Raw genomic sequence first — 144179 nt, forward strand, 5'->3', positions numbered from 1 at the left:
TTCATACAACCTAGGTCATAGACCCATCCAATTAAAAAGCCAATGTGTTCCTAAAAAATATATATTGTCTCAAAACAACTACATATCTCAAAATCATAGGTACAATTAGAGGACAAATAACTCAATGAAAAATTTGGACGAATAACTCCATGAAAAATATTCTTTTGATCTAAATCAAAAGCACCGTTACAAAGAGGGAGAGAGAGGGAGATGTTTAATTAAAACTAAAGATTGTTCAGTACAAGCAAGCTGTTTTTACTTGCTTTCTACGTACAAAGCTTGAAATTTCTCCATTTCTGAAACTTTTGCTATTTAATTGATGTATGCACCAAAACAAATTAGATTTACCTGTGTTACACATTTAATATGTTTTATGTTTTTTGTTAATTGCTATTTTTACTATGTTTTATGTTTTTTGTTATTTCTACGTGCTTTTTTTTTTGTTAATACCATAATACCGCATAATCTCTTTTCCTAACAAAAATCCTACACCTTGGGTTACAATTTTTAATGTAATTATTATGCTTAGTATTGTTGTTATTGTTTTATTGGATCCTCCGAATAAAATCGTTATTTGTTTGTGTCATGACGGTAAAAGAAGCATTATGTTGTATTAAAACAATTTGGACAGAATTTTTGTCAAGTATAATCCTAAATAATATCCAGAAAGGACAATTGTTGTTCAATGATTTTAATGTATCTTTGTAATAATTGCATATCATAATTTTATCACATATTATCATTATATATTCAATTTTTTTATTTTTTTTTAGCCAACTCCAAATTACATAATTTTTGGCTACCCATATTTTTGCCCCAATTTTTTGTGTCTTGCTTTTTTTTGAGCAAAACCGATTTAGTATTTTTTTTTTTGATAAATCTTATAAACTTTTATTAAAGCAATGCTTCAAAAAGCATGACATTACAAAGATTCCATCAAAACCGATTTACCAGTGGTACTTAGGTTTGCCGTCGTATCGTTATTCCTCAACTTGCTAACCATGGTCCAGATGTAGTTGCAAGGTAGTTGACTGCCTCAATTTACATGTAAAGAATCTATCAATAGAGTGACCTAGAAGAGAAAAATACAAGAAAATTTACCCCCTTACTGTAACACTTTTGCAGTATTATGGTCGGTCCAATTTTTATTTTATTTTATGCAGTAGTCCTACTCTTTCCTATTTTTGATTTTTTTTAAATTTTGTCTGCCGGTTTGAGTTTGTAAGATCGGACCATTTTTAAATTTTGGCTTTTTCACTTTTTTAGTGGATAGGGCTATCCAATGGGTTAGGAGTGTATTATGGTTGGTCTGATGTTCTGAACATATGACTGTCCTAAAATTCACTTTGGCATTGTCCACTATCGCCAATATTGGACGGCTCTAGACTTTAAAATTTTATATATTTTTGAGTGGTCCGCTATCTGTGACACTAGACTGCAAGTGGTCTGATTTATATAACATTGGACTCCTTGTCCAATGAGCGGTCCAACATTTGGAACATTTGATCGGCCTACGTAAAACTTTATGAGATCCAATATTTGGAACATTTGATCACTAGCCCTATTTAAAATTTTATGAGGCCATGCAGTCTGATGTTCCAAATTTATGAAGCCATGCAGTCTGATGTTCCAAACAACCGATCACTCACTAAATATCTATCTAATATTTGTTTCATTGGATCGACTCCTAACAGCTCCAAGCCAACTAACAACCCTATAGACCAAAAAAAATAAAAGAATCAAAATAAAAAAGCAGTCAGCTAACATCGAATTGGGGCGCAAATTTTTTAAAAATAATAATTAAATACACAATACAAGAGGACCTCTACATAAAATATCAAAAAAATTGGATAATACAATAATACTGCAGAAGTATAAAGGTATCGGCATAATTTTTTAAAATAAAATTAATTTTTCAAAAATAAAAATAAAGCAAGTGAGGACAAAGAGCGGAAAACTAAAGCCAAAATACTATGAGCGTGAGTGCTATGCTCATGTGAGATCATTCTAATCCCTTGCTCAAAACACCTATTTAGGAGGAATTATTTAATCTAGAATTTTGAAAACCACAGAGAAATTTTACTAGATGATTATCTTCAGGAGAAAAACTTATTAAAAACTTCGAAATTTAATTTTTGCGATTTAGATGTAACCCTTAAAAAATTGGGTACGGTTTGTATAGAGCTGTGAAACAATCAAAGTAAAATACACCTTCAAATAATGCCGAGAAATGTGGTTTCAATACTGGAAATCTTTGTGATAGCTTTAAAATATATTTTCATCTCTAATTATAAAGATTAAAACTTCAAAAATAGTATAGATCAAGCATCTATATGAAAACTTGAAAATCTTGAAAATTGATAGTTCAGAAATGCATTACACGATGCACTTTTTCCAAAACTTGAAATCTATTTTTTTTTCTCATGTTCATTCATCTTGAGGTCGAGAGATCATTTTGAAGTTATTTGGGCATCAAAATAACCTCTTCTAGTGAAAATTTTGAAGTGTGCCCTAGTTTGATTGCTTAGAGCCTCGCACTTGTATAAATTTTTTTCTTAAAAATGAGACAGGTCTCTATTCAATCCTCACATTAATTTTTTCTAGTACATAAATTATTTATTTTGAGTTTATTTTGGCGGATATTAGTCTATGGGTTGTCAAGTTTATATGTCCAAAAACTAAGATCTAAAAAGTATCCCAAGCATATATTTTGCCCGAAGGGGTGGATAGATAGTATACTCTCAAGGGAGTAGGAAATATTTTTGACAAATATTATAGCATTGTCAAAGATTCCCCCCTTTTCAGGTAACTCCATCTTCGGGAGCAATTCTAGGACCCAACAATTGGGGGATAAAACTCCATGACTAGCTAAATAAATCTCAAATAACAAATATTCCACACCTATAGAAAAATAATAATAGTGCTTTTTGATAGACTATCTAATTTTCAGGGAGTCGCAAATATTTTAGGTATATTTAATGTTATCATATTCGCTTCGCTTCGGCTAAAAAGGCCAAAGTCTTTAGACTTTCAGCCTAGACCGAAGCAAAGCAAAGCTCCAATGCATCTGCTTTGGCTTGCTATGTGCCCCTTCGATCCACTTCAGTTTGATTTGGCCTCTTTGGCCGAGGCACAAGATTGTCTTTTAAAAAGGCAATGTTGTGCTTTGGCCCTCTTCGGTGTGATTCGACTTCTTCAATTAAAGCTTCGGCCTTGTCGGCCGAAGCATAGAAGTGTTTTTTTACTGATTTTTTATTTTAAAATTTTTATCATTTTTATATATTTTTACATATAAATATATACTTTCTTAATATTACTTTTTTAAAAAAAAATATGAAGTCTTCTTCCGAATTGGCCGAAGAACTAATTTGATTCAGTTTTCTGACCAAACAGAAGAAGATTCCAAAGCAAATCTGACAACATTGGGTATACCATCTAATTTTACATAGGCTTAATACAATACCGGTTAAAAGATGCGATTTGGTTTAAGTGTAAGACTCTAAAAGACATGGGGACGACCCAAAATGACTTAAATAGAATTAGTGAGAAAATATAGGTCACATAGTTAATGAGAGTATGACCCTTGATAGATTCATATGACCGACTTTAAATAGTTGGATAAAACTTGGATGATGATGATTTAAGTGTTTAGAAACTAAAAATCCAATTTTCTTTCATTGAAAGTGATTCTAAAGTGGGTGACAAAATTTTAAATTCGACACTCAGGCTAGAGGGAGAAGATTTGCAGAATACGTCCGCGGTAACACACTGTATTCGCTCTACTTAAAGATAATGCGTATGAGCTGGATGGAGAGGGGACAGTAAAAAAATGCAACTAAAACACAGGTGGGACTTTGGTCGGAATAATGAGAGAGACACGGATCAGGATCGATGAGCAGAGATTTCGTCACTTTCGTCCAACTCTATATAAATACCTACTCCGCAGAGTACTTGGATTCGAGGCTGAGAGAGACGGGTAGAGAGAGATAGTCGAGATCTGGGCTTTGCAGTCTCTTGCATTCTCTCTCCTTGGGTTTGGGGTACAACAACCGAGATATATCTCCGCACTATCTCCTGTGTCATAAAGAGAGGAAGAGGGGGAGATTCTAGAGAGAGAAGGAGGCTAGTGAGAGAGAATCTCGGTAGTGTGTAACTATGGCGAGCGATCCTAGCCAGAAGATCGACTACGTGTTCAAGGTGGTTCTTATTGGTGATTCAGCCGTGGGCAAGTCTCAGATCCTGGCCAGATTTGCTCGGAACGAGTTCAGCCTCGATTCAAAGGCCACCATTGGCGTGGAGTTTCAAACGAGAACCTTAGTCATTCAACACAAGACTGTGAAAGCTCAGATCTGGGACACTGCTGGCCAGGAAAGGTATTCCCTCTTTCTCCCTCTGTTCGTCTCAATCTCTTTCTCTCTATTTTGTTTCAGAGAAAATTGATGTACATTGTCAATATTTTTGTGATTTTTCATGCTTCTATCTGCATAAAATTCTTCTTGATTTGTACACCTGATCATTTGTGCTGAAATTTAATTGGATGTAGACTCTTTTTTCTGCATATTGATCTGTGTATTTGGATTTATATATAGCCCTGCTATTGGTTTGTATATGTGTTCTTTTGTGCGGAAAATCAATCTAGGTTTGGATCTTTCTTGATGATTGAACGCTGAAATGTGTGTTTTGAGAAGTTTTATGATACTGAGTGTGTAATGTTGATACTGATGCATTAATGGTCCATTGGTGCTAAATATTTGACTTAGATATGACACTTACTTTTTAACCATCTTTTTCGTGAGGCATATCAGGAGGCTGAGGCACTTGCCAGAGTAGTTGCTGAGTTGGTTTTAAACTATAGAGGTTATCAGGCTAGAATCTACTGTCTATTTTGATGTAAATAGGCTCAAATTTGTACTTGGATGGATTTATATGTGTAAATCAATTTTGTGGGAAATGAAATCTTCTTTAACTGTAAAAAAGACTTTGATAAGCTTTTCTGGAAATGTACCTCTATTTTGTTGAATTTATAAACTATCCTGTGGCTACATGGTTAGATGCCTCGATCTCGCCGTTGGATCGGGTTGACTTGGTGGGACATGTCTCGGGTTTCAAAGAGAACCTAGGACCTGAGATTGCACTCTTGGGAACCTTGTGTATAAAACAAAGACAAGTACACCAACCGGTGAGAGAGGAATTAGGGTGTGAGGCGGGACACACCGCACCTGGGTTCATGATGCACTTAGGTTGACACGCGTAGGCGTCTCTTAGATCACCATAGAAAGCCCCCCAAGCCTATGGCTGGTTCGAAATCGCTTCCATTGACCCATTCTCTCTTGTTGCTATAATCGCACACGCATATGTTAATATACAAGACAAGTGGGTCAGAGGACTTCACTTTGCCTTTAAGTGAATGCACACGAGCGTACATTCGAGGGGTAGAATAAAGAGATGGAGACCAGTCTGATGTTCACTGATCTTCCAGACGAAGAAAAGAGAGTGGAATAAAGATGAGAGGAAAGGGGGGGGGGGGATATTACAAAATGAAAGATTAGTATGACTTTCAACTAATTTCTCGAAGAGGAGAAAAATAAACTCTTAGAGGCTAGTCTGCTTTTCACCCAGTACTCCAAGGAAGGAACTTTAAAGACTGGTATGACTTTCAACTAGCTCTTTAAAAAAATGGCTTTAAAGATTGGTATGACTTGCAACCAGCACTTTAAAGAAATGGCTCTAAAGACTGGTATGGCTTTCAACCACAGTACTTTAAAGAAATGGCTCTAAAGACTGGTACGGTTTTCAATTAGTACTTTAAAGAAATGGCTCTAAAGACTGGTATGGTTTTCAACCAGTACTTTAAAGAAATGACTCTAAAGACTGGTATGGCTTTCAATCAGTACTGTAAAGAAATGGCTCAAAAGATTGGTAAGGCTTTCAACCAGTACTTTAAAGAAATGGCTTTAAAGATTGGTATGGCTGTCAACTAGTACTTTAAAGATGAAATGTGTGTTCTAAACATGAATGGAGGTTAATATGGTTAAGAGAGAGAAAGACAGTAGGAAGAAATAGAATAAGGGAAGAGAAGAGGAGAAAAGAGATGAATAAGAGAGAAGAAATTTGACCAAGCAGCTAGACTGACATAGGGGCAAGACTAGTGGGATGGCTGATTTGGCGTGGTAGCTAGACGGGCACGGTGACTCTAATCGGCATGACAGTTAAATTACTCAACGACAAAACCAACACACTGTCTAATCTGGCTCCATGATTAGCTTGACGTAGCAGCTAGATGGACACGGTGACTTAGATTGACGCTGCGGCTAAACTGCTCGACGACAAGACTAACTTGGCAGCGCAAGGCTTAACTGTCCTCTGGTCAAACGAGAGAAGAAAAGTGAAGAGAGGAGAGAAAGAGAAGAGAAAAATACACATGGATGCAACAGGGACTGTTTTAGAATTTTGTGTATTGTTGGGCAGGGGCAAAACTGTAATTTTACACCCATTTTTAGATTTTATTTTAATTCAAATAAATTGAATTTTTTAGCAATTAGGATATGTTTTGGGCATCCACCCATGTTTTGAGCCCAACTCTATTAATACATGTTATGTCTCATTGTAAAGGAACTTCAATGGGATTAATAAAAATTAGAGTTAAGCTTTGAGGTTGAGGGCCACGTATAGGAGAGAGAGAGTGGAGAGAGAAGAACAGGTCGGATACCCCTAGGTCAAGGTAATTCTCTCTCCTCTTATTTTCTTTCTTTTTCTCTTCTTTCTTCCTCTCTTCTTTTCTTCGTTCTTTCTCTTTCTTCTTCTTTTCTTCTTTCTTTCTCTTTCTTCTTCTTCTCTCTCTCTTCTTCCCTCTCTTCTTCTCTGTTGACATGCACAGTTATGCATGTCTATCTTTCTCTCTCTCCCTTTCTCTCTCTTGACATGCACGAGAGTGGCAATGCCGTGCGTGCTTCTCTTTCTGCCTCTCCTTCTTTCTCTCTTCTTTTTCCTTATTTTTTCCCGTCTGCTTCTTTCTCTCTTTGCTCTCTTTCTCTTTGTTCTCTTTCTCTACTCTTTGTCTCTCTCTGCTCACTCTCAAGATGCACGGCAGTGGCAGCGCCGTGCATGCTTCTTTTGCCTCTTTCTCTCTCTCCTGACATGCACGGCAGTGGCAGCGCCGTCCGTGTCCCTCTTCCTCTCTTTCTTTCTCACTTTACTTTCCTTTCTTCTCTCTTTTTTAATCTCTTTCTTTCTCTCTCTATTTTCCTTTCTTCTCTCTCTTTCCTAAACTCTCGCTCTTTCTCTCTCTTTACTTTTCTTTCTTCTCTTTACTTCCTTTCTTATCTCTCTCTTCTTTCCTATTCTCACTCTATTTTGTCTTTTCTCTCTCCCAGTCATGCACGACGTTACCCGTAGTCGTGCATGACATTCCCCTTTTTTTCTTATCTTCTGGAATCGATCTAGTGAGCTGGGCCTTAACTCGAGTGTTGGATCGGGCCTCTGTATAAGTTTCTCTTTCCCATGTTGCGCACGGCGTTCCTCATCGCTGCGTGTGACGTTTCTTCTCTTCTCCTCTGACAAAGGCACAGAATCGGGCCCTTTCCCAAGTGGCGGGTCGGGTCGTATTTGAGTCTCTTTTGACACACACGATGATGCCTAAAGCCGCGTGTGTCCATTCTTTTCTCTCTCCTGTTTCTCTCCTCTGTCATGGATGGCGGAACCCATCGCCGTCCATGTTTCTTCCCTCCTGTCCTCTTTCTCTCCTCTATCATGATGGTAGAACCCCATCGCTGTCCATGCTTCTTTCCCCTTTCTCTCTCTTCTGTCATAGACGGCGGAACCCCATCGCCTTTCATACTTCTTTCTCTTTCCTCTCTCTTCTTGCATGGACGGAAGAACCCCATCGTCGTCCATGCTTCTTTTTTCTTATTCTTCATCTCTCTTTCTTTCTTCTCTCTCTTCTCCTTCCTTCTCCTCTCTTCATTGTTCCTCTTCTTTCTCATTGTTCCTTCTTTTCTTCCTCTGCTCTCTATTATGTTCTCCTTTTCCCTTCTTCTCTCTTCTCTCTTTTCTTTGCTCTTCTCTTTCTCTCTTCCTTTCTTTTTCCTCTTCCCTCTCTTCTCTTTTCTTCTAATCTCTCTCTTTCTTCTTTGTTTTTCTTTCATTCTTTTCTCCTTCTCTCTCTCCTCCTCTCTTTTGATCAAGGGATAGGCTAACTCTAGCACTATCATAACGGTCTTGTCATCGAGTGGTTTAGCAATCGTGTCGGTTAGAGTTACAGTGCTCGTCTTGCTGCCACGTTAGATTAGTCATTGTGCCAGAGCCGTCGTGCCGGTTTAAGTCACCATGCCCGCCTTGCTACCACGCCAAGTTAGGCACTATACTTGTCTAGCCACTGTGTCAGTCTACCCACTTGGTCAAATTTCTCTACTTGTCTAGCCACTGTGTCAGTCTACCCACTTGGTCAAATTTCTCTTTCTTCTCTCCTCTTTCCTCTATTATATTTCTTCTTTCTCCTTTTATCACCTCGATCTTCATCTCATTATTCTTCCCTTTCTTCTTTTGAATGTGCACGTCTGTGTGTATTCGCTCAAAGACAAGGTGGGGTCCCTTGACCCATTTGTCTTATAAATTAACCATGTGCGTGTGATTGCAAAAACATGAAAGTACAGGTCAAGGGAGGTGATTTCGAACCCGTTGTAGGACTGAGGGGCTTTCTATTGTGATCTAAGAGGGCGCCCGTTCGAGTTAGCCCCAGTGAGTCACGGACCTAGGTGAGGTGTGTCCCACCTCACATCAAATTCTTCTCTCACGGGTTGGTATACCTGTCCATGTTTCTTAATAAGGTTCCTGAGGGAGCAGTCTCAAGTCCTTGGATTTCTTTGAAACTGGTAACACGTGCCACCAAATCATCTAGATCCAGGGGCGAGATCGAGGCATCTAACCAATAAGCTCTGCCATCCATGATAGGAGAGTGAGAAGAATAAAGAACATGGACGACGATAGGCTTTGCTGTCCATGACAAGAGAGGGAGAAAGAGAAAGAACATGGACGGCAATAGGCTCTGCCATCCATGACAAGAGAGAGAAAGAGAGAGAACATGGACAGTGATGGGTTCTGTTGTCCATGACAGGAGAGAAGAGAGACATCCATAGCGATAAGCATCATCGTGTATGACGAGTGAGAGAGAGAAGAAAAGACATGCGCGGCAATAAGCACTGCCGTGCATGTAAAGAGGGATTCAGACATGACCTTACACGCCACTCGGGAAAGGGCCCGGTCAGTGTCTTTGTCAGAGAATGGGGTGAAAGATTTCATGCGCGGCGGTGGATACCGCCATGCATGACGGGAAGAGAAGGAATTTGGACAGAGGCCCTACCCGCTGCTCGGGAGAGTACTTGGCTCACTGTACTCATCCCAGAGAGATTGACAGAAGGGGGAAAATGTCATGCTTGGCAGTAGATACTGCCGTGCATGACAGAGAAGAAAAGAAAGGAAAGAGAGGTGAGAGAAAAAGAAAGGGAAGAGAGAGAAAAAGAAAGAACATGGAGGGAGAAAGGAAAGAGAGAAGAGAGAAGAGAGAAGAAGAGAGAAATGAAGAAGAGAAGAGAGAGAAAGAAAGAAGGGTAAAGAGAAAGAAGGAAGGGGAGAGAGAAAAAAGGAAGAGAGAAAAAGAAGGAAGAAGAGAGAAAGAAAGAAGAGAACATTTGAGTTTAAAAGCAGTTTTTCAATAAAAACGTTTGAGTCGAGTGTCTGTTATGGAAAGAAGGAAGACGAGAGAGAAAGAAAGAAGGGAACATTTCAGTTTAAAAGCAGTTTTTCAATAAAAACGATTGAAGAAACTCTCTCAGTTATGGAAAATCAAGATTTCAACTCTTTTCAACTAGAATGATTGCAGATCATATTAAAAGGGGTTATAACTATCTTCATATAGGTCTTGTACAAATAGCAGTAAAACCATTAACTAGAGAAGGATTAAACAATTTGGTTTTACTTTGTCTAAGAGATAGTAGACATAGAAGATTCAATGACTCTCTTTTAGGGATCGTTGAGTCGAGCGTATGTAATGGACCCATATATTTCAATTGCTTTCCAAATTTTTCTGTATCCTTATCCGATCCGAATTTATTAAAAGTGCTAACCCTTAACCTTAAAACTCAAGGTTTTGACATAAACCCCGGATCCCAGAATTTGGCTTTTGTTTATAGAATTTGTTATAAGGTCATGAACACTTTGTCCTAATGCAAGAGTAATGGACAAAAAGGGACAAACAATATTTTTTCAAACATATATGGAAAAATCCAATCTTGTCACGCCTAAAGCATATGCTGGAAGGAGGTAAACTTACCTGAAAAATTGGTCTTTACAAACTGAGACTCGTTTACCTATTCCCGAAAATAAAGAGCCTGAATAAAAAATTGAATATCCAAATGGAGGAATTGAAATTCATCTTCCATCTCTTAGAAAAACTAGATTGAGTGTTCCAAATTCTTTTCAACTCCTAGGCTCTATGTCAGGAATACTGTACCTTCAACTTATACTCCTTCTAGAAGTTCGACTTATTCAGTACTTCAATCTAATTATGAAAAAGTACATGATGACAAAATCATTTTAAAAGGATTAAGAAAAAATGAAAAATAGGTACAACATCCAGTCTATACTGTAAATACTCCCAGTTCTTTTCAGACTGAGCCTGATGAGCCAACCATGTCTGAATTCGATTTCAAAGTTTTGACAATTCAAATCCAAGATAAGTTTGTCATAGATAAAGAATGGGTAAAAAGGGATTTTTTGTCTAAAGAAAATAAACAAATAAGGGAATGGTTCCTCAAAGAATTTAGTAAAAGATTAAAAGAACTCTTTCATAGTAAATTCAGTAGATTCATGATACAACATAAAATAAATATAAAATTTTTTAAATGGCTTAGATATATCCTCAAGAAGGAAGGTGTAAAATACCCAGAATTTCAAGATAATACTATCCAGAATATTAATACTGCCCAAAACACCTTTCAAACCTTTCATACAGTTAAAGGAGAAAGCATTGAAACTATCCATCCTCCTGAAACTAGTCTAAATCTAAAAAGAGAAAAACAAGACATAAAAGCTTCACCTTTCAAAATTGGACCAAAAGATTCTAATAACCAGATGGCTAAAATTGAAGCCATACCCCATATAATAGAACAAAATAATTATACATTTCTATTCCTACAGACTATAGGGAAACAGACCAATAGAATAGAAAACGTCTTAAATAAAATAAAACCTCAAGAGAAGAAAGAAGATAAAGAAAAGAGTGCAGTTTTATTCAAACTGCCTCCGAGTATTGCCACAGGAAAATTTAACCTGCAAGGAGTTAAAAGAAAAGAAGATAATAAAGAATTGGTAGATGAGATGATGAAAAGATTTGAAAAATTAGATATTAAAGGAAAATCAGGTAATGTCCAAGTGCTTCAACAAGACAAAAAATTTTCTGATCTTGAAATATCTAAAATAGAAGAAGCTTGTAAATCAGAAAGCATGGAGATTAATAGGATTGACTATGGGAAAAAGACTACGCCTGTAGCCCCAACAAGGATGTATTATCCTAGGCCCACTCCTATAGATCTACAAATAGAAGATGACCTCATTACTACCTCAGTCTCCTATTTAGGATGTAAATTGGAATATTGATGGGATGTCTGAGAATCAAATTCTCAATCTCATGAAACATATGACTATGTATGCCATCGCATGTAAAGCAAGTGGAAATCAAGACCACAAAATTGCTAAAGCTATTATATGTGGGTTTGCTGGATGGCTTAGAGGATGGTGGGATTTTCATAAGGACGAAGAAGCAAAAAATCAAATCCTAAATGCTACCAAACAATGGGCTGTTAAAAGTGAGGTAGGACCAGGACAGGTCCTTGAGAACATAGTTGCTGATGGAGATGCAGTAAATACTCTAATATATACCATCACACTTCACTTTGTGGGGAGTACGGCTCTTTTATTAGTTAGATATGAGGATCTATTTTCAAATCTTCATTGTCCAACTCTCTCATATTTCAAATGGTATAAAGATGTATTTTATTCCAGACTGCTATCCAGAGAAGATAGTAAAGCTGACCATTGGAAAGAAAAATTCATTGCTGGACTTCTTCATTTGTTTGGAGAAAAAGTCAAGATAAGATTGAAAAATAAGCATGGAGGAATTATTCTTTATTCTTTATACACACTCGGAGAATTATCAGCAGAAATATGTGTTGAAGGTCTGCTTTATGCACAGACTTAAAATTGAAAAGACGATTGGAGAAACAAAGAATGACGGGGAAATAGGAATTGGGAGATTTTTCTGAGCAATTCGGCTTTAATACAATACCTACTTCCAAACCTTCTCACAAACAGAAATTTAGAGACTCTAGAGATTCTAGAAAGACAAAGTCTAGATATTCAAAAGGAAAGAAAAATACCTTTCCTAAGAAATTCTTACAAGATCACTCCTTTAAACAAAAGGGAAAAAGGAAAATACCAGTGTGCTATAACTGTGGAAAAGTAGGACAATATAGAAATAAATGTCGTGTGAAAAAGAAAATAAATGCTTTAAAAATAGACCTTGAAATAAAAAAGCAATTATTTGATATCCTCTTAATTAAAAGAGATGATTCTGAAAAATCTTCTAACTTTGATGAAGAAATGCTCATCGTAGAAATAAATGATGAAGAATTGATTTTCTCCAGTTCAGACTTTGAAACAAATTCTGAAGATATAAATTGTCATTGCAATTTTTTGAAGGACCTAAACTTAAATACTCTAATCAAGGAAGAAAATCTTATAATTGACCTAATTGATAAAATAAGTGACCCTAAGGCTAAAAGAGAAGCCTTAATTATTATATCAACATGGCCAAAGAACCTTCAAGTTCTCTTGCTCCTAAACCAACTCTTGTTTCTATATTACAGCTTTAGTGATATTTTGAAAAGGGTTCAAAGTAAAACTCAACACCAAAAAGAATCTACAATTCATGATCTAAAAAATGAAATAAATGAGGTTCGAAATGAATTGATAACTCTAAAAACTAGAGTACAAATTCTTGAAGTAGCAGCTACTAAAATTGAAAGTGAGAATAAAGAAGAAAATCCTGAAGAATAATTTAATAATCTAATGCATGATTATAATCACAATCTGTTACCACCCGAAATGGAAGATACACTCCCAAGAGTAATAGACGTTCCACAAACTTCCAATAACTGTAATATGTTAAGAAAAATACAAGATTATAAATATGTAAACCTCCTGGATAAAGTGATAACTCAAAGATGGTTTACCATCATAAAAATAGTGGTAAAAAAAGATTTCACATTTCAAACTACTGCTCTTATCGATTAAGGAGGCGATCTAAACTGTATAACTAAAGGACTGGTTCCAACCAAATATTTTAGTAAAACAACCCAAGTTTTGAATACTGCTGATGGTAGTAAAATGATAATAAAATATAAACTATCTGATGCAGCAGTTAAATTTCCTTTTATAATGCTTTAAATTTCCTTTTATAATGGTTAAAGGATTAAGCCAGCCTGTGATATTTGGAACTCCCTTCTTAAACATGCTCTATCCCATTAAAATTGACAATACTGGGATAAAAGTTGATAGTGAAGGATATGAAGTAAAATTTGACTTCATTGATAAACCAAGAATTCATGTAATAAATAGCATCAAAAATAAGATTTCTACAAAAGAAAGATTTCTCTTTCATTTAAAAGAAGAGGTTAAGTATAAAACTATTGATGAAAATTTAACATCTCCACAAATACAAAGCAAAATCAATAACTTCAAAACGATATTGGAAAAAGAAGTTTGTGCAGAAATCCCTAACGCTTTTTGGAATAGAAAGCAACACATTGTGGAACTTCTTTATGAACCAGGCTTTAACAAACAGAGAATTCCAATTAAGGCCAGGCCAATACAACATTTAATGTTCTTTTCAGGCATTTTGAATGGAATGTAATGCCTTTTGTGTTAAAAAATGCCCCTTCAGAATTTCAGAACATTATGAATGACATTTTTAATCCATATACTAAATTGATTATTTTCTATACTGATGATGTCTTCGTATATTTTGATAATATTGACAAACATTGGAAACATTAAAATAGATTTTTTAAAGCTATAAGAAATGCCGGACTAGTTGTTTCTGTAAGAAAAATAAACCTTTTTTTAAAAAAATTAGGTTTCTTGAGCATAATATCTTTCAAGGAAGGATAATTTCTATCGATAGGGCAATTGAATTTGCTTCCAGATTTCCTGACATCATAAAAGGTAAAAAAGAACTACAGAGATTTTTAGGATTTCTACATTATATTTCAAATTTTTATAAAGATTTAGCCTTAGATGCTAAACCTTTATTCCAAAGACTATAAAAGGATCCTCCAGATTGGACTAATGAGCAAACCATGACAGTCCGAAAATTAAAACAAAAGGCCAAAGAATTACTCTGTTTAGCTCTATCCAATTCTGCAGCTTTAAAATCATTGAAACAGATGCTTCTGAAATAGGATTTGGAGGTATCCTTAAACAGAAAATCCTAGATGAGGAACAATTTATACGCTTTACATCTAAAGCCTGCAATCCGGCACAACAGAAGTATTCTACTGTTAAAAAGGAGGTCTTAACAATAATACATTGTCACAAAATTTCAAAGTGACCTACTTAACAAAAAATTCCTCATCCGGACTGATTGCAAATCGGCCAAAGACATTTTAGAAAAGGATGTCAAAAATCTCGTCGCCAAGCAAATTTTCGCTTGATGGCAAGGTATTCTTTCCGCTTTTGATTTTGATATTGAACATATTCAAGGGAAAAATAATCATCTTCCTGACTTTTTGACTAGAGAATTTTTGCAGGGAGGGAATTAGAAGCCAACAGCTGAGAATACAGTCGATGGATATAGTCCATAGCTCAGGAAAAGGCTTGACTATATATAATAGTCCAGAAAAACACCTGGCTACAAATAGTTTTAGCCCAGGAAAATCCCTGGCATCCTCATCAAATCCGAATGCTTTAATAAGAAAGCAAGTTCAAGATATTCAAATATCTCCTCAACAATCTCAACAATCCCCTCTGAGCTATAATAGTCCAAACCCTGATAGAACTCCATACAGCTTATGTCCCACTGATCATAATAGAAAATGAACACAGGGAAAAAGACCCTGTTGAATTAGCCGCCATATATCTGCTCCATCATCTACATCCTAATATGGGAGAAAGATGTAGAGAAAGGTATGAAGCTATTTTAATGGAAATCGGGTCGGTGTCAATAGTACACCACTATAGAAACAATGACTCGAAAATAGCATATTCGAAATTCCAAATACATAAGATTATCTCTTATAATGACTGGGGCTTGAATCCCTTAAAACCAAGGGCACTAATTACCAAAGGATTTAAAATCAAATCCTATCATTATTTTGAATGCATTTAGGCATGGGACGAAGTCTTTGCCTACCAGAATGCAAAAAATACACACAACTGGTATGTGCAGTTTAAAATAACTGAGCTAACAGAATTTCCAAACTGGTTTAAAAGTTGGTTCATGTTATGGGGATCATTAAACCAAATACTTCCAGAAAAATTCCAAATATCACATAGAAAATTCTCTGAATATAATAAAGCTAGTCTAAAAAGAGACTATCACATATATTTCATGGCCCTATATCAGGTTCCCTGGATTTTAAAATGGTCCTACCAGATTTTTGAAGATGATTTAGATCGGTGGGATTATATTACAGAACTACAAAGACAAATTTCAATTAAATGGTGGGACAACTATTCGAATGACTCTCTAGATCCCGAGAAAATCTGTATGAAGGCAATTCCGAATTCTTCACCAAAATCAGATATGGGATTCTCCGACTACATTGCTCTAATGCAACAGAAAAATCCGACTCTATCAAAAGCAGAGCTCAAGAAAAAATTACTCTTTGCCCTTGAAGAAGTAGAAGTTAAATACCAACATCTTCAAATGATACAGAAACCGAAGATATGGACCCTCCAAATGAAGATGATTGTATGGGGATATTTTCCCAACTAAATTAGATAAAATATCAGGGACGGTATGACTCCATCACCATTCAGGACACATGTCCCAAAAATGACGTTAAAAGAAGACTGTGAACACATCAATCACTATTGCTATAGTAAAAGGAGTATTATTGCCAACACTGTTGCTACAGTAAAAAACAACAAGAATATTTGCTTTTGCCTTAACGTGAAAGAAAAGGCATCTTACCTTGTCGGTGCGGACCTAAGAACGTTTGGAGTCCGCCCACCCCTCTTCTATAAAAGGATGACCAAGCCTCAAAAGGAGGGCACCTTGGGATTTCCTTCTGCATATCATAGCTAAGGTTTTAGTAAGTCTGAGTGATTTCTAAGTGATTGTTGTAAGTTGAGTGATTTCTGAGTGATTGTTGTAAGCCTAAGTATTTATCAGGACTACTTTAAGTTTGCCTCTCACCTCTACTTCGAATAAGTGTCTATCTCTGTTCTGCTTCTATACTTCTGTTTTTATTTTATGATTCAATGCTATTATGTTAGAATGTTACTCTTTCTATTTAATGAATTTTATTGATTCTCCTCCGCTATTTTTGGTATCAAAGCCATTACCCTGAGCAGATCAGGCATATCACTAGTGGGAACTCTCGCTTGTGACCTTTGGGTGTGGTTGGCCGAAGCAAGACTCTCCGCCCACTAGTGTAGGGTTACCTGTGTGCTGGGACCCTGTTGGTTTTGATAGGTACCTTTTGTTGGCTGCCTGATCCGGGTTTGGGGTTACCGCCGGCCAGATCTAGAATGAAATGAGAGGAAGAGAGATTACCTGAAACCCAGGGTACCAACCCAAAAATTTCTCTCTCCTTGGTCTCTCCAAAACGTGACCCAACGGTGAACAAAGATGAAAATTTTATTAAATCCAAGTAGAGTCCTTACATTGAGGTATAATGTGATATATATAGAGGTGGGCCCAAAACATGGGTGGATGCTCAAAATTTACCTTAATTGCTAAAAAATACAATTTATTTGAATTAAAAGAAAATCTAAAAATGGTTGCAAAATGACAATTTTTGCCCCTGCCCAACAATAATCAAAATTCCAAAACAGTCCCTATCTTTGCCATAGAACGTGTGCAATCTTCCAAGGCTGATTCAGGGTTGCTCTGACGCTCGTTTAGCCAAAAGATGATTGTTTTCTCATTAGGTTTGGAATGATGATCGATTTGATACTCATCTCGAACTATGAATCGCGTTCTTAGGCCAAGATCATGTGACGCAAAATTCGTAAGAAACTTGAAAACTATTGATCGATATTGCATTCGTTTCTTGACATATTTTCATGATTTTTTCGTTGAATTGTACTGAGCACGCCGTCAAGATCGTTTTGCAACAAACGTAGCTCGATTTCATGCCGTGCCCAAACAAGGATTTTTCACTTTTGGGTTTTTGGCTGGAATTTGGATTTCGGCTGTTGGAATTTTGCAACAACTTTAACGCCATTGTACGCCAAACCTAACCGTTCATCACGTGCGAAGTTTGGCCCAGATGTAACCTCAGACCTTACACATGCAATGCAACTGATTTCGCATCAATCTATTGTGCGAGCACTGTGTTACGATCGCTCGAGTGAGACGTGTCGCTGCTGAATTTTTTGCAACTCTTGTCATGAATCATCAACCTCTCTAGCTTTTTTCCTTGCTCGAGCATCGTCATGGGTTGCATCACATATCAAAACGCTTGTTTTGACGCGACGAACACGCTCCCAAAATTTGGGCTCGATCCGATTCAGAACGAGGGAGATGTGGCTCCCAAAAGTTACTGCTCGAAATGTGAAAACCAGTCTCCATTAATGGAGACTGGTGTAGGGAGGGCGCACGGGAATAGCGTGTGGCCTACCCCTTTTCAGTTTTTTCTCCATAACTTTGTTCTGGAGTGTTTGATTGAGCTAAAACTTGACCCATAGGGGTTTTCAACCATGCCGGACCCAATGGCGGTGGTCCCAGAGTCATTTGACACTCCGATAATAGGGTTCCAGTTATAGGGTCCGTTTCAAGGTGCTAGAAGTTGATTTTTTCGAAGCTGTTTCTTTTTCTGCATTGCTTCAGACATGTCAAATTGCGACAAATCTTGGCAGGTGGCTTTTTGGAGTCCTTAGGAACATTTTCACTTGTTCTGGGGCAATTATGAGACTATCGAGGATTCAACTCGTGAATCAAGGCTTTATTGACCGGCTTCTTTTTATTTTGCATAGGGGACCCAAAGTGCTGAAAAATGCCTTTAAACACTACATCCTTGGCATGATCTTTATTTACATGTGAACTTTATTTACCTGCCTGTTTGTTTGCACTGATATTTAACCTAGCTTTGGATATTTTTGGAAAATTATGTATTCTTTTTTAATCTTGTGAAATTTTCGCTGGTACTGGTTCCTTGTTGCTGATATGTGTCGTGACATGCATCTACAATGTCCAAGAGATCTTGTGAATACAATTAAAAGAAATTGGCACTATTTAACTTCTATGATGGCTTTTAGGTTTTTTTCTAGTTCCAATAATCATTAGTGGGGAATTGTTTCAAAACAAAGAAGGATAAATATCAGCATTAGCCTAAATTTCTAGATGATGAACTAGCTTAGGCATCATGATAAGGCTTCCACCAAATCATTTATTTAAACCTGAGAAAGGAATTGGTATGAAGTTTCTTATTGTTATATTTTTCGCCATCTGTCATGATTAGAAAATATTTGATAGGTAATTTGTGAATAGTTCAGTGGATGATAAGCAGTTGGGGTCTCACTTGGGTTCTCTTTTTGGTTAGCTTTTCTATTATGAGAGGGAATCGATACAGGCTTATGCAATATACTATTCTTTTAATGGGTACAACAGTTTATGTTCTGAAAGAGGGGCATGTGGACAATGGCCTTTACCTTGGCAGGATCGACCTCTATGCCTCGGCGGCTGACGATGAAGCCCAGGAGATTGCCAGAAAAAGTACAAGTATTTAAAACAAGTGACAATGGCAAGAAAACCCAAAAGCAAGGCTATCTTTAGTTACACCCATGTTTGCTAGCTTCTATGCCACCAATACATCAAGGTTGAAGTTGATTAGGTTGTAAGAGGGAATTGTCCATGTTGAGTCCTCAACAAACTGTGAGAATAAATCTGGATTGGAACTGTTATTGACATTAAAAAGGGGTTTATAAATTCTCTTAGGTATTCGTCTTGTGGTTAGTTAGAATGTTGGATGTATATCCTAGTGCCTTTTGTGTATACTTTTAAAAAAAAATTATTAACAGGAGTGAGCTAGTATAAATCAATACATGCAGATGAAGGAACACAAGTACGGCAAGGTGGGATTGGTAAATCAAATTCACTCTTACAAACTCAAAATAAAGAAGAAAAAGACTTCCTCATGGCCCTCACACACTTTCCATTCAATTACACTAGTGAAGGAAGTTTTACAGCAAGACAATGTGTGCTTAATACAAGATCTGACACTATACAATTTCCATTACATCGGATACACTTTCAAATACATCGAAATTCAATACAAATTACTTTCCTTCTCTTTACAAGACTGATACAAACTGATTGCAACTCAATTATGAAATAATTAACCATGGGATGCCAAATATAGAACTTGTTTACTCAAGGTCACCCTTCGAGAGTAATACACCTCAAGTAGGATCTCTGCCTTCAGTAGATTCAGTAAGCATACAGTAGGCAATGGAAAGCTAGCATGGACATGGTAATAATGACCAATTGGTGTATGGTATGTTCACTATATTGTATGGTGTAGACTTTCAAAATTGGCCATGAAGCTCCATGAAATTCAAACTCTTATCTTGCCATAACTGATGTTTTAATGCAGGTTACAGCAAGATAATGGAGGTTTAATTCACACAAATAGGTGGCATGGGGTGTACATATGGAGTTTAGACAATGTGGTATAGTATGGACTATGGTATAGCATGGTATGGACTTGCTAATAGGCCATAATTCTCGTGAAACCCAAATTTTAGAATCTTTAGATTGCTGTACCTGATCTTATAACTCAAATTACAGCAAGATAGTGGAGGCTTAATGCTCACAAATGGGTGCAATGGAGAGTAGATACAAAGGGTACACTATATGGTATATTTTACGCTATAGAATGACATAGTATAGTCTACAAAATTAAGCTTCAAAAATCGAAGGGATGAGAATATCATGCTGTAAATTGGAGTTACAGCTGAGATTACAGCAAAACAGGAGGTCTTTGTTGCTCCATTAATGGTGGAAGAAGGCTTGGTTGAAGATGAGCTCCATCGAGTTGAAAGGGAAGAAGAAGGGAGTAGGATTTTATGGTGTAGTATTTCACTCATGGGCTATTAGCCATGGAGGCCATGGCTTAAACTCGCACTCTTTCTCACTCTAATGTGGTGTGATACTCTCACTAAGGTCTCTCTCTCTACAAATGGGCAACATAACTTTGTCTTGGAATTGAATGAGCAAATGAGGGGTGAGTCCCCCTATTTTTAGTGTTGGGAGAGGCGTGTGTAGAAACTTCTTGGGATGAGAAATGAGAGCCCTTGATTATAGAGATCAATGAGGTGGAAGGGGCTTTGATCTAAGCCTCCATCCTCGTCTAGCTATCATAGATCATGGGTTGGAAATTAATGCCATTAACCCCTAGTATTCAAACTTAAATTTCCCTCCTAAATTCAAATTGAAGTTTTCCAACCAAACCTCGCTTAATTTTGAAAATTCAATTTCAAATCAAATTGAAATTTGCTTAATTACCTTCATTACCCATCAAATCATTTTTGATCAAGAGAGAAAACCTTCTAGAAGGTGTGGAGTGCCCCTTAGGTTGAAAATTTCTCTCTCATTTCACTTGAAATGAGAGAGACATTTATTCGCTACTTATGAGCAACTTGCACGTGGGACTGATGAGAGAGTGACAAGTGGCATGAAGTGGGGCTTTTCATTTTCCCATTAGCCCTAGGGTTTCAATCGAAATATCAAACCCTATGCTCCTTGTAGAAGATCAGCCCATGTGGTCCCATGTGCAAAGATTCCCCATGTGCTTTAATACAACAATTTACATACATCTCAAGTAAGGACCAACTTACACTCCCTTAGCCATTGAATGGCGTTAGGGCAATGGTGGCATGGGGAAAATACAATTATGTCCTTGTGAAAGAAAAAAGACAGATAAATCCCTAAGAACTTAAATGCAAGAGCCAAGAGAAAATAAATGTAAACTTTGGTATTCACAACACTCCCCCTCAAGCTAGTGCATGGATATTAGTAATGCCCAGCTTGCTTATGATCATTTGTAATCAAGCTTTTCCAACAACCTTAGTAAGAATGTCTGCCAGCTGTTCTTCTATTTTAGTATATGGTAGACAAACCTCTATGGCAGCAACTCTTTCTCAAATAAAATGTTGATCCACTTCTATATGCTTAGTTCTATTGTGATGGATTGTATTGTGACCTATATTATAGTTGCCTTGTTATCACATTATAGGGACATCGACCCCTTCATAAGAAAGGCAGGTTCTCTTGGAGGAATTTTTAATCAAAGTAATTTTTAATCAAAGTAATTCATAGTCACTGCCATGCATTCGTACTCGGCCTCTACGCAACTGACTGCTTTTTACTTCAAGTTATAAGGTTACCTTCACTAAAAGTGGAACAGCCTGATGTTGATGTTCAGTCCATAACAGAACCAGATTAATTTGTATCTATATAAGCCTCAACTTGAAAGTGCCCATGATTAGCGAACATTAATCTCTACCTGGTGATGATTTTAGGAATTTGAGGACTTTGGCAACAACCTTAAGATGGGTAGTCTGTGGAGCAAGCATAAATTGGCTAATCACACTCAAAGTATATGCAGTGTCTGGGTGCTTAAATTGAAAGATATATCAGTCCACCCACTAGTCTTTGAAACATGCCAAAATCTTTAAGATCTATCTTTAAGATCTTCACCTCTTTGGTCATCAAGTTTGTGATTTTTTCTATAAGAGTGTTAATCAGTTTAGCCCCAACCTTTCTTGTCTCCTTAAGAAGGTCATGGACCCGGACCTGACCTGGGACCTGTCGAGTACACCAGACACGGGCCCGGGTATGGGTCTAGCAGTTGGACCCGGCGGGTAGGGTCCATTTCCAGGACTCGAAAATAGGCACGGGTTGGGTACGGGTTCTTGTGGACCCAACCCAACCCCGACTCGGATTTAATTAATAAGAGAGTATAAGAGAATGAGAGAGAGAGAGAGAGAGAGAGAGAGAGAGAGAGAGAGAGAGTGATGGCACGAGCTTCAAGTGAAAGGGAGCTTTGGGAAGAGAGGGAGATAGAGAATTAATGATAGGTACAGACTTTAAATATGAAATGGAGTTTTGGAGTCCGACTAGAGAGAAACCGACTGGTTTTCCCCTCTTTGGAGACTCGATCGAGAGAGAGAGAGGTTGGCTGAGGTTTATAGAAAGGTGGATTAGGATTTAGAGAGAGAGGTTTCAGATGATTGGAGGTTGCAGAGATGCATTTCTCAATCTATCTAATCTTCCTTCCCATTTGTTTATGCTGGATATGGGTTTCAAACCCTAATTGTTGCATCCAACATCCCTCTTGTACGGGACCCTGATCATGGACCTGGATCCTCGACACTTTTAGCATCTGGTGCATTTTCCCTTTAATAGCTCCCTTTTTATCTTGCTTATTGCACACTATAATTAAGATTTCTGGGGCTTTGGGGTCATGTATCTCATGCGATCATTCTATACTATAAGTGATTCAATTTTTTAATCCAGTAATTTCTACGATATGAATTGATGCTTTTTCTGCATTATTTTTTGTCAATGGAGTTTGGTTCTCTTTCTACCATTTCTGAAGTTATATGATATTCTTGCTGAAGTCCTCTCTTGTGTGTAATGTTAGTGCCTTTAGTTGAAATACTTTATCAAATTGTGAAAAATATTTACAGTTCATTCTCTGTGATTTATTATCATTCTGGGTACGGGTTGGGTCCTGGATCCATAACCAGCATTTTGAGTTCGCATATAGGTATGGGGTACTTTGGACTTGTCGTGTTTGTGTCAGGGTATGGGTCCATCTCATGCTATTCGGGTCCAGGTCCGGGTCTAGCAGGACCTGACCCATACCCTACCCGTTGCCACAATGGACCTAGGTTTTTTTATTTCAAATTCTCTTGCTAGAAAACTTTTTAAGTTGTTGAATTTCCTAAGAGCGGTTTTCTATTACAACAATGTCATCCGCATATGAAATTGGAGTAGTAGTACTAGGCTTGGTATGCTTCATAAATAAGTTTTCAGCATGGCTTCGAGTATACATGATTCTTTGAACAACCCTACTAAACCTCTCAACCCAAGCTCGAGGAGATTGCTTTAATCCATAGATGGCCTTTCTTAGTTTGCAAACGGTTCCCTCATATCCACGAGCCCGAGATCTAGGTGGAGGTACCCTCCAGTTACATTTCTTTAATTCCTCATGGAGAAATGCATTCTTGACATCCAATTGGTCCAACAGGCACTCCAAGCTAGCTGCTAAAGACAAATGGACTCGAATAGAGCATCCTAGCCGCAAGAGAAAATGTCTCCTGGTAGTCTATTCCATAAGTTTGAGTGAACCCCTTGGCATTTAATTGTGCCTTGTATCTATCAAAACCAAGCTCGAGGAGATTGCTTTAATCCATAATGGCCTTTCTCAATCTACAAATGTTTCCCTCATACCTACGGGCTTGAGATGCAGGTGGAGGTACCATGTACATTTCTTTATGTTACTCCTCATGGAGAAATGCATTCTTGACATCCAATTGATCCAACAGCTGCTCTAAGTTACCTACCAAAGACAAATGGACTTGAATAAAGCTACCTAGCCACATGAGCAAATGTCTCCTGTTAGTCTATTCCATAAGTTTGAGTGAATCCCTTGGCATTTAATTGTGCCTTGTATCTATCAACTATACTGTAGGCCTTGTGCTTTATAATGTAGACCCATTTGCAACTAACCAACTTCTTCTCTTATTAGGGTCTACAAGTTACCAGGTACCATTCTTGATTAATGTCCACAATCTCCTTGCAAACATGATCAAGATCAAGAGATACCAAGCTAACTCTTGAAGTAGAAGCTCCACCCATCGGGCCAATCAAATCCCGATGTGTAGAGCCTCTACCATCACAACTAAGAGAGAAGCACCACCAATGGGTCAATCCGTTGTGTAGTGCCTCACACATGCACACAACCCTATTGCAATGTGTTTCAGAAATTGATAGGTACTGGCCTTGCAATTGCAAGACATTGCCCTCTCATGTGCCCTTTTGGCGAGAGAGCGCTACACTACCAAAGGGGTCCCAATGAGTAGTGCCTCACATAAGTTTTTGGAGGAGCGACCACCTAAACACACAGACTCCGAACTCTGATCCTATCATAGAGAGCAGGGAAAAATCACAGTTGCCGACCTAAATATCTCATTAGATCATAACAAGAGCATGTCTCCATGCACACATATCTCATCAGAAGCATGTTACCATGCATAGATTATATAGCAGAAGCGTGTCTCGATGCACACATATCTTATCAAAAGCATGTTACTATGCATAGATCATATAGCAGAAGCGTGTCTCCATGCACACATATCTTATTAGAAGCATGTCATGCATAATAAGTATCGTTTGGGAGACGTGTCAAGTAGAGCAAGTGGCATCTCACTTTATGCACATGCACTATATCAAGATGGGACAAGAGTAGGGTCCAATCCCGCTAAATTTTCTGGATTTCCAAAGTGAGCACAATGCACTTATTTGGACATAAATTTAAACTTTCCCAACATTAAATTATGGGACTTGTTCCCAAATAAAATATACTCAAAATTATACGACTTTTGTTCAAGAAAGAACACGAAATTATCGACTTCAGTGGGTCGATTCACTTGATCATCTGGGAGTGAACTTTCTGCTCTGCAGCAGAAACCACAGCTGACAACCCTCAAGTAAAAAGGCCCTCCTTTTGGAATATGTGGAATTTACTCATGAGGCATAGCTTTGTGAAAACTAGACTCAGAAATGCACAACTTTTATTTAGGAAGTAACAATAGAAAATGGACCGTGGTTGGTCAAACTATATGATCCTTTAGGGGGTAACTTCTGTTCTATGCAGCAGAAACTACTGAAGACATTCTACTAGAAAAACGATCATAACTCTCAGACTATAGAGAGTTTCATCATGATTCCAAAACCAAAATTAATCTAGACTCATTTATCTAACATTTCAAAGTGGTTTCATCTCCTTCTAGTAAATTTTGGTAAGTCTAAAGCTTCACATAGAAAAATATGTCAAATACCTGGATTTTCAATTCAATGATATGGCATGCTTCAACAAATAGTTAATAGCTTTCAAATTACATGAGATATTAAAAAGGGGTCTTTTCCATGTGGAAATACATTTAACATCCTACTGACCCACCAAGATTCATGGTCTAATGCAAGGTTTAAGGTACCCTAACAATCGCTCAAACAGGGACCACAATTCTGGGAATCAGAATACCCTTCAACAGAATTTTAGTACGAATGCACCCACACTCACACACACACACTTGAATTTCACATTTGAATTAAGTAAAGAAACATGTATTAACATTAGCATGAAACCATAGAAAACTAAATCTACTTGCCTTGCTCCAATTGAAATCCTCAAGATGAAATGTTCTACAAGCTCCACTTCAGTTGCCAAGCTTCAAGTGGATTGGGTTCAAGCTTCAAAGGTTTAAGGTTTATGGGGTTAATGGGCTTGGTGGAGTTTAATGGCTAAAGGGAGAAGAAGAAGAACAAGGGGGAAAGAGGGGCACGTGAGGGAGTGAAGGGGTGAGGAGAAAGAGTAAAACCTAATTTATAAGTGAATGGGGGGTATATATTAGTGTGGGGGAGCATGGTGGCATGTGGGTAGGGATCATGCAACTAATGTTTGTATAATATCTCATCATGTGATTATGTCATATGTATTAATGTATTAATGTGAGTATGCATGTCATGGCATGTGTTATGCATTCATGTGGTCATAGTTCATGTGTTAATATCATCATGTAATCATATATTTATGTGTCATGCTATCATGTTGTCATAGGGTCATGCATGGGATCATTCATACATACATCTATCATGCATGGGGCACATAATGATGGGGGTGGAAGCATGCATGTACCACATGATACTCAAGTGATTATGCAGGAGGAGAGAGAAGGCTTGCATGAGCATGCATAAAGAGAGAGCATGTGATCTCTGTCTGGTGTTTTGAGTGGTACTGTGTTATTGTAGGGATCATGAGTTTTTCGATAGTACAAAAATCGCTCAGATTTGAGCTACCGTTAGAAAGTCATGATCCATACTCCGAATTTTTTTTTTCCACCCGCATCCCCATGCATGAATACACTCTTACGTGCACGAATCCCACCCAATGCATGCATGCCCCCTACACAATGATTACACACATGCACTCTCTTTATGCATGCTCATGCATACCTTCTCTCTCCCCCATGCATACTCACTTGAGTGCCATGTGGCACATGCATACTTCCACCCCCATCATTGTATTCCCCATGTATGATGGATGTATCTATGAATGATCCCATGCATGACCCTATGGCAACATGATAGCATGACACAAATATCTGATTACATGATGATATTAACACATGAACTATGACCACATGAATGCATAATACATGCCATGACATGCATACTCACATTAATATATATGAGATAACTATATGATGAGATATTATACATACATAACTTACATGACCCCTACCCACAAGCCACCATGCTCCCCCACACTTATATATACCCCCATTTTGTCACGACCCACTCCTTGCCATCTCCATCAGACCCACAGAGGGCCAGGCCCAGGCCCGCCGTAGGATTGTAGGGCGTGGGGCCACGACCATAGGTTGTGCGTGCCACTTTGGTTGGAGTGCGCTCAACACCTTGAAAAAGAAGGAATTTATGGTATCAAGCCAACCACAAAAGAAACAAAAAAAAAGGGGAAAATTTCGTATAGAACCATTATTCCTCGTATTATTTCATGGTAGATCCTCCTTCCATTTTTTTTTCAAGGGGCATAAGAAAACCCCTAAAGATTTCACCTTACCCCCTCATCTCTTATCTCCCTCTTTTATTGATTTTTTTTTTTTGATGAAGTTAACATTGTATTACTGGGAGAGAGATGCAAAGGAGAGTATTATAGGTAGGAGAGAGTACGAGATCACCCTAAGAGAGGGTAACTCGATAAAAAATGGCTAGCCTACCATGTACACAAAGGGCTTATAGAGACGCCTAGTTACAAGGATATACATGAAGCTTTTGCAAAAATACATGAAGATAGAAAAACCAAAAAGCGAGCCATATTATGCCATGTACCCCTGGTCCTGAGCAAAAAAGGAGTCAGGCCCGGGTTGCACTAGTCCTTGGCCTTCACTTCTAGCACCCCCTTATGTTCATATCCCTGCATATGTGAGCAATTTCGTCAGCCATTGAGGCTAAGTACCAAGGCGGTGCAGTCGTTCTCCTTACCCAGGAGATAACAAATTCGGAGTCACCTACCACAATTAAGTGTGGACCCCAAGAGGGATTAAAGAGTTTTAGGTCAATCCAAATGGCCATAGCTTCGGCATGGTTAGAGTCCATAAATTCTATGTACTTGAAAAACTAAGGAGGTTGTTGCTAAGATGATTGCGAAGACCCCTCCAGCCCCTATGGGGCTTGGGTTCCTTAGAGAGCAACCATCAAAGTTGAGTTTGATGTATCCTTGGGGTGGTGGTTGCCAATTGTGATGTCTGATTGCCAATCTCGGGTGATAGTGGAGGACTTGAGTCCATTGGGTGAAGAAGAAACTTCGTGGAATACCTGAGAAATCCTGATGATTCGTGGCCCAAAAAGTCGCCAGAAATCCTTATGATTCTTTATGATGTCTGATTGCCAATCTCTTTTATTGATTTTTATCATAAAAATTAGCCCCAACAAATCTTTTATACCATTTCAACCCAAAAACCTTTTTAATGGGTGGAAAGAAAAAAGAGGGTTAAAATTGTTTTTGGGATGAAATGGTATAAAAAGTTTTGTTGGGGCTAATTTTTATGGTCAAAAGTCTATAAAAGAGAGAGATAAGAGATTTCTTTATGCAGCTTGAAAGAAAAACGGAAAGAGGGTCTACCATGAAATAATAGGAGGAATTAGGGTTCTATACGAAAGTTTTCAAAAAAAAAAAAAAAAAACAATATACATAACTATCGTCTGCTGGACAAACAAGTCCCAAAATACATACAACAATCCAAAATATTACATATAGGTCCAAAGCACAAAAGGACCAACATCAAGACATATTACCAAATCAAAATAGACTATATGGCCAGACTGCCAACCAAAATATTCATTGCAAAATAAAGGTTCAACAGAAGGGGGGTAAGGGACCCCAAACATGACCACCAAGACATGCCACTCCAATCACGACTGGCTATCACTTTACATGGAGGAAACATTAACAAAGTGAGCTGTAAAGGCCAGTAAATAAGATCTAGGTGCCATGCTTTCATGCTTAGACATATTCTGCAATCAGCCTTGGGGGCTAGACTCACCTTTAGCACTGTCTTTCACCTCCAGACTGATGGGCAATCGGAGAAGACCATCCAAACTTGGGAAGATATGCTAAGGGCTTGTGTCACTGAGTTTAAGGAAAGTTGAGCCTGCGCTACATCGGACCCTTTGAGATCCTGGAGAGGGTCGGAAGCGTGGCATATTGATTGGCCTTACCGCCCGAATTGACAATCAGCCATAATGTCTCCATGCACACATATCTTATCAGAAGAATGTCACCATGCATAGATCATATAGCAGAAGCGTGTCTCCATGCACATATATCTTATCAAAAGCATGCCACAAGTGTCGTATCAAAATTATATCAAAAACATATTGTCATACACAGATGACATAATAGAGGCATATCATGAATAATTTGTGGCATGTTACATACACATTCTTATCAAGAGGTATATCACCTAATTGACAAGAGTCATGCTTCTTATGCACACAAATCATATCAAAAGCATGTCATACATGATACGTATCGTCTTAGAGACGTGTTAGGTACAACAAGTGGCATCTCAATTATGCACATTCACTATATCAAGATGGGACGAGAGTAGGGTCCAATCCCGCTAAATTTTATGGATTTCCAAAGTGATCACTATGCGCTTATTTGGACATAAATTTAAACTTACTCAACATTAAATTATGGGATTTGTTCCCAGATATAATAGACTCAAAATTATACAACTTTTGTTCAAGAAGAAACACAAAATTATCGATCTAAGTGGGTAGATTCACTTGATCATCTGGGAGTGAACTTTTTGCTCTGCAACAGAAACCGCAACTGACAACCCTCTAGTACGAGGCCGTAACATTTTGAATATGTGGAATTTACTCATGAGGCATAGCTCTGTGAAAACTAGACTTAGAAATGCACAACTTTCATTTTGGAAGTAACACTAGAAAATGGATCGAGGTGGGTCAAACTATATGATCCTTTAGGGGATAACTTCTGTTCTATGCAGCAGAAACTATAGAAGACATTCTATTTGAAAAACGACCATAACTCTTAGACTATAGAGAGCTTCATTATGATTCCAAAACCAAAATTAATCTAGACTCTTCCAAATAAAACATTGGTTCATTGATGCAATACTTCCCACATTGATCAGATCTAAGCACCTTAATTTTAGTGGCAAACTATGTATGGATCATGTTATGGAAGACCTTGAAGATAGACACTCATCTTTGGTTTCATAAGATAGATCCATGTACATTGAGAGCAATCGTCCACAAAATAAACAAAATACCGATAGCCAAAAATTGAAGTAACATGAAATGGACCCCTCACATCAGAATGGACAATAGTAAAAGGAACAATACTTTTATGATTACCAGGTCGAAAGAGTTGCTACTATGTTTTGAAAGTTCTTAGAGTTCACATTGCAGCTCTGCCACACTAGTTGAAGTAAACACCTTTAGGAATGGCGGATTTAGAAAACCCTGTCAAGGAGCTTTACTAATGATAGGTAAATGGGCTCATATATTGGAATTCACAGATAAACTTATTGGCTCACTCTCTTGGTCCCTTGGTTGGGGTGGAGAAGTGATCATGTTTCTGCTAGAAAGGTTTCACATGAAGTTGTTTTTGTAGGTTTTGTATTTTTTATCATTCTGAGTCAATTAATGTAGGTATCTTTGTTTTAATAAGATTAATATATCATCTATGTTGTTAAAGCTTGGAAGCTTTCACGTGTATTAGTGTACAATCTCTTTGTTGACCATTTTTTTAGAAAATCTCTTAATTGGCCATTCAGAAAGAAAAAAGAAATTTTTGAAGTGGGGATGAGCAGGAATCCTTCTTGTGAAAAATTATCTAGCCTTTTGCCGGGGCTTTGGTGTGGTCTATTTTCACGCATGAGTAGAAATTGCACTGTGTGTTTTGTAGATATGTTTCTCTAAACTGTGTATTATTGAGGGCAATTGATGAATTGTTATTTTGTGGCATAAGAATCATTGTGATTTTTATGGAGGGTAGCTGGTCATATTCTTTTTTTTTTCATTGATGAAATAACTCGATGTAACAATATGATTAAGATGTACTAGTTGCTAGAATTCTGGTGTTATGGGGAACAAAGTTAAACTCCTTAAGAGGGTGGTCTAGTAATTAGAAGGTTAGTTATTGAAGCCCCTTCTTTGACAAGGGAATACACAAAAGTACTTGGCTCTCTTCAAAGAGTGTCTAATGACGCTTGTAGGGAGCAGCAGATGCCAACTAATTGAAAAGGTTTCCAATCTCCAAATATAGGGGAGGAGCTTTTAGCCCAATTTTTGACAGTTTGGGAATTGCCTTCAATTGATTAGGTCGATCCAAAACTTCTATCGAATGCTTTGACTCCAATTGCAAAGCCTGGCCGTCTGTAAATGTTTCATCCTTTACAACTAGTAGGCCTAAGTAGGTGATTACGATCTCAACTGAGCTATCTTTGAAGATGCTCCTTGTGCTGACTGTTTGTGGATTGCCAAGCGAGCTACCATCAAAGTCGAGCTTGATGAACTCTTAGCTCGGATCAGATCCAGTGATAAGATTTAGGTTGTCTAGGTCTAGGCTATATTATATGTTGTCATTGTCTCTTGGATGTCCTCTGCAGTGTTTCAAAAAGCGGTTGACGGCACCTAGGCGGTCAGGGGGGTCCAGGTCGCCCAGCTTCTAGGCATGCCCAGAACTTGAGCGGCCCAGAAGAATTTTTTTTTTTGGGTTTTTTGCTCTAAAATAGGCTCTAATGGGTTTTAGGTTTCAAATGAACTTAAAACCCAAAATTTTGCACTTTTAATATTAAAAAAATTACCCAAAAATACCCTAAACAAGGGCCATTTCCACCCCTGGGCCACCTAGGCGGTTCAAGCGGCCATCTAGGTGGCTTCTTGGGCCCCTAGGTGGCCCCCTAGGATATCCGCTTTTTTGGGTGCATCACCCAGGCCCCCAGAACATCCTAGGCAGCTACCCAAGCGTTGGGCGGTCCGCTTTTTGAAGCACCGGTCCTCTGAGGAATAGGCCCTAAGTTCTTTGTGATTTTGAGCCCAAAATTGATTGTCAATTTGATTCGATCCTTGTAAGCAATGATGTAGCTTTCCTTACATTAACAAATACACCTATTTTTGCTCTAACTAGATGGCAGATGAAGTAAAAAATGGTGCCATGCCATTGTAATAGGCCTGGGGTAGGGTATGGGGGGTGAAAAGTAAGAGTAAAATAGTTGAGTTTATGCCAGTATGACCCACTCCCAGTCAAATAGATTGAGTATGAAAGACCAGATTTGAGAATCCACATTGCAGTGGATGAGTAAATGATTGGTGGTTTTTTCTTGTTCCTTACGAATGGAGCATCTGTCGGGTAATGGAATGCCTCTCATGTGAATCATCTAGAGTGAACATCTTGCTGGAAATAAACTAACCAATTAATGACCTGGTTTTTGGTTGGTATAGGCGTGAACCAGGACCTGATAGTGATGAAATGGCTCTGCTCAGTTGATCGAGGGCTTTAATATAAAGAAGGGACAAATAAGACAACTTTGCAAGAGGGAGCCCAAACAATTTGTTCCAGCCTTACAGGGTATAAATTCTGCATTAAGGGGTTCGTGCAATGATGTCAACTCAGGGGTATGTGTCTTCAAGGACTCAAGGCATTGCCTAAAGTGCGACCTTGATGTTTGTCCCCCTAGCATTTCATAGTTCTCTGGTCTAAGTGATGGGGTAAAGGCTCGGGAAGATGATTTCCAAGGGCTGCTCACCCAGCCAATGGTCCTTTCAGAATCTGACTGGAGCTTCATATCTTTTGTGAGTTTTAGAGGGCTTTGTCCTGCACTAATTTTCTATATCCAATTGATCTGACTCTCCAACAAGAATTTCATGATTGATTCTTATATGCCTTCGATTAAAAGTTGAGTAAAAATTCCTATACTATCGTGAAAGGGGGGAGTAGTTTCACAGAGAAGATTGATCATTCTTTTGCATTAATTGAAAATAAAGACAAAGAATACTGTTCCTTTGGGCCTGCAAAGTGCTGTCCTCCTTTTCTGTTCTTTTTAGTTGGAATTTGAAGAAAACTAGACTGGATCAATGGCAGTATTCAAGTCAGTATGGGATTTCATGTTCTTGTGTTTTAGCTGTCTTGGAATGTGGATCTACTCTAGCCTTGGCCAAGATGATGTGTCAGTTTGTCTCCCTATCGTTTGTGTTTCTTTATTTTTCTCCACAGCCCGTACATGTGGTATGGGCTGGCTGTACCTGTACGCCACTGAAACTTTGATCGCTTACTGACTTGATGAGCATCTTATTTTCATTTGGGCATGCAATCTATTACTCTTGAGAGATGCGAATTTTCTTATAAATGTCAGGGTTGATATGTGAAGGCAAATGCATTGGAAAAACTCATATACACACCACCAGTACTGCCCATGCACACGTGTTTATATGTAAAGTGGGTGTGCCTGAGTTAGGTTTTCTTGGTTTTTCTTTCCAACAGATACAGGGCAGTGACCAGTGCTTATTACAGGGGAGCTGTTGGGGCGATGTTGGTTTATGACATAACCAAGCGTCAAAGCTTCGATCACGTCCCCCGATGGCTTGAAGAGTTGCGGGGCCATGCTGATAAGAACATAGTCATAATCCTTATCGGAAACAAGAGCGATCTCGAAGACCAAAGGGTTGTGCCTGCTGAAGATGCCAGAGAATTTGCTCAGAAAGAAGGCCTCTTCTTCCTTGAAACGTCGGCCTTAGAATCAACAAATGTGGAAACTGCTTTCTTGACAGTTTTGACTGAGATTTTTAATATTGTAAACAAGAAACACCTTGTTGCAGATCAGGACCAGAGCAATGGGAATGCACCTTTACCTTCAGGGAAGAAGATTGTGATCCCGGGACCTGCCCAAGAGATACCGGTGAAAAGCAATATGTGCTGCAGATCTTCGTGATTTGTTTTCTGCTGTTTGTGGATTGTCCATTTTTCTGTGCTGGATTCTGAGCTGATGCGAGTGTTGGCAGTAAAGGTGGTTTAGATGGTATATTTAATGTATATCTTTGGTTTTATTGGTTTTGTAGATTGTGAAAGTCGGTCAGATTGTTGCCCATATATGTGAACTATAAGAAAATGTTACATCTGAAATTGCTTTCTTGCTTCTAAATCGCGAGGAACTTATTTCCTGTGGTTCTTTTCTTTTGGGCGCGCAAAATACGATGTAAACATGCTGAAATGGCTTAATTTGATGAATAGAAGCAGGAAGCAACAAAGCACAGCAAATACACATTGGTAGTACCCCCTACTAGTTAGTTACCATGTTCCGGTTTTTAATTTTGTCGACACCACCCACGGACACCTTCAAAAAAGCTAGCAGACAGTTTCTACGAGTTCATGTAGAAATGAGTTAAAAGACTCTTACAAATCTATTTATGAGATTGATTTTTGCACCCAATTCTTTACGACAATTTCTAACATGAAGATCATGAATATAAAAATAATAATTTTTAAGAAATAAAAATAATAGTTTTACAAAAAATACATTAGAACACGTTCAATGTTTTTTAGATGGACCACCTATAAAGATGGATACTTTAATGCCTTGGGAACTAGAAATGCGGACCAACCTGCATGAAACAATTTTCCAAAAAGTTAAAAACTCTTTAATTTATATGAAAAAATGGGTACGCCCCTGCGTGTCTTCCCCACTGAATTACGCAAAAACAAAAAGAAAAGAAAAAAAAACCAAATGGTACTGTTTAATTTGGGGCTCTGATCACTCCCTCTCTCCAATCTCCACCAATTTGACCATCTCGTCCTTCATAACTAAATTTTACCAAGCTTGAAATGCCGCATACAATTTTTTAAATAACTCCAGGTAGTTACTACCTGCCTCAAATTATAAAACAAAGCAAAAAAGAAAAGAACAGTTTCAATCATGGAATTCACCATCTGAGACACTTTTCACTGCATCCACCTCGGTATTGATAATAGCTTTATCCTCTTGTGGCGAGACCAAAGAGAGCCTCTCGAGCAGCTCCTCACATTCCATTGGCGAGACCATCACGCTAATGTTGGTCCTCCCTTTCCAGCACCCAATAGCAATGGTCGAACTACTGCCAACGATGGAATCTGAAATGGGTCCTTGATCTGCATTTAACCAACAAAATTTCCTTTTTATGTTCCAATGTATGTTATTAGGAACATGATACACATCACGAATACAAGCCATAAGCCCTAGGAATCAGGCTTGGGCTTAACTAGTGAGCAGTTGATGTTAACACCATATCTAGGGTTGGCAACAGGACCGGGAAAACCTTGGCCTTAGTTCCTATAGGGCCGGCCCAAGACTGGCCCGGACCAGACAGGGTCGAAGAGGCCCTAGCCTAGCCCCTGCCCTTTCCTAGGCCTTGCAAGCAAGGCCAACTGCAACAAAAGTAAATAAAAGATAAAAAAGTAAGGGAAATAAAGGAAGGGCTCAGCAGGGCCAACTTGAGCGAGCCCTAGCCTAGGCCCGGACATGTCCTTGGGCCGTGGTGGCCCAACTATCAGGCCACTTTTTATAGCCCATACCCCCTAGTTTTTTATGGCCGAGCCAGCCAGGCGGACCGGTACATTGCCAGCCCTACATCTTACGTTTATTCCCACCACTGAACTAAGAAAAAAATAAACAATAAAAAACAAAGTCAAAAGCCAAAAAAGAGAAGTATAAGCTTTAATGCCAAAGCAGAAAAATAACAATAAAGACATGTAAACCTTAACCATAAAAACAAATGTATGCTTCAACCTAATGGATGAAAAAACAGAGCTTTTCGCCCCAAGATATATTAGAACGTTGAATTGATCATAACCTCTCTTACCTCTATGCATTACAATCACGAAACAACCCACAAATAAGTTTGATGCTTTCTCCCTGAAACTATTGTCAACAAAGTCACCAAATTTGATGGTTTTGTACTGCAAAAGATGCTTAAAATCTGTGACTGTTGCGGTTAAAATCTGTTTGGTCATGTATGGGAGTAGCAATGGCAGTGCTTCTGATGAAATGCGATATAAACACGGAGATAATGCATCTTTTGATGTCTGCCGCTCCTGTAAAGAAGATGAGTGGCATCAATAGAAAGAAGAAAACATATAGTTTTATATATCAAGTGGGCCAAATTCAAGCCTCAAATATGAATCTACTCAAATATCACTCAAACTTGTTTCTTCATTAGTAGGTGCAAGTGAATCTTCGACCTTGTTTCTCTTTTTTCTTTTTCCCTTTTGATGAATCACTCGATAGTTTCCCATGAATCAAGCAGTGATTTATGCAAGAGGTGGGATTAATTTAAGGAAAAGTATACTGTAAACTGATGGACCATGGAAAAATCATGGTCCATTGCACCAACACTTTCCACTGACATGAGGGATGGGGAAACATGACTCGACCCTAATTGTGGGTCCCACACCCCATAACTGACCATGTCCCTATATAGTGATGATCCATTGGGCTATGGTTTTTCCAAAGTCCATGGAATTATATAGTGGCTATAGTTTGGTTCATATCCACCTGCCTTCTAAACTAACTTGGAGAAGGATTATAGATCCAAAATCTCACAGATTGATAATCTCGACCATCATGATCTTGAAGCTGGGAGCAAAATAATAATTTGAACCTTAAAAATAGACTTTTCAACTTTTTGGACCATACATTTTAATTCTTCATAGATCTTTGGACCATACATTTTAATTCTTCATAGATCATGAGGTCTACACTATTTTTGGAGCTGCAAACACATAGATCTGAAGCAGAAGTCCATTGGCAGTGATTTAGGATGTCTTTAATATCTAAATCCATGGAAAACAGGGTGGGACTCATGTATCTGGGGGCACACAATAAACTTCTCCTTGAATCCATATAATGCTTCCCTTCAATTTACCAATCTTGTTGAAACATGACACCCGAGAACCAATGCTCATGAAATTATATCTACATGTGTACCTGCATGGAGTAATTGAGCCCCTCAAGATTTGGGTTCAATTGCAACTGACACTTCTACCCGTAATTTTTTCCTGCCAGTCGCAACTGATACTTATTTCTAACCAGCGCCGAGGTGTAATGGTACTAACCGATGATGGGGTCGAAGCTTCTCCTATTGAATCAAGTTATTGGGAGTCTATAACAGTTGGGAAAGAAAATAATGTAATGCACATATTATGCAAAAAGCATAATGTAGAACAGTCCTAATATTTAAGATGGAAAGACTTGATTCCTAAGTTTTGCTTGATGTGTGATTTGATAAACAGACAATTTAGAAAAGAGAGTACTCACAAATATTTTCAGACCAAGCGAGAAAATCTTGAGCTGCTGTCCCACTTGAATATTCAGTTTTAATGTATCATGGACTTTCTTCGATATATAGTATATTCTTTTCACATGGTGGCTATCACTATTTCTTGTCACTAGATGGCCGTGAAATGGAAAAGAGTCCTTAATACCATAGAAGGTCCTTATGCTGTTGATAATAGCATCATCAGTAAATAATACAACAGGATCAACCCCCCGCCACCTGCCTTGAACTTGTTCCCTTTTCTTGATTCTGTTAAGACCTTTCTCTCCACCAATTTCTTCAGTTTCGTTAATTTCATTGTCTTCATCGCAGTTCTCCGAACAGCCCACCTTAGCAATCTGTGCAGAAAAAGTTGGTGTTTCTTTATCCAAGTCATCATGGTCAAGAGAAGAATCGACTTCGTATGCATCTATCTCATTATCATTTACATCTTCACTAATCTCCACCATAAAGTCCCCTTTTGCTGGTGCAGATGATTCCATCTCATTTCCATGTGCAGCTTCAACACTTGCCTTCATCAAATTTGCTTTAAACTGATGATCTCTAAGAGCAGAAATTCTATGGACATTATTTGGTTTTCCCTGAACATCTGCCACATAAAAACTATGTCATAGATAATAATCCAAAAAACAGAAAACTATGTAAGCCAATGAATAACATCTCATTCCAAGGTCTAGAATCTATATTTCAATTGCCATAATAAATTAGTACATCCTCCATCTCATCTTGACAAGTAGATAATGCAACTTCAATCTCTAAAAGGAATGCCAAATAAAAAGAAACAAAACAGAAAACATATAACATGGATACATACAATTCTCATTGAGTCCTGCAGTCCAGACAAAATGAGGCATGAGCTGAAAAGCGTTTGTGCTGGTTGAGGACTGGTGCTACAAGGGGATGGTCCCACTATTATATTATCATCTAACAAGAGGGAAGGCTGCCTATATAAGCTTTGCTAGAAAGACACATTAATAGTCCATCTGGTGGATGTTAGAAGCATATATCAGTCTAGTTCTTTGGTTATTTCTTGTCTACGTGCCTATAGGGAATTCTTCTCCTTTCCCCATACTTGTACATTTTATTATTTATTGTTATATAGATGAGAGAAGCGTGTGGGTGAGGTAACCCTGATGTGACAGCCCCTTCTCTCTTCATCTCCTCTTTCACTCATATTATCTCTCTAACGTTTCTCTCTAAATCTGTCCTAACATGACTCTCTTCCTTCACATTTCTTTCATCTTTTTCTTATTTCTACACCCATAACATGGCATGAGCAATATGATCCTCCAATTTGATTTATTTTCTTATCTTTCTAATTAAAAAAAACAAAAAAAACAAAAAACAAAACAAAACCCTAATTCTGCTCTGTGTTGATTTCACCATGTCACACCATAATGTTTTTCTTTTGGCTTGAAGAACCAATGTGGTTGTCTGAGTTTAGTTTGGAGATGTGCTGCTAATTTTTCAAGTCTGTGGCTGATGTGATAGGAAGCTTGTGGAAAGTCCGTGCAATGGTTTAAATGTGGAGATCTATGTTCATATACATTTGGATGATAAGTATCTGTTCTCCTACCTACTATGTGCTATATTTTGTGATTTAAGGCTCATTTTGTGGTTTAGTGCTTCCAAAAGTGATCAACCTGCTCTGTATTGTCTTTCCTTTTTTTCTTTTTTCCTTTTTTTTATATGCGCATTTTTTCCTCATGGCTAGCAAAAGTAACCCAGGAAGTTCCAGCATTAATGACATTATTGGAATTCTGATCATTTCTATGAATTTAAGTGGTACCAATTATCTCCTATGTGCTCAGTCTATGAAGGTGTTTCTTGATGCTAATGATAAGAAGCAGTCTTGACTGAAGATGGGCCAAATGAATCAGACAGTAGGTATGAAGAATGCCTTAGAGAGAAATACCAAAGTGCTACTGTGATGATTTTTGTTAGCAAAAGAAGTTTGTGAGTCAACACATGAAATGCATTCTTCATATAAGAATATCTCCGGGATTCATCAATGTTGTGAGAACATTTTTTACAAAAAGGTAAAAAAAGTCTTCGTGAGTAATACAACACTCTCCAGGATATGTGGGAAGAGCTAAATATGTATCAACCTTTATCAAATGATGTAAACTCACTAAAGAAATAACAAGAAGAATTTACCAGTCCCTTCACAGACATATCTTAGCAAGTAGCGAACTTCCATTTCTTACTAATGTGTATTCAAGTCTCCAATGCATTACTACTTCATTGGCTCTGTTTTGGTGTTGGGTCCGCCTTAACTACATCTATGGGCAAAGGATTGAGGGGCGGAAGTAGTAGAGGAAAGGTGGGTCACGATTTAGGGAGGGGTCCTAGCAGAGGCTATGGTAATAGTAAATGAACTAATTGTGGATGCAAAAATCATAAGGCTGATAATTATTGGGATGAATTTGGTAACCTTGCATGGTTAGGTATCTTATGCTTTTGAGGGTGATGATGTTCATCTAGATGGCTTCGCTGAACATCATTAAATTTCTTATTCTACTGGTGATCCAATTTTCCTCTCACATGAGGAATACAAATGAAATTGTGAAAAAAAATTAGCAGCTCGCAACATACTCTTCTGCAGCTACTGCTACGCTTGCAAACTGAGGTACTTAAACTCCATTTCTAGTGTCCTGAGGCTATCTTCTTGCGTCATTAACTCAGGAGCCTTTGATCACATTACAAGTGAGTCTTCTATGTCCTTTTTCTGTGATGAATTAGCCCCAGATGCATCTATTACATTGGTTGATGGTTCTTTATCTAGTGTATCTAGGAAAGGTACAGTTCATCCTACTTCATCTCTTTATAATTCTTTATTTAGTCTGTATTAAAATTTCCTAATTCTTTATTTTGTCTGTATTAAAATTTCCTTTTATTTTTATTTTCCTTAAGTAAATCAACCAAATTACTTTAGTGTATAGTAAACTCTATTTGTGTTTTTCAGAATCTAAAGACAAAGTGGACGAGTGGTGGCTGGCTTAAGTATGGTGGACTTTACTATATACGTCGTAGTCTACTTGGTGTTGCTCTTCATTCAAGTGCTTCTCCATGTCAATGGCCTCATCAATTGGGTTATCCATCTCTTAATAATTTGAAGTTGTTAGTTCCAGCCTTGGATTTTATGTAAACATTAAAGTGTGAAGCTTTGTGAGTTAGGCAAGTATCATAAAGTGTCCTTCCATGCTAAAGTTGACAAATTGAAGTCTGTTTTCCGATTGTTTGCTCTGATATTCAGGGTCCTGCTAGAGTTGAGAGCATAGATCTTTGTAATCATTATGGATGGTTATTATTGTATGACATTGGATGACATGGTTATTTGTAATCATTATGGATGGTTATTATTGTATGATATAGTTATATTTATTGAAAGAAAGACATTAGGAGGTTTTCTCTACTTTTCAATCGTTCCACAAAGGGATTGGAGTTCAATTTGGTAAGTATGTGTGCATTTTGCATTCTAACTATGTAAATAATATTTATCACAAGAACGTAAAGATTATGTAACCCAACATGAAATTTCACATCGAACATAACGTGCTCACACTACTCAACAAAATGAGGTTGCAGAACAAAAAACCGCCACTAGCTAAAGGTTTACTAGGGACTAGTGTTGACCACATGCTATTTGATAAAGCGTATACGCTCTGTTTTGAATGGAAAATCACCACATTCGATCTTCTTTCCTGATACTCCTCTATTTATCCTCATGTATTTGGTCCTTTTATTTTTTATTTTTTTGGTTCATGCTTTCGATTATAGTACTAATAATTTCCTAGGGCTATCAAGTGTGTTTTTTGGGATATTCTCACTCTCAAAAAAGTTATAGATTGAATCCTCTTGGTTTGAGAAAGGAATTCATTTGCTGTGATGTTTCCTATTTTCAAAACAAACCACACTTTTTTTAAGATGGTTGAATTCTAAAAGCTACATTGACACATTTCTCCTGCCTATCAAAATGTTGCTCTATCATCTTCTTCTTTTTTATTTATAAGTCCTAACAGGAAGCTCTTTCTCAATGGATGAGGAAATGGAATGGTCCAATCAAATAGCACGTGGAAGCTTACAGACTTGCCAGTAGGGAAGCAAACTATTGGATGTCGTTGCGTTTATGCAGTCAAATATCAACTAAATGGAACTATTGAGAGGTTATTGGCCAGACTGATGGCAGAAGGGTATAGACAAATTGTTGGCATTGATTATTCTAAAACCTTTGCATCTATTGCTAAACTTAATTATGTTCAACTGTTATATCTGTAGCAGCAAATAAAGGGTGGCTATTGTGGCAACTCGATGTTGCAAATGCCTTCATGACGATTACAAGAAGAGGTGTACATAGGGCAACTGCCAGGGTCTGTTGCTTAAGGCAAGTTGAAGAAGGTCATGTGTGGCCTGAAGCAATGCTCAAATGCGTGGTTCGTTAAGGTAATGAAATTGTTATAGCAAATTTCAATGAAGCCATGTTGACCATTATGTATTTATTTAGAGACAAACCTCATAATAGAAATGTCTTGGTGGTTTATGTTGACAATATTGTTATTACAGGTAGGTCAAGAATGAATTAATAACAAAGACGTACTGGCAACAATCTTTTTAGACCAAGGAATTGGGCCAACTACTGTATTTTCTTGGAATCGAAGTAGCTTAGTCCAAGCATAGTTGTCGGGTGTGGGTGTGGGTGTGTTCCCAAGAGCAGGAGCTAGCTCGCGTTCGCAGAATTGTGGATTGATGGAAGCTCCATGTAGTTAGGATTGTCATTCATGCGATCCTATATCAAGGGAGCACGATCCTTGTCACTGAGAAGCGTGATTCCATAAGGAAGGAAACACGATAGTATGTTTATGGATTGCGAATGATGCATGGGTTCACTGTACCATTGGGCACAAACCTAAATCAATGAACATGAATAAGTGCCGAATAGAGAAAACATCATATACAATACATCATACACTTGAGAACAACAGTTCAAACCTATGGGGAACAAGGATCACTATATAGGGATCCGTGTTCCATCTAAGATCCCTAGCTGGAATCGCGGGATCGAGGTTCTGGAGCGGGTCTAAGGTATTAGTTTAGTGCAAATGAAGTATATAACATATTTGTTGTAAAAAAATAGTGATCTTGGGTGCTATGCCAATTGATATGCCTATGATCCAAGCACTAAATCATTGAAAGATAAGGGAGAGTTGTTTGAAGATCCAGGCAGGTACAAAAGGCTTATAGGAAAACTTATCTACCTGAAATTACTCAGCCAGATATAGCCGTTGTAGTGAGCGTCATGAATAAATTCATGTATTCTCCAATGACACCAAACTGGGAGGTTGTGCATAGAATTTTGAGATATCTTAAGGGGACTACAGATCAAGGGTTTATCTACATGACAAACGGTCAATATTAAGTGTTATTCTAAAACTGATTGGGCAAGATCTCCATTAGGTAGAAGATCTACTATTTATTATTGTACTGTTGAAGGAAATTTCGTGACATGGAAAAGAATGTTGTAGCTACGTCAATGTAGAGGCAAAGAGCATTGGTTCACACTACATGTGAGTTAATATGGCGGAATACCTTGATGTAGGATATAAAATTTGCAATTGATGAGGCAATGAAGATGTTTTGCGATAATTAAGTTGCTACATGTATAGCTAGTAACCCAGTGTTCCATGAGAAAACGAAGCATATTGAAGTGGATTGCCATTTTATTTGGGAAAAACTAATTACGAAGCAAATATCTACTTCATATGTGAAGTCAAAAGATAATTGGTAGATATATTCACCAAAGTTCTTGGCCGCAATGAGATTCAGATTATTTGCTCTAAGCTGGGTATGGGTGACATTTATGTCTAGCTTGAGGGGGAGTATTAACAATATATTTCAGTTTAGTTCTTTTGTTATTTCCCTTGTTTATGTGCCTATAGGGCTCTCTTATCCTTTTCCCATACTTAAGGTCATTCATTATTTATTTGTTATAAATAAGGATGAGCGGGCCGTGTGGTGAGGCAACCCTAACGTGACATCTCCCTCTCTCTTCTCTTTACATTGTCATTTCTCCCCTCTCTCTCTCATATCATCTCTTTAAATTTTCTCTCTCTAAATTTCGTTCTCTCTCCCTTGAGTTTCTCCTCTTATCATTCCTCTTCTTTTTCTTTGATTCTACAATCTTAACACCATGCTAGGAAGTCATCTTGAGCTCAGTAATTAAAGTATCTCAACTTCTGAGTTAAGCTGATGAGGCTTGAGTTGAGAGCATAGCTCAGCTATGTTCCGATATGCGGTACTTTGTAATTGCTAAAAATTAAATTCAAAGTAAAGTCTCTTTCTGGAAGAGATCACCGATGTAGACAGCTTGGTGGAGAAGGAAAGCTTTCCTTTGGAAATGAAGACACCATTAGTTGTCAAAGGACATTTTGGTTAGAATGGTTATTCTTAGAAGAAGAGGTTTCCAAAGCTATTTTCTGCTAAACTGGAGACATGTTTTATGGGCAGATCGGTTCTTGAGAGTATTATTAGGAATTTACGGGTGTGAGGGACTTGATGGATAATTGGGAAAGTTTCACTGCAATGTTCAAGAGGATTGCCAATAAATATTCTAGCTAGAAGAGTTGTTAAATCATGTCTCTCATTCCCTTGTACAAAATGATTTCCGTTAAAAGGTAGTCAAGAGAATTGGTTTCCTGTGAGCTTTTCGATTCTTAGATGAGATTTAGGTAGCTGTCAAATAACCATGTCAGATAGGACTTTTTGGAGCAAATGATGAAGAGATTGTGATTTGCTAGTACTAGAACAAGGGCTTTGTTTTTGTTTTTTTGATACTGTTAACTGTTACAACATGGGCTTTTTTTCTTTCCATTTATCATGCTACTATAAAAGATATGCTAGAAGTTTCATGACAATGAGGTAGGGCAATTCCATATTGTTCCATCTACTAAGTATTTTAGCAGTGATGTCTGTGAGGCTGTGGCAAACAGATTCATTGAAGATTTTTATTGTGTTCTGTAGGGTATACTTTCCCAACACCACATCATGAGATGACAGCTTTTTTATGGAACCAGTCTGGCACAATTCTAAGGCCATAGAAACTAGGTACTCTAATGTTTTATAATCAAGTCGAAAGGCGAATATTGGAACAAAACTAAAGATCCTTAAGATAGAGGTGATAGTGAGAGCAGAGTACCAAGCCTCCTTTTAGCATATTGCTGTTTGCCTATGACCAAGGTCCTTGTATTGGACTATTGTGTTTAGCAGAAGGCATCGCTGACAACTTAATATATACTACCTCCGCTAAATGAAAATAGGTGTGTTGAGGTAGTGAAGGTAACATTTATGATCTTTGGCCCTAGTTGTGGTCCTAGGAAAATGTCTCAATACCACCTCAAACTACACCATTTACTCAATTATCGAAAAGATAAAGAAATAATAAAAAGAGGAAGAACAACAACATCTACTCTTTTAGCCCAGTAGAAACCCCCAAAATATTTACTCAAATCACTCATCAAGCATGGGGATTTGTACTGGGGGAAAAGGTAGATGGTCTGGGCACCTTTTCTTTTTTAATTCAGTAAATGGTATTATGTTTGAGGTGGTGATGAGACATTTTCCTGGGACAACTATGATCATATAATGTGGGGGGTGGGGGGCTACACACGGATGGCAATGATCATGAGCATTGGAATTGGATGCCTCTCTAAGGGTCTTTAATGATCTAAGAGTCATTAATGAGGAAGTGATCGAAGATCAAGCAGTGTTTTAAATGTCCCTGAAGATGTCAATCTCAAAAATGGGGTATCAAAGAAAGAGATGTAGAATAATAGGGATCCCTTTGGGAGGTCAAATCCATGTACAACATACTGAGTGGTAATGAAGTGGAACATTTCTTTCAATACTATACAAAGAAAGGAAGCTGTACATGAGTCATGGATTTCTCTAGCTCAGTGACGAAGGCACATCATTTCTTTTTGGGCCTCATTCAAACACCAGACGCAAATTATTGTTATTTGGGGCCATGAAATGCAACAGCACTGATGTATTATACTTATATTTAAATTCTTTAAGAGGAATAATAGCTGTTTTCCACACAGCTTTTGTCAAACAATAGGTAGCAGTTGTAAATTACATGGATATCAGAAGAAGCAGGATTCATTATTTCCTATAAATTTGACTCTAATCCTTTGTGATTATTTAATTGTTTTGTTAAAAAAAACTAGTTGATTGTTCTTTATACTAATTCATTAAGTTGCAATAGTCACTTATTCTAAGAGAATGGACCCAAAACAAGTTTGGGAATGAAGGGGACCTGCCTCATTATGTTAAGGAGTTTATACCAGAATACTCCGACACCTAAGGAGAGGTTCATCTTCTTTTAAAGAACAAAAATGATTGCCTTCAAGGTCCTATAGCATTTTCACAAACTATAGGTGATACAGTGATCTTGACTAAAAAAGACAATGGAGAAGTTGAAATGCCAACTAAGATCTATATGAGGCTAGCTCTTTGATAGCAGAAGACAAAAACATGCTGGTCGATAAGTCAGGCAAAAGGGTGCAACCATGAAATTTTTTGAGTATTATGATAATATACTCGTAGTTTAGCATTTGTTCAGTTTTATGAGGCCTTGCCATTGCTTCCCTATTCAAAATTGAATTATCACTAGAAGGAAACAAGTTCTGAGTCTAAAACCCAAGGAACTCCTCAATACTTTTTCCTTTGTTCCCATCTTAAATTGAAGTATCACTCATAAATGGTCATGATTTCTTCTTTTGAAAAGGAAAGGTCATGAATTCTGAACACAAAGTTACAATTATGTAGCAGAAGATAGTATAGGAAACTCGGATATAAACTCACCAGGCAAAGGGGAAACCTTTCGGAGAACAGCAATAAAAAAGGCACCACTATTTTGGTCATGAGGCATTATTCTCATACAACGTTCCAACGGAAGATTTGAAACTTCATTTTCATACTCCAAGGGTGCAGAATCCTGCTCATGATGCATGCCACATCCTCTCTCAGATCTCTCCTCTCCAGTAGGCTTTTCCTGATCGATGCTAATAACAGGTGCCCCAAAATTCTCCTGTTCACCATTGGGAACTTTCTCCCAGTCTTCACCTGAGGGAAACATGCTGGGTACAATGCCAGACTTTCTATATGTAGGAACTTGCTTGTAGGAAGTCAACCAGTGGCCTCTATCCCGTACCTACAATGCGAAATCCATGAAAGGCCCATACAAGTTAAAATTTGGAGGACGAACAATTGATATAAAAAATAAATGGGAACAAAGAGAAAAGGAAGGTTGTCCCAAATGGTATGTCAAGCATAGGTCTCTCAATAAAAGAAAACAATACAAGCAGAACTTCATGATAGAAGAAATTCACAAACGCTATGACCATGACACTAAAAATTACTAACACTGCAAAAGAAGTAGATAAAGACAAACCACAACTCCATCTTGACATACCAGGTTGTAAAATACAAGCAACAGAACCACAAAAGGGTAAAAATTCCTTTCATGAAACAGAGAGGTGTTTTTCTACCTAATTTACTGTTTTAGTAGTCGGTTAAGCAGCAAACCAGGAATAGAAGGGCAGGAGGGCTAGTGTAGAGAGGAGCATATTCATGGTCATGGTTCAACAGTGATGGGGTTTGGTTCTGCACTATTTCGGGTTTGGTGGGCTGATTTCTCAAGGTTAAATTTGCAGTAATGATTCTGAGCTCTCTAAAACTTTTCATGATGGATTTTGGGGGTCTGGCTGCATTCTGATTGAAGGATTTACTGAAGTCATCGATAAGACCATCATAGGCGAAGTCCAAGAATTTGAGCCATAGTTACCGGAATCTCTCACTCCAAAGTGGCAATTCCCAATTCGGTGATTCCTTTAAGGAGAATCTTCATAGAACACGTTTCCATGAAGTTTGGAATCTCGATTCCAAATTTATTGAATCTCAATTGCACATTTATTGAATCTCGATTCAATTTTTTTGGAATCCAGATTCCATAGCTTCAAATACAATGGTTACAAGTGCACGAAACAACGATTCTATCAACATGGAATCTTGCTTCCACCTTTATAGAATCTCAATCCATGTGTGTGCTATTCTAACGTTTAAATCTCTATATCATCCGAACTATGTGAGTGTGCTTGTAATTTTTAAACTTTAAAGCACATTGTTCCACTAATGCCACAACACATTGTGAAAGTAAACAAAAATTATCACTTTATTTTCTCTCTCATTATAAGTACTCTCTTTCATTCCCAAAGAAAAACATGCACAAAGTAGACATCATGTCAACTGAGTAGTCATCATATACAGATAGCATAGATTCATGATTCATCGAAAGTTTTGGTAGAGTTTTACGTTGGCTGTTTACCTAACACAACCTACCTCCTTTACCCGGGCTTGGGACCAGTTAAGGAAAAGTTTAAGATCCGCACCCTTCTTAAACCAGTGTCAACTACATAGCATATTGTAAATAAAGATAGAAGTTTATACACAACTTGCTTTTCTACTAGTGCTAGAACTTAGCGGCCACTTGCTTTTCCAGCAACGTTGATGCTATAACAGTTCGCATTTAATAAACTTACAGCTACACCAACAAAAGTGCACATAAGTAAAGGCTCGTTAATGCTAATACTCCAGCACTTAAAGAAGAAAGTTAGATCAAGATAGCTTACTGTTATAATAAATTCCAGCAGCTCACATTGTCATAACAGTAGCCTTGATTCATGAAGAGGTGCGTGATGAGGCTTTAATGATCATGCTTTAATCATGGGGTGAAAGGCATGCAATTATGTAGAAGGTAATAAACTCAAGTTATGAACTTTGAGATGGAAAACGAAGAAGGTTATGGAGTGGGATGTGAGCCTCTTGAGGAGAAGAGATGGAGAGTTAAAGTGAAAGGAAGTAGTACAAAATGAAGTGGGATGTGGTCATTATATAAAATTTTCTTGTGAGGTATAAAACCTAGGTTAGATCTCAACCACTCATTGAGTGATCCAAGGGTTGAGAGAGACTAAAGACCTAGCCTAATCAATCACTATTGATGGTTATCATATGGATGGTGATGATTGAGTACACGCTTATCACCATGCCCACATAAGACCTCCAAAACTCCAACAATTTCTTAAGTGCCCATAGACCCTAATTTTCAAATTCAACTCATCTCAATCATAGATCTTTAAAACAATAAATCACCACCATTGATTTAATTTAAAGTTTGTAAAACTATATGAGGGTGGTGTGCCACCTCTTGCTTCATTAGTTGTAAGATTTGTATCTCACAAAAGCTAATGAAATGTCATTATCATGGGGGGACATTACATCATCCTATATCATGGTGTGTCCCCTTATCCTCTTCACACCAATCACAACACTCCGTTTTAAAAATCTACTGGTTCACAAATCACAAAATTAGGAGATTTAACAATTTCTGAAAATTGTAAAATCTCTACACTCCCACATGTGAACACACACATGGCACCATATATGTCTCCCACATTTCCATAAAGCAGTTATACTTATCAATGTTATATGTTATAAACAAACAAGGAACGTCTAAGGTTGGGCTTTCCACGTCATGCCCATTGGGCAATGATGTGGCAATCCTATGGGATGCACATGCGGCACACAATGCCCATTTGTGTGCCACAAGCGTGTGAATGTCCTCAATTGGAATTAGCACACAACAATTTTAATAAAGCATTTTACCTTTGAAATAAGATTCCAAAAAATTATCTAAAATCATGATAAGCCATTTTTAATCATTTCTTATCAAAATATCATGGTCTAGCACTTCTCATAAATCCAGTTGGGAAAACAGTGTCCCACAAGAGGTCAGGTTATATGATACTCAATCCAATTTCTCAGACCAACCCAACAGGCCCTTATGAGTCACAGACTTCAATCTGGACATGAGGGGACCTATCAAAACTAACTGATAGCTGGATGGATTGTAGGGTGTTCAGTGGATTATAGGTGCCCCCCAAAGATATGCACTCTCACGGATGTGGGGGTCCTCTCTCAGCACGTGTGCATAGTTCTGATAGGTGGCTCTTATCTCATCAGAATGACTTTCCACAAAATGCGACTATTTATACACACACTATGAGAAAGCTACATATGTCAAGGAATTGGGCTTATGTCCTCCTAGTGCCCAGCTATGTTCACACAGGGCTTATACACAAAATATCTCAAACAAACAGCGATCCATTGATCCCCAAGCCCTGGCTCATGCGACATGAGGCAAATGTAGTCATACAGTCTTGACTAGAGGAAAACCCTAAAATCTATCGGTTCATAATATGGTCCAAGAACTTTGCCTCACTCAAACAAGGTTATTTTGGCTTATCCGAATCCTAGTACACAAAAATTCCGATAGCCACTATGTTCTTGGTCACTCCCACTATGTCTCTGAACAGTGCTGACATAGCACACAAGGCCTTGAAAGGCCATATATCCAACAACTTTAAGTATTACTATGTAAACATGACTTTTCACAATGCTTTGACAATTCATAGACCTCACATTGAAACTCAGATGCACTAGTAACTTAGGAAACGAAACTTTTAAAGATTAAAAACATAAATGACCAAGTCAGAGATGCCACTACCAAAATATGATCTTTATTAACACAAGAACTAGACTGTAGGGCTCGAGGTGGTTGTTATCGAGTCAAGAATGTAGAGACCACTAGCTTCATGTCAACTGCCAATCGTCTCCCTCATATCCAGATCCTGAAAGACACAGTAAGAAGGAAAGAAAGATACACTACAATTTAGACTTTTGGTAATATTATTAATAGACATTAAATTTGTAGCGAAGCTGGGAACGTGAACAACTGATGATGATGGCATTTTGGTAAAAATATTTACAGTTATTCTTCAGCAATCAATGTTCAAGAAGGCGGAGACGGCTGCCTAGGTGGTGGGGTGTCTGGGCCGCCTAGGCGATGGGGTGCCTGGACCGCCTAGGTGCTAAGGCAGCCGCTTAGACCAGCTCCACCAAGGTCATGTGTGGGTGAGAAAGGGCTGTAAATATAGAGAGAGTATGGCAGATGGGGTCGTCTGTGGACTAGAGAGAGAGACTTGGAAACAGGGGGTCATCTGTGAATTAAGGACGTGTGCACTTCTCAAGGTTTGGGGTACACCACATCACACTCTTATCTTCACTTCACACCCTAGAAAGTTCTTTGTGTGTGTAGAGAGAGAGAGAGAGAAAGAGAGGAGTCTCTTTCACTTTTTGTGGCCTTTGAAAGAGAGTAGGCATAGATTGTTTCTTTATTGTTTTTTTAATTTTTTTGGTTTGGGCCACTTGACCCTAGTGATCCAAAGAAATAAACCTCTTGGGGGGGGGGGGGGGGGAGAGAGAGAGAGAGGTTTCTTTTCATCGTGAGAGGGAGAGAATCGAGATCTTTTTGACTTTTTGTGGTTTAGGCCACGAGAGAGAGAGAGAGAGAGGGAAGGTTCTTTTTATTGTCTAAGCCACTCGACCCAACTAACCCAAAGAAATAGTCGTCTTTGAGAGAGAGACCACTCGTTAAATACAACCAAGAAACGTGAGAAGAGAGAGACCAGTTCTAACAAATTAAAATGTAGCCAATATAGATAAGAGATGTCTATTATCATCACACAAAAAAATTTCCGCCAAGGTTGAGGCGGCGCCTACGCGCCGCCTTTTACACCACCTAGGTGGGAGCCTAATTTCCTCCGCTTACTGCTATCCAACTTGTCAATGCCTAGTCGTTTTTTGAAAAAGTCTACCTAGGCGATCGGGCAGCGGACTTTTCATTCATTGCCAACAACAGATGTAAAGACCCATCAACAATCTTGAGTTTATCTCCACCAGAACGAAGGAAATAAAAATAAATAAGGAATACATACCAGTCATGTAGTCTGATGCTCCTGAATCAATTCAAAATTGTCCAATGGAGTAAGGGAGACATGATTTGCAAAGCACAAGTACTTGAGTGTGCAAAGGATGAGATATAGGTAGTGGATGGGCCCTCTAATTGTGCAAACTACATGTTAAGGCTTTCTATATTCTCTTTAGGGACTTGTATCATCTCCTTTGAAGTAGATAATGAGGAGCGTGAACACTAATCTGTACTAATACAAGTTGAATTCCCAATGGATGAAGAACTATAAACATTAAACCAACTTTAATAGTTGAACTTAGCTTAGATTCCCGACCAGATCCCAACAAGTTTCTTTAAGATGACCAGTTCTACCATAATGGTCACATTCTAGCTTATTTCTATCACCTTGATTAGACACACTTTTTCCAAATTTTTGAGCCCTGCCCCCTTGTTGTGTTTCTCAGAGGAAAGAAGGCTGAAATAAGAGCAAATCGATCAACTCATTGGCTAGGCTGCATGACAATTTTCTGACTCTTCACTTTGAACAAAGGAATACACCAAGAAAGGTATCCCTACTGAGTTATTTGAACCCTAGCTAATTCAAACTTTGGGTTCAAACTCACTAAGAACGCAAAAATATGATTTCGTTTCATGAACTCTATGTATTTCTCACCATCTTCCTTACATGATGAAACATCTGATAATGGTCTAGCTCCTCCCACATACTATAAAGCAATGAAAAATTTTCAGCAAGAGTCTTCTCCTCATGTTGGTGATGGCAAATTTCCCACCTCAGTTGATACACTCAAGCCACATTCTTTCTTTATATACAGAGTCCTAAATCTCTTTTGTAGTTCGAAAGAAACAAAATATCCTACCAATCCATGGCTGCATTAATGTACCAACCAAGACATAACAGTAAGAATTCCAATTTCCCACTTCACATATATTGGATCTATTTCTTTGGGTTCAGTAATCTAATCATTAATATACCCCAACTTTCCCCTTCCATCGATGAATATTTTAGTAAACAATGACCACTCCCGAATACTTCTTTCCATCAAGTTTGACATTAGTAATCTGTAGTCCAAGGTTATGTTCATGGATATCTATATGGGAGGTAACACTAGTAGTACTAGTGAAGGTGGAAGAGTGGCCTCACTCACTCAATGTAGACATATTGTCCACTACACAGCCTGAAAAATATGAAGAGGATACGCGCTAATCAACACGACGAGCCACTCAAAAATACTTTTAAACAGGGACACGAGATCATCCATATAAGAGATCTCAAAAAAAACTAAGTTTCACAACTCATAAACAATAATTTGATACCATGTAAATGGTCCAACAACAGAATTTAACAGCATGAAACTATGACAACCAGATCTAGGGTTTTTGATCCCGCATCAAAAATGGGAGGGAACAACCGTGAAAGTAGGTGTTTTCTTTGTGCCATATTTTTTTCTCAGATCTAGGGTTTTGTACCCCTTTTCTTTCTTCATATCTAGGATTTCTGGCCGTACAGCTTTGGGATAACTTCACTAGGCCAAATCACATATTTAGCATTTCAAAAAAACCTCACAAACCTTCTTGCTCTGATACCAAGTTAAAATACAGTAGTAAATAATGAAAGGAGAAACATGAAAATAGATGAAGAGATCAAGTGCTCAATGAGAGAGATAATGAAGAAGGCACATCATGTTGAGTGAGGAGGAAAGAGAGAGGCTGATGTTAGTCATATGTACCTCTAGCACCTCTCATATATATATATATATATATATATATATATATATATATATGTTAGTTACAAAATATTTACTTATTATGCAAGAAGGTCCTTTTGTGGAAAAAAGGACAAATAAGTCCATAGAAACATAAATTAAAACTTCAATAATCTCTCATAACAGATGACAAGGCTTCTTTTCAGTGGGGTAGAAGAGGTCACAATGGAAGCCTTTTTGGCATAAGACAGGGTTGATATGTCCAAGCCAATATATTGGGGGATGGTAGGACATATGGGGATGAAGAGGTGACGGGAAATTTAAACTTGGTGAGGCATTTCCGATGTAGTTTCACAAAGACGAGGGTTTATAAGCTTGGAGGCAGAGCAGAGATGAGTATTGGGGAAGGGGGAATACTCCTAAGGGAACAAGTCTTAGTGGAAGGCATGGGAGCGAGGAAGAAAACTCCTAAGTCGTTTGGGATTGGATGAGGTTCAGGGTTCCTTAGATTGTGGGGTTCAAAGGAGATGACATAATTTTCTCAAGGGGAGGCAAACCAGAGGAAAGAGAATGCATAGGGTTTGAGGAAAAGGTCAATTTCTTAAGGATGAAAGATTGTTGTCGGTGTTGGTTGGGGGAACATGTGCATTCAAGATTGCCTTGTCTGTTTTCCCTGTCAGAGGATGAAATGGCAACTTGCTATCCTCAAGATCTTGGACCAATGAGTGGTTTGACAATCATAATGGAAGCATCTCGATGATCCAAATGGGATGAGGAGGAACTTCACAGGATGACGTGGAGGGGAGAGAGGTTGGGGTACAGCAGCCAGATGGAGGGGCCAATTTTACATCTCGGCCGTCCACATTAGGGTAAACAAGTAGCCTAGAGATGGGTTGTCAATAGATGGATCCAGGGATTGAAGGGATCAGGACCATTGGATAGTGGTAACTATCAGACTAGATGGAGAGAGCATTTGAACTTGAATTAAATTTGTAGAGGGTTTTGAATTAGAGGCAGTTTATGGCAAAATGGTTGGTTGCTGTGAAAGAAATGAGTCTGCAACGGTCAAGATTACATTGCAAATTGGATTTTGAGCTTGAATTTAAAAGTTGAATGTGCATTGAAATGAATTTGCATTTAGATGGGGTAAGAAGTGTTAATAGACGTTTCACATTTCCTAATGTGTTACGTGCCGAGATGTGCCAACACTTAGGCACATGTCAACAATGGCAAACATGCCCCCAAATACTTAAGAATGTCAGCAGCAAGTTATATACGACCGCAACAGTACATGTTGACTCTTCTAACAGTAGTGTTGGCCTTGAAGGCACAGGATAATACATTTTTTATATGAAGCATAAGACTGCTTTGCCCGTGGAATTCAAATCCAAGATTGCTTCAATAGAGTGACGTGTGAAAGGTTTGGCTATGTAGGCTTCCAAGGTATAAAATCAAATTTTTTCTCATTTTCTTTATTAATAATATGATTTTTACTTACAATTGCCACAATACACCAATGCAGAAATAAACCTACTAGAATCAAGGATCTTTAACTTCTAAGTCGGAGTCATAGTCCAAATAGGACTCGTAATACCATTAGGACTTTGAAAATATGAAAATAAAATGATAAATAAAATTGGGAAGACTAACTAAATCTTTGCCTAGGGTTGTATCCTTAGGACTTAGCATATCCCACACCGAATTACCAAACAGAAGACGCACTCTAATTCTTTGGTTTGCTTAATCCTCTAAACTGGGAAACACCTATGGAATACCCTTTCACAAAACTATGGGGCTGAGCGAATTAACTAGGAAATTAGTGTTACACTAACCCTTTTTAATCCTTTGGGGCATGCCACTATGTGGATCGCCTAACAAGATAGGGCTGGCATACCCCCCCTTTCCTTATGCAAGGTGGGTCCCGTGAATCACTGGAACATAAATAAAGTTCAAAACAATAGTTATGAAGTTCTTAAAAATTCTAACACACTAAAAAATAGCTCTAGAAGTGTATTGGTACTAATAGAACAAGAAATGTGACTATTAAGGAATTCCACCCATGGGAGTATTCGTGATCCACAACTATCTTCTCAAAACCAACTCAATGGAAGCATGACCCATTGTCATGTACAGGGGCTCATGATTGGCTCGTCAAAACTAGCCAATAAATAGTGGAACCACGAACCTAGTATGTGAATTACAGGTTTTCCCCCTAAGAGCAAGTCAGATGCACATATTAGTATAGTGCAATGGGGATTCCCTCTATGCACATGTACAGGTATCCCCCTCAATAGGTTTGCTTCTCAAAATGCGGTTGACATATGTACATGTGCAAAAATTTGTTGAGGATTTGGCCTTCGCTCTTTGAAGCCTAGAATTGCACATAGGAGATCATGAACCTCTCGTAGCATACAAACATTATCCTTGGGCACCTCTCAGAACTTAACAAGAGATGACCCTCTAGGAAATCATCAACGGTAGTGCCTGTGCCCCGGCGAAAGTTTTTCGACATGACTTGGGCCATAAACAGCCCAACCCTAGGCCAGTCAACCAATATACACTCCCACTGAAGTGTATAGTTCACTAAATAATATAACACACTTAATTCTTGGGGTCAAACTCAGTACTCTCCTACCAATTATATTATATAGAATCGCAATGTAGTTACCAGGCATATGATTGTCCTTATAAAGGTCATCTCCAACACTCAATCAGCTTTTATGGTTGATAGGTAGATCTTGGATGGTGCCCTTATTCCCCACAGAGCCGTACAATCGAGGCAATTGTCAAGTAAACAAGGTATAGTGATAAAGTTGGATTGGGAGAAAGCGTACAACCACATCTAGAGGGTAATTCTTAATGCGATTCAGGCAAGAATGGGCTGCTTTGGCATCAAATGGAGGAATTGGATTAGAGGATTCATATCCAACATTTACTTCTCCATCATCATTAATGGGTTGCGAAAAGGATACTTCATGGCCTCCAGGAATTTACGACATGGCAGCCCTCTTTTTTGATTACGACAGAACAGTTCTCCAGGTTCATTTCCAGGCTTTACGATCAAGGAGGCCTCAATAAGTTCAGTGCTTCTCAAAATGGGTCATCTCTTGTATGTTGATGACATTGTCATTTTCTATGATGTTTGCCCTGCACAATTGGATAACCTTTGGTTATTCCTTAGGTGTTTCGAAATATCTACAGGGATGAACGTCAACATGTATGAAACCAAAATGTTGGGCATTATGATGATGGAGGAAGTGAGACCCTTGGGTTACCACTTGGTATGTGGCATTGAAACGCTATTATGATGATGGAGGAAGTGAGACCCTTGGGTTACCACTCGGTATGTGGCATTGAAACGCTATTATGATGATGGAGGAAGTGAGACCCTTGGGTTACCACTTGGTATGTGGCATTGAAATGCTACCATCTAAATACATTTTGGGCATTACGATGATGGAGGACGTGCACCCCTTGGGTCACCACCTAGGATGTGGCATTGGAACGCTATGATCTAAATATTTATGTCTACACCTGTGCATAAGCAAGCCCAAGATGCATTTATGGGGTGCAATTACTGAGAAACTTAATAGGTGGAAGGCGAACTACAAAGGGAGATTCCTCTCTCTGGGGGGAAGGGCAACCCTCATAAAAGCAAACCTTACAAATGTACTTACGTCCTTATTTCAAGTACCTTCCACTGTAGTGTTCAATCTCAAGGCCATCATGCGGAACTTTATTTGGATAGGTGGTAGTGATGAACACAAATTCCACCTCGTCGCTTAAGACAAAGTGTGTAGACTTAAAAAGTAGGAGTTGTTGGCAACAGTGATTCAAAAGTGGACCACCCAGAGCTTAGGCGGTCCAGAAGGCCTGAGCGCATCACCCAGGCCTATGCGGCCAATCTGGGCGGCAGTCCCAGGGCAACAGCCTAGGCGGTACGGAACCCGACTAGGCGAGCACCCAGCGCCCAGTCCAAGGCGGCCGCCCAGGGCTTGCGGCTCGCCTAGGCAGGCGCACCGCCCAGAGGCAGAATTTTTTTTTTGTATTGATTTTTTTTTAAAATATAAAAGGTTAGAAGGATGGTTTAAGTTCATTTGAAACCTAAAACTTATTGGAGCCAATTTTAAAGAGAGAAAGCCTCCAAAAAACTAGTTTTTGGTGATTTCTTTAAGATCGAAGGGTTTATCAAAGTTGACAAAAATTGATCAAAACATCACCCATTGATATTAGATTTAATTTTTTATGTTTTATAAATCTATTGGGGGTTTTGTAAAAGATTTTCAGTCCTTAGAAGCATCTTTGAGGTGGAAGTTTGAAGATTGAGCAATCAAACTCAAAGTAAGTGCCCTAAATACCTAATTTTTATTTTTTATACTATATATACTTTTTTTATTCAAATGGGCATCCTTTTTGGATTCGACTGGGCCGCCCAGGTTTTGGGCGCTCGCCTAGGCACTGGGCGGCCTAGACCCCCAGGCCGCCTAGGACCCGCCTAACGCTTTTTGAAACACTGGTTGGCAATAAGAGAATTAAATAGTCCAAAGTTAGCTCTTTTAAGTAAGTGATGGTGAAATATAAATATGGCATTAAAAATGGTGGTTGGTTCCGCAAATTCCCACGCCGTCGTGCCTCAAGCACGCAGAACAACATAGCTAAGAGCAGGCACCATTATATAACAAATGTCATATTTAACTTCGATGGAGATAGGGTTAGGTTCTAGAAACACTTGTGGTTGGGGATTCAGACTATAGCTGACCATTGGCCTTCTCTTCTCTCCATAACCACGGCAGGTAGACCTATGTGATGGAATCAATTGTTTTTTGTGGTGGCTTAGCATGAACCCTTATATTTAGGGGAGCTCTCAGAAGTAGAAAGGGCACACCTCACTGCCATTTTGGAGTTTCTCTACAGATTTGTTGTCACCTAGAAGGAGATGACCATCTACCATAGGCCCAACACCAATGGAGTCTTCATTGTTGCGTCCTACCACCCAGCCTTACAGCCCAACCGCACTTCAAACCCCATTTTCAGTAAAATCAGGCCCAGCTCATGATCCCCACAAGGTTCAAGCCTTCGCTTGGGATCCTTACCCACTAGGGCTTTGATGGCAAGCAACTCCAAAAAAGAGACCATCAGTTGCAAAATCATTATGTTATGTGCAAGCAGAAAGAGGAGACAGCAGCCCTTCCTCCATTGCCATGCACCTGACCTCTGTGGTCCGACCTCCACCTTTTCAGTCACATTTGAGTAATTCCACGAACCATTCAGCAACTACTTGTTGCATTCCTCTCTTTTCCCCTACCTAAAATTGACCAAAATATTTGTTTGGATTGTCTTAGTCATGGCCTTGTTATGGGTGGTCTGGAATGAAGACACACTCATTTCTCGAGCACTTAGATACCACTTGCATTCCCTTCTCAAGTGCATCAAAACTTTTACAATTTTTGGGTCTAAAAAATTGCCGCTGTACAACAACTTAGGCTCTTCTATTTTCCTTTTTACTTGGGAAAACATCCTGCATCACACCACTAGACCTTTACCTCCTCAGACCCTTGGGGTTCCCCCACCCCGGGGAACTCTGAAGCTCAATGGAGAGGGTTGCTCCCTTGGAAACCCAGGTCCCTCTTGCTTTGAAGGTAGCCTCTCCAACCACAACTCTCAGATCTTGTCATGTTTAGGCTACATGGGACAAAGATTCTACTATGGCAGAAACAGTAGCTATCCTAGAAGGCCTTAAATGCACCCGTGGTACCATCAGCAACATAGAATACGTAATAGTGGAAGGAGAATCGAGGAATGCTATCTTTTGCACCTGAAAAAAGGGCTAACCCTATTGGAGACTGGTGGACCTCTTTGACCATATATCTATACTTTGCAGGATAACCAAGGTCACATTCAACCACATTCCAAGGGAAGCAATTGCCATCGCTGATTGGTTGGCGAAGGAGGGAGTAACTGCTGGCTCATTTCTCACACCCCCAATGGCTTGAAGACTCACCCTGCGCTATCCTCTTTGCTCTCTCTCTCTCTCTCTCTCTCTCTCTCTCTAAATCCTCTCCTCTTCCTCATCTCTTCTCCCGCTCTAAAAACATCTCACTTCCTATACCGCTATCAAATATTCTTCCCCATGCCCTCCTTCCGCCTTTCTTTCTCCTTCTCTCTTTGGCTCTTTCTCCTTCTCTACCTCTCTACTCGTCTCTCTTTCTCCTTCATGCACCCTGGCTTTCCTCGAGTTTGTTTGCAATCTACCATTCACGGGCTGTTGCTTCTCTTGTCCTTCATGCTTTTCATTATGGTTTTATATTGAACTTTGTAACCTCTTTTTGTAATTAAGCACCTAGTTCTAGTGGGTCACCATATAGGGGATTTTGTACACGACCTTTTTAATAGATATATGATAAACCTTTTCTTAATATATATATATATATATATATATATATATATATATATATATATATATATGGTTTCCATAAGGTTGCAACCTTAAACAATCCAATTAAAGCGTACCTTCAAATTTTATTATAACATAAAAATTGATGTAAAATATTCTTAGGATTATCTCAAAATCTATTTTCATATCTAAAAATTTCAAACTCCAAAAATGGTTAAAATCAAGTAGATCTATAAACCTATGAAAATCTTTAAAATGGACGGTCTAGACAATGTGTTGTAAGCTGCACTATTTTTAGGACTCAAAATCCTTTTTTTTTCATAGTTACATATCTCGATGTCGAGATGATCAATTAGAGTGTTTTCCAACATTAAACAACATTTTCTAATAGATTGTTGAGGTGCATCCGTACTTCTACATTTCAACCTTATATATATATATATATATATATATATATAGTTGCTTTTTCATAGTTGCATATCTTGATATCAAAATGATTAATTAGAGTGTTTTTCAACATTAAAACAACATTTTCCGACAGATTTTTGAGGTGTGTCTGTAGTTCTACAATTTAACCTTTTATATATATATATATACATGTACCTATTATTCCATATAACATAGTAAATGTAGGGACATGTTTTGCCTGTCCAATTTATTTAATAAACTTGTCACCCTAGATACCAGTATACACCGATGCTCTTTTTTGCGAAGAGGTAACTGTATTAAATAGGTATTTAAAGTAATACATTTACAAATTCCAACATAGAATCTACTATGTTGAAAATTGGAAGAGTCTTTCCAAAAAAGAAAAATACCGACTCTTGCAAATGACTAAGCAACTAAAGTAAAGAGACAAAATTACAAATGATTTTATACCTAAAGGTCGATTGAGCACCTGGGATATGTTGAAAGCCCCTTGTCCAGCCAAGCCATCAGTGGTGCTCATTGAATATGACAAAAATGAGATGTTTAGCACACCTGTAATAAAAAATAGGCTGATAGACATTCTATTGGTCCAGTTGGTGGTGTTTTGTGAATCCCCTCCCATGATTAAAGAGGTGACCAGCTTCTATTGAATAGACCTTGTAGAAGGGCACAAGCATCGACCATTGGTGAGGTGGCAACACCTAAAACCTCAAGAAGGTTAGGATTGGGGATCCTTGGCTGTCCCTAAATATTCCTCGCACACCTGCCCTACCTAGGTTACCAAATGAGGACCCATCGAAATTTTAATTTGACAGTGCCATGTTGCAGTGGTTGCCAGCAAGAGGACCTAGATTTAAAATGTCTTACCCATAGTTAGCAGAATTTTCCACCCCAAGTGGCGATACCGCTTCAGAATCTCGCTTTGGCAACTTTGATAAATGAATCTTCATAGAATCCGGTTCTTTAAATTTAGGAAACACACTTCCACCTTTTAGGAATATCAAATTGAGTTATTTGGAATCCAGATTCCAAAACATCAAATCCAAAGGTTCATGGGTGTACCAACCGTGATTCGATCGACATGTAATTTCATTTCAACTGTTTTAAGAATATTAATCTGAATTATTTGGAATCCACACATGAATTCTCCAGTGGATCATACTAACATGCTTTAACAAGTCTTGGGTTCAAATAAACTTCATTATTCCCTAGTAGGAGAATGATGGCAAAAGTATTTATGGAATGCTTGAAATTGTTTAAACTATTTGAAGCATTCTGTGAATATATTCATTAAAATTTATTATTAATTAATAAATAGATTATACTTTCTTCATTCAACGAGGATGGGTGTCTAGAAACTCTACTTAATATCAGGATGGATGTCCAGAAACTAATTTATTATTAATTAATAAATAGATTATACTTTCTTTATTCAACGAGGATGGGTGTCTAGAAACTCAAAATCATTCCTAAGGTCCCAAAGCCAAAATAAATGTCTTATAATTTTAAATTCGTTATTAATACATCAATTAATAAATAGATTGTACTTTCTTTATTCAACGACTCTAGTTAAGGGCACTCGATGGCCTTAATTCGAATACTTATAGGGAACTGTGATTAGATTACGTGCACTGAATACATCGATTCCAATACCAGGGGAACCCTTGTTAAGAGCAGTTGGGGATCTTGATTCAAAATATTAGAGGAATCCTGACTAAGCATACTCAATACACTGATTCCAATATTAAGGGATTATCGGTTAAGGGTATGCTTGAACCTCAAACCTTTTGCCTTACGAAACTCATTCCTTGATAATTATTTGCATGGTTCCAAGTAGTTGGAAGCGCAATTCCCAATAGGTAGGAATCTTGATTCCTGAAATATGCATTGTATGGACAGCGTTTCCTACCAGAGGAAGCTTCTAGTAGGTCATGATTCCCCATTTCTAATTCCTAAAGGCACTCCTGCTTCCACAGTTATGGTCTTGCCAGATCTGGCAATAATCTTCCATTTAGTATGAAGTCCAAGGTCATGAAATTTGTGAACCTTTAAGCAATCTTTCCCTTTCAATCATTGTTTATATTCTCCATAACATTTAGGATGGATCAACCCTTTCCTACGGCGATCCTCCTATTACACTGTAGCCCTATATTCTATAGCAAATCAAGAATTGATGTCCTCCAAAGTATTAGACCAGCCTGTGGTAGTGGAGGCGAGAAATAGGCCCTGAAGAGTTGTTAAATGGTTCCCAGTACACCCCATTCTGCCTCAAAATATATGTAAATATTGGCTTCAAATGTACCCTGCTGCAGGACCATGGAAGAAAAGATACCCCATTATCTCTTCGTTGTCTCAGCAAAGAATACATTTAGAGAAGCTGTCTTTATTGTTGGTCCACTGTGAGGATCTTCTTATGTTTGGCATGCCATCCAGACAACTGGATTTTGATAAGTGCAGGAGTAAACAAGGCCCTATTAACCACCATGTTGGTCGGGGGTTTTGTTGCTAAGGATATGGTAGAAAGATGAGACATTGATGAGAACCGATAGGGTAGGGCTCCAAATGATTCTCCCTACCAAACCCAGGCACAGTAAACCCATTTGTAGACATTGATCCTCATGTCGATATCTATGTAACACTGCATATAAGTTGTTGAAAGTTGTTGACCAAAGGCCTTTTGATATTTTTCTCCGAAAATGTGATGGGGGTTCCATTTGTAATCATTGGCATTCAACTTTTTTACCAGCTTCCATTTCTTCACTATGCCAGAGACTTCCTTTCCCAACTGTGTTTCTCTGAGGTTTCCAGAGATTCCTCTTTTCTAGATGGTTTGTTCAACAAACCACGATTTGCTGTCCTCAGTGGTTATGGCCCCCTTAATCACCTAGATCTTGAGCAACAACGTCCAGGATATCATTTTATTGGACTATTAGAAGTCTTAATTGGCTATGAATAAGATGATGTTATTCAAGATCTAAGAGGGGGGGTTTCGATTTTGGAACATGGGTCTTCAAGCGTGTAGATTTGAAGTTGGCTCTGAGTCTGAAAGCCAATAGTAAAAGCACTTGGAGGGTGGTCTGTTGGGGTTGTGTTGCAGCGCTTTTTCAAGAAATGAGTGGCAGGTTGCAATGGGAAGGTGCTATTTGATGTTCTTCCCAAAGAGCCTGAAGTTGGAATGCTAGCTCTAGGGTATGAAAGAAGATGGATGAGGTGGGGATTCAGGTGTATAGGCCTGGTTTTCCATCTGCAGTGTGGAGTGGTTTCTGGGAGGTATTCTTGTCCCTAAGAGAAACCATGCATGGGAATGATTGAGGCTTGAAGACTTGGAGGATAAGGTATCTTCTGATGAAAGGGTTTCATGAGGTAATAGATTTGGGAGGAAAGATGATAAGATTGTTACCGTAAGGGTATGGCCCCTTGCCTCTCTCTGCTCTGTCAAGTCTCTTTCTTCTCTCATATATCATTCAGACGGTGGTATGCATTAATGTTATTAAATATATGAACCATCAGCATTTCTTTTTTTTAGCCACATCTCCAATCTAAGTATCCACTTAATCATTCCTTTCATTATTATTATTATAGTTATGGTTTTTATCTTTTTCTTTTATATGCATAAATTAGAAAAGTTGTCAACCGAATAAAATTAAGGTTTGTTGGCCTATTATTGTGTTCCTACAAAAACAGTGTTTCAAAAAGCGGACAACCCAACGCCTAGGTGGATCTAGGGGCCTAGGCGCATTGCCCAGGCCTAGGCGCCCAAACAAGTGGTGGTTCCTGGGCGCCGGCCTAAGAGCCTAGGAAACCGCCTAGGTAGCTGCCCAGCGCCCAGACCTGGGCGGCCGCCCAAGTACAGCACCCTGCCTAGAGGCAAAAAAAAGGTTTCGGTGGGGGCTATTTTTGTCCATTTTTTTATACTAAGGGATCAAATATGGGGGTTTTAGGTTCATTTGAAACCGAAAATTTATTAGAGCCCATTTTAGAGAGAGAAAGCCCCAAAAAACTGGTTTTTGGTGATTTCTTTAGGATCGAAGGGTTTCTCAAAGTTATGAGAAATTGATCAAAACATTACCTAATGATATTAAATTTAATTTTTGATGTTTTATAAATTTATTGGGGGGTTGTGTATTGTGGTCTTGTGGACAGTGGATTTGTAGTTCCACTGGTTATGCTTATGGAGTGTGTGCTAATGTGTAGTATACTTTGAATTCTGATGTGCCCTAAATACCTAATTCTTATATTTTATACAATATATAATGTAGATTCCTTTTTGGATTCAACTGGGCCACCCAGGTTCTAAGTGCCCGCCTAGGAGCTAAGCGGCCTGGACCCCCTAAGCTGCTACCTGCCTAACGCTTTTTGAAACTATGCACAAAAACAACAATTTTCATACTTTTAGGATTGTCAAAACCATTACAATTACTATTCACGTTTCACAATAAGGGAAAGCCTAGCATTAGCACTTCACCTTCCATGTCCTAAGGCCTCCACGGCGCACCAATTGAGGAAGCTCTACAGAGCAATCAAGAATTTCAACAGATCCACCACATCTTCGAAGAATCTACAAAGTGACATGATAAGGTTGAGGATAAACATTTAGCTCACAAAAAAAAACACAGTTAATGTAATGATTGGACCAAGTGAAACTGCAATGAGGACAATGCAACCATGGACCCAGTAAGAGCCCAAATGTTAGACAAACTAGAAACAGAAGCATGCAAACATAGTGCTTCAAATTTAAGCATGACATTCAAAAGACAAACATAGAAATTTTGGAAAGTATACAGATGTATTACACACAGTTCAATAGGCCCAACCAAATTATCAAAATAACTCGCAAAACTAAAATAGTGGGGAAGACTTCGGTTAAAAAATAATAATAATAATAATGGGGAAGACCTGTTGTATAATGTATACATACATATATACCCACACACGCACACATACTTTTCGGCACGTTGTAGAGTTATATTTAAAATAATGAACATGATAAGGAAGTTCGAAATCTCTAGTAAAAATCATTGCAATCACCAATACACTAAGTATTCACAAAGAAAGACATGAAAATCAAATGACACTAGAGAAGTGATGCAAAGAAAAGTTAGAGCTGATTTGACTGCTACCAGGCAAATAAAATTTGCAATGATAAGCTACAGTGCTCCTTACCGACAAATTTTTCACAGCTTCAACTCAGTGAACCAATACTAGGGGCAATAACTTTCCAATGTACCAAATAGAGACAATGAAACAACATTAGAGTTCACTTTTAAAAAAGGAAAAATTACAAAAATACCCCTACCTTGAATTTTCTACCCATTAAACCCCCCCCCCCCCCCCCCCCCCCCCCTGGGGCAATACCTTTTTAATTCACAACAAAAACCATTAAATTGTTTTCCTTTGCAGTGACCCCCAGTTGAATTTTTTTGTCATTTTAGATGAAAATGCCCCTCTAATCTAACACAAAAATTTAAGTTCAAGGTTGGTTCCACCTTGGGAAAAGTTCTTGGAGACAAGTTCGATGCCACCCTCGAAGGGTCGAATTGGCCTTAAACTTGAATTTTTTTGTATCTAACTGAGATGGGTATTTTCATTTAAAAATAACCTAAAAATTTCATCTGGGGAAAAAGATAAAAATAACAAGGTTAATTTTGGAAAATTACAATTTTTTAGGAAACAATGGATTTGAGAAAAAGAATCAGAAATGATACATTGTTTTGATAAAAAATAGTGAAGTTTTTGCTCGATTTTGGAAAATTACAATGTTTTAGCAATCGATGGTCAATCTTTAACAGCATTTGATCCCTTAGCCTATTTTTGTGTGCTTGATCCAACTATAAGCTTGATTTCACGAGGAACTACAAAGATATTAGGATTTGAGAGATTTGAAATTCATATTTATTATTCATCCAAATTTTCCAAGAGCTTGGATCTCCTAGATCCGAACATGAAATCAAAAACTGGTTTAGAGTTGTTAGTTAGTGCTTTTTGAGGAAGTGTTGACAAGGATTTGAGGCATCGAAATGCATCGAGTGCAAAGATTGGAAGACAGCCTCAAATCTTTTAGTTTGACTTTTTCAATTTTAACTCATAAATTTGATTTATTTTTACTAAATCGAATTTATTCAATTTATAATTAATGTTGTAGATCATCATCATCATCGACATCATTCAAACTTTATCCCAACTATTTGGGGTTGGTTACACAAATCATGTACCACCACTATGCTCTATCAATGCCATACCCTTAGGCAGAATTCGGGATTCATGAAAAGATGTGGCAAAGTTTTAGGTTAGCTTTCCTACCAACAGAACCCTCTTCCTTTGTACAAGCTTGGGACCGACAATGGCGGAGTTAATTCAAAATGTATATACTTTATGTATTTTAAGATTTTTATTTGTTCGATTGCAATTCCCCATTTTCAGTTTTTCTATTTTTTGAAGCCAATTACATCAACTTTATTCTTATTCCATATTTTGTATATTTTTATGAACTTTTTATATTTTCCTGAATTTTTGTATTTTATAATTTTGACTTCTTTTTTTTTTTTTTTTTGGCACGTGTTGGACTCAGGCGAGTCAGAGTCGATTCACCCGTGTGACTTTGCTTTGGTAAGTCTCAAGTACCACACACAAGTTCTAATTTAGAACACCAATTTTCTTTGAATAAGTTTTTTTGGAATAAAGGTACCTTTTGTATATATTGAAAAAATTACATAGTACAAATTCCAAAGATGGCATCTCACAAGTTGGGTGCTCTAACTACAAACAACTATATTGACGAAAAGAGAGAGAGAGAGAGAGAGGAAATACGGAGGAGAGACAAACTAAAATTGAGGGCGTACAACCAAAATACGGGACCCGATGCAAGGTGTTACAGGATCCGACTGCATAGAAGGGAAGACTTGAAAGCAAGTGTAGAGACATGAGCGGTCATGAACTTCTATCATGCTTGGGTGAGTGAGATGATGACAAACTGTTGAAATGAATTCCTGGCTACAAGATATGTGGTGAGATCCATAGTCGGAAAAAGCTGGGGGCTCCTATTGTGCAGGGTGAGGGGATACAGTTTGTCGAGCTTTGGGGGAGCTCCTGGCCAAGGAGCCGTCTACAAATTAGGAGAAATTTCAATCCTTAGTAGCATCAACTTGTAGATTTGAAGGACATGGAGCAGAAGAAAGAGGGTAGAGGAGAAAGATAAGGGGAGAAAAAGTAATTGTAGAGGATGAAGAAAGATGAGAGAGGATAGGACAGAAGGGGGAGAGTGGGGGGAAAGAAGAGGGAGGGAGAGTAGAGACTTGAGTATGAGTAAATCAGAGACGAGGCCAGTTAGGTTGAGGTCAGATTATAGGCGAACAGACAGAAAAGAAATCGATCAAGGGCTAAGTTAAGAGAAATTTGAAGGATGGAAAGAGAGAGAGAGAGAGAGAGAAGAGAAGCTGAGCAGGAGAAAAGAGAAAGAAACTCCCCTCCAAATAAATTTTTTTTTCCTTCTACTTTTTCCTTTTTTTTTCCTCATCCACCTTTTTTCCTTTTTTTCCTTCATTTTTTAATAAGTTGACTATAATTTAAAACACTAATTGGTACAACCATGGCTTGGTAATTACATAACAGCATAATACCTTTTTGAGACCTTCTTTATAGTTAAACCCTTAAACGTGCGTCTCATATGTAATAATGATCTTCTTCTTCTTCTCCCGCTCCTACATCATTTTTGAGACCTAGATCTTAAACTTGCGAACTTATGTGATATATATAAAATGTTGAAGGTCACATTTGGTGCTTTTCTACACCTACTTCACACCAAAAATGCACTGTGACTTTTTGTTTTCACGGCTTCTTGGCTTCTACTCTTGCTTACAAATCATTTTATAATTTCCTCACCATTCACTTTTTATATGTTTTGAAATTTTTCTCACATTTTTCAAAATTTGTTTCTTTTTTCCAATTTTCATTGTATTAGTTTTTCAGAGTTATTAATTAATTTTAAAATTTGACCGATTTGGCCAGTGAATTCCGGTTCAGCTGGTCCAACCAAACCAATGCCTCCACTGGTTCAATGGACTGATCCAATCCTAAGAAAACTGAATAAAATACTTACTATCATGGAAGACAAATATGCATCCCATAGTTACTGGAATCTATTCACCAACCTCGCGTTTTCGGTTCCGAAACCGATTTTGCATTTCCGTTAAGGAATCTTCATGAAAACCGTTTTCCGAACCAAGGAAACTTGATTCCTTAATTTCGGAATCTCGATTCGACACATATTTACAAACCATATTTCGGAAGCAAAGAAACTCGATTCCTTAATTTTGGAATCTCCATTCAACACATCTTTAGAAACCATTTATCGGAACCAAGGAAACCCGATTCCTTAATACTGGAATCTCGATCCAGCACATCTTTAGAACTTGAACCCATTAATTGCAGGTAGACATTCCCAAATATATCGAATCTGGATTCGAACGAGGATTAAATCTTGATTCCGCGTCAATTGGAGTAGAAATCTTCCTTCGAATGCTTCTAATGGTTGCAGGGTTTCATTATTTTACTTGTGCCACCCTGGATGGCCTTTACTTTAAATATAAAATATAATTGGTAAATACAACACATACAATTAAAAGTAAAATCATTACGTAGATATAATCCGATTTTGTCTCTATAATAATGAAGTCAAATAACAATTTAAAAATACTTGTCTTTTGTATATATTGAGCGTAAGTTTAATAGTCCACACAATCACTTTAAAATTTAGGAAACCTTCTAATAAGAGACATCCAATATAGGTTCTAAACTTGATAAGGCTCAAGATGTGATTGTGGCTTCCTTCTCCATAAAAACGAAATCTCGATTCCTGGTAGGGGTCGTCAAACGCATTCCATAGTCCATATGATTGTAAATCTCGATCTCAAACTGGCATGGATCTCTGATCCATATACTTTAGAAACTTGAATCCAAATATGTTAGAATCACGAATTGAAACAACAACATATTTTTGTTCCACATATGTCAAAAACTCGATTCCATAGATGTCGGAAACTTGATTCTGCATATTAATGAATCTTGATCCTGGAGTGTCGATTTTAGGGGGATGGGAATCTCGATTCCAAGGAGGACGGAATCTCGATTCCATATGTGGATGAAACTTAGATCTATTTTGGTTGAAAACGATTCTCAAAAACTAGGAATCTCGTTCCTAGCAATTCTTATTGTATGCACAATGATTCCTAAAACAAGAATCTTCTAACGGGCCACGATTTCGGTTCCTAAAACGATTTGAGTTCTCAGGCATTTCCAACAACTATGATGCATCCACATGTACAGTAAGATAGATGGAAAACGATAAATCAACGAGTGTTCAATTGTTAATAAAGGTAGCATTGAGCACCATGATATTACCTCTCCAACAACTGCTTCATCCTCAATTGGATTCATGGAGCACGTCGAATAGACCAATCTTCCACCAACTTTAAGCACATAAATACCTATAATGGGCAATAGTATATAAGAATATATCAGAAACATATAATGAATGGGAGATATAAGGAATTAAATGGACGACCATCCTCATGAACATCAACTAGTTTCAATGAGGACAGTCACATGACAAACTCTAAATGGCATCAAGATGGCATCAAGATCTCATTCCACTTCTATGTAGCAATAAAAAGCAACACTTACAAACAAAAAGCTTGACCACAAGAAAAAGAGGGAGACAGGTGCAAGGAAGGATTAATATACATTTAGCTTTAAAATGATGATGATGATGATGATGATGATGATGATGATGATGATGATGATGATGATATGATATAATAATAATAATAATAATAATAATAATAATAATAGCTAAATAATTTAGCAATCATAGTGTCAAAACACAAAATTTATGGTACAAATCACATAGTCCATGAGTCTATACATGACCAAATTCTGATATGCTGATTCATCAAAATGAGGCTCCCTGCCAATGGGCCTTTTCTTACAAGTAACAAGAAATCTAAGAAGTTTTAGGCCCTGAACATCATACTGACACATTAAAAGGACTGAGTTTTTAAGGGAACAACACACATTCTCTAGAAGCCAATAATGTTCAATGATTTAACAACGCACCACGCATAGCAATCTGTACTTGAAGGTGATGCAAGCCATTGCCCATTCCCGCATTCCTGAGAATCAGCATGAGTAGTTTAAGAAAGGTAAAAGCTAAGTGAGAAGTGAGGTAAATGACAATGGGAGTATTACCACATCCATTGGAGTATGAGATAAAAAATAGACCAATGGATCATCACAGCCTTTTCAAATAAGTCAGTGATGGAGACTAGAGCTCTCTCTCCATCATTTTGTTGGACGGTTATGACCCAATAGATATGGTTCCAATCATCCATTGGAATATAGCATAATTTTCACTAAGAATATTCACCATTTTCTCCAAATGTCAGGTGCTTTACGAAGTGTGCCATCTCCACTGCATGGAACATCACATAATATGCGGTCAAAAAGAAGCTGATTTTCAACTTGATCTAGTGGCCCTTCAATACCATGTGCTTCTGGTAATATTTGACATGCGCTCCCTAGACCCAGTTGTGAAAAGCACTGTTGATTCACACGGCAACTTGGAAAATGTTGAGCTTCATGGTTTGTTACAATTAAGTTGGCACTACACATTCTTTTCGTTTGATGGATAAGAAGATTGCATCTCTGGATATCAACATCATTTGCTATTACCTGAACCATGAAATATACAAGTAACAATCAGAAGCATAACTTGGATCAAAAGAATACGTAAACTCCAAGCTGAAAGCAGCATCGAATAAATATTGCATGACAAATTAAAGAAAGTATGCTAATCCAATGAACTACAGAGGACTTTGACATAGACACCCCTTGAAGTCATAGATTGTGAAGTAGAGTGAGTAGGGCTCCCCAGAGCAATACATGACCCCAAACAGAGGGTCTCCCTCTTTCAAATAACACCAATACATTCAGTGGACTGTTGATGCCCCAAGGAATTATGGTCCTTCCAAAGACCATTAGATTATAGTATACTTTGCATTCATCAAACAGCAGACAGAAAAAGACCCAAGGCATAAGGAAACAAACAAAAGAAGAGGATTCCACATCACCATTCCCTCAGGTAGTGACCCAGGTTTGTCTGATTGGTGTATCATCTCTAAGAGTTGGAATGTTTTTGAACCTGGAGCTGCACACACTGCATAAAACAGCACATGGATTGAAAAAATAAAACAAATAAGGATCATATGTGCGAGGAATATCATGAGAAACAGATACTCTGTGCATATGAAGATTGAAAGGGAAAACCCCGAGCAGAAACATGATATGCTATCAAATCTAAGAAAAAGTAGTTAATACATAAATTGAGCAGGAGCATATCAATAAAAATTCTAATCAAATGAACAGACTCATATTTTCTCAATATTGGAGCTTCTCATTGTGACCTCACAAGTTTTTGTCAGAAACTTTCCTACAAAAGCTAGGACCTATAGACTAGCATAGAGATGCCATTAGAAGATATCCAAATCATCTATATAGGCTCACAGCAGTGTTTCAAAAAGTGCCAGGTGGCACCTAGGCAGCCGTGGGGGTCCAGGCCACCCAACGCCTAGGTTGCCCAGAACCTGGGCGGCCCAGTAGAAAGAAAAATGTTAGAATTTTTATGATTTTATCCATAACTATAAACTAAATCTACCAGTATAGCTATATAACACATAATCCATATTTGATATTTCCATGAATGAGGAGAATTTTGATAGTCCATAATCCATATTTTCATACGATGCAAAAACCATACAATTGATACACACAAGAGTTAGATAGTAGAAACTAGAATTTAAAAATAAGAAAAAGAAAATATACAAAAATTATACAGTCTAGGACTCAATGGTCAATAGTCAACAGTCAACACCAAGAGTCAAGTGTCTTCAACTCTTCAGTCTTCAATCATCATCATCATCATCATCATCAGGAGTAGGGTAAGCCTCATCACATGCATTAGATTCGAGGCCACCATCATCACAGTCATCTTCCTCTTCAACATAATGCTTGTCTTCCTCTGTTTCTCTTGAATCTGCCTCTTCCTCCTCTTCTTCTACCTCCCTCTTACTCTGTGTAGATGAGGCCGTAGGGATCTTGGCTGCTCTACCTTTTTCTATCTTCAACATAATGCTCATCCTCCTCTGCTTCTTCTAAATCTGCCTCTTCCTACTCTTCTTCTACCTCTCTCTTACTTTGTGCCGATGAGGCCCTAGGAATCTTGGCTGCTCTACCCTTTTCTATTTTTTTGAGCTTCCCTGAACTCAAATATTGTATAATCTCTTCCCTGGTAGCCTCAGGAACATTTTTACACGAGGCAACTGGCAAGGTGTTTTTTGAACCGATAAATACCCCCATTAGTATCATTTCTATAATAATTACATTTAATACGATTTTTGTCATTAGGATTCGGGTTATAACAATACTTCCAACTCGGATCACAATTCCAAAAAAGCATGGAGAAGACATTTCCATAGAACAAGGCTCATTTTCATCCTTTCCTGGTTCTACTAAATTCAAATATCGTCTAATCTCATCCCGAATAGCTTCAAGACCCTTGCAACATTCCCTTTAATACCGGTAAGGTGTTTCTTGAATAGGTTAATACTCCACTAATATCTTTTTCACAAAATTACACCTTATACAATTTTTATCGTTTGGTTTCAGATTATTACTACACTTCCAACCCGGATCACTACTTCTAGCAAAACCAACAATAGATATATCCAAATGACAAGGATTTTGATCCTATTTGTGTTTTACTTAACTCATATATTGGTTAATCTCCTCTCTGATGGCTTCAGGAACATTTTTACAAGGTGCAACATTCCCCTTAATACGAGCAAGATGTTTCTTAAACCGGTTTATGCCCCCTTTTGTATCATTTTCACAATAATTGCATCTTATGCAATTTTCGTCATTCGAATTCAGGTTATATCCATATTTCCAACCCTGATCACCACTTCGACTAGATCCTGAAGAAGACATCTCAAAATAATACAAACAATCTAAAAAATAAAGTTTTGCACTTACTTTGATTGCTCAAACCCCAAACTTCCATCTCTGAGATAGATGTTTTGTGGTGCTAAAATATTCAAAAACACCCTCTAATAGGACTAAAAAAAGTCCAAAACTAAATCTAATCTTGATAGGTGATGTTTTGATCTATTTCCTGTAACTTTGAGAAACACTTCGATCCAATAAAAATCACAAAATATAGTTTTTTTTAGGTTTCTCTCTCTCTAAAATGGGTTCTTGTAGGTTTAGACTTCAAATTAACTTAAAACTCACCTTTAAAAGCACTTTTTCCAAAAGAAACCCCAAAACAATCCTAAAAAAAATCAATTTCCGCCCCTAGGCAGCTGCCCAAGACTAGGCGCCCACCTAGTTAGGTGCCTGACCGCCTAATGACTACCCGCGTACTTTGGCCGCCTAGGCCTGGCCGATGCCCCCAGGCCTTTTGGACCGCCTCAGCACTAAGCGGTCCGCTTTTTGAGTCACTGGCTCACAGACCAAAAGCCCTCCTCAATAACTGAAATCTTGTCAAGTACCGATAACACCATGCCAAACACCAGTACCAGAAAAGATTTTCATGGCGGGACTCCAGTTCCTTCTCCCTTCTTTTTTAAGCCAATGCACATATTTACCACCCAAATGACCTTCGACCCTTTTTCTGGAATTGGTGACTTTGTATTGCTATAAAAGGTAAACACATGGTAGCGAGGGGACCCAACAGATTACTCCAAGCCTTGTGTGAAATCCTACATTCCTCACTTACTATTTCCCATAGTTGATGAGTACAGAAATGGGAATGGTTCTGGGATCGGGATCGGGATCGGGATCGGGATCGGGATCGGGATCGGGATCGGGATCGGGGTCGGGATGGACAGCTCGAAACTATACTAAAGATCCCTGTGTTAGGGATCAATGCCCGTACAGCTTCACAGGTCGGGATTGAGGTCCATGTGCATTGGGGATCGAGCTTCTTTATTACATAGGATTGAGAATTATTATATAAAGATGAAAGATCTTATACGTAAGAAGCGAAGTTCCCAAGGGGGAATTTTTTTAGTTTCTTAACTCAGGAAGCGCATTAGTAAAAGTGATTCAACATATTATGGAGCGATGAATAACTTTTATAGGAGTGCGCTCCATTTTCTTAGAACAAGAGTTCCTCGTGTAGTTTATAACCAGCTTTAAAATGTAGCTCCCGGCATTGTTAACCAACAACATGTAGGCTTAGTATTCTATGAAATAAATAAGGAATTTTAAAGCGATCCCATATTGGTGGGACTTGGATGCCATATATGGAGATGCTTGTGTTATGTTATTTTGGAATCTAGATCCCAATGCACTCCGGAGCGCAAACCATAAGACTAGGGAATTAGATCCTGTAAGGTGCAGCAACACGAAATTAAATTGTAAGGAACTCGTTCCCTCATAAGATGGAGCGAGATTCCGAAAACACTAAATTGAGTTTCAAACGAGATCAGCTTCGGGCTCGAGAGAATCGAGGTTCTGCAAGGGATCGCCAAGCAAGGGAGGCGATCCCGATAACTATGCTATATCCATAGAAGTACAGTACAATATGCAGCATCTCACTCGAGACCAATGGTTAACAGAAAATAAATTAAATCTATCCGTACCACACAAAATTTTTCAATCATGAATCAAGTGTAAAATAGTATCACATATGGTTTTGCGCATTTTCCATTTTCATATAGTATTAAATTTGGATCTTTAAGTTAACAAAAGGCAATCATACTCACTGTCCAGTATGTAATGATCAGACTTTACATCCAAGAAAAGAGGAGGAACCTGAGTAAGAAAGTACACCATGTCAAAGAAAATTATATATAGAGAAAAAGGCAACACAGAATTCACCATAGAGAGAAAGAAGAAGCCCATGGAGACCGACAAGACTTTAAAAAATTAACCATCTTATATTACTACTGAACTTAAAAGCAACTGAAGTCATGTATAGTTAATATTTACCATGCTTACAGCTTCTTGTCTTGTTATATTTCCAATTTCATTCTCCTTCTTCAAGAACTCGTGAATTCTAAATTATCATCAATGTAGAAGGCATCATAGAATCAGGACAATATCATGGTAAAGAAATCCACTAGGATCATCTAAATAAAAGGCCACACACTATCCTGTCAAAGAAAATAGTCATTTAAATTCAAAGCCTAGACCTGCAGCAGAATGGCAATCTCTATAAAGATTGATAACACAATCAACAAAAAAGATGCATGACAATACACTGAAATAATAAATATTTACCATAAATGGATATAAAAAGCATTCTAAAAGATGAGTATACTTTTATATCAACAGTACATAATAAGCTGAGAAAAACTAAAAGAACACCAATCTATATTTTTACCAAAAGATAACTACTCAACATGTTCTTGGTGGCTCAAAAAATTGATCTTGGTTGGATGATCCACTCTCAGGGCTGTCCAATGGCCCATTTCTGCACTTTATCCTACTGAACTTGGCATTTCTGAATACTTTTCTGGGACCAATCTTTGACTCAAGTGTCTCATAACTGAAGGTCTCATTTTATCCAACAAGAATCAAAGCTGCCTCGTTTTCTTGGTCCAAAAGTTAACTTAGTAAAGGACAAAATGTGATACAGATGGGATGCTCTTGAGCATAAAGGATGTTACCCTTCAAATTTATTAGTTTTCTTGGTTTTCTAGCTCAAAAAACTGGGAAACAAGGACTTAAGAGACAGAGACCATACTTTGAACAATCAGGGTTAGCATTCCTACATTTGGGCCCAATGCTAGATGTTCTAAATGTTAAGAGGGGTTTGTCTACCCTCTCCTAACCAAACCTAAACTCCATCCTTTGCACCCACTCACAGTCCCTTTCACAAGAAGTGAATGTATGCAATTGTGAAAAAAGGGCTTAACTTTGCACTCAGATTTTTTCATGTTGGAATCTGCATAAAAGGCAATCATGATGTGTACAACTGGATTGAGACCACATAAATGCTTACCCCAACTATGAGGAAGAATCAAGAGGTAAATTCCTTCAAGGACCAATTAGCAGGTACTTAACGTTTCATTTTGAAGTATATTACAGTTGCATTCAATAGTCATTCAGTATTAACCAGAATCCTAGCCATGCAGAGATTAATATGGTATCTGATTAAACAAACAGGAATGAATGAAACCCACCTCACAGAAATATACACTCCATATCTGGAAAATTAAATAATGAATACAAGCATTTCAATGATAAGGGTGTGTCAGGAATGCAATTCCACCCCAACCATGGTTTGGGGGCATTTTGGCAATAAGTTTGTTTGCAAAAATTTCAAACTAAAACATTAAGTTTGTGGCATGTGGGATGCTCATGTTAAATGAAAGCTCACATTGCAAATTAAGTGCCAAACAACAAATTAAAAAAAAAAAAAAAATGCGGGGAGGTCTTACCCTCTGTTTTTTATCTCCAAAAGGAACTCATCTTCAGCCAATACTCAACAGCTAATATCTCAAGAAACCCCCTCCCTCCCTCCATTCCTGGCTACACCAGGAGAGAGAAAAGGAGGAGAGAGAAAAGGAGGAGAGATAAAGAGGGAGGGTAGAGAGGGAGATGAACGAGGTGCAAAAGAGCGATGGAGTTGATGGATGAGTTTGAAACCCTATGTCATGAGCTCTTCATCTCTCAGGTCCCTCCACTCTCTTGTCCATGGTTGCTAGGATCTCCCAACATAGATGGCAATTCTGCCCAGCAATCCGGGAAAAGGATCTTCAAAGGATCCCCATTTTTAAATTTTGGGATCTCGATCCCACTATTAGGGATCCTGATTCCTACTTTTAGGAATGTCAATCCCAACTTTAAATACCAAGATAACAGCCAAACTGATGATTTTCTTAATTTGTAGCCAGCTAGCAATGCAGCTATACTTTTAATACAATTGCTTATTAGCTACAAAGAAAGCAATCCCTACTTTAAAGGATATATATAGTTGTAAGCAAGATCCCCAAAGGGATAGGGATCCCAAAAATATTGTTATCAAGATCCCTAGAAGGTTGGGATTTTGATCCCTAACATTTGGGGGCATAGATCGCAAACATATGCATTGTATGAATGGGGCTCCCAACAATACGGAGCTTCTAGCACTTTACAATCCCCTAGCCCCCAACCCTGATCCCCATCCCGCTCCCACTCTTGCTCAGGCCTGGTTCCGCATCCCAACAATTATGATCTTGCCCCTACTGAAACCCCAGATCTCTGCAATAGCCTCTGTGTATCCCAATGGTCAAGCTCCTGCTCACCTTCTATCACTCTGACCCCTCTGTAAACCCCTTAACAGATGGCAATTCAAACTCTCTCTCCTCTCTTGCCCAAAATACCCAAGGTCATCATTCTAGCAGAACAAAACCTTCAACTAGAGAATGCAAGGACCTTAATAAGAGGAAAGGAGAGGATCATGTGGCCTCCGCACCTCTTTGTATCTATGACCTCTCTCCTCTTAAGAAGCAATTTGCAAGTCCATTTCTTTTTCAAGGCCAGCTGATCTTGTGATAGAGGATCCCGCTTCTCTTCAAGGTTGTTAACTAGATAATATCGCAATCATACTTTGCAAATCCTTTGAACCGAATGAAATCCCTCCTATTGGGTAAAAGAAAATCCCCAAATTCCTACGCTGATAAAGAGGGTCATTCAGCAAAACCCTAATTTTCCGAAAAGGGAATGAACGAACTGGAAAAAGAGTTCTATAAACCCCTAGTTTCGCCATTTTGATCAAGTATCCAAAGGCTTTGATAGCAGGAAACATATTTTTAATGGAACTTCCAGCTATATTAGTACGGGACCTAGTGAAGCTCCAAGGTGAAACTCAAAGAGACCTAAACGTAGTTGTTCTTAGCCATGGCAAAATGCTACTTCATTTTCTTTCAAAAGCTTTCTTTATAGTTGCTTTTTTTTTTGTTTTTAATTAAATTTCGTCTATGGGCTTCTGATTTCTTGTCTTTTTTATGATACTTTGATGATATTTGTGCTTAGGTAATTTTTTGTTGGTTCTTTTTAATTCCACTGAGGAAATTATGAGCATGTATTTGTGTTTATTTGGGGCCTTTATATGCCTGGCAGATTGCTTGTTTCAGGTTCTCTCTATCAATGCCTGCCAGATAATCGCTTTCTAACAAAAAAATGATAATGAGGTCTCACATAAGAGGTATAACGAGTGGAAAAGTGAGGTTTTTCATAAACTTGATGACATTGAATGGACTTCAAAAAGTGTGCAAGTTTAGCATAAGTGTTCCAATTCATGTTTCTGATGACTCAAGGTTTGAAAAGGCAAGGTACTGAGGCAAGGAAATGGACAATTGGCCTCTTTTGTACTTGTTCTCTGCAAGCCCAGGGCAAGCAAATGGAAAAACTGAGTGGTGTTTAGATTTCTCAGAGACACCAATTTTCTCCCTTTTTATTGACTCAGAGATACCATCTCGCTTCTCTCAAGTTCTTGTGTGAGTGGGTTTTAGATTTCTTTTACCAGAGGATTTCGGTGGGTTTTGGTTTAGGGCTCGCCATTAGGCAAAAGGAAAAATGGCACCAACATAAACCAATTTACAAATTAATTTTAATGCAGTTTAGGAAAACCCAACAGATAGCCATATGCATTTAAAAAAGAAAAAAGCAAATTCATTTTCATTTGCAACAAGGGGTAAGCCCTCTTGACCTCATGCAACAAAATTCAATGTGGACTTATTCAGATGTGTCAAAAAACCCAGATGTACACAGAATCTTTAAGAAGGGCAAGAGAGTTCCGAATTGTGCTTCTATTTATAAAATAAATCCATGGAAAAGATAGCACACATACCTCTCAAGGGTCTGATTTTTCCTTAACTGCATACGAGAAAAATTAAGTTGCCAAGCCAGGTTCTCTGGATACCAAGGTAAAGGTCTAATAGCCTCTTCTGCATTATCATCCATAATCTGTAAACATGACAAAGACAAGTACTATTAGATAACACGTTCATTGACAGAAGAGGGGATACAGTACAAATTGATATACCTCAGTATCAAGGGACTTCATGATGTCATTCTCCAGCTGATAGCGGATGTCTCGGAAAAATTGACCACTGTCAGATGGAACAGAGTAGATAGTTATATATTCTTTGTATTACGGTCACAAAGATCCACAAATGCTTTTCACAAGAAAAGAATAGCAAGTGAACAGAGAAAAGGTAAACAATAAAACACTGCCACAAGAAATTGTGTTTGACACAGAAAGGGGCTCAAAGCATAAGTAGTCAGGGTGGCTGATTGCCACAACAAGACATCTACAGTTATATTCCTATCAGGTCCTGAGTTAACATGAAAAGATAGTGCAGAGATAGTGCACTATAAGTATCTGACACAAATTATAACAACAAAGATAGTGCAGAGAGGAATCAATAATGGAAAATAAAGTAATAAACAAAAAACCTAAAAAATAGTAAGATTGGCTACAAAGTCGGGTACATTTAAGAATATACCAGCTATAGTAGCTAATAGAAAGAAAGGAAACCTATAAAACATAAAGAAATGAAATGGCATTTCGAATGCCCACGGAGGGTCTGCAGAGACACATTACAGCTAAATGCCCATCAAATAAGGCATTTTCTTCCATCAGTTCATCAGTGTGTGCATGTCTTTAAAAAATATTACCATAAAATGGGTAAAAATCAAGAACACAGGTGGATAGAATTTCAATCCATGTACGTAAGTACATATATGTATGTATATGATGCAAGACTCTTAACTCTAGTAGGTCACCGGACAAAAAAATAATCACTAGACATGGTTGCTCAATATCCTTCATTATCTTTTGGTTATTAACAATACACGTGACAAAGGGACACCTCAAGATGTATACAGCATTCAAAGGGGAACCATTTCATCATCATGTAACATCTTTCTTCTTTTTTTTCATTTGGTAGTTAATCATTTTGTATGATGTAAAAAATGGAGATATTAGGAGAAATTAAAATGCATTTTAGTCCCCATGACATATCCAATAAAAAAGAGAAAATAAAATGGAAACAAAACAATTTTTATCATGAATAAGTGAAGCCCTCCACAATGGAATTTGCATCCTCTGCACCGTGATAATAATCAAATTTGTAATCGCAACATCAAACTCTTAGCCCAAGGCTTAGAGCTAAGCATATAGTACAGAACAAGACCAGCAGGACGCATTACCTTGAGTTGATTCTAAATGCAGCTGGCAATGGTTTTCGAAGCATGCTCATGAATTCTTCCCATTCTCCTTCAGGCACTATCTTCTGCTCCTGTTATAAGTAAAGTTATACCGTGTTAGATGCTAGTTCCAAAATCAACAAGATCAATGTTAAAAAAATTGCCTGCCTAAGCACTTGGGTGGCAAGCAGGCCTCAGCGTTCCGCCCTAGGGCTATGCAGCCCTGTGAGAGTGTACAGAAACCAATGATCTTGACTTGGACTACAAAGTAGTTAAAAACCAAGCCGATACACCTTGAAATTTTATTACAGCTCAAAAATTCAAATTACAACAAGGTCACTGCAACTACAGTGAGCTATTGACATCCAAATACATTCAAATAAGAGGATACAACTCTATTAAGGTCCCTTGCATATGAAAGAAACAAGTTACAAAGGGAAACCATCAAACTACAGATGTATAATGCGCTTTTGAAAGTTTAGCACCACTCAAACTTACAAATAAAAATTATACACCAATGGACTTCATAAAACTCATCACAACAACATACATATGCTTAAGTGCGTAATGCAGCATGACCATGGAAAGCCAATCAGAGCTCTCGAGTACCCCATTTACGGCCTTGGGTCTTAACTATGTGTCATTGGATGACATGCGATAGCATATCTCAAAATCGGACCAATTTATCATCTGACAAAGCGGGAAGCCAAGCATCTACTGATACACATTAAAACATGGAAGGTTTTGTAGAGATCTAAAAGTTCAAATCAAGTGATAAAACCGTGAGAGAAAACCAGGCTCTTAAAACACAAAACCAGTTCGATTGAGTTCACAATTTGGCTCACAAAATTTCGGCAAAATTTCGACATAGTCTCTTCTTATAAAATCAACAATTCAAAAGATCAAGAAGAAGGTTTAGTGACTGATAAGATCACAAAAATCTCAAGGAAATATCAGCTAAAAATACTTCAAAATTGAAGGAAGAAAGCTCAATGAAAACTATGTCAAAATGTGCATGGTTGAAGCCTTCAACTATATGGATCAAGAGGGATCACATTCACGGGATTGAAGATCTAATCAAAGGATGAAGAAATGTAGCTGTAAATGAGAATTTACAGCAAAGAGAATCTAAGGAATCAATGGAAATAGAAATGATCTTACTCAATTGTTGAAGGCTTGAAGACTAAATCATCCATGACTTGAATTTGCGCTTTGGGTCACCATTAATGGAGTGGTATGAGTGAGACCTTCACTGAAGTTTTTCTCTCACCTTAACATGAAGGAGGATCTTAGAGAGAGAAACGAAGAAGAACACTAGCTTGGAAATGCCACTCTATGGGAGAAGAGAGAGAGGTGCATGCCACTTTTGGAGGAAAATTGGTGAAGTGAACTCATATGTGAGAAAATAAAGCTCAACCGGGTTTTATAACTTTTTAACCCTCAAGCGTGGAGATGCTTCTAGATGGATTAATCTTGGCCCTCTATGTCATCTACCCATGAACTTAAGCCACTATCCACCATCATGTCATCAAGATGTGTGGTCAGGATTTAAACACCTTTATCCTCCCTTTAATTCACTTCAATTTCCATTGTTATCAAAATACCTATGCTCTCTACATTTAATAAAGCTAAAACCAAGATGGACGGTATACCCTTACGGTAATTTATCAAATTTCCAGCAAAAAGCAAATCTCAAAAGTTCCCTCTCTTTCATAAGAGCATGTGGGGCTAATGGATTCGTGCCACATAAGCTAAGTGGTTAATTCCACATTTACCATATACCCTTAGGGTTAGGCTTGTAATTACAAAACCTATACCCCTTTAGAATCCTCCACACCTATGCACAAACCTCTTGCTTTAAGCATTAAATACGTGCCAAAGTAAATATTTCAAAAACTCAATATTTTATAAAATATCTTAATTTGACACACTTCAATTAAATGAACAAACCAACGAAGGAATTGGGATCCCTAGGTGGGGTGGACGTCACCCCCACATCATCTCCAAGTGGGGGGGAAGTGGGACCCCCCAAGCCAACATGTGGACACCCATTAGCCATTTGGTGTCCCATGTGGGTCCCAGGGGACTGCTTTTGTTTGTCATTTCTTTCAAACAATTCTAAAAAAGGATTTTCTTGCCGAGAAAAAACTATAAAATTCTCATAAATCCATAAAAATCATTTTAATGATTTTCCATCAAACGAAATCATTTTGGTATTGATTAAAAACATTTACAAAGGAGATTAGGATCCTTTGACTTGAATTATGAAACCGAACACTCCACTAAGCTCGACCCAAAATCCAAAGCCACCTTCTTAATATAACCCAATAGACCCATGACCCACAGCGTACAATCAGGGGTTTATGATCTCAGCCTATCAGAGTCAAACTGATGTGCGACTCTGAATCCCCAAGTATAACTAGATTTCAAGTGCACCCCTTAGAGGACATGCACACACATGATGTCGGGGTTCCTCTCTTGGCACATTTACAGAGCACTAACCAGTGGATCCCTGGAAGAGTGGTTTCCCATGCATTGCTATTGTATATGTACATGTTACGAGAAGGTTATAAGAGTCAAATATTTAGGCCAATGCCCTCTATTAACCCTAAACTTCATGTACCGTGCTTTTTTTATCAAGCTCATACATATATCGTATTGCCCTAGCCCATCACTCAATCATGAGGCACAAACATAACAACCGACTCTAACTAAGATTTAACCCTTGGCTCCCATATATAAATCCTCCTCATGACTTAATCTAGATTCCATACTCTTGGTCTACGTGCGTCAAGATCCTAGTCATATCACTCTTTTACTCCCACTGAAGCCAAGAGTGGGTAACTCGCCCACCCAAGATGCCAACACCTTGGGCATGGCAGTAAGCTAGGGTAGGTAACTCGCCCACCCAGCCACCTGGGCATGCACCCAGCTCCAAGCCCAGGAGCTCGCCCCAAGCCCTTTTGGCGGGCCGAGAATAGGCTGCGCCAAAAAGGGCTTTTAAGTTAAAATAAAAATTGACAAGAGCCCAAAAGGACTTTTTAGTAACTTCCCCCTTGAAAAGGGGGGATATAGGTTATCGGGGGTTGTTGACTTCCAAAACCCTAGTGAGAGAGATTTTCTTCCCAAAAACACCTTTTTTATCTTGAATTGAAATTTTTTTGAAAATTGACTTAAAACTCAAATTTTCAATTTTTTGTGAAATTGAAAGGCATCGACAAGGGTCTTTTTGGAGGCCAAAAAGGTTTCAAAACAGAGGTTTTGGCCTCCAAAGTAAATGATTGAAGCCTACTTCGATTGGGTTTTAAAAGGTCTATAAATTTAAATGTTTATGTTTAGGAATTCATTTTTTTATGAGTATTGTATTAAGTTTTTTTTTAAGTAATTTTCTTGTGTCTATATTTGAATTTTCGCATCACATTTATGGTGAAACTTCTTGAGTTTTTTTTTTTTTTTTTCAGGATTTGCTCGCTACTTTTGTGATTATAACATGTTTAGGTCTGTTCGGCTATGTTTCTACATCATAGTGTAAAATAAAAATTCTATAATATATTGTGTGGATATGTTTGGCTTTGTGTCTAGCTTTTAAGGCAAGATTAAAAAAATTATAATGTACTTTTTTCTATGTTTGGATTTATTTCCATTGTATGATGCAAATTTATTTATAATATATTTTTACTCTATACTTTTTGGTTATGTTTTGGTTATGCTTATAATTTATAAGACAAACTCGAATATTCATGATATATGTTTATGTATTGTTTTTCTTTTATTTATAATTTATAATGCAAGAATATAAAATATTACTATATGTTCGCATTTTTTTTGCTATATTTTCAATTTGTAATAATAAATTTGACAATATTACTCATACTAAATGTAATATATTTGGCTATGTTTTCAATATGTAAACTGAAAACTCATTTCTCATACTAAATTATGTTGGCTAAGTTTGACTAAATTGAGCATTTCTATACTTTAGGTTATCTTGAGTGCTGACTCTTGAGTTGTCAGTTGTCAAATACTCATATTCACGGAATCACAATGTCTTCTTATGGTTCTACTTGAAAACAAATTCATCCGGGGTGCAAGCATAGGACATACCCAAATCCATTAGAAAAACAAAATATCCAATTGGGCCCCTTTTAGTTTAAAATCATGTGCTCATGTTTGAATGTTGGAAATTCGGATTTTGGAACTCTACAATGTGTTGGTTTTTTTTTTGGAAGGGGAACGTGATGAAATTGAACACTTGAGCGTTTAAACTTTCATGTTTGAAGTAATGTTTGAAATGCTTATGGATGTACATTTATGTCAAAGTTTAGGGCAATTTTACAGTTTAAAGTTATGTGCCTTTGTATTTTTGCTTAATGAATGTCAAAATTTGGCAATTTTACAGTTTTATATTTTTAAACATGTAAATTTTAGTTTATAAGCAATTAGATTCCATAATTGACAACCCCACATCCCACACATGTCACCCCACGCCACCCCCCACCCCTAACAAGTCCCCTACATAGTGGCTCACCTGTGCTGGGTGGCTGCCTAGGCGGCCGTTTCCGTCTTCTTGAACATTGAACAAGATTTTGAAACTGGAATAGTTCAAGATAGATTTTCTCTTCCTTTTTTTGAGAGATAGCTCATGAAAGAATGCTTACCATAATATAAAAATGGGGAACATAAAAGGACAAACTCAAATAAATTGCAAGGATTATTCGAATGTGACATTACTACTTGTTCAAACATTCCACTTTGTATCTTAGATTTCATCAGTTCTCCATAATACAAAAATGGGGCACATAAAAGGACAAACTCAAATAAATTGCAAGGATTATTCGAATGTGACATTACTACTTGTTCAAACATTCCACTTTGTATCTTAGCTTTCATCAGTTCTCCTTTGAGATGGTCATGTCCACATGTGAGGAAGATGACTCCACCTGTATGGTCTGTGGCAAACAAAGACCAGTTTTACAGTAAACTTGCTCAGCGGGTCAAAGGCGTTGGTGAAATCATGTTTAAAGAGGAGTAAAATCTGATACTGGGATATAAAAAAAATGAAAGGGTAGACATTGTCATTAGAATAAAGGACTTCTAGATGGCCTAAGAGGTGTTGTAGATAATGAGGCGTGGGTAGTTGCAGAGATGGATAGATTACAAACCATAGTTCTGCCCAGTAGAAGTAGTTTCAGAACGAAATCATTATTCTAGCAAAAATATCACAAATGAAGAAAAATTATACCTATGACTAGCAGGGAGTTACATCAAACCATAACTTATATTCAACTATTTAGGGAGTGCAGAGACTAACTTCTATGCAACTATCTAGGGAGTGCAGAGACTCAGTATAGTAAATAAATGACGGATGAAAGCTCTGAAAATTATGGGAATTCAGTGATAAGATAAAGGATCTCATCACTTTTTTGTAAAATACTTCTGGAATATGGGGTTCTCATGATGGAATGGAGTGTTAATTAAGAAAGATGGGATGTTCATTCTTAGTCTAAGATTGATCTTGTTAAATTGCAGCCTTTGTTGTTCAACCTAGATTAGAATACTTCTTTTTCCTTTTTCTTCCTTCATCATCATGTTCAAGGCACTCTCATCACCACAAAAAACAACTCAAATGGATCACACAATGTTACAGCAATATTGTGCCCTCAAAAGAGACACTACCAATGTTCCAACATGTGGAGCATCTCTTGTCGGTTGAGCATCTCTTGTCAGTGGAGTATCTCTTGTCGGTTGAACATGGACTCTCACATCCATGTAATCATTCTCCCCAGCAATACAATGTTAACTTTCTCTCAAACAAAAAAACAAAGAAATTAAGTTTCACTTGCACCAAACTAAAAATCTCAGAAATCATATCAAATTAGTACCACTAAATGCTGTAGTTCTCACCATCAATACACTCAAAAACTTCAAAATTTATCGTCAAATCATTTCCAAGTTTGTTGTACATGTGCCACTTCCAATGGGTAGAAACATCATTACCAAGAATTTTAAAAATTGCAATCAAATAATTCCGGAAATGTTTTGTACACGTAGGGAACATTTGATTTCTGGAGGCAGCAGCTGTGGAAGCTGCTGTCTCAAGAAACTATAGCACGTCCTGTGTTTGATTACGGGAATTGCTATGCAATTTTGGAGGTTGCCGCTTCCCGGCTTACAGAATAGCACTAAAAAGTGGAAGGGGCATCTTCCATGCCCCCCATGGAAGCAGCCACTCCCCATGCCAAAGCCGTATCCTACCAATATCAAACCCTCCCATAGCAATTCCAATGGTCTTGCAGCCCTTATTACTCTTACGAAAGCTGATGCCTAATTAAGAAACTTACTTTAATGTCATTTTCATGGTTGCTTGTTTAATATGCCTCACAATCATAAAAGTGCAAACAAGTTGAAAACCCACACCAGCTACAAGTTACTTATTTTCTTTTATAAGTAACAATTTACTCAAAATCAAATTTATAATACACTCTATAAGGATCCAACACAAATACTAGGGACGACAATGAAGTTTCCATTATGTATTTTCTGGGAACGTATGAGACTCATTATTCACATCATTTAGCATTTCTTGGTTATTGCCGATGTCTGGCATTTCGGCCACAAGTGGTCAGACATAACATCTACCAAGCCCTTCCCAAGCTCTAAAAGGCCTCCCTAATATCAATCTTCAAAAAATAGTGGAAGAAGCACAATAGGGCACTTTTTAACGTACGAGAATCATTGGTGATGCAACTGTAAAGAAACTCCGGTCCTCCATATCCTGGCCGCTTGTCAAGGAAGAGTTTAACAATATCAAAGTTTATGAGTTTCGTATGGTCACTGTGGCAAACTATCAAGAGCAAACTGGAAGCTTCGGGGTGCAATCCTCCATTGTGGATAATTCATATACACTTTGGCAGGAGCTTACTCAAAAACCCTAACAAGTCTAGAGAGTGAGGGGTCATGAGAAACAGTGACAGCTTGGTCATGATGGCAGATATGAGGGGTTTAGAGCAGCATGACACGAGTATGACAAAAGTGGGATAGCCGCTTGCCATTTTATATATTCATTCATCACACCTTTTTGGGCCTTCCATGGCGAACAAAAGCATTTTATCTCATAGTGAAAGAAATTATGCATCAGGGTAGTGGATCTGAATATAAGAATCTCTCTTATCATCTCATGATCTTAATCACTGAATTCTGAATAAGTACTTCTTCTACTCCATAAATCATGGCTCAATGAAAATGCTTTAACCTGCTTAGCCTTGTTCATATGATTGGCTGAAATTGGAATGATTCTTTATAACATTACTACCCACTAAAAGTTATTTTCTTGATAATGATATCATGTTTACCAGCACCACAAATGTTCGAATAACTTTTCAATCCACAGGATAGAGAGAGCAATGGGGCCGTCCAAGAAAAACAAATTTTCCAAAGCACTCCTCAATAATGAACTTTATCAAAATAACAATAATTGCATAACTAGTTCAAAAATAGATTGGTACCCAATTGAGACATAAAGCAGGTTCTAAATTGAAATGAGGCTGCTTTCAGTGCACGAACTTGCAGAACTTGAATATCGTGGGCCACTCTAAGCTTAAATTTTCAGATGAATTTCTATTGCAAAGAACGAAAGTAAAGCAATAAAAAGATGAAAAAGGGCCCAAACAAAAAAACCTGCTATGAAATGCTTGCCTTCTAAAAGAGGAGTGTGAATTTTAACGAAGTTGCAGCCATCAATTAAAATGGCAGTCATTTTCAATTTTTCATATTTCCCCATTATTAACTATATCAAATAATTTAAGACACATATCATCTTTACATAACCATTGAAACCAAGGTTTCTGTACAAATACACAGTTACACACCTTAGCAGCTAGTAGAAAGCAGATAAAATTTGAGAAATAGTATCTTCTGTGATCCATTCTATTGATCTTTAGAAAGAAAAAAATAAAAATAAAAATAAAAAATACATACTGAGCAAAAAGAAGAACAGTTGGAGGTACCATATTTCGAAACAGCAGCAGGTAGAGGCAAAACCAACACCTTGAGCTACTTATTTACCCCCAGAAAAGAAAAGAAAGTAAACATATGCCGTGATGGAAATGTAGAAAGAGAAAGACCTTGTAATAGTCTTCAAAGGCAGGGTTTTGGGTGGCAAAGGGTTCCCAAGAAGGGTTGTCATCTGGTCTGCGGTTCCTCTCCCATACGTTTTCCCTTTTGTGCTTGAACTGCCTTCGGTGCGTGCGCCCACGCTTCTGTCCACCTCTCCCTCCACCCATCCCGTTTCAATGGCACCCAGAGAGAGAGACAGAGGTTCTGCTCTTGCTGGGGAGTTTGTCGGGTCTTTAAGCTTGAAGTTCGCGGAGAACGAAGTAAATATGAAATCGCATGTGTTACGTCTATTCCGATTGCACACCTGAGAGAGAGCAATTGCTCGGCGCTTAGTTTTGAAAGAATGCAATTTCTATAAGGCCGGGGCTTTATAGAAACAAAGTAAACCTTCACCTAGACTCCTCGTCCGGAAAACATTAGGGCATCGAAAATCTATATGACGGCCCCGAAAATTAGTTTTCCATCCTCGTAATAAAATTTGAGGTTCAAAAAATATGCAGATCTTATGTATTCGTGATCATTTATTTTTAGGGCAAAATAGACCGTCTTTGAAAATGTGTTATGTACAGTATTTTTAGGGTTTATATTTTTTATTTTATTTTTTTACAATCATAATAGTCAAAGTCGAAATGATCAATTTGAAGGTTTTAACATAATAAAACTATAATTTTTTATGAGTTTTGAAGTAAGGTTTTACTTATTTTGATAAAATAGTAGCCCTATCAAAATATTAAAATACTATATGTCATTCTTTAGTTATATTAGTTCTTCTTAAAGCCACCTAACCGACCCATAGTTAGCAAGTCAGGGACTTTCAATAAATCGGCTTACCTTAAAATCGGGAAAAAATCGTTTTTATTTTAAAAGGTCGGATGAAAAAATCGGATAAAAAATACGGAACAGAAAAAATACTTCATGTAAAGATATCACCAATATATCGGACTGGGCTAAATAATCGAAGTCAAAAAATCGAATAAGTTCAAATGTTAGAAATTTTGAAATTCTAAAAAATAAAAATTATGTCAAAGCCATCAATAACTAATCCATTCATTAAAACTTTACTAGACTGATATAATTAAGTCAATTAATTTAACTAGAAATATTCAAAATTAAGCATAAGGCAGGGTAAAGTCAAAAGAAAAGTTAAGAGTTTGGGAAGGTGTAATCCCCAAGTCATGTAGCCATGCATCATTATCATCATCATCATCTGGAAAGGTGTCGTCATGTTCCACCTCTTCGAAAACCTCTTCCAGCAATAAACCAAGTTGTTCTAGATTAATTGCATTACAATCTCGAATGTCATTTTCACATGATGCAATCATCATCTTCGAGTTCACTCTTATGTAAACCAAGTCGGTTAACATAGTTGGTGTCAATCTATTCCTTTTTTTGGTTTGAGTCGCCTAAAAAACACTCCAATTACTTTTGTACGCTGATGAGCTGCATGGTTGGCTCAAAATCCGAATGCCAACCATTCGAACTAATGGAATGCTTTCTCCGTATACTTCCCACCAAACTCCTACATAATAGGAATTTTTTAGCCACATACTCAAGATACAATTAAGAGTAAGATAAAATTTATTTTTCTAAAATAATAATAATAATACAATAAGATACAAAAAATTGATAATCAAGAAGATACTTACGAGGATGAGTTGTTGATAATAATCCCAATGCAACACCATCAAATATATTTGAATCCCGTGTATGGTACTTCAACAACTCTGAAAAGAATACAGTTTTTTGTTCTGCCTCGATCATTGAATTTGAAATCAAGGTAAAATTAGCTTTCACTTCAGGATTATCAAGTTTAACATACCCACTATATATTAAAGTTGGATTAAGAAATGAGGTAGCGACATGAATGGGGTGAATTATATTTTCATTTCGCCTATTTTATAATATCTTCACCAATTCAAGATACCTAGATTCATTGTCATTACAATTTATCTTTAGTGCTCCCCTTGCCCTTTCCATTGTTTCATATAAATATCTTATGGTTTACCCCTCACCATCACCCAAACGAAGCACCTTGATAAGATGCGCTATGTAGTGATTGCATGCGTCGCATCATTCCAAAATTGGGAGCTTTAATTGTCAGCCACAAGATGAACAATATTTTATGGTCCTAACTTCTCAATGATTTGAACAAGAATCTTTCTAATAAATAATCCAGTTATGCTATACTCGGATACCTCAAATGCATTTATAAAAACTAATCCCTTTGGACAAGATGCAGCAACATTAAGGAATGACCGGTTTTTCATATCTGACCAAAGATCTGACATTAAAGTACATCCTGATTGAACCCATGACTTTTTTATTGAAGCTACATATGCATCGACATCTGTCTTAAGTTCTTGTACCAATTTAGTGCTAACATATGAATAACTTGGTAATGTGTAGCTAGGACAAAAATTGATACATGTATTTATCATATTGACAAATGATTGGGTATTGATAATGAACTGACAGTAGATGTACCTAAGTTTATCAAACATTGATCAACATTTTGAACATATGATGTAATTTTGTTCTTCTTCTTTGGAGGCTTAGAAGATACCTCGTGTGTCGCAAAAACGGCTATAGCTTGTACATCATCTGGTACTTGAGGACAAGCTTTTATATCATTCTCTTGTTCTCTTGACAAGTGATATTTGAATCTTGTTATTCTGGCAGAAAATCCTTCACTGCAAAAATTATAATACAATTTATGTCCTTTTTCTTCACAATAATTCCAAAATGGATCTTTTGACCTAACCATTGTATCTTCTTTCCTGTTTTCAATAAAAAATAATAATAAATAAGTATACACACGTTAGGCGTTCATGCTCGTTATAAAAAAAAAAAAAAAAAAAGTTCATGATAAATACACCATATGAAAATCTGCATTAAATGTTTTAACAAACATCACACTACTTAGTACATACCAAAAAAAAAAAACACGATACAAATTTTCACATTAAATAATTCAACAAAGATCACACCTACTTAAAAAAAACCCAAAAAAAGTACACCACATAAATTTTTACATTAAATACTTCAACAAATGTCAAATCTACTTAAATATCAACATACCAAAAAAAAAGCACAATGTTTTTTTACAAATATCAAATCTACTTAAATATCAACATACCCAACATACACCATATAAATTTTCACTTTCAATACTTCAACAAATATCAAATATACTTAAATATCAACATACCCAAAAAAAAAAGGTATAATTAAATATCAACAAATATCAAATCTACTTAAATATCAACATACCCAAAATCTACTTAAAATGCTTTAGCAAATATCAACATACCCAAAAAAAAGGCACAATTTTTCTTTTTTCCATTAAATGCTTTAACTATGGTTTAGTCATTTTATAACTATGGTTAAAAATAAGGTTTTATACTTTATATTCTTGTTTTCATTGAAAACAAATATCACTGAAAATAAGGAGACGCCTGAAGACTATGGGTAATATCTGCTTCCTTCAAAACATGGAGAGGCCTGGAGCTGAAAGGGAGGGAAGGATGGGATGGAGTTGAAAGGGAGAGCATGGGTAATCGCTGCTTCATTGAGAACAGAGAGAGGCCTGGAGCTGAATAGCTGCTCCATTAAAAGCAGGGAGATGCCTAGAGCTGAATGGGGAAGATGGGCTGGAGCTGAAAAGATTAGAAAATGAAAGGGGATTTCTATGTTAGAGAGAGAGGGGGTTTCTATGTTAGAGAGAGAAATTGAAAGGGGGTTTTCTGTTAGAGAGAGAAAGAAATAGAAATTGAAAGGGAGTTTTCCGTTAGAGAGAGAAAAAGAAATAGAAATTGAAAGGGGGTTTTCTCTGTGAGAGAAATTGGAACGGGGTTTTCCGTTAGAGAGAGAAAATGAAATGCGGTTCTTAAGGTTTTTCTCTGTAATTGCAGGAGCAAGAAGATGAAGTTTTTTTTCTGAAATTTGCAGGAGCATGAAGATTATGAAATTTGCAGGAGCAAGAAGATGGAGTTTTTTTCTGAAATTTGCAAGAGCATGACGATTATGAAATTTGCAGGAGCATGAAATTAGGTTTGCTGATTTTAAGATTTTTTTTTGTTGCCGTAAATATTGAAGGTTTAATCTGATTATATATATATATTAATGTATATTTCTGTAATTTGTAGGAGTAAAAAAATTTAATGTATGCATATATTATTCATCCAGAAATCTGGTTTTTGGATCGATATGGTTTTCTTTACTCTGCATCTATATTATTTCTATACACAATAATTTCCTCTATAAATTTACAAGCAAACAATATTTCATTTGCAAAATAACTACTGAGCATTGACATGTTTAAGTTAAAAAGAAAAAAAAAAAACTCATACCTTCAATCTATAAATGAGGTTTTGAAGAAGAAGAACGTGATTTTGGCATATACCCTAGGACAATAAACCCTAACAATACATAAATCATTTGGGAATAAAAATTTCCATTTTAGGATTTTTTTTTTTGGAAATAATATGTTTTTTTTTAAATTACACATATTAGGAAAAATTTTGTTTCTCTTTTAAAAAAAACGCCAGTAAAAATATGTTTTTTTAAGCCCGTTTAATTCGTTCTCCAAAAAAACACGTTTTTAACGTTATTAGGAAAAAAAAAACGTGTTTCTTTAACAAACTTTTCAAAAAAAACGCCGTTTTTAACGTTTTTTTTAAAAATTCTGATTTCTTGAAAAAAAAGGCGATTAATAGCCGATTTGCTAACTATGAACCGACCTAGTCGTTCTCTATCGATCAGGACTTGCAATCGGGGACCAGGTGATATGCCTTTATATGCATCCGGTAGCCTTAATGGCACTCGGACTTCCAAGTTCGGTTGGACTGTGGGTCCGCGGTGAACCTCCTTCCTTTAAATAGATGTAAAGCATGCTGGGACACAATGATCTCAAACCCATTCAAGGCTTTAACCAAGATGGCGAGGTGGATGACCTGAGGACTCAGCCCCTAATTAAATGTTATAGGCTTGGACACCTCTTATAACATGCTGTTGGCAACTCTCTAGTTGCATGATTGTGGCGTAGTTCTGTTACAATGCTCAAGGATGTGCAAAACATACAGCAAAAGACTGTTTGCGCAGACAAGAAGCCCTTTGCGCAAGTCACATGCAGCCGTTGCTAAATTCTATCTCATCCGTGATCTAGAAAATCCTAAAAATATAAAAAATTAGAAATTAAAAATTTAGGGGCTTATATATATATATATATATATATATATATATATATATGGGAAAAGATGAAATTATTCTATTAGCTTATATGAACATATGAGCCCAACGGTCTATATTGAATCTGGGTTGATCTGACAATAACGGATGTCTGGTAGTGCTTGAATTGTATTTTTTTTCTATATATCCAATCACTTGAAATTTTAGGTGTGTGTTCTTCTTATCAAGGCACACTTAATAAAAATATATATAAATAGGTATTCGTAGAAAAAAATAACTAAAATACCCCCCAAAACTTTTTCGGGGTAGTTTGGTCAATTTATTTCATGTAAAATATTTTTTTTGATATTTTTCAAAGATTCACCTATTTTTTATGAACACACGCTAAAAATTTCAAGTGATTTAAATTTGTAGAAAAAAAAACTAAAATTCAAAAACTACCGGACATATGTGATCGTCAGATCGGCCCAGAATCAATCTGGGATGTTGGGCTCATATGTTCATATGAGCTAGTGGATTAATCTCATATTTTCCTTTTATATATATATATATGGTGCGGTTTGTATAGAGCCTAGGCTCTAAACAATCAAATTAGAGCCTACTTTCAAATAGTATCAATAAATGTGGTTTTAATATTGGAAATCTTTGTGATATCTTTAAAATATATTTTCATATTTATTTATGAAGTTTAAAGCTCAAAAAATAGTATAGATCGACAAATATATGAAAACTTGAAAATCTTGAAAATTGACAGTCCAAAAATGTGTTGCAAAATACACTATTTCCAAAACTTGAAATCCATTTTTTTTTTCTCATGACCATGCATCTTGATGTCGAGATGATCGACTTGAAGATATTTGGGCATCAAAACAACCTCTTTTAGTGAAATTTTTGGGGTAGGTTCAAATTTGATTGTTTAGAGCCTCCGCTCTATATAAACTTTTTCCATATATATATATATATAGAGAGAGAGAGATAGAGAAATGATCTTATAGGACCCTCCTTCACCCATGTGTGTAGGACCCCAAATGATCACTATTAAATTTGGCACAGATATCTATAAAAGTTATCATATGGATGAGGGATTTGACTGTTCTAGATATCTGTGTTAAATTTAAAGGTGATCTTTTGGGGTCCTACACACATGGGTGTGGGAGGGTCTCATAGGATCATTCCTCAAATATATAGATTTATAGAAAAGTCTAGTCATACACCCATGTGATAACTTTTCTAGAGATTCGTGTCAACTTTAATGGTGATCTTTTAGGGTCTTACACACATGGGTAGAGAATATCTTATATGATCATTACTTATATATATATATATATATATATATATAGGAAAAGATAGAATTAACCTACTACCTTATATGAACATATAAGCCCAACATCCCATATTGATTCTGGGCCGAGCTCTAAACAATCAAATTTAAGCCTACCTCAAAGCTTTCAATAGAAGATTTTGTTTTGATGCCCAAATATCCTCAAATTGATCATCTCGACATCAAGATGCATAGACATGAGAAAAAAATAGAGTTCAAGTTTTGTAACGAGAGTTTTCATAGATACGTCGATCTACACTATTTTTGAAGCTTTAAACTTTATAAATAAAGATAAAAATATATTTTAAGGCTATCAAAAAGATTTCTAGTATTAAAACGGCATTTCTCAACACTATTTGAAGGTAGGCTCTATACAAACCACACCATATATATATATATATGGAGATGCTAGGCTCTTATGTTTTTGTGAGCCCATTAGCTCACAGAAGCTTTATATATATATATATATATATATATATATATATATATATGTATATATATATATATATATATATAGGGAAAATATGTGATTAGTCTACTAACTCATATGAACATTTAAGCCCAACGTTTCACATTGGAATTTTAGTTTTTTTTTACAAATTCAAATCACTTAAACTTTTAGGTTTATATTCATAAAAAATAGGTGAATCTTTAAAAAATATCAAACAAATATTTTACATGAAATAAATTGACCAAAATACCTCAAAAAAAATTCAGGGGGTATTTTGATCATTTTATTTTTCACAAATAATTTTTTTTATATTTTTATTAGGTGCGTCTTGATGAGAAGAATACACACCTAACTTTTCAAGTGATTGGATTTTTGAAGAAAAAAATAATTCAAGCACTACCGGATATCCGTGATAGTCAGATCGGCCCAGATTCAATTCATATGTTCATATATACTAATGGGTTAATCCCATCTTTATATATATATATATATATATATATATATATATATATATATATATATATATAGTATATATATATATATATATATATATATGAGATTTTTGGAGGGGAATTGAGCTGAGCTCAATACCTTCCCGAAACTGATTCGATCATGGCTGATTCCTCGATCTAGATTGGCAATTCCAATCAAGATCGCCGGGTTTTAAAAACTTCATTGGATGTAATGGTGGGAAAGTGGGAGAGGTGAATATACTCCAAGTTATCATTTATAATGCAAAGAACTAAATTGTTACAAGGAGTAAATTAATGAGGATGAAAAAGCCTTTAGTATGGCCCCATTGTTGTCAATTTAAGTTGCGGTTGATGAAGTTAATGAGGAAAAGAAAGCATTTAAAACCTGCATGAATTGGGGAAGACTCTCATAAAGTTCATATACAAGCACTCCAATATCATTAGGAAAAATTCATATACAACCACTTAAATGTCATTCATTCAAGGGAAAGTTTATATAGAGATGAGGCTCTAAACAATCAAATTAGAGCCTGTCTCAAAAATTTTACTAGAAGAGATTGTTTTGATATCTAAATATCTTCAAATTGATCATCTCAACATCAAGATGCATGAGCATATGAAAAAATTGGATTTCAAGTTTTGAAAATAGTGTATTTTGAAATATATTTTTAAGCTGTCAATTTTCAAGATTTTCATAGATATGTCGATCTATACTATTTTTTAAGTTTTAAACTTAATAAAAAATATGAAAATATATTTGTAAGGCTATCACAAACATTTCTAATGTTGAAACCACATTTCTCGACATTATTTGAAGGTAGGCTATAATTTGATTATATAGAGCCTAGGCTCTATACAAACCGCACCCTTCAATCAATGAGCAATATACCTTGGGGGCCAGCTACTTATGTTTACAATCTCTTTCTTGTCCATGGATTTCATTTTTGAGGTCACAATTTGAGAATGATAGCCGCAAATGAGTAGGTGAGTCGCCGTCTATCAAGGACCCAAGCTGCAAGATAATTACTAGTAGGAGGTGGTTGATAGCGTGCAAGTTCGAGATGTGACTTTTAATTACAAACGCAGTTAAAACCAGAGAAATGCACAAGTCACGCGAAATGGAAGATCGATTGTGAGCATTTTATTTTATGGGGTTCGAGAACTAACTCCAAATGATAATTTCCTGCATTTTGTAGGAAAGAAAAACTTGATCGTCACACCAACTACAACAAATAGGAGAAAAAATAAAATAAAATAAAAAGAAGAAAAACAACACAAAATATTCTACCGAAATCATAATTTTTGCTTGCCTTGTGATTATGATTACATGGAGGTGTGCTACCTCTTCTCAATCTTCAACTATAGGAGTGTATATCTTGAGTCTAATGTAGTGAAATTTTGATGAATTAAAGCCTTTGATTCAACTAAAACTCTATTTTCTATACCCAAGGCTCAAGGGACTCCTCACTCTAAAGTTCTGGCTCTCATCACCAAATGTTTTACTATGTCATCAACTATTGTCTCCCCTTTTACCTCTCTGTTGACTCCCAATTTGGGTATTTTTAGTTTTTTTTTTCTCTCTCTTTCTCACTGTTAAAATGGGCAATAGATGTTACTTGCTTATGAAATGCCCAGCACGCCTAACGTTATACAAACAATGTTGAAAGTGAGTGAGTGCTTTTGTGTTTGAAAGTGAGTGCTTGAGAGAGAGAGAGAGAGAGAGAGAGAGAGAGAGAGAGAGAGAGAGAGAGAGAGAGAGAGAGAGAGAGAGAGAGAGAGAGAGAGAGAGAGAGAGAGAGAGAGAGAGAGAGAGAGAGAGAGAGAGAGAGAGAGAGAGAGAGAGAGAGAGAGAGAGAGAGAGAGAGAGTTTATGTGTTTTCATGGCAGATCTCTGATCTTTCTCTCTACCAAATTTTAGCAGGTACTGCTTTTTCTTAGTTCTAGGGTTTTTCTTGTCAGTGTATCTTCTAGTTTCTCATTTTCCATATGCTTGGCCGTTAGTTTTTGGAATTGCTGAGCTTGATTGAGAAGAATTATTTTCATGGATTCATTTACTTCTTTCTTGTTCTTTATTTTGAGGGTTATCGTTATTATTATTTAGTCTAGGTTCTTCTCAACTTCATTTGCAACTTCTAGGAACTTTTGACAATGCAGAACTTGATTTTAAAAAAAAAAAAAAAACTTTTTGTGGGTTCGAATATCTTGCAATTCACTATTGGTTTTAGTTTTTTCTACTTTTTTATGTAGCTTCTACTTCCATTTCTACAAGTGTAGGGGCATTCAATTGCAGAGCTTGTATGAAAAAGTGTTTCTTGTGGATTTGTTCTCTTGCATTTGGTTTTTTTTTTTGAGAAAGTTAGCATTTTCTTGAATTTGGTTCTTGTTATTCTTTTTTTTCTTTTTTCTTTTGGTTCCATAATCTTATGCCTTCTGCATCTGCAAGTCTTGAGACCTTAGTTTTTGTAAAGAGCTTGATTAAGAAGAATTCTATTTATGGATTTGTTTCTTCCATTTTGTTGGATTGGGGTTTCTCTTTTCGCCAAGATACGATTTTCCGATTCTGCAACTACTAAGCCATACCTTCTGCGGTAAAAGATCTTGGTTGGGAAACATGCTTTTTGTTTGCTTCTATTTCACTGTGATTAGGTTAGAAACTTAGAGAACTTGAGTTATAGAGAGTTGATTGTGCCCATAGCATATATTTCAGATGAGAAACATAGAAAAAAATGTATTTTCAACAATTTTTTCCATTAATTTTATCGGGTTTTAAGGCTTATTTCCAAAATGTTTCAAGGTTTTTAAGACTTCTTTCCAAATATTATCTTTAAAAGTTTTTTTCCCCCCCTAAGACCCATTTTATCTATTCCCTACTTAGAATCAAATCAATGTGGGACTTATAGGTTCTATGGAACATTTTAGTCTGTCTTTGCAAATTTTATGTTCTTATTGAGGAACTTTATTTCTTTTTCAATTTTATCCATTTTTCTCCAGTTTTATGCTACATGGATCATATGTTGTTGTGGAACGTTTAGGGCCCATCAAGTTTTTTTGCATACAATACACGTCACCTCAAGTCATCCATTTTATCCGGCTTTTGGTCAAAAATTCGGGGAAACTTGCTTGAATGTTTTATTTTCACGAGTCTTCACCATCAAACAAACAAATTTCATCAGGCTTCTCTAGTTTTATTTAGAACTTCAAAAACTCGACTTCTAGGAATTAATGACCCTTTTTTATATTTTGTGGTAGAAATTCAGTGATATGGAGCGATGATGTCTATCAATGCCTTGATAAAGTTGTAGAGTTGATCTAGTGAAGTGATGTGAGGTGCGAATGCATAGATGTTAGTCAAACAAGATTGGCCACAAATTTGTTCAGAAAAAACCTTATTTTCTCTTTGTTTCTCTTTTTTTTGCTCTACTAGATCTATGGTGCGCGAATAACTAGTGAGATGTTCTAAATTAGAGATTATAATGAGCAAGAACAAACAACTTTCACTTGAATGAGAATGTGTACATATACACAAAATATTGATGATATAAGGAATATTGCCCCTCAGTGGTAAAGAAATGTAAAAATGAAAGAAGAAAAGTATGCCTATTATGATGATCATGATCCAAATTCTTTACTCTCTCAGAGAATTATTTTTTTAAGGACTATACCGCATTGTGAAGCATTTGGACTGAGCATTCCCTTCCTTGCTCTCTGAAAAATGAAAATGATCTTTCCCGTGCTGTCATAATATACCTCTTTTTGAGCTGCACATCATTTGATGGTAGTCTCCCTTAATAATTTAATTCTGTCATGGAAGACTGGACTAGATACTACTGCACTTCTATTGTCATTCTTGAACAATTCCTATCTCTTTTGAAAGAGCATGAATCCAAATCAATTCACACAGGTGGCGACTCATATCTAGCTCTTGCACTTTAGCTTGACATTGTGCTTTTTTAGTTCCAAAAGAGAACAGTGGAATCCTCTTAACTGCGAACTATATTGTAACTTAGAATTTGAAAACTAATATTCAAGCAAACCATGTACAATATCACAAAAGTGGGGAAAAGAAAAGCCTTCTATCATGCATGAACATCATGTGAGATATCTAGATCAGTGATAATCAATACTCTCACCTTGGTCCTTTGCAATTTTGTCTTGCTGTTTGGGAATTACGTTGGTTTGGTTTGCTAACATTCCATTTCTGATCAAATATTAGTGAGGCATCATTTTATTGATATGAATGGATTACCCTTGTCGGATCTTGAAAACACAACAGATAATAAGTATCAAAGGTTAATATAGTTCTTCGTGTAAGAGAAAAAGTAACTATGTTACTTGAACTATTTATATGAAGGCTTGTTCATCCTTAATTACCATTATCTTCTGCATACACAAGTGAAAAATGTTATTTCATGCCCTACCTAACTTCTTTATAATCCACGTCAGGTTTAAAGATGCTTGATTAAACTAGATGTTGGTGAATTACTCATGAGACTGTACTCAACATCATTTGTAAGTCGATGGTTTCTTTCATTTTAATATCAAAGATTGCTTCATGGTTTTCATTATGGATGTGGATGGCTTCTTTCATATTATGGTTTGATAGAAATTACTTTATGGTTTGCATTTTATAACCATGTATTGGATAAGTTATTTCATTTGTATGTGGATGGTTTCTTTCAATTTAATGTCAAAGGTTGCTTCATGGTTTTCTTTATAGATGTGGATGGCTTATTTTTTATTATGGTTTGATAGAGATTACTTTATGGTTTGCATTTTATAAATATGTATTGGATAAATTCTTTCATTTGTATGTTAGTGGTTTCTTTCAATTTAATGTCAAAGGTTGCTTCATGGTTTTCTTTATGGATGTGGATGGCTTCTTTCATATTATGGTTTGATTAAAAATATTGCTTTAATTTAATGTGGGTGCCTTTTTCTATTTCTAGTTATGGATCCCCAACAGCATCGGTAGGTGGTAATATTATATCTTACATATATAATGTGGTGCAGTATATGTTGATATATCTCTACGCAAAAGAGGAGAAGGCGTGCATACTTCAAATTTTACTGGGACCAATTATGTCCAATACTTGCTGTCAGGGCACCCTCGTAAGTGCTTCGACCAATTACGAATGGAAAGTTGTGTTTTTATTAATCTATGTAATTTGTTAAAGTAGAGGATAAACATTACAGATACAAGATATTTGGCAGTGGATGAACAAGTAGCCATATTTTTAAGTACCGTCACACACGATCAACAGAATAGGGTGGTCCAGGAACGGTTCCAACATTCAGGGCAGACCATAAGTTACTACTTCCATAGAGTTTTACAAGCCATCTTACAATTGGAACCCTTGTTCCTATAACCAACAAGCAATAAAATACCGGCCCACATTGCTAGTGATACACTACGATTTACCCATATTTCAAGGTATGCGAGTGTCAAGTAATTCACATTGTTTTTCTCACATCCATTGAGAATTAATATATAATATGTTGATTTTTTTCTCTTAATAAGATTGTGTCGGAGGTATTGATGGGACTCATGTCCTTGTTCAAGTTCGTAGTCGATTGTTTCGAAACAGAAAAAGTTATTTAAGCCGGAATGTTATGGCTGAGGTTGGTTTTGATATGCACTTCCAGTATGTACTTGCAGGTTGGGAAGGATCCGCATCATATTATAAAGTCCTATATGACGCAATTAGTATTGAAGGCAGTAGGCTTAAAGTGCCTGAGGGTAACTTCGTTCCTTCCTATATTTCATTGCTTCGGTTTGTACAATATTTCTAGTGTGATATTTGGCCTTACAATATACTCATTGTATAAACATGGTACATGAAAATATTACCTTGTAGATGGTGGGTATCCTACTATTCGTAGTTTCATAGGACCATATCGAAGAGTCCGTTACCATCTAAACGAATTTACTTCAGGCCCATGAGCTCCACAGAATCACAAGGAGTTATTCAACGAGCAGCATTCCACGCTTAAAAATGTGGTGGAGATGACATTTGGACTTTGGAAGGCTAGATTTCCTGTACTCAAGAATCAAATGCAGTATCCGAACAAACACAGGTTGATGTAGTTATTGCATGTGCAATATTGCACACTTACATCGTAGTTATTGCATGTGCAATATTGCACACTTACATCATGATGACTAGGGGAGTTGATAGCAAAAGGGAGCTGCATTTTCAAAAGAGGGTTGAGAGTCAACTCGTAATTAACGGAGATGATGGTTTTCGTAATTGACTCAAGGGCATGTTGATCTTGACGTTGGTGTCAATCTGTGAGATGTCATAGCGACGCAGTTGTGAGAGGCCTACCTAAGTTGCTAGTACTTGTAATTAAACATTGTTTTGCATTTCATATGAAATTTTTATGTTGTGTTCATTCTATTGCATTTTGAATTTTGTATGTTTAAACTATTACAGGTTATTGTTGAATGGGGTTTTGTACGTGGTTTTCTTTATGGGTGCATGAATTGTGAATGTTGCTTGATACAGATGCGTCAGTGTTGAATATAAGTAGTGATCAAGTTATTGCAGGATATTGTTGAATGAGCTGATTTCTTACTGCTTGCATTGTGCATGTGTATTTGAATGGGTTGATTTCTTATAGGTTATTGAATATGGGTGCATGAATTGTGAATGTTGCTTGATACAGATGCATTAGTGCTGAATATATGTAGCACTCAAGTTATTGCAGGTTATTGTTAAATGGGCTGATTTCATACTGCTTGCATTGTGCATGTGTGTTTGAATGGGTTGATTTCTTAGTTTTTGTATTTTGAATTATGTATGTTTAAACTATTACAGGTTAATTGTTGAAGGGACTGGTTTTATACATAGTTTTTTTTTTATGGACGCATCAATTGTGAATGTTGCCTGATACAGATGCATCAGTGCTACAGTTATTACATGTTATGATTTGTTATTACATCTCTAGAATGGAAGTGTATAATATATCCAATGGCTACTCCTTTGCATATTCCATGGGGTGGTCCTCGTCCAATGAAATGATAATGGTATAAAGAGGGACTGTAACCCCCTAGACAGAATATGATTACAATGGTAGGTCCTACCTCTTCATCACCACTCATAATTTCATAAAATATGGATTACCCCGATGGAGTATAGTTTTTTGTAGCACATTGGATATTATACATCCTTTTTCTAAAACATCTAATGCCTTCATAGAGTTTCAATATTTTGACTCCAAGTGTCTTGCATATTTTTGTGCACTTCTGACTCTAAAACTTCACTCGTAGTTTATCTATTGAGCCACAACATGCAAATCTTGAAATGTTCATTGATTAGTGAATTTATTATATTTTGTATTTTACATTTTCTTTGTTTTTGAAAAGATCTTTTTGGTTCCAATGCCATGATATGAAACATTTTGCATTTTTCTTTTCATTGTTTATAAGTACTATATATTTTGAGAAAAGTTGTCAAGAAAAAATATTGAAAAAGTGAATGCACAAAAACAAAATTGTGCAAACAAAAAATTGTTACAAGAATCAGATAGAGACTACAAATCTCACAAGGGTAGACTACACTTCTCTATGGATTTTGCTTGTCTTCATGCATGTCCATACTTCTTTGCAAAAAAAGAAACCATGTGCACGTATTCTTTGCAAAAAAAGAAACAGAAAATAAGTTACATGACTGTCACTGATTTAGGAAACTTCAAAATGATATGTGCTTTATAAAAATTACATGACTGCCACTGATTTTGGAAAACTTCAAGATGATATCTGCCCCATGATATTTCTTTTGGTAAGGACTATAGGCCAGTTTGGAAACCAAAGTGCAATTTTCTCATGTGGTATTAGTGGTGGACATATGAAAAAAGTAACTCTTGCTAATGGGATGAAAGCCAATCTTTTTTCTAATCCAATACAGATACCCAATTTTTTTTTAACTTCCCAGGAGGTTATCAAACACAGAAACCATGAACTTCTTAACTTCCCAGGAGATTATCAAATACAAAAACCAGGAACTTCTTAACTTCTCAGGGAGGTTATCAAACACAGAAACCAGGAACTTTTTAAATTCATAGAACTTAAGAACTACCAATTTACAATTCCTGAACTTGCTTCCAGTTATCAAACAGGCCATAAGTATATGATTTATTTCTATTTTTATCATCTGTAATTTGTTTATAAAAGATAAGTATGTATATTTATATGATTAATGGACTGCATCTCTTCAGAGAAACATGAGACTCTTCACGTGCTATCAGAGCTAGGTTATTACTATGTCCATTCCTCGTCTTTGAAGTTTTGTTGCCGATTTTCAAGACGAGTTTATTTCTCACCCAATCGTTGCAACTTCTGTTGAGTCGTGTTTCGATTATCTGATTTGAGCTCTTTTGACGAGTTGTGTTTCGACTCTCTGTAAAACAACAATTGAGTCATGTTTTTGACTCTCTACCTATTGGCCCTTACTGTTGAGTTGTGCTCTCGACTCACCATCTAACCGCCCTTCCAAGCACCTATCAATCCATGGTTTTATTTATCTGCCAATTCATTAACCGAACCCACCATGCAACTGTTTATTGACTTGAGCCATACGTTCTTTCTCTCTCTCTCTCTCTCTCTCTCTCCTATTTTAATTTGCCAATCTAACTTGTACAGAGAGATCAAAACCTATAATGACAGCCAACAGCCTCATGCTTCTTTCGGTTCTTGTAGTCATAAGGATATGCAAGTAAATGTGTAAGGGAAAGCTCACTTCCAAGTGACCATCGACAACACTCGTGAGTGCCCTTAATCAGACATCTTGATCTGGGGTTCAGTAGCGTTGGACCTCCGATCAACCCTTCGATCTTTTAAAAACTAAGCGCCTTGAAATTATTGTTCGCAACACCGGTTAGTTTGAACCGGAACAGGCTGGTTTGAACCGGAACCAATTGGTTAGCTCGGAACCGCTAGGGTTTTGAGTCCGGTTAGGCTCCGTTTTGTAGTACCAATAGTCTAACGAACACCTCAGAAAAATTTCGAGTCCAAAACCGGCTAGTTAGGGCTCGGACAGGTGAATTTTATAAAAAATCGGCCAATTTCTGCTAACCGGACTGGTTTTCTGTTAAAATGGACTCTTTTGGGCAAAAAAATAGGCAAAACAAAATAATGGCTATTTTTTTAAATGGTGCCTGCTATTTGTAACAAGTCCTGTGAGTCAAATTTGTTTGCTTTTTTTACTCGATTTCCTTGCCATTTTTTTGGATTTTTTGGTGCTTTAGTGTTGTAAACCATTATTTATTGTTTATAAAGATAAAAAAACAATAATTCTTATGGATTGAAGTGGCAGATTTTTTAACCTTTTGAATTTTTTTCCATTTCATCAATTTCTTCTTCAATAGGTAACGATTATTAATGAAATTTGAGAGTTTTGAATCACAATCGAATTGGTTACCATATCCCTGTTTCAATTTGTTCAAAAAACTAGATCTAAGGGGTTGACTTTGGCCTGAAAATTTGCTTGAAGAACATGTGTTCGAGCTGCTTGAAGAACCCTAATTTGATCCGCCATTTCGTTAATTTCATCTTCAATAGGTAACGATTATTGATAAAAGTTGAGGGTTTTGAATCATAATAGAATTGGTTACCATATCCACGTTTCAATTTGTTCAAAAAACAAGATATTTGGGGTTGATTTTTGCCTCAACATTTGTCGCTCGAAGAACTTGTGTTTGTTCCAAAAAACAAATATTGGATCAATTTACTGGTCTTTTTTATCAAATTGATTTATGGATTTTAATCATGAAGGCTTCATTTGTCATATAAAATAGGTATGTTGATTTATAATTGAGTAAAGTTTTTTATATGAATTTATTTCTTGCTTGATGTCATAAAAATTTCATAGGTCTAAATTTTCTGGGATTTTTTAAATTAAATAAAAAATACCAAGATGGAAGCCTTTACAAAGCTTTAGTATTGATTTGTTCAGTTTTCCGAACATTGAGGGCCGTTTTTGCTTGAAATGTTGCTTGATTTTTAGGGTTTTTGAGAAACCGATTTTTCAAAAAAAAAGAATTTGTACTTAATATTATTAAGTTAATAAAATTATTTTTTTATGATGAATATGAAAAGTGCTTTTTTATTTTGCTTAATAAAATTATATTTTTTTTGATAAAATTATGTTTTAATGATAAAAATATGTTTTTTTGATGAATATGACAAAAAACTCGATTCTTTTTTTTTAAATGTTATATTTTTTTCTAACAAACAAAAGAATAAGTGCATGATCGTGTCGGTCTTACTTTTGCTTCTTTTTTTTGTTCGAATTTTTTTTTAAGTGCATGATATAGTTATATTTGTAATAATGGAAATGAGATTGTATTGTAATTGTTGTAATAATGGAATTGGGATTGTAATTGTGTAATGGAATTGGGATTATAATTGTGTTGGCAGAGGCATTCACAATTTCAAACTTTTTTATCATAAAAAAATTTTGATCTTGCTTTTAAATAACTGTTTTGGATTCTGATATCTACTTAAGATCAATAATGCTCAGTTCCTTCTTACCATTTTCTTATTGTGTCGCAACGATTGCTGATATAGCAGTTTACTTTGCTGCTCAATTGATGAATGTAATCATGAACTATTAATGTGATTACTTCAAAACTTTTGTTTAAATAGAGAAACAAAGAAAATATATTGGAAAAACACAAGAGTACCCTGACCCCCCTTAACACTCTCATTACTACTAGCCATATAAATTGTATTACATATCTCCAAAGTATTCATATAATAATGGAAAAAATTTATATACGATTGCAACTGTGAAATGTAGAATTACAAATGTACCTCAAAAATCCATCGGAGAATGTTGTTTTAATGTTGAAATACCCTTTAATTGATCATCTCGACATCGAGATGTATGAATATGAAAAAAAAGGATTTTGAGTCCCATAAATAGTGCATCTTGCAATACATTATCTAGATCGTCCATTTCCAAGAATTTCATATATTTATAGATCTACTTGATTTTGACTATTTTTTAAGTTTAAAAAATTATAATTAGATATAAAAAATAGATTTTGAGATAATCTCAAGAAATTTTTATACCAAAATTACATGTTAAGATAAAATTTGGAGGTCTGCCTTAATTGGATTGTTTAAGGTTGCAACCTTATAGAAACCGTACCCTATATTAATTTTTGTATAAAGTTTTAAATTTTTTTTTTTTGTAAGATAAATATAGGTAATAAGGTAATATACACTTAATCTAAGTTTTTATTTTTCTTTTTATTTTTTATTTGGGGATTTTGACCCCTTTTTTTTAAAAAAAAAATCCACCGATCCGGTTAGTCCAGTTCTGGTTCTAACCGCTCCCAGCCCTATGTTTGATTAACTGTTTAGGTTCAATTTTGTGAACACTGCTTGATATGTATTGTTAACAACGGCACACCGATTGTTCATGGGTCTCATGTCAAATTCACTTATGTATGGGGCTTCCCTTCTGATCTCCCTGTGGTGGGGGCGTGACTCAATGCTCTTAGGATATTTGCAATGGAGATCTGTTTTTTCTTTCTTTTACCTCTTGAAAAAAAAGAAGAAGAAAAAAACAGCGCCCCCCCCCCCCCCCCCCCCCCCCCCCCCCACCAAAAAAAAAAAAAAAAAAAAACGTTATTTTGATTTCATCTTTGCTCTATTTCTTCTTGTTTATAAGATCGAGTCTATTACTCGACCATGTTCTTTGACCATCTGAAACTCGACAAAAAAAAAAAAAGATCTGAAAATTTTTTGTATGATTGAACTGTTACTCGATCATGTCTATTATGGCCTGCAAGCTGCTGAATCTGTCTCGGATCCACACCTAGTTCTATTGGCTCTTTCAAGTGCCATTCTATTTTCTCAGCTGTCTCGACTGCTTTTCTGTCTTCAGTGAAGATATAAAGTTTTTGTTCATTGTTAAACTCTGATTTGTCGCTCTGTTCTTGCTTTCTATTTTTTAGGCTTGTTGATCCGCTGCTGCTTTGCCGCTAATTTTTGTGCTTGTTGATCAAGCAATCTGAATATGCACCTGAAGATTCAATTGCTCATTTCTGCAATTGAGTGTTCAAACTCCAGCTGCTCTCTGTCATAGCATCTTGAGTTTGAGGGGGAGTGTGAAAGGAAACTATATACTGTCTACTAGGCTTATATAGAAGGTATACATTATAATCAGTAGATAGAATGATAGGTAAAATATCTTGTATTTTATGGTAAGTCTGGGTATAGTTTAGGTGTCTATAATTTATTCTTATTTTATCATCTGTAATTTATATATAAAAGATAAGTCTGTACATTCATACGATTAATGGACACTGGGTCTCTTCAGATAAACCTTAGACTCTTCACAGTTTCTTCCATCGACTTGATGAAGCATTGAATCAGAAACCATTTGGTGCAATTCACCCAAATTAGTTCCTCATATAAATGGAGTTATGGCTCAGTCATAGCCAATATTCAAAGTCAGTTATTATTTCTCCACTTGATTTCATCTTAAATCTGGCATTATTTGTAAGAGAGGATTGCCGACACCAAAGTTCAGCTTTCAACTCGTTGTAGATCGAGGGAAATGGCACATTGCTGCTATTAACGTGATCCTATTTTCGTTGTTCATAGTACCAGTCATCAATGTGAACAGCGTTGTCGTTGGCCTAGAATAATGAATTTGACTTTCATCTCTCGAAAATTTAGGACAAATGACATCCAAATGGCCCAAAATTCGGTTAATGCGTATGGAAGGATGTTGATTAAAACTTCCACAAAGTTTGGTGCTGATCCAAGCTTGAAACACAAGCCCACCATTGGCTCAAACGGTACTACTACCAGGACGAACAATGGACCCAGACTTTAAAGACCTCAAAATGCGATCAATGGTCTCGAGATGACTTGAAATTTTGAATGTTCATTTGGAATACCTTAAATTAAACTTCCAACTTTCACTACATTTGACCAAGGGTTTGATCCAGTCCACTTGCCACCAACAACCTAATTATTTTTCATCTTTCCAAAGTTGGAGCTTTCTTATTTTTAGTAGGGAGGTCTCTTTGGCATTTCTTGGAGTAAAGACCATTTGAGGGGTCCACTGTAGGCTCTTAACCATTTTTTTTTTTAGCAGGTTGCCTTATATTAGACATCGGCTTCATGTTGGGTTAGTTACCCTGCTTTGTCGGTTGATGGAGCTTTAACTTGTTGGGTTTGGTGATAGCCAAATCACTATATCCATATTTTCTTCTAAAGATTAAAGATATTATGGTAAAAAGAAAATGAATTTCTTGAAAAGTAATAAAATTCTATTTATTTAAGAGAGTCAAGGAAGACATACTACCCGTCATTTTGAGGGTTATGGGAAGGAATCTCCAAGATAGAGGAGATAAGTCTCCAATAGAGAGAGACATGGCCTCCGGGAGAGAGAAGTGGTATTCTTATGGGTTTTGGGTTGGTAAGGCTTTCACTTCTAGAGAGAAAATCTATTTGTTGCTCTCGAGGTTACCTTTGTAGTGGGAAAGAAGATAGAGATGGCAGTGTTGCTTGGTCGGAAAAGCAGGTTTAGAAGTGAAGATCGGTGATGGTTTTTTTTACTGATGTTTAGAGAGAAGTATTATCTCTTGTAGCTCAAAATTATATTCTTCATTGTGATAATGAATTTATGCTTACCAAGGCCATAGATGTAGCCCTATGAGGTAAACTATGTAAATCATGTGTTATGGTGGTGTGTGTTTTTATGTTTACTTCATATTTAGTTAATTATGTACACAATCTTAGGCGAGATCCCGCTATTTGAGATTCCCTGTTCTACAATAGAGGGGTTACCAAGGACCCCACATAGCTCTCCCGTACATCCCTTCATTTAGGGCTTATTGGGTTATTCACACCACCTGTGGAGGATGTAATTCCACATATGTATAGTTTGAGGTGATTTGCCACTTTGTGAGTTTGATGTCACCCCAGGGTCTTTAGGAATGATTTTTAAACATAAAGTACACTCAAACATAGGGTTTTGGGGTGGTGGCAACCACAGCTCCATAATGGAGTTGTTGAAGCTCATAAATGCTGATAAGAAGTCTTTCATGGACTTTAGGAAGCAATTCATAAAAGGGAAAAGTTTATATAGAGCCGAGGCTTGACACAATCAAATTAGATCTTGCTTCAAAAATTTCACTAGAAGAGATTGTTTTGTTGTTCAAATATCTTCAAGTTGATCATCTCGACATCAAGATGCATGGACATGAGAAAAAAATGGATTTCTAGTTTTGAAAATAGTGTTTTTTGTAACGCATTTTTAGACCGTCAATTTTCAAGATTTTCAAGTTTTTATATATCTCTCGATCTACACTATTTTTAAACTTTAAAGTTTCAAAATAAAAATAAAAATATATTTTAAGGCTATCAAAAAGATTTCCAGTATTGAAACGATATTTTTCAACACTATTTGAGGGTATGCTCTAATTTGATTGTTTAGCGCCTAGGCTCTACACAAACCGCACCCCTTAGATAGTGAACACCACAGTGCAAGCCACTTGCTTAGTTTCTGACAATGGTGGGGATTACTGATAATAGATGATAGACCATGTTGGGATAACCATTTCACCGTGTAGATAAATAGTTACATATTTAAAGCTCTAAACATTAAAGAGTTTCCTATGGTTCAATCATTTTATTATTGATTGATGAAGGTGCATGTAATTAACCTTAACATAGTTTCTTGAAGCTTGTAGTGTCTAGGTTTCTTCGTCAACTCAACGTTGTACTATTCCTAGCAATCAATTACTCTTAGGTCATGGAGGGGACCAAAAATTTGAACATTTAGATTTCAAAGAAGTAGAAAGAACAATATTTGAAGCTCTGAATAAGGTAAAAAAATTTGTAGTGAAGAATTTAATTAACTTGAAGTGTATTTGTAAAGTTTAAACCATTAAAACCCATCCTCCTATTTAGCAAAATATGTATAGAGATGAACGAGGCAAACTTTCGACTAACCTTGCTTGGTTAGCGCGATCTAGGTTCGCTATCAAGCCCTTTCTTATGTTCCCATCATTCCAGATTTAAAACCAGTTGGAATCTTCTTGTAATTTATTCATTATATTTCTCTGTTGAATGGTGTGATCTCATAGTATTGGGCACCCCGCTTACACAGCATAGTGATCAATATGCTTAGTCAAACTTCTGTTGTTACAGGGTGTGAGTGAAATTAGAGGAGATCCCATTGGATACATGGCCCAAACATAAACAAGTTAACTTCTATCATGCTCAGTATTTGAAAAATCGAACCGGCCTCAGAAACTGATCAAGGGCCGGGTTCGAGTAATTGATAACTGGACTAGCCCAATCGGGCAGTTCTTGGCTAGTCAAAAAAGTGTTAAAAAAATACAAAAAAAGCCAAAAAAATATAAACAGTATATTTAAAGTATGATTAAGCAAAGCACATCTGAATGAAGTTGAAAAGTAGTGAAAAATTGGATTTTAAACGATCTGTTCATGCCCAAGGACAATTTTGAAATTTTTCAAAAATAAAAAAGATGGAAAACTAATTATTCATGGCTAAGGGCCTATTTGGATGTCAAATAAAAAGAAATTGTTATCCAATAAAATTCCAGTTTTTCAAATATTAATTGCAAAAAATGCTTTTCTTTTCTTATAAAGCCGTTTGGGTATTAAAGTCTATTTTTCTCTCTGTGATTCTCTTCTTCAACAAGAAGGGGATTTACAAGTAGATGAGACGCAATTTCAATGAAAACTTTACGATTCTCTCCATCAACAGGAAGGGAATTTACATGTAGAGGAGGCACAAGCTCAGTGGAAAGAAATCTTTTTACTGGTAGAAGAGGTACAAGCTCAATGGAAAACAATCTTTTTATAAAAACGAATTTCTTGGTGGAGAATGATATTGAGAGAGAGAGAGAGAGAGAGAGAGAGAGAGAGAGAGAGAGAGAGAGAGAGAGAGAGAGAGAGAGAGAGAGAGAGAGAGAGAGAGAGAGAGAGAGAGAGCAAATTTGGGATTGTTTTTTGAAATTTTTTTGCAAGCTCTAGATGATCTCCATTGTTTTTGCAAAAACAGGATCTTTCCAAAAGGGGATTGTTTTTGTAAAAATAGGATGCTTTGCGAAAACAACTGTTTTTGGAACAATCTCCAGATGATCTTGGAAATCTTTTTGCAAGTATTGAAGTCCTGCCATGGATGGCTTCATTGTTGCAAGCTTTGAAATCTGGCCATGGATGGCTTCATTGAAGCTCAAAAAAATAGTTTTATAATGCTTTGATTGCAAAATTGTGAAGCCCTTAGGATTCAATTCTTCTTAAGACTCTACCCTAGAAACCCTCTCAGACATTGACACAAGATACTTGGAAACCTTAGTTTGTTTCTGTTGGAATTTTGAGGGGAAGAGATGAACCCGCCAACGTCCCAGGAATCAAAGGTAATGTTGTACGACAGTGGATTGCAGAGATCAAGTCGTACCAAAACAATTGAGAACTCTATGTTCATCTCCATAGCCATGAAACCCTTCTTAAAGAAGGATAGGATGAGGCTGTTCTCCAATGTTCGGCTTTCCTCTTGAAATATCTGAGAAACGTGACCTTCTTTTCTTGAAAGGTAGGTAGAGTTATCTTCAACCTGTTGGATAAAGGGATATTCTCTTCCTATGAAGCCCTCTTTTAGTGATAACTATTAAAATATATAAATCACATAGTTAAAAGAGGCTTGCTCTCCAATCCAGGAGAAGTTGCATTCAAAACAAGCGAGCCATGTATTTTTTGTAAATTAACTAGCTAGACCTCAAGGGAAAAAGTCTAGTGAACTACTTAGTATTGTTCACTCTGATATATGTGGCCCATTAAATGTAAAAACACATAGAGGTATGAAATATTTCATAACATTTATAGATGATTATTTACGTTATGGATATGTATACATAATTAGTAAATAATCAGATGCATTAAAAACATTTAAAGAATATAAAGCTGAGGTAGAAAATCAGTTAGGTAGACATTAAAATTCTTCGAACAGATATGGGCGGTGAATATTGCTCCACCTTATTTACTGAATTATGTAAGGAGCATGGTATAATTTATCAAACAACCATGTCATATACATCAGAACAAAATAGTATAGCTAAAAGAAAATATAGAACTCTACGAGCCATTCAAATTTATCATCTCATTTTTGGGGTGAGGATCTCAACACTGCAATTATTAATCGTGTTTTAACTAAATTTATAGACTTGACCACATATGAATTATAGACAAGTAGGAAACTTGACCTTACTATCTTGAAAGTTTGGGGTTCTTGGGCATATGTGCTTATAACACTATAAAATAGAGATAAATTACAAAATAAAACTATAAAATGTTTTTTTATAGGTTATTCAGAAAATTCCAAGGGCTATAGATTCTATAACCATAATACTAGATCATTAATAGAGAGCCGTAATGCTCATTTCTTAGAAAATATAGATGACGAAAATATTGTAAGTAAGCCTATTGACTTACACGAAATTGATAAAGATAAGGGTCTCCAAGACCCTATTTCACAGTCTCCCTGTACAATTGGTGATAATGATTCAATTGAATCAAGTATACCAGATAGGCCAAAAAGAACTAGAGCCCCACTTACGACTTTAGAAGAATTTTATGTATTTATAAATGAAAATAATTATTCTTCAATGAGTGAGGATTCAATAGATAAACCTCAAAGCTACAGTGAAGCTATTAGTTTACATGACTCAATTAAGTGGACTCAAGCCATGGATGATGAACTTGATTCTATTAAAAGAAATCAAGTTTGGGAGTTGGATGACCTCCCTAAAAATAAAAAAGACATTGGTTGCAAATGGGTCCTAAAGAAACAACTTAATGCAAATGGATCCATTGATAAATATAAATCTAAGTTGGTAGCTAAAGGATTTACTCAAAGGGATGACATAGATTATGTAGAAACGTATTCTCTATTAACTAAATTTTCATCTATTAGGATCATCTTAGCATTAATTGCACATTATGATATAGAATTATTCCATATATATGTCAAAACAACTTTTTTAAATGAAGAATTAAAAGAATATATATATATATATATATATATATATATATATATATATATATATATATATATATATATATATATATATAGACAAAGATGAGATTAGCCCACTAGCTCATATGAATATATGAGCCCAACAGCCCAGATTGAATCCAGACCGATCTGAAGATCACATATATATAGACAAAGATGAGATTAGCCCACTAGCTCATATGAATATATGAGCCCAACAGCCCAGATTGAATCCAGACCGATCTGAAGATCACAGATATCTAGTAGTGTTTGAATTTTATTTGATTTTTTTACAAATCCAAATCATTTTAAATTTTAGACGTGTGTTCTTCTCATCAAGGCGCACTTAATAAAAATATAAAAAAATTTATTCGTGAAAAATAAATGACCAAAATACCTCTTTGGGGGTATTTTGGTCAATTTTTTTCATGTAAAATATGTTTTTGATATTTTTCAAAGATTCACCTATTTTTTATAAATACACGTCTAAAATTTTAAATGATTTGGATTTGTAGAAAAATAAATAAAATTCAAGTACTACCGGACATCCGAGATCGTTAGGTCGCCCAGATTCAATCTGGGTCATTGGGCTCATATGTTCGTATGAGCTAGTGGGCAAATCCCAGTTTTTTCATATATATATATATATATATATATATATATATATATATAGGAAAATTCTCAGATTAGCCCACTAGCTCATTTGAACATATGTGTTCATATGAGCCCAATGGCCCAAATTGAATCAGAGCCAATCTAACAGTTACGACCTTCTTTTTTTTTTGAATTTTAATTTTTTTATATAATTTCAAATAATTTGAAATTTTAGGCGTGTATTCTTAAAAAATAGAAGAATATAATAAAAATATAAAAAAGATAATTTACAAGAAATAAATTGTTCAAAATACCAAGGGTATTTTGGTCAATTTAATATTTAAGAATTCAACTTGTTTAGATTTGTAGAAAAAAACAATTAAAATTTAAACGCGAAATGAGGTCGTGACTGTCAGATCGGCCTAGATTCAATCTGAGCCGTTGGGCTCATATGTTTATATGAGCTAGTGGGCTAACCTCAGCATAGATATATATATATATATATATATATATATATATATATATATATATATATATATAGGGAGTGGATTCTGTACGCCCACTCGCTGACCACTATAATAAGCGCCAATGGCCCAGATTGAATCTGGGCCCATCTGACGGTCACGATCTCATTTTCGTATTTGAATTGTAATTTTTCTTATACAAATCCAAATTACTTGAACTTTTAAGCATACTTTCTTCTCATCAATGCTCACTAATAAAAAATTTTAAAAAATAATTCACAAAACAAATTGACCAAAATACCCACAAAATGTTTTGGGGGTATTTTGATCAATTTGTTTCATGTAAATATTGTTTTTATATTTTCCATAGATTCGACTATTTTTTAAGAACACACGCCTATAATTTCAAGTGATTTGGATTTGTAAAAAAATAAAAATTAAAATTCGACCATTACCAGACATCCGTGATCGTTAGATCGGCCTAGATTCAATCTAGGTTGTAGGTGTTTACTGTAGCAATACACCCATAGGCATACAAAACCTTTTTCAATATATATATATATATATATATATATATATATATATATATATATATATATGAAACAACCAGAATGATATGTAATTAAAGGCCAAGAAGACAAAGTATACAAACTTAAGAAATCTTTATATGGTCTAAAATAGTCTTCTAGGTAGTAGTACTTTTCTTTTCATAATGCAATCACTAAAATTTGTTATGTAGCCAATAGGTTAGACCATTGTGTATATGTGTGGAATAAAGAACAACTTTATTATATTATCAATATATGTAGATGATATTTTGATAGCCGGTAACGATACTAGCATGATTAACCATATCAAATCATGGCTAAGTTTCCATTTTGAAATGAAAGATATGAGATAAGCCTCATATGTATTGGGCATTAAGATAACAAGAAATAGAAGTTCGAGACTTTTATGTTTATATCAAAAAAATTATTTAAAAAGTATTTTAAAGAGATTTAAAATGAAAAATTGCAAGCCCACAGATACGCCCGTTTGGAAAGGCTTGAAATTATCAAAAAAAATATGTTGATTAATCATGATCATAAAGCTGAAATAGAAAAAATTCTATATGCTCAAGCTGTAGGATGTATAAACTCTTCCATGTTGTGTACAAGACCTGATTTGAGTCATGCATATAGTCTTGTGAGTAGATTTCAGAATAAATCTGGTTACCAATGGACCTGTTAAATTTTTTTGTGATAATCAGGCTGCCATCTCGTCAATTAGAAATTGAACCTATAGTTCTAAGGGTAGGCACATTGAAATTGATTATCATTACATTTATAATATTATTAAAAAGAATGAAATAACGGTAAGTTATTTGCCATCTTCAGATATGATTGCAGACCATTTAACAAAGGGATTAAGTGCAGAACTATTATCAAAGCATGTAGCTTTGATGGAGACTTAGGAATATTTAAGTTAGGAACTCTTAAATGGGATGTTTTTCTTTGATGCCTTGGTCATGAGAGGAAAAACCGCATTAGCGTAAAAAAACACATAATATGACTTTGGATTTTTTTTTTTTATGAGATGTATAATCGCACTAGTGTGAAATGCCTCATGAGAAAGATAGATTCATAAATGTTAAACCCACTAAATTATGTTATTTCAATATATTTGACACTTATAGCCAAGTGGAAGATGTTGGTACGGATGGATGACCATGAGGCTATAAAACTGTTGGATTTAGTGTTATCCAAAATCACTAACATAAGGAAATCTCATATTTTGTGGGATTGAGATATTTCTTTATTATGTGAGATTGATAATGATATTTGATAAGTTTCCTAAATGAAATATAAATCCAAAAAGTTTAGGACTCTTGGACATATCTATTGGTTTTTTATATATATGTAATATCTATAAGAAGTTTTTCTATTTCGTATGGATTCTCAACTTTATATATATGGGATGAAAGTACAGAGAATTTGTATGCCCTCTTTGGATCACTATATGAAAATGATGGTTCCTCTACAGAGAGAGGGAGGTAAAGCCTCATGTGCTAAAGATGCAATTTTCTCTTAGAGAAAAGAGCTTTCTATGAAGAGAAACATTGATGTTGCCTCCTCAAGACTCCTGCAGAGTGAGAGGTTGGTTTCTTGTAGAGAAGAAGTTCTCTTGGAGATTTTGAGTTGTTTTCTTTTTTAGTTAAAAAGAAGTCAATTTCTTGTTGCTCTCATGCTCTTTATCTGGTGTTGTCGATTTTTCCAGAAGTACAAAGAAGGAATGGAGAGTTGTTTACAAAGGTTTGCTCGACTTAGGGTTTTTGTCAAAGGTTTGTTCTAAAATATTTGATGTAACTTTCATTGGTATAATGGATTTCAGTTTTCGTGCCTGTGGATGTAGCCCTTCTGAGGTGAACCACGTAAATTTTTGTGTTCTTGTGGTTATGTATTCCATGTTTTATTTCTCGTACTTTATTTATCAAATATTAACCCATCGAGTTTAGAGCTTCCGCGTACAACAAGTGGTATCAGAGCACTACAGTTTCTCCCATTCATGTGGTAGGTCACAATGTAATATTTTTGACTCCATTAGAGAGAAAAAGAGGAGCTCTCAAGACACTGGTCCTATAGAGAGAAAGATGAGCTCTCGAGACATGAGTTCTAGAGAGGGAAATAGGAGCTCTCAAAAGACTGGTTCTAGAGAGAGAAAGATGAGCTCTCGAGACATGGGTTCTAGAGAGGGAATGAGGAGCTTTCGAGAGACTGGTTCTAGAGCAAGAAAGAGGAGCTTAATAGCTGGTTCTGGAGAGAGAAAGAGGAGCTCTCTCACTAGCAATAGTTCAAAGAGAGTAGATTTTGGGTTGAAGCAGTTTAAGGAGAGAGAGAGATAATAGATTTGAGGTTTTTGAGGTATCACGGTGTGGGTTATTGGGTCAAAATGTAGTATTTTTTATTTCAATCTAAAAATCTAGTAAAATATTGCTGTTGTCCGAACGGTTTAAATCTATTTTACAAAATTTTTGGATTGCAATACAAAAATATTGCAATTTTGGTACATCCAAACGAGCACTAAAACTCTTCCAATCATTGTCAAAATGATAACAAAAAATTTAAAAAACACATGACAAACAAATCCTTTATTTTTTGAGATTTCATTTTCGTTTTTGAAACTTTTTTAAAATACCTGACTAGACCACCAAAACCGGATCGACTAGCTCGATCGAAACATGCCCAAATCTATTCGAAGCAGCTCGATTCTGATTGAAGTGACAACATCACGGTTCTCTTCGCTTGGTTTTATTCCTAAAACCCAAAAGCTTGGCCTCTTCGACCAAAGGTAAGTGAATTTGATAACATTGGTGGGGAGGGATCTACATTCCTTAATCGATATCTTCATTCATTGACCAGTTTGGATTTGCTTAACGGTGTGACAGTGAACACGTTGACTTTGAGCCACCTCATCTTTAATGCGGACATGATTCCGTATTTTTTTGCTTTTATTTATGGGTGTAGTTTGTATAGAGCTTAGGCTCTAAACAATCAAGTTAGAACCTACCCTCAAATAGTATCGAGAAATGTGGTTTCAACACTAGAAATCTTTGTGATAGCCTTAAAATATATTTTTATCTTTATTTATAAAGGTTAAAGTTTAAAGTTTAAAAAATAGTGTAAATCGACAGATCTATAAAAACTTGGAGATCTTGAAATACATTACAAAATATACTATTTTTAAAACTTGAAATCCATTTTTTTCTCATGTCTATGCATCTTGATGTTGATATGATCACTTTGAGGATCTTTGAACATCAAAACAATCTCTTCTAGTGAATTTTTTGAGATAGGCTCTAATTTGATTGTTTAGAGCCTCGGCTCCACTCATTTTAGACAGTGAAATGAATGAAATAAATGTGAGGTACTCATCTAAGAACTCTCAGTATCTAAATGTTTTAATAACTTCATCAAAACAAATAGAAAATCATCCAATTCTTAACCAACCATAATAATTTGACTTTTAGAATTTTATCGTAGATCTTTTGAGTCACTTATGGCTGGTTCAACCCAAATTGGACGATCTAGGTTTGCATCAATGATCTGACTCGGTTTTCGCAAGCACTGTGTAGGACCTTGGTTACAATTTTTAAATCACTTGTTGAAATGATCAATTTGGGAGTTTTTTGTCACATGAATTACAATTTTCTATGAGATTTGAGAAGAAGAGTAAATAGATTCGTGAAAAGGTTTCATGGTAGTAGTGTTTTAAAAATCAGGTCGTGAGGCAGGTCATTCACCACAATTCCCCATCCAGATCGGTTGGATTGGTTTGAATCGGTGATTTAGAAAATATTAAAAATAAAATAAAATAAAAATTAAAATATAGGTTTAAAGGGCGGGGATTTAGAAGTGATTTAAGAAAATATTAGATAATTTTAAAAGTAAAAATATAAAAAATGGGGGTTTTAAGGTGAAGTCAGCCCCAAATAGTAAAAAAAAAGCTCTGATGATGATAATGATAGGGAACTGGTTTGGGACCATTGAAGGAAAACTCAGGCGATCTAATTGGTAACCACATGATTAGATCAGAACCGGCCATTGGCCGGTTCTAGTTTCGGCCGGTTTTGGTGACCATCAGGGTATTTTAAGAAAAAAATTTATTTAAAATCTCAAAGAATAAGGAATTTTGTTTGTAATGTATTTTTTAATGTTTTTCATCATTATGAAAAATATTGAAAATTGTTTTGGCCATTAATATTTATTTTTACATGTTTTCATCTTTTTTAAAATTTTTCAAAAATACCTCTAGGCATAAACCGATTCTTTAAAGTCCATTTTTTCATTAACTTTCAACTTCATTGGATGCACTTTGTTTAATCATTCTTTAAATATAATTTTCATATTTTATCGGATTTTTTTTGTACTTTTAATACTTTTTGATTGCCCGTGACTTGCCTAGTTAAAACGTTTGAGTTGACCGGCTTACTAGTTAGGCCGATTAAATCGTTTATGAGTCCATGTCCGGTTAATCGTCTCGGTTTGATTTTTTCTACACCATGAGACCCATACTATCTTAGAATCAGTTCTGCCTCATCCGATTCTACATCTGGATCAGTTTGACCCATACTATCCTAGAATCAATTCAGCCTCATCCGATTCTACATCTGGATCAGTTTGACCGAAAATTAGAGGGTTTTAAAAAACTACATGGGAGATAAGGACATAGGGATATTCGATCGGATAAGTTTAGATGCGCTTCCCTAAGGTATCCTTGTTTATTTCTATCATTATAAAACAAGGAAAAATAGATTTCGGTCTTTTTATTTTTTATTTTTTTTGGGCCTTTGTTACGAATAAAGGCTATGAGGCCCCGTTTTCTACACGCCATTCAAAAGCCTCTCCCCTGCATGAGTCACGGGGAGAAACCTGGGACCTAGAAAAATAACAGTATTTGTGCATCCAAATTGTCCCTAGTGCCCATTTGACGCGATGGAGCGGGCACTAAACATTTTTTAAGAAGGAAAATATTTTGATAGGGCTGCAGCCCCATCAAAATAACTAGGGCGGCAGCCTTTTGAACGGTCCATTCATTTGGACAGTGAGGATTGATTGAGATACGGGCCATTCATTTGGACGGTGAGGATTGATTGAGACAAGTCAACCGGGTTTATTGATTTGGTGCACATTTTGAAGATGGAAACTGAGATGGAAACTGGCGCTAATCAGTACCCGGTTTCCATTCTCTCGTTGTATTCTTCTCTCTCTAAGCTGCCGTCAACCCACATCTTTTTCTTTGCCCTAATGTTGAATCAATTGGAGCAATTTCTCGAGGTTTTGAGCCATGTAAAGGCTAAGAGGGTTAACTACAAGTTCAAAGACTTGGGGTTCTAAGTCAACGAGAAGGGGTTTAATGAGAAGTAATGAGAATATCTAGAGCGAAGGGGTCGGTGGGTAGAAAGATAAGTCAACGAGAAGGGGTTTAATGAGAAGTAATGAGAATATCTAGAGCGAAGGGGTCGGTGGGTAGAAAGAAAAGCACCATAGTTATTAGAAACTTAGAATATTGCAGAAAACTCCCTTTTTAATAAATAATAAAGGAAACTTGTATAAATATATGGTTAATATCAGTTCTTGATAGATATTAACAATTATTGATAATTATTAATTAATCTTATCATAATCAATAGACATTTAATTAACAGATATATATCCATACAAATACATATCAATACTGATATATATTTATAATGATGTATACTAATATAGTTATCCAGTAGCTTTCGAATAAGGCCGTGCCATCCCTTAAATTAAGAGAAACATAGCCCATTGCTAGAGAGCAAGGTAATTTGCAGGCAGGTTGGAAGCCAAAAGCTTTGCACTAAGTGGAGGGACTCTATGAGATAAGTGAGAAATGGCGGAAATTCAAATCTCCAAGTCTTTAAACTTTGCAGGGAAGAGAAGAATAATAAGAGACATTTCTAGAGTGAAAACTTGCTTAGCCTAAAAATTTCACTAGTGTTGTTACATTTTGAAATCTAGAGAGAGAGAAAGCTGCTCTGAAATATATAGCGAGAAGGGAGAATGAGAGAACCTGCTTAGCCTACCAATTTCAATTTGGCTGATATTTTCAAGGAAAACCTAATTTAATGAGAGAACACCTGCTTAGCCTACCAATTTGGCTGATATTTTCAAGGAAAACCTAATTTTCTTTTTTTTATAAGGTTTTTTATTTTATAAGATTTTTTTTTTTTTTTGGTCGAATCTCAAGATCCAGCATTTTTTAACTTTGCACATTACAAAAATCAAGTAAGTAAAACATCCAAAGAAAATCAATAGGCATTCAAGGATGGATTTCTTGCATTCATCCCAAAACTGTCAATGTAAATTTTGACCTACACATCTCTCTCTCCTACAAGTAAAAAAAGCCATTCATGGAAGCAGTAGAAATCGGCAATTTGGGAGCCAGAAGATCGCCAAAGCGTGAATTTGTTGATTTTCCACGATTCCGTGAATTTGTTGATTTTCCACGATTCGTTTTTTTTGGTGGTGAAGCCATTCCATAACTTGTGAACTATTGGGTTTTGGCCCTCTCTCTCTGCAAGCCTTTGGCCCTCCCATATTCTTTTTCTCTCTAGAACTGTCTTTCTCGCCCCAAAGAATACCTCTAATTTTGTAGGAATGGTTTGATTTATTTCACCGAAATTTCGTTAGCATTAGTGCATAGGTTGTTCACCTCAAGGCCATTAGGATTTAAGAGTCGTCTTAGATGTGAAAACAGAATCTTAAAAGTTAGATCCCACCAAGATCGTGTACTTACCTAAGTAGAAACAAAATAAGAGAGAGTATGAGCCATAATATGAGAAAATAAAACATTATAAACAAATAGGAGAGAGTACGAGACATAATACGATAAATAAAACATGAAACTCACATGCCACAAGAACATAAAGATTTACGTGGTTCACCCCAAGAGGGCTACATCCACGGGTACAACAAACTGAAATCCACTATATAATGAAAGTTATATCATAGATTTTAGGAATTAGAGTTACATATCGACAAAACATAATCGAGCAAACCCTTTTAGACCCGATCTCTTGATTGGCACTCGCTGATCTCTCATCCCTATTTCACAGCTAAACCACTGTTCAAGAGGAGACTCATCTCTATTCTACGGCTAAACAGTTGTCCAAGAAGAGACACTTCTCTATTCCACAGCTAAACAGCTGTTTAAGAGAAGAACATTGAGAGAAACCGAGACTTTATCTCACTAAAAGGGGAAACTACCAAAAAACTTAATGGGAACCGTTTCTCTACAATAAATCAACCTCTCAATCTACAAGAGGCGCATCCATGACGCTTCTCTCCATAGGAAGCTCTCTAGGCCCTTGTCTCTCTCTCTCTATATAGAGAAAACCATCTTTCATATTTCATCATATATATATATATATATATATATATATATATATATATATATATATATATATATATATATATGAGTCCACACCAATTAAGAAATTTCCTATAGGTGTTACATATACCTCAAGAATCAAGATATATATTCCAGAGTCCTGATCTTTTTAGATTTCTATTTCCATTATGAAACTTATCAATATTAATCTCAATCCCACATAATATAGGATTTATTTATGTGGGTGATTTTGGATATCACCATATCCAACAATCTATATTGATATCAAAATCACCTCCTCACCACACCATCAATTGGATAGCTTTATGAATTCATTACTTTTTGCCAAATAAATTCTTTCATCATTCTTGTTGGAAAGATTGTGTTTGCCATTATATTTCTCTACCTCAAATAAAATGCTCGCATACTTTGCCATAGGCTTTTCTTCAACCAAATGCACGAACATTAGACTTGAACTGAATCATGCGCCCTGATACCACATGTTAGGATTTAAGAACCCCCTTAAATGTGGAAATAGGAATTCCAAAAGTTGGATCCCATCAAGATCATGTACTATCCAACTAGAAAAAAGAAGAACAGAGAGTACGAGTCATAATACAAGAAATAAAGTATGAAACACATACACCATAATAGCATAAAGATTTACGTGGTTCAACCTAGGAGGGTTACATCCACGGGCACAACAAACTGAAATCCATTATACGAATGAGAGTTACATCATATATTTTGGGACATAGAATTACTTTCTAACTCTCGACAAAACACAGTCAAACAAATACTTTTAGACCCGCTCTCCTGATCAGCATGACCTGCCGATCTCTCATATCTATTCCACAGCTAAACCGCTATCTAGGAAGAGACCTATCTCTATTCCACATGTAAACTGCTATCTAGAAAGAGACCCTTGAGAGCAACCGACACTTTTTGTCACTAAAAAGGGAAACTACCCAAAATCTTCGTAGGAACAGCTTCTCTACAAGAAAGCAACCTCTCAATATATAGAAAGAATATCCATGGTGTTTCTCTCAATTGGAAATTCTTTCCTCTCTAAAGGGCGGCTTTTTCTCTGCATATGATGCTTTATTCTCTCTAAGGGGAGGCTTTCTCTCCATGGGAAGCTCTATTCTCTCTCTTCTCTTTAAAGGGAGGCGTTCTCTCCATAGGAAGCTCTCTCCTCTCTAAGATGAGGCTTTCTTTCTATAGGAAGCTCTCTTTTTTATAAAAGGAGGCTTTCTCTCCATATGAGGCTCTTTTCTCTTTTCTCTTCTCTCTAAGAGGAGACTTTCTCTCTATAGGAAGCTCTTTTCTTTTTAAGGGGAGGCTTTGCCTCTCATGCATATGAGTTCACTGCATCTTTCTCTAAAGAAAGTCACCTTTCTCATATGGTGACCCAAATAGGGTACACACAATCTTTCATCTTTAATATCATATATATAAGGTTAGCAGTCCACACTAAATAGAAAATTTCCAATAGGTGTCATATACATCTCAATAACTAAGAAATATATCCCAGAGTTCTAATCTTTTTGGATTTCTATTTCTTTTAGTAAACTTATTAACATCAATATCAATCACATATAATATAAAATTTATTTATTTAGGTGATTTTGGATATCATCATGTTCAACAAAGGCTTTCTTATATATTAAAACTTTTAGAGAGGGCAACCATATCAAATTTTAGAGATATAAACTATAGAAATTTTTTTAGAGAGGGAAACTACATCAAATTTTAGAGAGAGAAACTATAGGAAATTTTTTAGAGAGAGAAAATATAGTGAATTTTTTAGAGAGAAATTATCTCAAATTTTTAGAGATAGAAACTATCTCAAATTAAAAGTTTTAGAGAGACCATATTACAATTTTAAAGATAGTAAGTATCTTAAAATTTTAGAGTGAAAATGTATCCTAAAATTTTAGAGAGAGAAACTATGTTAAACTTTTGAGAGACGAACAACTTAAAATTTTTTAGAGAGAAATATCTCAAAATATTTAAAGAGAGAAATTATTTCAAATTTTAAGTTTTAGAGAGACAACATATTAAAATTTTAGAGATTAGGAACTATATCAAATTTTGGATAGAGAAAGTACTTGAAAATGTTTAGAGAGAGAAACTACATCAATTTTTAGATAGAGAAAATACCTCAAATCTTTAAAGAGATATAGTATTTAAAAATTTTAGATAGAGAAACTATATCAAATTTAAAGTTTTACAGAGATAAAGTATATTAAAATTCTAGAGAGGAAAATTACTTGTAAATTTTAGAGAGAGAAACTATCTCAAATTTTAAGTTTAAGAGAGAAAATATTTTAAAACTTTAGAGAGGGAAACTATATTAAATTTTAGATAGAGAAAGTACCCGAAATTTTTGGAGAGAAACTATTTAAAAAAAAAAAAAGATAGAGAAACTATCTCAAATTTTAAGTTTTAGATAGAGAAAATATATTAAAATTTTGGAGAGGGAAATTGAAATGACAATTTTAGAGAGAGAAACTATATGAGAATTTAAGTTTTAGAGAGAGAACGCATCTTAAAATTTTAGATAGAGTAACTATATCAAATTTTAGAATGAAAAAGTAGCTAAAATTTCTTACAGATGGAAACTAGCTTAAAATGTTTAAAAATAAACTATCTCAAATTTTAAGTTTTAGATAGAGAAAGTACCTTAAAACTTTAGAGAGAGAAACTATATCATATTTTAGAGAGAGAATCTACTTGAAATTGTTTAGAGAGAGAATCTATCTCAAAAATTTTATATAGAGAAACTATATCAAATTTCAAGTTTTAGAGAGAGAAGTATCTCAAAAGTTTAGATACATAAACTATATCAAATTTTAGACAGAGAGTATATAAAATTTTTAGAGAGAGAAACTATTTACAATTTTTAAGAGAGAGATTGTTTCAAATTTTTGAAAGAGATTGTATTAGAATTTTAGAGCAAATTTTAGAGAGAGAAACTATCTTAAAATTTTGAGAGAGAGAGAAAGGATTTGCAATTCCAAAAAAAAGATATTATAGGCAATCCAAACAGAGAATTTGCATTTTCTTGATTTCTACCATATGCGATTCAAAAAACATACACCATATTCCAAGAAATGTCAATTCCAGAATTGACATTTCCCATGATTGAAAAATCCAGTGATCCAAACGAGCCCTTAAGTTTTCGCAAAAAATCATTACATGGTGATGGAAAATTGTGCATGCTGTATCCAAGCTTTAGTGCTATATATATATATATATATATATATATATATATATATATATATATATATGGAAAAGATGATATTAGCCCACTAGCTCATATGAACATATGAGCCCAACGTTCCGGATTGATTCTGGGCCGATCTGACGATCACGAATGTCTGATAGTGTTTGAATTTTTTTTTTTTTTTTACAAAGTTAAATCATTTGAAATTTTAGGCGTGTGTTCATAAAAGGTGAATCTTTCAAAAATATCAAAAAATATTTTACATGAAATAAATTGACCAAATACCCTCGAAAAGTTTCGAGGGGTATTTTGTTCTTTTTTTCGCGATATTTTTATTAGGTGCGCCTTGATGAGAAAAACACATATCTAAAATTTCAAGTCATTTGGATCTGTACAAAAAAAAAAAAAAAACTTTAAGCTTTACCAGACATCGGTGATCGTCAGATCGGCTCAGATTTAATCTGGGACATTGGGCTCATATGTTCACATGAGCTAGTGGGCTAATCCCATATTTTCCCATATATATATATATATATATATATATATATATATATATATATATATATATATATAGGGATATTCTAAACTTCAAAACCTTTCAAATTACAAAGGTTCAAGATAGAGAAAGTTGTGAAGGGTAGATTTATTAATTTTGTAGTCTATTTTTTCAAAACAGTTACTTTTATGGGGAAATTTTGTAAATATTACTACAAGACAAAATATACTTTTGTCATCTCCATAAAGAGTAAAATTGAAATTTTAACTAAAAGACATGAGTACTCTACAAATAAAGTTTGAGGACACTAACTTTCAAAATGCCATTCTACTTTTGTAAAATTTAAAATTTGTCATTGCTTAATGATAAAGTTATATATTTAAATCATTTTTTAATAAAAAACTAATAATTGTTTTGATAAATACACCCATCACAACCATTCTAACTTGAATTTTTGTATTTTGAGAAGTTGTTAACTTTAGAAAAACCCATATATATATATATATATATATATATACCGAAAATTCGTTCAAGCGCCTATAGGCGAAAATGAGTAGTAGTTTTGCCTACTCTCATCATCGTCCAAATTTCATCGCGCGGTCACGATTGTCTAGTATTATTTTATTTTTTATTTTTTTTTCTACAAATTGAAATGACTTGAAATTTAGAAGATATGTACATATTACTGATGCACATCTAATAAAAATAAAAAAAATATTATCCGTAAATAAATTGACCAAAATACCCCTGAAATGTTTGGGGGTATTTTGGTCAATTGTTTCATGCAAAATATTTTTTTTATAATTTTTGAAGATTCTCCTATTTTTGATGAATACACTCTCCAAATTTCAAGTAATTCTGACTTTTAAAAAAATACATAAAAAATAAAATACTACTTGACAATCATAGCCACACGATGAACTTTATACTACTGGACAACCGTAACCACGCGATGTACTTTGGACGATGATTGGGGTAGGCGAAATCACTATTCATGTTTGCCTATAGGTGTTGCGTAGTGTTTTCCTATATATATATATATATATATATATATATATCTATGGAAAAGTCTTCCCAACGCCTATAAGCAAAAATGAATAGTGATTTATTCTACCCTCATCACCATTCAAATTTCATCGTGCGGTCACGATTGTCCGATAGTATTTTATTTTTAATTTTTTTTTTATAAATCGGAATGACCTGAAATTTGAAGGATATATGCATCTAATAAAAATATAAAAAAATTATCCGTAAAAATAAAATTGACCAAAATAACCCTAAAACTTTTTGGGGGTATTTTGGTCATATAATTTTTTTACATATATTTTTTGAAGGTTCCCCTATATTTGATGAATACACGCTCCAAATTTCAGCTTTCCAATTTGTATAAAAAAAATAAAAAATAAAACACTATCTGACAATCGTGACCGCGCAATGAACTTTGAACGGTGATAGGGGTAGGCGAAATCACTGTTCATTTTCGCCGTAAACAATCCAATTAAGGCGCACTTTAAAATTTTATCATAATATGTAATTTGGTTGTAAAAAATTCTTAGCATTATCTTAAAATATATTTTCATACCTAATTAGAAAATTTTAAAATCCAAAAATGGTTAAAATCAAGTAGATCTATAAATATAAGAAAATCTTAAAAAATTGACGGTTTAGATAATGTGTTGCAAGATGCACTATTTTTGGGACTAAAAAACTTTTGTTTTTTTTCATATTCATACATATTGATGTCGACATGATTGATTAGAGGGCTTTTTCAATATTAAAACAATATTTTCGATAGATTTTTAAGGTGCATATGTGATCCTACATTTTAACGTTGTAACCTTATTAAAACTTTTCCCACATATATATATATATATATATATATATATATATATATATATATATATATATATATATATATATATATATATATATTCTACATTTTAACGTTGCAACCTTATTAAAACTTTTCCCACACACATATATATATATATATATATATATATATATATATATATATATATATATATATATATATATATATTCTACAAAAATAAAATTGACCAAAATACCCCTGAAACTTTATGAGGGTATTTTGTTCATTTTTTCATGTAAAATATTTTTTTTGATATTTTTCGAAGATTCACCTATTTTTTATGATTACACGTTTAAAAATTCAAGTAATTTGAATTTGTAAAAAAAAAAATTAAAATTTAAATATCCGTGATCGTTAAATTGGTGCAGATTCAATCTAGGTCGTTGGGCTCATTTTTACTCATGAGCTCATTGGCTTACATGATCATTTTATATATATATATATAGAGTAATTTAGTCGGGAAAGAAAGACAGTCCCAACGTGTTTTTTCATATATATATATATATATATATATAGAGTAATTTAGTCGGGAAGGAAAGACAGTCCCAACGTGTTTTTTCATATAGATTCCCTCATGAGAATGTGAAAAAAATCTACACCTTCGTGATTGTGTAGAAGCCTACAGCAATAAAATAGGCTGCCGACCTATGGAAACCACATCCTTCTTTAAAAAGCTGTATTGAAAGCGGCTGTGGGATTCTAACACGCAAAAGATGACCATGCGAGTTTTTTTCTTCACATTCACATCCACTTACGATAAAGATAAAAGTCACCAAATAGTAGGAAAAAGTGGACTTCAGCCGTTCCTTACTGTCAATCCATATAATGAATGCTCATTTCATCTCTCTTGCCCTTTTTATTCCAAAATCCTCTCCACCTTGGGAAAGAGGTTGGAATTGATGAGGTAACACCTTACACTCTAGTTGTCGTACCTATTTTTACTATTTACGCTACTTTACTGACCACCTTACTAATATATTTTTAAAATTATCACTACTTATGCTACCTCATTAATTTTTTTTAAAAAAAGTGATATACTTAGGGATATTCAAATTTTAGGCAAAATATAAAATGTTTGAGAAGAGATTACAAAAAAAATCGGTTAATCCACCTTTTTTATCAAAATTATTCTTCGGTCAATCTGAATTTCGATTTTCTTGTTTAAGTTTTTTTTTTAGTTTTTTCATTAGTAGGGCAGTGTCTCAAGCTTTAAGGCACTACCCCAATAACGAAAAGACTAAAAAAAAAAAGACAAGAAAAAAGATTTGGCTAGATAATTTTGAAAAAAAAAAAAAAATCTAATTTTTTTATAATTTCTGCCTATAAATAGAACATTTTATATCCTATTTAAAATTTTAAAGTCTACTCGTAAATCACTCTAAAAAAACTCTACTCGTAAATCACTCTAAAAAAACTAACTCCTACTAAATTATCCAAAAAAAGGGGTATGACATTGTCTTTCCCACTTAATTACTCAAAAAAAAAAAAAAATTTTTTTTTTTTTTCCTCCCTCGAAGCTAGGGCTGAGGCTGAGGGGCTAGGGCTGGCCTTGGCCGGCCCTTACCCCCGCCCCAGACAAGGGCTGGGCTCGGCCAACTTAAAACTCAATGATGAAAGAAAAAGACGTAAGTCAGCGCCGAAAAGGCCTGCACCAACTCTACCCAGTTCCCAGACCATAAAATTGTGGCCCAGGCGTGGTCGACTTCCCGGCCATCGGTAGCCCTACATTTGTACTACAAATGTGAAAGTGGAAGTTGGGAAATTATACTTTATACATGTCGTTTACCTAGGTGAGGCAACGAGTGGGATGGGAAGATTATCTTGCTATTATTCTCCCCTAACTCCCAACATTTATTTAATTAATTGCAAGCACCTTAATCATATAAGACACACCACACCAATACATTGAATAATTCTCAAGTCAATGCCTGATATATAAAATATTAAAATAATGGACAACTGACACAAATGAGTAAGAGATGGGCCAATACCCACTCAGCCTTAGAAGCCCTTCCAAACATGGCTTTCTCTTTCTTATGTGAAGCCCTTCTCTCTAACCAGAGGCCGTTAGAACTTTCTCTCTCTACAATCCTCTCACTGATTGCCATCCAGTAAGGCCTTTCTCTCTCTACAAATGGGGTCTTCAAAACCAAGCCTGTATCTAATCTTCTCTCTCCTCCCCCATCTCTGCATATGCGGCCCCATCTTCTCAAACCTCATCTTCCCCAATTTCACAGCAACCAACCTCGATTTCGTTGACAATGGCGGAGTCTTCTTATCCTCGATTAACAACACATACAGCGCCTCAATCTACAATCCAGCAGGTGATAACAATTTCTACCTCTGCGTTCTCCACACCTCCTCCAACCGCCTCATATGGTCGGCCGATCGAGACACACCGATCTCAAATTTCGGCCAATTGAGCTTAACTCGTGGTGGTTTCTCTCTGTATAGAGATGACGGAACTCTGGCTTGGTCTGCCGGAATCCTCGCCAGAGAAGTTTCTGGCCTCCAACTCAAAGATTCCGGCAACCTCGTCCTCTTGGACACATCAAATAGAACTCTTTGGCAAAGCTTCGACTACCCAACTGATACAGTCCTAATTGGGCAGCCACTTGTCACCGGAAAGTCCATAATTGCCTCAACTTCCGGAGCTAATCCGACTTCGGGCGACTACTCAGTCTCTGTCTCTGAAGCTGATTTGAGTGCAATTTGGTCAGGCCAAAAGTACTGGAGTCTAGCAAATGATCCGATCGCAACGAAGGACGCAAACGGGCGGGTAACGCAAATGGCTGTTAACTCTTCGGGCCTCTATCTACTTTCAGGTGAGCCAGGCTCTCCAGATGTGGTCGTAATATGGCAAGTCAGCTTACCGGCAGCTGCATTCCGGCTAGCTACGGTGTATCCCGACAGCCGGTTCGCTGTCCTGAGCTTTGCATCTGGGTCATGGAATGAAGACTTTGTGAGGCCTGATGATCCATGCTCTTGTCCTTTGGCCTGCGGTAGTATCGGGCTATGCAGAACGTCGGCAGGTGCAGGGTCTCCATATTGCAGCTGTCCGTCGAGTTTTCCAGCTGCCGACTCAGCTGACCCAAGCCACGGGTGCACACCCCCCATCTCTGCACCCTCGTGTGCATCAAACAAGTCCATCGAGTACCTCAGTTTTGGTACCAGGGTCACTTATTTTGCGACCCGGTACTCCGAGCCTATCGAGTCTGTTAACCAGTCTGGGTGCGAGGCGCTGTGCACGGGCAACTGTACATGCCGCGGGTTCTTTTACTCTAACCAGACAGGGTTCTGCTTCTTGCTTCGGGATCGGGTCGGATCAGTTCGGGTTGGCGATGACTCGCGTAGCTCTGGGTATCTCAAAGTGCTTGCAGCCATAGAAGATGGCCACCGAGTCGACTCCGAAGCCGTGCCTCTTGTGGCCTTTATACTCGCACCGATCGGTGGAGCATTGCTGATCACGGCTATTTTGGCAGGTGGAATCACTTGGTGGCGGAAGACTTCGGCGAAACCTGTGGCTAAAAAGGCAGCAAAGATGGTAGATTCAGACTCAGACTTAGAATTCAAGTTGATCCCAGGTCTCCCTGTTCGATTCAGTTTCTCAGAGCTTGAGTTGGCCACGGAGCATTTCAAGAACCAAATCGGGTCAGGTGGGTTCGGTGCGGTGTATAAGGGCGTGCTTCCTGACACGACTGTGGTCGCCGTGAAAAGGATTAACAGCGTCGGAATCCAAGGGAAACGTGAGTTCTACACCGAGATCGCGACGATTGGGAGTATCCACCATGTGAACCTGGTTCGACTGCGCGGCTTCTGCACAAAGGGGGCACAAAGGCTTCTAGTCTATGAATACATGAACCTGGGTTCACTCGACCGCACTCTGTTTGAGGGTGGTGCACGCGTGCTGGGCTGGGGCGAGCGGGTTGAGATCTCCCTTGGTGCAGCACGGGGGCTCGCATACCTTCATGGCGGGTGCCGGCAGAAGATCATCCACTGCGATGTGAAGCCAGAGAACATACTTCTCAATGATTCGGGGGAGGTGAAGCTCTCAGACTTTGGATTGTCGAAGCTTTTGACGCGGGAACAGTCTGAGATGTTCACCACGATGCGGGGCACAAGGGGCTACCTCGCGCCTGAGTGGCTCACCACCGCCGCCATCTCGGAGAAGACCGATGTGTATAGTTTTGGGATGGTTCTTCTCGAGATCGTGAGGGGCCGTAAAAATTGTCTCGGGGGAGGCGGGGGCCAGTATTTCCCGATGCTCGCGCTTGAGATGCATGAGAATGGGCGGTACATGGAGCTAGTGGACCCAAGGCTCGGGGGGGAGGTGGATGCAGAGGAGGTGCGGCGTGTGGTGCGTGTGGCTTTGTGTTGTGTGCACCAGGAACCAGCATTGAGGCCGTCAATGGCTGCGGTGGTGGCGATGTTGGAGGGGCGAGTGGAAGTCGGTGAGCCGAGGGTCGAGTCGCTTACATTTTTGAGGTTCTATGGGCGGAGGTTCAGTGAACCGTCGAGGCTCGGATCTGAGAGCGAGAGGGGACCGAACCACGGGACTGCATCGTCCAGTGGCTCTTTGGCGCCCACAACGCTCACTGAGTATTACATTTCTGCACAGGAGGTGTCCGGTCCGAGGTGAGGTGACGGCAGTGCCGCAATCCTGCCGGACAAGGGACATTCCGGCCGAAATACCATACCCTACATGTGTATAATGGTGCGACGTATGGTGCTTGATACAGGTATACCATGAGGCTGTCTGCTACATGTCCGTGATGCTGGATCGCTGAGATCAATTTTGCCTGGCTTGGGAGAATGTCTGCAACTGAAAATTACATCATGCACCACTTATGTATGGTATATGATGTCTAGTATATGGTGTTATTGTGCATAGTTTCCCTTTGGGTCATTCCCCGCTGCTGGGGTTCATTAAGTTTCCTATTCTTTTTTCTTAAATCTTCAATCATGGATTCTACGTATATGATGCTTGTTGCTCAGCAAAATCAATGTAGTGTGAATAGCAATATATGGTCTGATGACATATCAAGGGCCCCAAAATTTTACCTCAAATACGAGACGCTACTCAAGGGCCCCAAAATTTTACCTCAAATACGAAACGCTACACAAAATTTTACCTCAAATACGAAACGCCTATGTTTACGGGAGGAAATTACAACGAAGGTACGGTCAATGTTTTTTTATTTTTTTTCAAATATCTTTTGGTATGTGGATGGCATCTTCGCACTAAATTTTATTTATTTTTTATTCTTTTAATTAGTAGGGCAGTTTCCTGAGCTCTAAAGGCAGTGCTAGGTGGTCTGAGGTTCGAATCCTTGGACCGCTCTTTCTTTCTTATTTTTTGAGATAAATAGCAGCATCGGTATGAGGATTTGAATCTCGAACTGCCCCTGAAGCTTGGAGCACTGCCCTATTAACAAAAAAACTAAAACATAAATAAATTAAAATACAGTCCGAGGATACCATCCTCTGACAAAAGCCTTATTTAGGGGGGAAAAAAAAAAAAAACCGCCGGTTGACAGACCTTCGTAATTTTGGCCTATAAGGAGGATTTCATGTTTTAAGTAAAGTTTTAAGGTCCGTATATAAATTAGTCTATAGTTTAATTTTCTTTTGGGTAATTGACTTCCTCTGCAAATTCATTTATTTAACGGAAATTGTCTTAGGATGAAAAGTAGCGACACCCAAAACAAACTCATGAAGCTAGGCCTAACATTTGAGCTAGAGTCAATGTTTAGACTGATTGTCCGGAGGCCGATCCCAGGACTAGCCTTCACCACTTGGCCCAAACCAAGCCTACCCAAATTTTTATAGTCCACAAATGTGAGTCGTATAAGTTGTAGTTTATTGAATATAGCTTATAATAATGGGTGTGGTTTCTATAAAGTCGCAATCTTAAATAATCCAATTAAGGTGCACCTCTAAATTTTAATCAAAACATATAATTTTGGTGTAATTCGACTAAAAAATAGGTCCCTATTGGAAGGTTCCTGGAGTGGACACAGGGTTTTTTGTCTCACACTCTGCCTCAACTGGAGAAGCATTCTCGTGACTTTTCGGCATTTCAAGTTGATTCCCCTATTTTGAGTCCACATGAGATTTGTGATCCCGCAAGTCTTTTGTTGCAGCCAGGAGGCGCTTTTGTGCACGTGGCTTTCACTCTGAGTTCCAAGGCATATCTTCATGATGATCTGTCGTTGGAAAGCGACCGCGAGATTGTCATTGTGGATTGCCTGCAACTCCATCTTTTCCGTACCGAGAAGCCTTCTTTTTGTAAGTCGGTGAGGGAAAGGGATAATCTCTTGGAGGAGAAGAGATTTCTTGGTTGGAGTTTCATTCTTCTATCCTTGGCTAAGAAAGGGGCACTGCTGGACTTGGTGCTCAAAGCCTGGTTCGTTGTGTTTTTTACTTGGCTGGAGAAAATCATGTACCCATTGCCTTATAGGACTGCTACTAACAAGGGTCAACCACTTAAGGCTAGAGTGAGGTTTGATCCCCTTCTCATTGATCCCCTTGCTGTGATGGTGGTGGAGTCTGATGATGAGGGTCTGGCTTTACTTCTTCGTGAACACATGCTGCCAATGCATATTGATCGGGAACAGTAAGAGGTTGCCCCATTTGATCCAAACACTGCCTTGGCAGTTTCTGAGACGGTTGACCCTTTGAGTGTTATCCCCCAAATGGAGGTTTATCCTTTATGGCTTTTGGAGGTACCACTTGTAACTGTTAAGGATGGGGCGTTTGTTTCTGAGACTATTGCTGCTGACCCTGAAGAGTCGAGTCGAAGATTGCTGTTATAGCTTTTGATATGGGTCTGGACTTCAACGTCCCCATTGGGGTCTTCTTCAATGAGATGAAGTAGATCAAGAAAGCTAGAAGTATTGTGGTATCAGGGACGGAGGTTGTTTGGTACAGAGAGGGGAGTTATGACAAAACCCCTATCAAAGTCGGAAAGGTTTCTGTAACAATCCTAAACTTTCAAAAAAAATAAAAAATAAATAAATAGATAAATAATTTTTTATAGTGTAATGGTCCATATAAGTATTATGGTCCTTAGGGACCATCACCACTTTTGTTAATTTTTTCCTTTCATATACCACGTCCTTAGTTGACGTGGGCCTTAAACGTTTCACGTATAATATTATTGTCACACCTCATGTGAGAGGTGGAGCTTAATAAATAATATAATAATGTGTTTTAAGAATTTCAATAGGAGAGGTGATGACCCCCACCCTAGAAAACTTTTGTATAAGCTCTCCCAACACACTGAGATCTTTCTCTCTCTAGTCGAAACGCAGTGAGCTCTTTCTCTCTCTAGCCAATTTTACCGAAAATCCCACTCAAACACTCAAATATTATAAGTAAGTGACTTCATTATCTTGAAAAATAATCCGTTCTTTTTAAAAATGAAATGAAATAATTACTTCAGCTTATTATCATGAATTTTAGGCGCGATAAATTTTATGCGCAAACAACCTCATTATTTTGAAAAATAATCTTTTAATAGAAATGTGATATTTTATCTATGTTAGAAATTTTAAATGCTGTAAATTCTTAGAAATAAATTTATTTTTCTTGTCTATTGTTAGAGAATTTTAAATACTATAATATTATTAGAAATAAATGTAATATTTCTGCTTTTAGTAAAATTGTGAGATTTCTTTCTACTGTCTTTGAATATTTAGACATTGTAAAATTCATGTGCAAATGACTGCCTTATTATTTGAAAACGGATATTTTTGCAATTGATTATAGCATTGTCTGTGAAATGTTTATTTGCGAATTGACATCCCATAAATTGTGATAATTCCGTATTCTTGAATTTCTATAAGAGTTTTTCTATACATATTAGATTGGCAATTATGCTAGAATGTCTTTACGAACTGCTACCTTTCTAAATTTGAGCCCAAAATATTTGACTGGTTATTTTTAAAATGTTATTGAAAGTGACTATTATTAATGGTTTCAGTGAAATTCATATTAATAATGTCAGTGATATGTTGAGTACATGATATTTCTGCTTTCGAATGTTTAAAGAGATTTATAAATACTTTAAGTACGCAAGTGGACTTATCCGGTTCGCCGGTGACGTATAAGTGGATCTATCCGGTACGCTGATAGGGATTAAGTGGATTCATCCGGTACGCTGGTGAGGTATAAGTGGACCTTCAGGGATTAAGTGGACCTATCTGAGACGCCGATAGGGATTAAATGGACCCATCAAGATGCTGATGGGGTATATAGGTGATCTACTTGGGGATGCTAGTAGGGTAATTTGTGAAATCCTTTGAATTACACACTGTCGTAAAAATGTTATACGTATTTCAATTATTCGAATTATACTTAATTATGCATTTTTTAAAGTGAAATTGTTGTTGCATTTCTATTAATAGATCTCCTTTTTTAAAATATTGATATCTTTCAACCATGTCTATTTTTAGGATTATGATGATCACTTACTGAGTAGCCAAATTCATCAAATTATGGTAAACATTTTTTCCAGGATAACTGCGGTTTCATTTTAAGTGCTCGTCAGGATCAACTCTGGAAGATATTGTAGTTGTGCTTAAACTTTCTTTTGTTACTTTGTAAGAATTCGCCATTGTAAATTTGTCTTAAGAAGAGATGTATATATGTTTTGACTGTCACATCTCAGGAATATCAATATTGTAAATTCTTGAGGCGTGACAATTTCTAAGTCTAAGAAGTTTCCTTATTTGGGATCGAGGTCTTCAGCCAGACTTGAGGCCCGTGGCATCATCAAGAGTATTGAGAAGCCGAAAGTGTCTCTAGGTAAGGAACCAGTACTAATTGATATCTCGGATGTCACTTCAGACTCGTCAGAGTATTTGGATGCTGCTGCTTTCAATGAAGCCTTGATGCTGGAGGAACTTTACTTTGGTGCAGGTCCTGTGAACCAAGTTCCACCTTTAAACCTCCTTCTTTATGAATATTCTATCTTGGAATATTATGAGTCTGGGTGACCCTAGGAGTAAGAGGGATATCTCATTTTTTGTTTCTAAATTTAAGCCTTAGATTTTACTTTTTTAGGATACCAAACTCCTCAGTCTTAGTGTTTTTGAGGCTAGAGAGGTTTGGGGCCAAGGGCTGTCTCTTTTTGTGGTATTGATGTTGTTGGAGCATCTGATGGTTTATGGGTTTTGTGGGACCCTCTTGTTCTTCATAATTATGAGATTGTTCTTCGGGATAGATTGTTATTTCTTGGCTTTCATGGTTTTATCTATGGGTTTTCTTGGATTATTATGAATGTGTATGGCCCTAACCCTGCTCTTAAGGAAGGTTTTATCAATGATATGGATAGTGTAATTCAACAATTTCAATTTCCTCTGTGTATAGGGAGTGACTTTAATCTCATTAGGTGGCCAGGTAAATGTTCGGCAGGTTGTCCTATTAACTTGTCTATGATTTTTAATAGACTTATAGAAAGTCATTCTTTCTTTGATCTACCGATTGTTAAGACTAAATTTACTTAGTCGAATAATAGTACTATTAGTCTTTTAATGTCTAAATTTGATAGATTTTTGGTATCTGCAGATTGGGTAGATGTGTTCCCTCTTGTCTCTGTTAGAGCTCTTCCATGTCTTTCTTCTGATCATGTCCCCATTTTTTTATAGACCAGCATGGATTGAGGTGGCTAAAACTTTTTAGGCTTGATATTGGGTAGTTGGAAGACAAGACGGTGGTAGATGTCATTAAAACGACCTGGCATAATACAATTTCTATTGGATCCTTAGATTTTCAATTACACAAAAAGCTGATCAACATCAAACATAAACTCATCGCTTGGAAGAAAGAGAATAAGTACAATGTTCAGTCTAAAATTGATGAGGCCTTATTTGAAATTGAAACCTTGGACCAGCATGTGTAATCAGCAGGTGTGTTGATTGAGGAGTTGATGGGTGAAAGGAGTTCGAAGTTGAAATCTTTTCTTGATCTTCATAGAGTTGAGGAGTTTTATTGGAAGCAAAGATTAAGGATTAAGTGGTTAAAGGAGGGATATCTTAATGCCAAGTTTTTTCATTCTACTGCAAGTGTTAGAAGAAGGCAAAATGATATTTCTTGTTTGTCTATCTTGGGTATTGATGTAGAGGATAGTGCTGTGATGGAAGGGGCTATTATTGAACATTTTAATAAGGCTTTTATGACAGATGTGAAATTCACTCCTATTTTACAAAGGGTTCCTTTTAAAGTTCTTTCAAGTGCATTGAGTTCTAACTTGAAGTGTGACATTTCTATGGATGAACTAAAGGGGGCTGTTTTTTCTTTACTTGGTAATAAGGCTTCAGGCCCATATGGCTTTCCTTTATCATTCTTCTAGTAAATTTTGGAACTTGATCAAGTCTGCATTGTTGGAGATGGCACCACTTATATTGCTTTTATTCCTAAAAGATCAATTAGTGCAGAGTTTTCAGATATTAGGCCCATAAATCTTCTAATAAGTTTTTATAAGATTGTGCCTTGGCTGAAATATTGAAGTCTGTGTTACCTTTTCTCATCTCCAACACGCAATCTGCTTTCATTCAAAATCGTTAAATCACTAATAGTATCTTAGTGGCTCAAGAGTGTATTCATTCTGGAGTTAGAAGTAAAGCTACTGGAGTCATTATTAAATTAGATTTAGAAAAAGGATATGATAGAAGTCAAGCTACTGGAGTCATTCGTAATCTACTTTTTGATGTTTATCATCTGCCCATTTCTCAATACTTCCTAAGGGTATTCCTATTGATTTTTTTAAGGCTTCCAGGAGTCTTTGTCAAGAGGATCCCATGTCACCATTCATTTTTTCCATCTATGCAGAATGCTTTAGTTTGATGATTCGTAATGTGGAAGGTCCTGAACATTTCTTTGGTTTTGAGGTGGCTAAGATGGATCTGAGAGTTTCTCGTTTGCAGTATGCAGATGATACATTTATTTTTTGTGAAGCAAATGAGACGCAAGTGTTAAGTATTGCATGTTTTTAAGACTGTTGTGAGGTGGCATTGGGCTTGAAGGTTAACTTCCATAAGACCTCTTTGATAAGAATTAACTGCCTTTCGACGATGACTCTATCTTTAGCAAAATGTTTGGGTTGCTCTGTAGGCTCTTTCCCTTTTACTTATTTGGGAATGCCACTTTCTGATTCTAGGCATTCTATTGTAGTTTAGGATAAGGTGTTAGAGAGAATCCAAGTGAAGTTAGATATGTGGAAGCCGAAATACCTGTCTACTGGTGGAAGGGTAACTTTGTTGAGTCCTTGTTTAGCTAATTTATTAATATATTTGATGTCACTTATTCAGATGCAAACCGCAATGACTAAGAAAATTGAAAGAATGATGCATAATTTTTTGTGGGGATCTTTTGGGGAAGAAAGGAAGTTTCATCTTCTTAGGTGAGATCGTGTTTGTACCCCTAAGAGTGAAGGTAATATTGGCATCAGAGAGATTAAATATATGAATGAGGCTTTGCTTTGCAAATGGTAGTGGAGAAGCTTACAATTTACAAATCAGCTTTGGTATCAGGTATTATCTTCGAAATATCGTCTGGATAGGTAGGGTATGTGGATAGGAAGGGGGTAGAAATACAAAGTTGTCTTCTCTGTGAAAGTCTATTTACAGGTGTACGCCGATGATCACGAGTTACTTTCGTTGGAATGTGGGATGTGCTGATACATCTCATTTTGGCATCATAAGTGGATAGGTGATGCTCTTCTTAAGCGTACTTATCCGCAACTCTTCGCTAAGGTCTCGCAACCTAATGCTAAGATTTCGGATACGATTGAAGTGAGAGGTAATCGTGCTGCTTCGAGTATTAATTTTTCGTATGATAGGTTGAGTGAAGAGGTTTATCTTCAATGGAATGACTTGATGGGTATTTTGTACTCGACTCATATTTCACATGGGACGTTGGATGAAGTAATTTGGGAAGTTGAATGCAATGAGGTTTTCGCGGTCAAGTCTTGTTATAGGTTTTTTTTCCACGATCGTTGAAGATGGTCTTTTTCTGCTGCTGCCAAAGTGTGGAAATGGCCTATATACCCCATAAGGTATAGGTTTTTTGTGATTAGCTATCCAAAATAAAATTTTGACAGTAGACAATTTGATTAAGAGGGGTAAAATCTTACACAATATTTAGTTGATGTGTAAAGTAGATGAGGAATTCGACAATCATCTTTTTATCCACTGCCATGTTGTTTCTAGAATTTGGTATTGGTTGTTTGGGCTTCTCTTCCCCGATCAGTGTTGGGTTTAGTATCTCATTTAGCCTTTAATAATCTACCTTATGTAGGTACTATTTGGAAACTCTGGAAATAAAAAAATAGGAGGATGTTTGAAGGTAAGAGTCTCTCTTTTGATAGATTGCTTAATAATGTCAAACTGTCTATTTGGATTTGGTTATCAGTTACTAAGGAGGGTTGGGGTATTTCACAACTTGATGTTTTGTTAAATTTGCCAAACCTGTTTTTCATCGGTATAGTTAAGATGAGACCAAGGTGTATTTGGGTGGCACCAGAGTGTGTTTTAAGTTAAATTTTGATGGGAGCTGTCTGGGTAATCTAGGTTTGGTTGGTGTTGGGGGTGTGGTGCGTGACTGTTTTGGAGGGGGTATCTTCTCATATGCTGGCCCTATTGGTGTAGCCACCGTTAACCAAGTAGAGTTATTGGCACTATTGTAAGGGATTAAAATTTTTATTAATGGGGGGGAGGGAATTGTATCATTGAAGGAGATTCTTTTAATGTTATTAAATAGTGCAAGAAGGAGCAGTGTATTCCTTGGGAGCTGAGGTCTTCCTAGTTGCAGATTATGAATCTAGTAGCTGTTTTTTCAGTCTCATTCTGTCATGTCTATCATGAGGCGAGCTCCTTGGTCGACACTCTGGCTAAAGGAGGGGCCTCTTTGCCTGGTCTTGATGTTTCGTCTGATATAATTTCCTTTGAGTAGATTTCTTTAATAAAGTAAGAAATATTTATCAAATTTTTTTTTTTTTAGGATTATCTTAAAATCTATTTTCATATCTAACTATAAAATTTTAAACTCTAGAAAAGGTTAAAATCAAGAAGATCTATAAACATATGAAAATCTTGGAAAAGGACGGTCCAGATAATCTGTTGCAAGATATACTATTTTTGGGACTTAAATTTTTTTTTTTTTTCATATTCATAAATCTTGATATTGAGATAATTAATTAAAGCATTTTCCAACATTAAAACATCCTTTTTCGATGGATTGTTGAGGTACATCTTTAATTATGCATTTTAAGGTTTTCCTTTAAGAATTCGTAGATAATGAAACCTTTTAACTTATAAGGATATAGTTGTACAAAAGCACATTTGTTGGGTTTGCCTCTCTTTCTCTTCAGATGATGGGGGAGTGAAGAGGGAGGTGTTGCATGTATTAGGCCCCAAGTTATGCTTGTATTAGCCCCTCCCGCCCCCTTCTCTCTCTCTTCCTTCTGGCCCACTTCGGTTTTGCTTACTACGCTCAATGAATCAACGTTGTGGAAGTTATCATAAACTCCTCTACTAGTGAACTCACCTTATAAATTCCCATTGTTTTTGTTCATATACATGTTCATTTGTAATAAATATCCCCCCATAAATTTGATGAAAATGCCTATATACCTGTACAACCAAACATTGACGTGGAAAGCATATGGTTAAAAAATAACGGGTGTCTGGCACTTTGGACTGTTGGAAAGCATGGGCCCGACACAAAATAGGGGTTGTCCTACACTTTGGGCTTGTGAAAAGTGTGGGTCTGGCACAAAAGAGGGGTGGTCCAACACTTTGGGCTTTGGGAAAGTCTGTGGTCTTACAAAAAATGGGGGTGGTTAGGCACTTTGGGCTTTTGGAAAGCATTGGTCTTGCACAAAATAGGGGGGGTGATCTGGCACTTTTGGCTTCTGAAAAGCATGCGGTCCAGCACAAAATAGGGGAGGTCCGACACAAAATAGGGGCTGTCCAGCAATTTGGCTCTGGATTGTTAGGGGACCCGGCAGTTGATGCATAGGGTCCGACACTTTGGTAGTGAATGAGTCCACATCAATATCTGGTTGTACATGAATGGGCATTTTCATCAAAAAAAATATAACTTTTTGACTTGGGGGTATTTGCTAGAAAGTTAAATTTGGGGTAAAAGTTGCTAAAATTTTTTTTTTTTTTGAGAAGGTTGTCTAGAAAGTCTCCTTTGGAGAGATCTTTGTAGCTTTCCCTCAATTTATGAAATGATCACAAAAACTTTCATATTGGCCAAACTGGTCAGCCGCTCGTGCCGTACTGCTGTTTAAACCACATCTCATTCATCTAATCTTCCGCACTCTCAATCAGATTCCTACTCTTTCTCTTCTCATCGTAATACATTATGTCGCCTTTGTTTTTTTTTTTTTAGTGATTCCCTCGCCGAAATATGGGGAATCCAAGCCAACATGTATAGGTGGAGTTATCAGAGACTACGGAGGCAATGTATTACTGAAATTCTATGGTCCTATAGGGATTGCTACTACGAATGAAGTAGAACTAAGAGTGCTATTTGAAGGTGTTAAACTGGTAAAACTGTTTAATAAGCTAGTAATAATGGAAGGGGATTCATTCAATATTATCAAATGGATAGATAAGGAGTTTGAATATCCATGGAAGTTATATACCTTGATTCGTCAAGTGGTAGACAGTTGCGTTGATATGGAATACACTTTTGGTCATGTATATAGAGAGTGTAATATGATGGCGGATGGTTTAGCAAAATCAGGAGTAACTGTTGCTAGTTTAGGAGTAGTCTGTTGTGACATCTATTTTTGTTTTCCTTTTGGATTTACTATAAATTTTATTTTTTCTGTTTGATATACGAGCCGGTTGGCGAATGTAATGTTGTAAGGTGATCATATAGGTAGCAATAAAATTGTTAATGTTTCTCAAAAAAAAAATTCCCTTCTCAAATTATTGGGAATTTAGAAAAGCAACCATCTCTACGTTTGTAATTTCGTTTTACATAACAAATCGTATTTACAAGGAGTAGCTTCTTGCTCTTCTTCGATATTTGGGGATTTCCATAGGGAACTCAATGGCGATAGTCAATATATATATATATATATATATATATATATATATATATATAGAAAAAGTCTTCTCAACACTTATAGGTGAAAATGAACAGTGATTTCGCCTACCCCCATCATCGTCCAAAGTTCATCATACGGTCATGATTGTTCGGTAGTATTTCATTTTTTATTTTTTTTTCTACAAATCAGAATGATATGAAATTTGGAATGTGTGTTTATAAAAGATAGTCGAATCTATGAAAAATATCAAAACAATATTTTACATGAAAAACATTGACCAAAATATGCTCGAAACGTTTTGGAGCTATTTTGGTCAATTATTTTTTAGCGAATTATTTTTTTGTTAATTTTTATTAGGTGCGTCTCACTAAGATATACACATGTTTCAATTTTTATATCGTTCCAATTTTTAGAAAAAAAAATGAAAAATGAAACACTACCGGACAATCGTGACCGTGCCATGAACTTTGGACGGTGATACGGGTAGGCGAAATCACTGTTCCTTTTCACCTATAGGCATTGGGAAGAAATTTTCATATATATATATATATATATATATATATATATACAAGACAACAAAAGTACTTCTGAAAGAGATGCTCATTCCTACTAGGACACGGCTTCGATGGGTCCATGTAGAAATGAGTCAGCACATAAAAATTTATTTTTGAGATGGAATTTAAGACCTAATTTTTAAGGACATGTAATCTTTAACACGGAGATCATGACTTTGAAAATAACTAAATTTAAAAATTAAAAATAATGTTCTATTAGGAAAACATTTGGATTATTAGTTTCAATTGTTTTTAGATGGACCACTTATTTTTATCAATCTTTGTAGACACCAATTTTGAAAACTGGCAAATTCAATAGTTTTTAAACCATAGACAACCTTAGGACCACTCTATCCCTGGATCATAGACCACCATAGTCCATAATGCCTGCCCTATGATCCAGAGTCCTACAGGACACACTGTTTTAGTAATAAATCAAGTAAAAATAGCAAAACAACTTATTTTTACCCTGATTTTTGGCAAGAACCATTTCAAAAGCCTCTGGATCAACCTGAAACTGGAATCTCTCGATTCTGGGCTGATTTGGCAACATGCTAACAGCCCCAAAAATCTATCGCCCAGCCCAGACTGACCCATATTGTGTCATTTTTTGTAAGCAGCATCCCAACAACCCCAAAATCTGCCAGACAAGAATGTGCCAATTCTAGGCAGATTTGGTCAGCCTAGACTGGTCCAAATCTGTTGATTTTTTGGTAGACAACATCCCAACAGTCCCAAAATCACTCCAGAATGGAATCTGCCAATTTGGAGTATATTTGGTCTGGGCGAAACCAAGCTTAGACTGATCCAAATCGGTTGA

At 36.6% G+C, this 144179-nt stretch overlaps 3 protein-coding genes and 1 long non-coding RNA gene across 5 annotated transcripts; 3 read left to right on the forward strand and 1 right to left on the reverse strand.

Annotated features, from left to right (window-relative positions):
• Positions 1 to 3961: 3961 nt before the first annotated feature.
• On the forward strand, positions 3962 to 33765 carry LOC18423172 (ras-related protein Rab11A). The gene is made up of 2 exons (XM_006827780.4): positions 3962 to 4373; positions 33108 to 33765. Exons 1-2 carry the CDS (start codon positions 4156 to 4158, stop codon positions 33553 to 33555), a joined length of 666 nt encoding a protein of 221 aa, XP_006827843.1. The 5' UTR covers positions 3962 to 4155; the 3' UTR covers positions 33556 to 33765.
• Positions 33766 to 34393: 628 nt separating this feature from the next.
• On the reverse strand, positions 34394 to 92115 carry LOC18423173 (uncharacterized). 2 transcript variants are annotated; one of them, XM_006827781.4, is made up of 18 exons: positions 92060 to 92115; positions 90274 to 90487; positions 89357 to 89434; positions 87719 to 89229; positions 79599 to 79687; positions 78430 to 78496; positions 78235 to 78350; positions 74388 to 74454; positions 74162 to 74210; positions 70466 to 70551; positions 69763 to 70067; positions 69453 to 69508; positions 68739 to 68824; positions 63808 to 63900; positions 45791 to 46139; positions 36913 to 37520; positions 35459 to 35690; positions 34394 to 34748 (listed from the first exon to the last, which is right to left on the reverse strand). In XM_006827781.4, the coding sequence occupies exons 4-18, from the start codon at positions 87875 to 87877 to the stop codon at positions 34531 to 34533; spliced, it is 2580 nt and encodes an 859-aa protein (XP_006827844.1). In that variant the 5' UTR covers positions 87878 to 89229; positions 89357 to 89434; positions 90274 to 90487; positions 92060 to 92115; the 3' UTR covers positions 34394 to 34530. The 2 variants fall into 2 exon arrangements, with proteins under 2 accessions (XP_006827844.1, XP_088719813.1); XM_088863687.1 differs by lacking the exon at positions 63808 to 63900.
• Positions 91143 to 92587, forward strand: LOC110007953 (uncharacterized). Its single transcript, XR_002282330.2, has 2 exons — positions 91143 to 91760; positions 92472 to 92587. It is a non-coding gene; the product is annotated as an uncharacterized LOC110007953 (long non-coding RNA).
• A 37187-nt stretch (positions 92588 to 129774) lies between these two features.
• LOC105421326 (S-locus lectin protein kinase family protein) lies at positions 129775 to 132805 on the forward strand. Its single transcript, XM_020672422.2, has one exon. The coding sequence runs from the start codon at positions 129873 to 129875 to the stop codon at positions 132375 to 132377; it is 2505 nt and encodes an 834-aa protein (XP_020528081.2). The 5' UTR covers positions 129775 to 129872; the 3' UTR covers positions 132378 to 132805.
• The last annotated feature ends 11374 nt before the right edge of the window (positions 132806 to 144179 follow it).

The sequence above is a fragment of the Amborella trichopoda genome, chromosome 4 (assembly GCF_054954075.1).
Source record: "Amborella trichopoda isolate Santa Cruz 75 chromosome 4, AtrichopodaSantaCruz75HAP2 v2.0, whole genome shotgun sequence".
In the NCBI taxonomy this organism is placed as follows: Eukaryota; Viridiplantae; Streptophyta; class Magnoliopsida; order Amborellales; family Amborellaceae; genus Amborella; species Amborella trichopoda.

Coding starts and splice junctions, on each gene's coding strand:
- LOC18423172 (XM_006827780.4), top strand. CDS start 4,156: ATGGCGAGCGATCCTAGCCAGAAGATCGACTACGTGTTCAAGGTGGTT. Junction 4,374..33,107: donor GACACTGCTGGCCAGGAAAG/GTATTCCCTCTT, acceptor TCTTTCCAACAG/ATACAGGGCAGTGACCAGTG.
- LOC18423173 (XM_006827781.4), bottom strand. CDS start 87,877: ATGGGTGGAGGGAGAGGTGGACAGAAGCGTGGGCGCACGCACCGAAGG. Junction 79,688..87,718: donor CCTTTGAAGACTATTACAAG/GTCTTTCTCTTT, acceptor TACTTATAACAG/GAGCAGAAGATAGTGCCTGA. Junction 46,140..63,807: donor GAGGCCTTAGGACATGGAAG/GTGAAGTGCTAA, acceptor TTCGCATTGTAG/GTACGGGATAGAGGCCACTG.
- LOC105421326 (XM_020672422.2), top strand. CDS start 129,873: ATGGGGTCTTCAAAACCAAGCCTGTATCTAATCTTCTCTCTCCTCCCC.